The sequence below is a fragment of the Eublepharis macularius genome, chromosome 2 (genome assembly GCF_028583425.1).
Source record: "Eublepharis macularius isolate TG4126 chromosome 2, MPM_Emac_v1.0, whole genome shotgun sequence".
In the NCBI taxonomy this organism is placed as follows: domain Eukaryota; kingdom Metazoa; phylum Chordata; class Lepidosauria; order Squamata; family Eublepharidae; genus Eublepharis; species Eublepharis macularius.
This window is the reverse complement of record NC_072791.1, coordinates 65,562,742-65,688,110: the sequence shown is the minus strand read 5'-3', so window position 1 is coordinate 65,688,110 and position 125,369 is coordinate 65,562,742. Positions and strand designations below refer to the sequence as shown.

Here is a 125,369-nt window from a genome sequence, read left to right as displayed (position 1 = left end):
AATTAATTAGGATCAGCCATTTAGAGCATATGATGCCAACAATTTTAACTGTATTGACTCCCTTTAGTTTCTAGGCCTAGTTCAAAATACTGATTTTTGCCTTTGGTCCTAAGTTGTCTGAGATCAGTGTATAGTAAGAACTACTAGCTCCTACACAAGTTTTCTGGTACAGCCAGGTCTTCTTCAGATAGTCAGTTTCCTGTTTTCCCATCACCTGTATTGTGAAGGATAGCGACAGAGGTCAAGGCCTTCTGTGTGGGGGAATCCAGATTATGGAACTCTCTATCTAGGAAGGTTCACTTTATAATAATAATAATAACAACATTTGATTTATATACCACCCTTCAGGACAACTTAATACTCACTCAGAGCAGTTTACAAAGTATGTTATCCCCACAACAAAACACCCTGTGAGGTGGTTGGGGCTGAGAGAGCTTTGCCTTCTTCTTGCTAGCCTTCAGACCAACCTACAAGAAGTTTCTTCCAGAGGTCTAGAAAATCATTTGAGACATTACCTCTGGACTTTAAAAAAATCTGTCATTTTAAATTGATTGATTTGTGAATACTAATTGTGTGTTTCGTTGTGTAAAAAGGTAAATAAAATAATAACTTTGCCTAATTAAGAAATACATTTCTTGGCAAGATCCATAGCTTCACCAAAAAGTACATCTTTTATTTTATTTATTTATGTTACTTATAGTCCACCTTTCTCACTGAGACTCAACGCAGATTACACAGTATGAGATTAGTACAGTCAATATCAAGGACATTTCCATAAACAATGCCACACAAGTTTACAAAGACATAGCACTGGCAAGAATCCAAAACAGAGTTGAAGAAATACTGAAACAGAAAATAAGCAATTCTAGGGCTGGCATTAACCAACATGAAGCACAGGTAGCTCTAACTCATTGGTGAAGCATCTGAGACCCCGGCCGTCGTCACACAGGCATAAATTTAGCGCGAAAATGGCGCAATTTTCCAGCAAATCCCCAACTTATTCCAACACTGATGCGAGTTTCTCTCTTCTACTTTGATCTTGATATTCGCAATATTATCCGTCTCAGTGTGAATGTCCCGCATCAATGTTTATCGCCTCGCCACGCCATAGGCCCATCCCTCCATCATTCTTTTCCGCTTCTCAATCCCAGAAACCATTTCATGTGCGTCTCGAGTGCACCGAATTTTTTTTTTAAACAAAGGTCCCTATATCGCTATTGCGACATTACACAATAAAAGATTGCAAACTACTGAAGATAACAACTCAAACCGACTGAATTGCGCTAAGAGACCTTTTCCCTTTTACCCAAAACCATACTTCGAGAAAAAGACTGTCTTTAGTCATGTTCAGGTTTGCGTTTTAAATTTTTTTTTATAACAGTATAATGTAATAGCGATATAATGCATACTTTTATCTGCCCTTTTTGGCAGACAAAGGGCTATTTATGGAATTTTAAAATTGGAAAATAAAAGGGTCAACCAATGTTCTGGCCACTCCATGGGCGGGAAAACTGGGCAGCCTATCAGGCTTGTTCAGTGTTGGGCTACTGTCATGTTTATATAATGAAATTTCGTTATAGCAGAATTATACGGGGAAATTTTTTTTAAAAAAAGGGAGGAGTTGCTTCTGCGCCCATTCAAGAGAACGGCACAGAGCGCTAAGTTGTGAACAGCTGGAAGTGCGAAGAGGCGCGAGGTGACGGAAGGAAACATTATGGTGCTGATAGCGACGAGGACGCTATTTGCTGGAAATTTAACGGAACAGATGCCCGTGTGATGACGCCCCCCCTCCTTATAATACAAAAGCCTTTTTGAAAAATTCTGTTTTACATAAAGAGGTCTCAAGTTCAGTCCCTGGCATCTCCAGTGAAAAAATCTCTGGTAGTAAAGCTCTGAACTGGGCTAGGGAACCGTCTCGGCCTGTGTTTCTGGCCTGCGAAGCTACTTAAAATAGAAGTGAGCTAGATATACCAATCACCTAACTGCGTATAAGATGCATTCACATGAAAATGTATTTTCCCCAACCTTTTAAAGACCACAATTTTCATTCTGATCTTATCATGCTATAGCTACATAATGCATCTATCTACACAATCTTGCAATGTTTCCGCCAACTTTGTTGTTTCCTCAGTCCTTTTACAAACCTATCTTATCATTAAATACAACCCCTATGGCCATGGGATTACAAAGAGAGACAAAGAGCAGAGCAATGTTTCTGGGGATAGCTGTACTGCTAATCAGTTCATTAGGGGTGCTTGCTAGATGAATGCTCCATTCAAACTATGAAAGAAATGTAGCTTTCATTTCTCGCTTTATTAAAAAGAGCTTTGTAAAGTTTGCTTCATAGTAAGGACAGGGAGAGGAAAGGAAGAAACTGGCACAGCTTTAAGCCCCATTTTCAGGTACAGGGCTAGTCCTACTGCTGAAGTCTTAAGATAAAACCTCATGAAGCCCCTTAGCAACATATGAAATGGATGATAAGAGATTCATCATATTTTTTGTCTTTAGACCAGTGATCTTCATCCTATGAATAGGGATCCTTCGTTGGACTCCAGCCCTCAGAGAATCCTTACATTTTTTGTGCTGATTTTTGGAAGGACCTGCTCTTAGTTTGTGTCCATAGAAAGCAAGACACCATGACATGCAAAGCACACACACTGAGAGGAGCAGCAGGACAGCAAGGTGAAATGACTCAGTTGTGAAGAGAATTCTGACCCTCATTGCTGCTGTACACCAGTTGGTGTTCAGCTTGCATTTTCTGCCCCTGTATCTCTTGGTTTCCTGCCCTCTGTCCTGGACTTGACTCCAGTGAGATCATAACACTGGCTCCCCATCTTCCTGTCACATGACTGTGGTGTCATTCATTTTATTTACTTAGAAAATGTGTGTGCTGCCTTCCAGATACCTTCTTTTAAGCGGTTGCTGTTATTTCTTGTCCTATGCCTGCAGCTGACTGGGTCCTATGCTGCGCGCAGGGGTGGGGAGGCAGTAATGGGTGGATCCTGGGTGTGGAAAGGTTTAAGACGACTACTTTAGACTTGTTCCTAAGATGGAGACCAAAAAATGTGCCATCAATTTCATTGCATAGCTGACTGGCCTTGACCAAAGCCACCAGAAACCTGCTTGAGGCACCATAGGAAGTAACTAATGCCAAACCAGGAGAAGTATCCTTTAACAACCACATTAGAATGGCTATATAAAACAATGATTGTTTAAAATGAGAGGGACAGAATATAACTTTTAGTGCTATTCAACCAATCTACCATAGGGGACAAAAGCAAGTAATTAATTTCTGTTACATTATGTGATGTCCACCCATTTCTATCTTTGGGGCTAAGGGTACTTTTAAAAAGTAAGTGTTCTGAGGTGACATTAAACTAGAATCATAAACATGTACTGCCAAAATAAGGAGTATGAAATACTTTTTCCATTTGTTTTTTTCAGACACTTAAGAATTAAAGTGCTGTTTTATATTCATTTATGGCCCTAACCCTATACCCTCAGTCATCTGACTAGCTATTCTCCAGAGCTTCAAACTTTTTCAGCTCTGCTGAGCCTGGTTGATGTCAGGAACTGAATATGAAAAATATATGCTTTACTGCTGAGCCATTACCGTGACCTAGCGGAGCTGACCTTGGTTAGGGAGTAGGGGAAAGGTCTGGAAAACTACCAAAATGTATGTAGGGGGGGGAGGACTATAACTGCTACCAGCAGTTGATTTGGGACAGGTGCTGCTGCTCACCTGATTACATTCATTGATTTTGGCAAAAATCTGATTGGTTGAAAACAAGGAAAATTGAAAGAAATGTAACTGTCTCTCACCTTCCTTAAGAGAGTATTGACCTATTTTGAGGGGCTGGGTTGAATGCTCTAAGAAACGTAGCATCAGCTTCTTCTAGATAAAAGCAGAGACAAACTTTTAAGACAAGAGTGAATTCTGGAATAAATACAGTCCAAATTTGGGGGAGGGGGTCAATTGACTCAGGCAAAATACAAAGGCAAAGTGAAATAGAATAATGAACACATCTGGCTAGCTAAACCTATCCTCTGCTCTAATTTAAAATACCTGTTGATGGAAACACTGGGATCTAGTCTCTCTTCTTGCACCTCCAGAGCATTGGGGAAAGAATCAAAAGCGAACAGATAATTGGCCTTTTTACTACCTAATTTGAATCCCAGGAGGCCAGTGAGCCCATTGGCTACTTTCCAGTGGGAAAGTGTGATATTTATCCCTGACCTGAATAGCCCAGGCAAGCCCAATCTCATCAGATCTCAGAAGCCAAGCAGGATTGGCCTGGGTTAGTAATCGGATGGGAAACCTCCAATGAAGACCAGGGCTGCAAAGGCTGGCAATGGCAAACCATCTGTTAGTCTCTTACCTCAAAAACCCCAGCATGGGTCACTATAGGTCAGCTATGACTTCACAGCACTTTCCCCCACCACCATGGTCAGATGAGTTTCTCATTAAAAATAACACCTAATTTGAAAGAGCAATTGGTGCATAGTAATATATGTCAATTCCCAGAGAATCCTGCTGGGATCCTCTCCACCTATTTCCCTTGTGGAAACTAATCATTCTGCAATCTTACAAGCAGCATGAAAATGTTTGTCTATATGACAAGAAACAAAACACTAAGTAATATCAACACATGTAGCTCTGATTGAGTAGTGTGTGTGTTATGTACCATCAAGTCACTTCCAATTATGGTGACCTTATGAATGAAAGACCTCCCAAATGCCCTGGGTAGTGTATATTATTCAGTGTCCATGTGATAATTTGTATGTTGGTAAAACCTTGAGGAAATGTAGAATATGTATGGCAGAACACAAAAGTCAAATTCATCTTTTAAAAACAGGTGCCCCTTGGGTTCAGCACTTCCTAGAGTACAACCATGGCCCAGTGGACTTTACATTTTGGGCCATTTTTAGATCAGATATCATTGTGAAAAAATGTTATTGATGAAAGAGACAGAGTGAATTTTGAGACTGACTGTTCTGATTTCTTCAGTTAACTAAAAGCCTCAAATTGTTGTCTCTTAGAGAAGATAAAAAGTTGAGTCAGACCATCACACTTATCTCTCTGAAGCTCTTTTGCTGTGGGGATTTCTTTGGTTATATATTACAGGTTAGTTATATTTTTCTAACTTGTAAACGTTCTAGAGTGATCTATATAATTTTTGTTTTAAGATCTATGTTTCCATCTGTACATAGTCTACATAATTCAACCCAGAGTGTATGGGGCAGGGGGAGAGAATTGCAAAGTTCCTTTCCCCCCGTAATCTTGTGCTGCTGTGTCTTTGAAAACTTTTATTTTAAGACCTTGCAGATTCCACTGAGAGTGAGGCATGGGGGGAGACTAAAGGCTTGTGCCCATAAACTACACTAGAAAAATGCTTCTAATCTAATTTTGCTAGTATTTTCAACTTTCCTTTCCACAGCAATCCCAAACTACTCTTTTAAAACTTCAATTCCCAGGAAACATCACATCACCCAACACTTGAACACATGCCAGATGTCTTGCGTAGAGAAACTCTGTTTCTTAATTCAACTTTTTTGTGGTAATTTTTTTTGTTTTTATTTACATTCTTATGTAAATAAGCATATGCAACATACGGTTGGATAAAATATTTTTCTTCCCACTACACTGCTCTCTCTCTCTCTCTCTCTCTCTCTCTCTCTCTCTCTCTCTCTCTCTCTCGCGCGCGCGCGCGTGCGCGCGCGCGTGCACTCTCTCTCGCACGCTCTCTGGTGTGGCTCTCTTCTCTTGCATACCATAGCCATGAACACTCCTAGCCTATGTTTTAAAAAAATTAGAATAACCAAGGTTTTTTTCTCCAGCAGGGCTCCTGCTGCAGGATGAAATTTGACAGATGTATTTTTTTCAGCATTGAGATACAGTGATAGGGAATTCAGGATATTAAACTTTTACCTGTCAAGCACTGGTGACTTATCAGGAAAAAAAGAAATCTATTCAGAACTACTACTTACTTTGTGTTTGCTTTTTCTCTTTCAGAGTAATTACTGCACAATAAACAGAAAAGTTCATTTTATTAACACCCTTCAGAAAAATGCTAGCTTGCTGTCTCAACCAGGTAGTAACCTTCTAAGTAAGTACATTCAATAATTTACCAATTATTTTTTTTCACGTGTAGCAAACTCCTCTTCAGTTCCAGATAAATAGAAGACTTCAGTATTTCATGCTTTTTCAAGGAAAAGCAAACATAATTCTGATCAAAGAAGTATTTAAAACTAGAAATTCCCTAGTTGTTTCCACATATAAGTATTTAAAACTAGAAGTTCCCCAGTTATTGCCACATATTTCATATCAGGAACTGATCAAACAATGATGTCACTGTTTCCCCCTCCCTTTGGAAACTCCTGAGAGTAAGCTCTAATTTTATAGTCCGATACATAATCCTTGAACAAAATCCAGTTCCTGTGAGGAGAGAGTGGGATAAGAGTATAGTATTGGTTTTCTGCATGCTATTAGTGTAGCTCAGTAGACAGAGCACATTTTTGGCATGTGTAGCCCCTAGTTCAGTCCCTCTATCTTCAAAGCTCTGTTAACAAATGCTTGAGACCTCAGAGAGTTGTTGGCAGTCAATGCAGACAATATTAGGCCATGCCAGCCAAGAGACCCGCCCTGTTTAAAACAGCTTCATATGTTCTTCCAACGAGGAACAATTGACTGCCTTGGTTCAAGGGTTGGATACAAAAGAGAGGCACTCCCAATCGAACAAGCTAGTAATGCAGACAGTCTGAGTTCAAGGGAGATAGAGACACTTAAAGCAATACTGTAACCTCATTCAGAAATAAAGAAACTTCAATGTCAGTTTTAGTCAATTACAAAAATATCTATTAAACAACTTCGTTTGGTATGCATTCAAGTACCCTTACATAAATACTTCTAAAGACCGTATACATAAGTGTTCTCTCCCAGCGTTCTAAATCTATAATTTCTGAAGATAAGTCCTTGTTCATTCCAATAGAACACCAGAGAAGTAGGATGGAAGAAAACACTGTTCAGAAAAGTAGTTCTTCTTCTCTCTGCCTGTGTGCGGTACGGAGGTAAAATTGACATATAAGCGTAAGTTGGTTGACAATTGCCAGCCGCTTGTAGGGCCAAGGAGACCCCCTGGGGTTTCCCGTTCTATCATTTGAATTCCACCTGCAGAACAGAAGGAGAAAGAAATAATTACTGTAAGAATCAACATTCGGGAACCAACTTACGCTTATAAGTCAACTTTACCTCCGTACCGCACACGGGCGGAGGGAAGAAGAACTACTTTTCTGAACAGTGTTTTCTTCCATCCTACTTCTCCAGTGTTCTATTGGGGTGGCATTGTAATTCTGGACAGAACTATATATGTAAGTGAGGTAGAAAGACAACTTAATGATGCATTAAACTATAGGAAACTATCTTTAAGGGAAATGACAACAGGCTGAAGATACGTCCATATACGAAAACTACTGACAGAAATGCCTATTTATCTTTTGAGTCCCACCATCCAATACATCTTAGACACAATATCCCATACAACAGTTTCTAAGATGGAAACGAAACTCTACACAACAGGAGGATTATGAACTCGGTTGTGCAGTTATGCAGAGGTCATTTGCTAGGAGGGGCTACCCTGACAGGACATTACAGAGGGCTAGGGTTAGAGCCTCTCAAGTATCTAGGACCAGCCTCTTTGAAAATAAAATAAGAGTCAAAGACGATAGGTTGTATTGGTCACTGGACTATACACCATTGTCTAAATCCCTGCCGAACATAGTACATAGACATTGGGGTCTAGTGTCCGACATACAGGGGTGTGAATTTCCACCCTGTATCGTTATAGATGAACTAAAAACATTAAGGAGATGGTATCTCATTCAGACATGATCCGGTCGGTTGCAGATTCCAACTTACTGAAAGGAAATGTCAAATGTAGCCATTGTACCATGTGCCCACTAATGATTGAGGGAGACTCTTTGGAAATACTTACACCCCAGAGGAGTAGAAATATTAAACACTTTGTGACTTGTCAGACCTCTAGAGTGGTGTATCTTCTAATTTGCCCCTGTTCAAAACTGTATGTGGAAAACACAACTAGACCTTTAAAGGTTAGAGTTTTAGAACACATTTCCAGAGTCAAGAATAAGGTGTTGGAGGCCCCTTTAACCCAGCACTTCCTTGAGATGCAACACACGATAACAGACATCAGAGTAGCTGTTTTATTTTAGCACGGCCTGCCCCCTATCAGAGTATCAACAAAGAACTTTTGAGGAGAGAAGCTGAATGGATTTTTACATTGAATAGTCTTAAGCCCCATGGTCTAAATAATGAACTTTCATTCCAATGCTTCCTGAATTAAGTTCTTGGTTCTTTGAATTAAGAGGATGTTACTGCACCTTTAAAATGAAATTGATCTAAGAATTAGAACCAGGTGAGTGTTAGTATGTAACTGGTTCTGACCCAGGGAGTGACACGTGAGGCATAGCATCCACGTCATTCTCTGGGTCTTAAGAAACATTTGTACAATAAAAGCGAAGCTTTCTACCACTTCGGTGAGAGTTTGGACTTGTAAGTAACTTTGAAATGGCTTTTCTAGAAGGAGTATTTTCCAACTTGCAAAAAATTGCTAAATTGATGACTGAATTAATAATTAAAGCAGATATGATATCTGGAGTGGAAATGGATAAAAACACTATAAAAGATGATAAGGCAGAAGAAATCTCTAAAGGGGCAGACCTAGCTGAAAGAAAACTAGAACGGAAGGAGGAAGAGTTTAGCCTGCAAAATGGAGGAGCATATCAATATGTCTCTGCAAAAAGACAAGACATAAACAAGGAAGAGGAGGGGCAGCGAAGCAAACCTATGAAGAAGCCCAGCGTATCGTTTCTGAATGAGGAGAAAAGAATGCAATGTATTTTAAACAAGAAGAATAAACAGAGACTTAACACTATTTTTACCAACCCCTTCCAGAACTGGTTAGAAGATGAGTCGTCTTTGGGGGTGCAGATGGGAAAAAGATTTGATGTACCATTTTACAGGGTGGAAGAAGAAAAAACGAGAATGAAATCCAGATTGTGATCCAATAATTCAGGCTTAACCTTTTATATCTATCTGTCGCTCTAACCTGTTATACTGTTAATGGATAAGAGAGGGGGCCAAGGAGCTTTCTGTTTTCTTTTTTTATTTCTTGTCTGAAAGAGAGAAAGAGGGAAAAATATAGATTATGATTTAGGCTCCCTCTCTATGTTTAATGATATGTAATGCAGACTTATTGAAAGCTTAGATGTTCTGTAACATGTTAGATTATGTATATTCATAGCTAATGAATTAGTGATAAGGTGATAATTGGGTCTTTAGAATTCTTTAATCCTTCCTAGACTTTAGCTATTTTCTTTAGAATATAATCTAGTGTTTAAGCCAAATATTTACCTGTTCTTCCCAGTCTTACTACTATGAAAATCCAAATAGATAAATGTAGATGGCTTAAATAAAATAGATGAAAGACCTACCCTCTCTAGAATATAAATTAGTGTTTAAGCCAAAGGCTTATTTGTTCTTCCCAACCTCACAATTATGAAAATTCCAATTTATAAGTGAAGAGGGCTGGGTTAAAATAGAGGAGAGAATGGGGGAAAACTGATATAAAAATGTTCCTTTTTCCTATCTTGAAATATAGTATCATTTATCTTTCTGCTTATATTCTCTACTTTTATATTTTTATCTTCTACTCCTGGAATAATTAAGGGATTAACAATTTTGGTTAAAATGTAAGGGATTGGAAATGTGATTTATGCATAACATATATAAAGGAAAGAATTATTAGAAATGAAGAAATAGAGTAAAGTGGATAAGAAAGCATGGAATGTAAATAATGATTGCAGAGATTAAAAGGGAAGCTTGAAGGTAGAAGGGGCGTTAACTGGATATGTAATATCTTGCTATAATTATGGATGGAGGGATATTTGTCTTGTACACGAATCTGCTATTGAAACCTTTTTGTCTTGTTGTAACCCCTTTCCCCACTATAAAATACAATAAAAATTATTTTAAAAAAAGAAACATTTGTACTCATTCAGGGTAAGTTATGTTTAAGAAAACTGTTTGTTTGTGGAATATATTGACTTGAACACACATGTATGCACTGTTTTATGTACTTTATTGCTTTGTATATAATGCAGCGATCCCACAGCCCCTGAGGAAGTCTTGATGATGAAATCTGCTGTTTAGCCAGTCGCAGTTTGGGCTGTTCTCTGTTGGATCCTTGATGTTACATCCTGAGTGACACCTGAAAAGAAAAAAACAGTATTGGTTACAAACTTACCATTTTGTTTACACCTGGAGTGTCCACCTTGTTCCTAAAAAAGCATTGGAATAGGGCACTAAGTCCCTTGTTTGAATTGGACTAAAAGACTTTGGACTTTTGGATGTATTATGAATACTAGGAATGCACTTGTTGTATATTTGCACATGTATTGAGGATGATATGATATGATAATACTGTTGAATCTCATGCCTTAATATATAGATATATTTTTCCACTTCCTGGGTGGGTTTCCACTTTCTCTACACCCACCTGGAAGCTAGCAACTCTACTTGCTTCCCCTGTTTCCAATCACCATTTCCAAGTTCAAATTACTTTAAAGTAGGTCTATATTTTTATTGCAATGGACAAATAAAACAGCCGCTCGTGTGTCTCAGCAGTAAACCAATCAACAGTCAACTATTCTTAAGCAACATAGGCATGTGTGTGTATATATAATATTTAAAGTCAAGTAATATTTATTTTTGGTCTTATTATGTATACTAAGAAGAATCAAACTAAATACATAGATTAACTAACAATATTATAATTCCCCACCAAAGATCAGCTACTGTCTTCTCATAAAAAGGGTCCACATACTCAGTTTTGTTGTCTTACCATGAACCCTGGTCAAATTAGTGTTTCAGGTTTTCTATTGGCTGTTCAAGCTATGCCCTGGAAAAGCTGGAGTGTGGCCAGGACTTTCTGCCACTAGCAGAAATATATTGCCATCCCACACTGCTGAGCTATTTTCAAAGTTTTAAAATTATTATATATAAGTAGCCTTTAAAAATAAAAACCTGTGCCAGCCTACTTCTTCTTTTGCAACAATGATCTGTCATGAAATAACATTTTCTCTTCATTTTTAAAGGGGTTCTTTTGTGATGAAATTGGTTGATCTACAAGGTGCTCCTGATCAGACATGGGCATGAACGGGGAAAAAACCCAAACACGCTGTTCGTGGTTCGTTGCCGTCCACGAACAACGAACATTGACAAACATGATGCTGTCACGAACATGTTTGTTTTTTCTTGTTTGTGGGGGCCTGCAGCCCCCCAACCCCTCCCCCACTTAGACCCCCTCCCTTCTAATCCACTTACCTGGCCCTTTAAAGATCCCTTTAAACTATCAACTAGCAGGCGGCAGGGGGGGATTTCCCCCTGCCGCCTGCCAGCTGATAGTTTAAAGGGCCCTGTCCTGCCACTTGCAAGCGGCAGGGCCCTTTAAACAACCAAAGCCCCCACCCTCTCAGCCCTACCCCAGTGCTGCCAGGCTTCTTCTGCCCGGTGAGAGTGATGTGGGGAGATTCTCCCCTTCCCGCTCGCACCCAGCAGAGCCGGCGCCCCGGGACTTCTTCTGCCTGGTGCGAGCAGGGCAGGGAGATTCTCCCTGGCCCGCTCACACACAGCAGGGCCGGCGCCATGGAGCCACATCTTGCCCTGTGCGAGCGGGCCAGGGAGACTCTCCCTGTCTCACTCACATCCGGCAGGGCCAGCGCCCTGGGCCGCTCCTGCCCCATGTGAGCGGGCCAGGGAGATTCTCCCTGTCCTGCTCACACCCAGCAGGGCTGGTGCCCCAGGGCTGCTTCTGCCCCATGCGAGCAGGCCAGGGAGATTCTCCCTGTCCCTCTTGCACCGGGAAGAAGAAGCCATGCGGTGCTGGCTCTCCCGGTGCTAAGAGGGGTGGGGAGATTCTCCCCATCCCTCTTGCACCAGGAGAGGAGCAGCCAGCCTCTCGTAGGGGAAGCCCCCAACAAGCAGCTGATTCAGGGGTTTAAATGCCCCTTTCTGTGCTGCGGAAAGGGGCATTTAAACTCTTCTTTGATTCCCAGTTTCCAGGGCAACAGCAGGAGTTCAGACAATCCCTGCCCGAGTTGCCATGGGAATTGATTGCAGGTGCCAGAATGCCTGGTTTGACAAACAGCAACAAACAGCAATGAAGGAGGCTTCCAACAACCACCTGTTCGTTTAAAATGGGGCCTCACCAACAGCCTGTTTGCGAACAGCCAAACAGGCTGTTCGTGGGCTTTTTTGTGTTCGTAATACTGTTCGTGCCCATGTCTACTCATGATATGGTCTAGACCATTTCACTTCTCCAGTGACATTTATGAGAAAGTAGAAATAAGCTGCAAATAGGAAAATGGAGTCAACAGGTTTCAGTAAAAGTTTCTCTAGTCCATAGTGTGATAAGGAAGAAGTGGCTCTTTCTTCTACAAAACTAGTTGATTATATCGCACAACCATATATTCTACACATCAGACTTGAGCTGTGTATTTGTAAAAAAAAAAAGTATTAAAGACATTCTTGAATATCTGACAGTCTAGAACAAAAGATACATAATACCTTTTATTAGGACTATTCAAAATAACATAAAATGTTGGCTTTTGTTTTGGAGCTATGCTTTGGATCAATACAGTTATTTGCAACCTCTTTCTTCTTTGAGAATACCTGATAGTTAGTTAGCCAGGGACTGCTTGTGATTTGTGCTTCTGTAGTCCTAGCACAAGTGGGCCAGAGCTGTCCTGTGAAACCTTACAAGACCCTTTCTGTTAAAATATCACTGCTCATAAGATCAAGGTTGTAAGAAAAGCAAGCTGAAAGCACCTAAAACACAAACTTTTGATAAATCTTGACTTCAGAAAGGAGAGATCAGAAGGACCACTGCATTGGCTTATCTAAGGTCATCTCATTGGTGTACTCTTTCATTCTCTTAACTTTTTCTTTGTTTGCTGTTTCCCATAGAATGGCACACATTCTTATCAAAGATAAACATGCATCTCACTACATAGCTTGACTTTCCACAGAAACTGTTTAACCCGAATAAACAGTAGAGTGAAAATAATGATTTTTTTTCTCACCTGTGCTTGTCCATGTGAGAGGGACTATATTGCCCAGAGGTCAGAAATCAAAGAAGCTGCTGTGCAAGTGACTTGCCTTGATTCCTCCTTGGGAAGGGAGGCTACCTTTTGCTGTTTCAGTGTTCCTGTCATGATGAAAACAGTCATGTTCAGTATGGTCACGAGGCTTAATTGAATACCATCATTTATAAACACTAGTGACAGGAACAAAAGCATGTGGTGATAAAGCACCTTGAGAAATTTAGGTCCCAAACCTGCAATTTAGGCCCTGAGTGAGTCCTCCAATGGGCAGCACTTCCCACACTGAGGAAACCAACCGGGGTAAGCCTTTTATTCTGCAGACCACTTCATACATCAGCTGGTGGTGTATCTGTTTTTGCCACAAAGTGTGTACTCACCAGGGAACTCTAGATATTGATGTCTGAGTTTTCCAGAGGTACCGGGCAGTCCCATGTGAACAGTTAAAGGTCTGTTGAGGCTTCCCAGGGCTGCTGTCTCTTCAACATTTCATCTCTGCCTTCTCTTTCTAGCTTACTTAATGACCTTCTCTTTGTTCCTGTAGCTTCCATTTCTTCTGCTGCCTGTAAATTATCAGCTCTTTTAAGTTGGGATGGGGGATGTTGAATACTGTTTGGTGCTTTTTAGTCAGCCAATGGCACTGTTTATTCTTTTATTGTTAATTGTTGTTGTTTCATAATTGCACTATTACAGTTATAAAATATATTTTTTTAACAATTTAGGAGCAGTGACTTTGGCTTGCTACAAAAAAAATTGGTACTCAGTCTACCCACCCACCCACCAAAAGAGAGACCTGGTAATTAACCATTTATCCACAACAGGAAACCAAAAATGGCCTTTACTGAAGGGGACATATAGCAAGTCCTTGCCTGTGGAGATGCACTTATATCCATAATATAGTGCTATAGAAAGTGCTGCATGGAACCCACTTGCAGGCAAATGCAAAAGAGGATCTTTGAGGGCTTCATTAGAAGATTCCCAGATGCTCGCAGCCTGGCTGCTTGGCAGCTTCAGGCAACACTGCAGTAGGGTGAGAGGGAGTGGGTGGCCTCAATGAGATGGCAGAACCATGGGATGAAGGCTCACTTAGGCTGGCAGCCACATGCTGCAGGAGCTAGGCCAAGCCTCTGCTGACACAATCTGAGCCAGCAACACAAGGCAAGTGTGGTGGCATGGAGTACACACCAGTGAGAGAAGTGCTGCAAATGAACCTACCTCTCTCTTCCAGAACATCTTGTGACTGGGCCACGCACACCGGCTTTAAAGGCTAGGTTGCACCTTATAATTCTTCCTGGTAGTCTGCATAGTTACTATGCTCATAGAAAGATCATAGAGCATCACTGACATTTCCCCCACAAACACTCTTGCTAAATCATTGGGGAGGGGGGCTTTCAGTGGGAATCCTCCTACCATAAGCAGTCCTAGGTAGTGTGGAACTACCCTGTGAAAAGTGTCTCAGAATTCTAGAAGGGCATAGGTTAATTATTTTTTCAAAAATTCTGGATCCAATCAAGAGTTTGCTTGTATGGCATGGGACTAGGGCTTCCAAGTCTCCCTGACAACTGGCAGAAGGGCAAGGGGGTGGAACATTTGCTGAGATGAACCTCTTGCGTGCATGCTCCTGGCCCTGCGCACAATGACTTAACTTCTGGAAATGCTAAGATCCTTAGAGAATTGGCCTTGGTACAAAGCTCATGCACACTCCCATGCCCTGCATAATGCTATCACGCCTGAAAGTGACATCATTGCATGTGGGCCAGAAGCTCACACATGCCTGTTTGCCTGGGCTGCCTGCTGGTGGCAGGCAATCACCAGGAGACCTGCCTCCTCCAGCCAATTGCCAGTGATCGGTGGGCAGAGGGGCAAACCACCAAGAGTTTGTCCACCACCAGTGAGCAACTGGCAACCCTACTTGGGATCAGCATGCCTGAAAGAGCACTTACTCCCTTAGAAACCTACCCAACTGCTATGGTTGTCTTCAGAGGCCCTGTTTTGGGTGCCCTGAATTCTGAGATTAGGCAGATGGTAACCCAAGAGAAGGCCTTCTTAGAGTTGCCAGGTCCCGGGACCTAGCACTTACCTCCAATTTCTCTACACACATGCTCCTGGCACGATGTGATGATGCCTCTTCTAGGAGTGATGTCATTGGACAGGACCTGGAAGTGTTCCTGGGCTTCATGCTGGGCCAACTTGGACTCCCAAATGAGTCAAATCAGCCCGGTACAAAGCCTGGGAGCCCTCCCTCGGCCTTCATGATGCCATCACTCCTGGGAGTGCCATCGTCATACCATGCCCTGATCACACTCTGAGAGGCTCGTTACCACACCTTTCCCCCCACCAGCTAGGGAGGATCCTCCACCCACATCAGGGGATTGGCAACTCTATTCTGAGTAGAGGCACCAAAATTGGTATGTTTCCTCAGAGAGACTTGCCTGTCCCCTTCTATTGCCATCTTCAACCAGCAGGTGTAGTAGTGTTGTCAACCTCCAGGTGGGACCTAGAGATCTTTTGGATTACAATTGATCTCCAGACTACAGAGATCAGTTCCCTTGGAGAAAATGGCTGCTTTGGAGGGTGGGTTCTACAGCATTACAGCCCGCTGAAGCCCATTGTCTCCTCAAACCCTGTCCTTTCCAGGCCCTGCAACCACGTTTCCAGGAACTCTAATGTGAAGACTTTTTTGTTACATCTGGCATTCCGTCAGCGATCCCTTCTTCCTGTCCTATGTTTTGTTATCTTTATGGTTTTGCATGTGTATTTTGGCTTGGATTTTACTTGTTTTAATGATATGTTTTTCTTGGTTTTAATGGTTTTTAAGACTATTTTTAAATTTTTATTATTTATATTTTTAATATGTTAGCTGCCTTGGTGGTGCTGATGAAGACAGAAAGGCAAGGTATAAATTTTGTAAACTGAATGAATGAATGAATGAATGAATGAATGAATGAATGAATGAATGAATGAATGAATGAATGAATGAATGAGGTGGATAGGCAAGGCAATATACAAGTACTTAAATATAAACGGAGGCATTAGTCTTGTAAACAGTCATGATCATGAATAAGCAGCCCCATTTGATAAACAGGAATACTTACCTGTATTTCCCAAAGCTAGAGCTTAAGAGACCACACTGTCACCCTTATATCTAATTATGAAACATGCCATGGAGGGTAGACCTATTAATCAACATTAATTGAGACCAGAGACAGGTGGGACAATCTTTCCAGAAGCCTGGGAGAAGCCAAAAGAAATATGAAATGTAATAAAAGAAATAAATTAGGGTTAGAAAACCCAGAAATCATAGCAGTAATGTCTGCTTCTTTGAGAAAACTGCACCTCTAAAATTGCACAAGACTAAATTGTAAGGTCTTGGTGAATATTCTGGAGATTGCGATGCCCAGCTTTGCTGCTGATATTTCCAAGCCTCAGTTAGTGTCAGCTTGGAGGAGGGGGTGGCTAAAAAAGTAAAGACAGGAGAAAGGAGAGGTAAAGCTGGAGGGGGTAGGAACAGAGAGATAAAAAGGAACAGAGGAGATTAAAAAAGGAAAGCTGAATTTGGGGGGAGAAGAACATAAAAAGGAAAGACGAGAAGCTGCACACACTGCCAGGGGGAGGCAAAGAAGAAAAGAAAGAGGGAGAGTGGGAGTGAGGAAATGAGGATCTCCCCGTGAATCCTTGTAAGTCCCCAATAGTTTAAACCTAATTTAGTTTTCTAACTAGTTCTTTAACAGGCTCAGCACTCCCCACCCCAATTAACCCTGGATATCAGCTGGGCCGTTTCCAGATGGCTTACCTGAAGCCGCTCCATGCCGCAATGTTGTGGATCGTGCTGGGGAAAACGTGATATTTCGCGTTTTCCCCGGCACGATCCACAACATTGCGGCATGGAGCGGCTTCAGGTAAGCCATCTGGAAATGGCCCTGCTTGGGATTCTAAAAACCCCAAATAAAGTTTTTAAGAACAAGAGACACTGTATAAGAAACTTCAGTTTTTTTCTTGGAAACACAAAGTGCAGAAATGCAGACTATTGTCTAAACCCATATTGTACCTGAAACTAGAATAAAAATGTTCTGGAACAACTGAAAGTCCTTTAAAATAAGGGGAATTTCATCAGTATAGAGATATGGTGTGTATGTAAATTCCCTCTGTTCCTGGAGCACGTATTCCATTGTAGCTATTTGTCTAGTCAAATAAATCACAGCAGTACTGGATTTAAAGATTTTACTGGTGTATACTGAAGTAAAAATAATCGGCAAATGATGCTACTATTTGAAAGCTAGTTTTGTATTGCTGCCAACATACCACAATGATTCTTCCTGTAGCTCTCATTGAGCTGCAAATACAGGGGCTTTTGTAGTGGCAGTGAAGTGCCCATACAATAATTTATCCTATACTTTTCCTTCCTCAGCTCTTGTGGCTGCCCTTTTCCTCCCTGACACTGAAGGACTTTGAGGGGATTTTTTTTTAAAAATCAGCAAACAATATCTTGCTGTGGCACAATAATTTTATAACAATCTGTTGCCACAATTTAGTAGTTCCTCTGAATTTCCAACTTCCATTTTTTAAAAAGTCTCTAGCACTTTTAATTGTAAAGATATTCTTTCCCCTTATGCCTCCATAATGAAAAAGAATGTGACTTTTTATGAAAAATAAAAGCTGGGAATTTAGAGGAGATAGTAGAGCACGACAATATTTCATTATAATGTTATTGTGCTACAGCATTCTAGCAATTGCTGATCCAAATACAGCCCCCCAAGTCCTCCTGTGGTATGGGAGGCAGTGTCAGCTTTGAGAGGGAAGGCTGAGGCAAGAAAAACGGCACCAAAGTAGATGGGCCGTTCCTAGGGTTTCCAGGCTCCCTTACGGCCAGGAGGAGGGACCCAGAACTCACCTTTTGAGGTTCCTTGTGTGTGCTCCTGGCGCAGCACGATGACATCACCTGCAGCTGGATGCGACGATGTCACTCCCAGAAGTGACATCATCATGCCCGTGGGGAGCACACATTGCGCCCTGGCCTGGGAGGCTTCTTGCCTCCTGTTTCTGTTCCTTGAGACCTTTTCCCCCCACTGGCACATAAGTGGCAGCGGAGGGCAGATGCTGGAAGCGGGCGATCCAATCCCACGCCCCAACTGGGATACTGGCAGTCCTAGATCTTCCAAAGACTGAACATAGTAAAATCCCAAACGTGTAGTTTGGCCCTTAAAGAGAGGTTGAAATAAAAATGTTTTAGAGTGGTCTGTAGAAAGGAGGCACTGGAGCCAATCCAATATATGCAGAATATTGCCCAGTTACTCAAAGCAAGCTAAAAACAAGATAGCAAAACTAGTATGAAGAGACATGATGCATGTGTCTGTATAAACCCATATATTTTAATGCTCACAAGTTCACAACCCTGAATGTATAGTGGAACTTAAATTAGATGGATATACATACATACATCTAATGGATATACATAAATTTAATTTGGGTTAACTCTGAATCATCATTAAGAAATCTGATATAAGCTACGTACTAAATTCCCTGGCAGCTACCGCAAAGTATATATCATATTTGTGTATGAATTTTGTTTCAGGTGAGTAGCTGTGTTCATCTGTAGTTGATAAACAAGATATGAGTCCAGTAGTACGTTAAAGAAATCTTGTTAGTTTTTAAGGTGTTATTGAACTCAAATCTTGTGGATTAATTGTTACTGTGCTAGATATATGTCAACACATTTTCAGGTGGGTGAGTAGTCTTGGTCTCCAGTAGGACAGCAAAATTTGAGTCTAGTAGCACCTTAAAGTCCAACAAGATTTTCAGGGTATAAGCATTCAAGAGTCAAAACTCCCTTTGTCAACAAAGATCTCACCATTGCAGACTGATTGTTAGCACTGTAACTCCCAAAACAGACACTACTTTAGAGATTACAGATGGTTCATAGATTTGCTGATTCACTTTATAATGCCCAGGATCAAGTGTGGTAACAACCGTCTCCAGTTCCTCCACCTCAAAAATCTATGAGCAAAGAAGAATGTCCCAGATTCTGATTCAGCCTTGTATAGAGAGCTGCATGTCTTAAATTATTAATATTAACTCTTACCGTAAGACGATGCTTTAAGAAATGCTCTCATTTCTGAAGCCCTCCCCTTATTATCTGAACTACCCCTTCACTAACATTTGACATGTGTAGTATAGTATGTACAAAATCATAGCATCAGATTGTTAGGCAATTAGTATTTTTTGTTCTTTTTTAAAAAAATAAGAATCAAATAGGTAGCTCCTGAGTTCAGCCCTGTTATTGGGTTGCCTGCGTGGCTGTTGAACATATAGAAGCTGATGGAGATTGGACTTCTTTGTGACTGTTGTATGCAGGAGCACAACATATTTCCACTTATTTTTGTGATTGGAAAAATAGGTTGTACAGGCATCATGTGAAGGGCAGATTCATACCAGATTGCTTCCACACAATAACCAGGCATGCAAGAGTTCTGGGGACAGGGTATGTGTGTGTGAACGTGCGCACATGTATATGCCAGCATTGTACCCACAATTGCTGCCAGCAACATTCAAACCTAATAACACTTTAAACACCAACAAGATTTCCAGGGTATAAGCTTTCTAGCATCACAGTTCCTTTTGTCAGATGGTCCATGTTCTGCAACGTTCATGCGATGCAAATAGGTATGCTTCTTACTTTACATTACATCACGTTCCTTGAACTGTTACCAACAAGTCACCTCAAGAAAGTTTGGTGACTTACATACCCTAGAAAAGTAATCTTAAAGTCTTAACTTTAAAATGTACATTTTTTCTATACCTAGGAAAGGTCCAGTGAAATGCATTTAGGGATGTGTGGGCAAAATTGTAATCACATGTTCTTATATGTCATTTACATTCATAATGTGGCTTATTTTTAGTAGCAGGGACGTTAAGGGCTACTTTAGGTATACCTAGTAGGGCCAGTGCAATTTTGACTTCTCTTTTTGAACTCAGTTTTCTTCTAGGAGAAAAATGTGCCCTCCAGTGGAGACAGACTTAACAGAAGGGAGTCCCTCAGTCCTGCCCATTGTGTTTGGTGTGCTGCTTTGGCTCCTGTTTCTAAGCAATAAAATTTACAGGTGTCTCTGGGCAACCTGTCAGAGTCACCTTGTCTGTTAAATAAATGAATAAGTAAAAAATAAATAAAGGGACTCTCTGGCCCTTTTATGTAATAAGGTAAATTTTCAGACTCATCTGTGGATTTGATAGTTTTCTGCAGCTTGTATATTGGCTCAGTTATTGGCCTTGTTTTTATACAACTTTAGCTTTGCATTTTAAAGGGCAGCTGAAAAGTTATTGGCTTGCTTGTTTTTCCACTCTGTTGTCTCCACCCACCAGGTAAATTGTCCTGGTGCAGTGGGCGTTGAGCCACAAAGGTAAAAGGAAGGGTGTGGACTTCAGTGAAGACAAAAAGTCAACACAGGAACGAACCTGGGGGAGGGATTCCAGAGTTCAGGAGACAGTGACTAACAGACAGCCAAGCGATAATATGAAGGGGAACAGAGTGACAGTCTTCTGAATCCACAAGGAAATGGTATACCGTAGTAACAATGTGAGCAAGATGCCTTGGTTTCAGTCTTCTGTAGGCATATATGTCTACAGGCATAAAAAGCCACATCTCCATATATTGTGGCTGAATGTCAATCAGAGCGCTCTCTGAATGTCAATCATTCCTAAAAAGTGAGTGGTGTAAAGAACTACGGAATCCTTATCTAGATAGCAGTATCTTAAAATACATTGGAAGATACTGAGAGAGTGGAGATATGATACACAGTAGCACTTTTTCAGTAATGTGTTAGGCTGCAGTCCTGTGCACATTTATTATGAAGGCCCACATATACCCAACCTCCTCCAAACTTCTCAAAACAGGGGCTTTCTGCTTCCCCCTCCTGTTCCTCAGTCCCCTAACTTTTTTGTTCTGGGAGAGGGGACAGAAGACACTCAGGTAAGTGTAAACTAAGGCATATTGGAACAAATATGTTGATGGGATCTGAACTGGCTGAGACTGAAAGAGGTCTTGAAATTGTAGGGAAAGTTCTATGGAAATGCTGGCCCAAGTTAAAAAGGCAAACCCATGCCAGGAATTCTTAAGAATAGGATTGAAAATAGAACAGCCAATATTATAATGCACTTGTAGAGTACTAAGGTGTGGGCTTATTTGGAATACTGTGTGCAATTCTGGTCACTGTAGCTATAAAAGGATAGTGCAGAGCTGGAAAAAGTGCAGAAGAGGGCAGCCAAGATGATTAAAACACTTCCTATGAGGAAAGTTTGGGACTTTCCAGTCTTGAACAATGATGGCTAAGGGGAGGGGCCATGGACTGCCCAGGTATTGCATGGGCCGATCAGCCATCACTGGAGGATCACCTGCCCCCAAGCCTTACCTTGGCAGACCCATCCTGGAAGGGAGGTCCCTCAGGGCCCTTATGAATACACCCTGGCCCAGCTCCGCCACTACCCCTGGAGTCAGCAGGGCCCTTAAGCCAAGAGGCTTAATTAGAGTTACCAGGTTTCCCTACCAGCAGGACCCTTAAGCCAGCAGGTCCCTTAAGCCAAGAGGCTTAATTAGAGTTACCAGGTCCACCTTCCCAGTGGGAGGTGGGGGACCTGGTCCTTACCTTACTGCCATTCCCATGATCTTCCTCATGCGTGTGCAATGACATCATGACATCACTTCCAGGAAGTAGCATCATCAAACAGGTGTGGGGTATGTGCGTGCTTTGTCACAGGCTGATTTTGGCTTCAAATGGGCCAAAATGGGCCTATTTGGGGTCAAAATTGGCCTGCAGTGAGGCACAGGAGCACTCTCAGGGCAGTGTGATGACATCACTCCCAGGAGTGATGTTGTTGCGCCATCCCTGGAGTGTGCTTGGGAGGTCAATTCCCACGCCTTTCCCCCCTGCCAGCCAGGTGAATTATGGCAGGGGGTGGAGGGTGAAAGCGGGGGATGGGATTCCTACCCAGCATGGACTTCCCACTGCTAGAACTAGAGGAGTTAGGCGTGTTAGTCTGTAGTAGCAAAATAGAAGAGAGTCCGGTAGCACCTTTAAGACTAACCAACTTTTCTGTAGCATAAGCTTTCAAGAATCACAGTTCTCTTCGTCAGATGTATGGAGGGTAAGAAGAAACTGGTCAGATATATAGGTGGAGAGGAGAAGGGGGAGTAGATGCAATCAGTAGCTTCTGATGATGGGATCAGTTTGCTTCTGATAATGAAATTGGTTACTTCTGATAATGAGATAACCATTCATAGTCCCTATTCAGTGCAAGCTTGACTGAGTCAAATTTACATATGAATTCCAATTCAGCAGCTTCCCGTTGGATTTTGTTTTTGAAAGGTTTCTGTTGAGCTACAGTGACCTTTAAGTCCTTGATGGAATTTCCTGATATATTGAAGTGTTCTCCCACTGGTTTCTGGATGTTGCCATTTTTAATGTCAGATTTGTGTTCATTTATTCTTTTGCGCAGAGGTTGTCTGGTTTGTCCCAACATACAGAGCAGATGGACATTTTTGGCACATGAGGGCATATATCACATATATATGTGGGGAAAGAGGACATAGGGAAAGGCCTATATGTGGGGAAAGAGGACATAGACCAGGCCTATCCCAGGGTTCCGAGAGGGCACTCCCCAAAATGAGTTAATCACAAACAGGGGTACCCCACAAACTGGTAGTGGGGTCTTCGGAGGACAGTGAGGACTATGTCCCCTGAAAATTTGCTGGGTATTGGACACTGGGAAAGTCAGTTTGGAACCCCACAAAGTACGTAGCTTCCACCAGAGAGTCCTGTTTTTGCCACTGTGAACAGAAAATGTCATCAAAGGGGGGCACATGGATCATGCCTTTCCTGGGGTGCAATCTCTCTGAAACTGGAGGGCAGATCTTCAGAGGACAGTGAGGACTAAAGAGGGAGAGCCATGGATCATGCCTTTCTCGGGGTGCAATCTCTCTGAAACTAGGGGTGGTGGTCTTCATTGGACAGTGAGGACTAAGGGGGGAGAGCCATGGACCATGCTTTCCCAGGATGCAATATCTTGGAAACTGGGGGGGGGGGTATTCAGAAGACAGTGATGACTATATCCCCTGCAAATTTGGTGGGTATTGGACATTGGGAATTCCCCCCCCCCTGCCGCCTGCCAGCTGATAGTTTAAAGAAATCTTTAAAGGGCCAGGTAAGTGGGTTTGCGGGGAGGGGGGCTAAATGGGGTGGGGTGGGGGGTTTCTGACCCCCACAAACAACAAACATGTCCAGGAACCGTTCATGTTTGTCCACATTAGTTGTTCGTGGATGGCACCAAACGTCAAACAGGGTGTTCGGGAGGGGGTTCCATTCGTGCCCATGTCTAGTCATGACCCCCTCTGACCAGGCTTGGAGGAAGAGCCGGGAGACCAGCAAGATCAAGATGAGCGTGGCACTGCAGAAGCATCAACTGACCCCACACTACAGACCAGTCTGCCAGAGCGCTCATCCCCCAACTTCTTTTCACAAAAATAGGCTATTTCCTGAAATTTACTTTGTATCCCATGAGATGATAAATTTCACCCTCATGGTTACTTTTAACAAACTGTATGTATATATGAATTTTATTAAAATATATATCCTTCCTTTCCTTTTTGGCTCAAACTGGCTTACAAACAAATTTAAAACATAAAAATAAACCCCAGATAACTCCCTCCCACTCTCAAAAAGTGCTTGTAACTGACCACATCAAATAAAATGGCTCTGCAATGCCTCCTAAAAACTTCTAGAAATGGCGGCTTACTCACCACCTCAGGGAGCCCATTACTTACAGTAAGTGCTACAACAGAAGCACACAGCTCTGGTCAATACCTTAAGCAGGGAACAGTCAGTAGATGACAGTTTGAGGATTGTTATTGGTGCACATGGTCTTACAGAGATGATCCTTTAAATCTGTGTGTCCTACACCATGAAAAATGAAATCCTGCCCTCAAATCATAGTTGACTTGTGGCAATCCCTGCTAGGGTTTCATGGCAAGAGACTAACAGTGGTAGCTTGCCATTGCCTGCCTCTGCAACCTTGCAACTGGAAGCCAATGTAGATGTTTCAAAACAGGCAAGACGTGTTCTGATTGGCTAGCCCAACAATCATTAGGCTGCCACGTTCTGAACCAGTTGAAGTTCCCAGGTCATCTACAAGGGCAGCCAACATAGGCTGCAATCCAGTAATCCAATCCAGTAATTAATTGAAGTGTCTTGGATCCATTGTCATCACCTTAGTTTGTCTCTTGTCTCTCTGACTGATTGCAGTGCATGTCTGTTAAGACGGTTGCCAAACACTGCCTCTTGCTAGGAGGGTGAGGGCAGCATGGCATTCTTCTTCATTCCACCACAATTTGCTGTACTATCTAGCTAGCAAAATGCTAGCCAGAAAAACATTTCCCTAGCAAAATGTTTTGCCTCTATTTGGCTAGCAGCTGATGCTGTCTATTGCCAACAGGGAGAAAGGGTGTCACTTGCATCCATCCTCCACAGTGTGCAGTGCTGCCTGCCCATATGTTAGTGCATAGGGGAGGCCATGCCTAGCAAATGCAACCTGAGAGAGAACAGAATATCAAAAACAAGCAGACAAGGAGCTGCAGGGCTTACATAGAATCAAACCCCCTCCCCCAGCCAGTGAATCACCAATGCTTTTGGATGGCAGAATCTATGAGTAACTGCTAATTGGTAAATATCTCTGTCACTTACATATTAACTAAGTCACTCTCTCCTCATTCAGCCTGCCTTCCTCTAAGGAGCTCAAGATGTAGACAGTTCTCACTCAGTTAATCCTCACAACAACTATATGAGGTAAATTAGACGGAGACAGAGTGACTGGGCTAGGATGACCCAGGAAGCATGGCCAAGTGGTCAGACCCTAGCTTTTGATCTAAGTGCCAGAACAATGGCCAATTCAAAAGTTTCTGAATTTTTCCACCTGTCATTAGTTTCTAAACTCAGATTAGTTATAACACGTTCCTGCAGGTTAGAATATAAAAATAATAGTGTATGCTAAACTCCAGAATGTATAATGTACAGATCTGAAATGCACCTGAGGTACATGTATGTATATTTAGAAAAATAGAAATCGAATAGTGCCTGCTTTCCTTTCCCTTACTCTCAATAACCCTCACTTAGCCTATTCTTTTCAGGAAGTAGATTGCATAAAACTTTCATGGACTTTGTCTGCCAGTTCTATGATGTGCTCAGCCTCTTCTAACAACAGATGTTATTACAACTACTCTCCCTCCCACATTGCTTTTGTCAGTGTCACTAACAGTGAAACTAAAGAAGCCTTTTCCTATAGCAGCTGATTGATTGCTTCTCCTGCTACTTCTTATCTCCCTCTCTTTCATCTAGTAAACTGCTGGGGTGTCATAGGCAGCTTGTTATGTGACTGCAAGGAATCAATGGCAATTTTTTGAGGCAGGAGGGGAAAGAAACATGTTGGAAGAGAGAGCATTGTCACCAGAGACCAAAGAGGAGGTGGAAAGATTAGTGAGCCTAGCCCAGGGTTCAGGTGCCCTTCCTCGGGTCACTTTTAACACTCCAGAGAAGCTAGAGGAAGAACCATGCCACAGAAAGTTGGCCAAACTAACAACCAAGTATAATCGGAAAGATCTTCAGAGGTGGAGAGACCTGGAGGAATGGATTGATGCCCAATTACAGGAGCTGTATCAGTACCAGGTGGGTAGGCTGAATCTCACCAGTGCCACAACCATATGACCTTTAATATAATGCCGTACCCTATCTATGCCACAAGATACTGCTTATAATGTCATGGGGCAATGTCTGTTGTGATGGGAAGGGAATTTGGCCATTTGGTACAGTCTTTCGCTTACATTATGCCTAAGTGGTGGCAGGGCGGGGGCAGAGATAATGGAGGAATAAGAGAGATCAGCTAATTTACCTGCTATTCTGAGAAAATGATGTTTTTTATCAAAACATCTCTGGAAGATGCCTGGTCATCTTTCTTTGAAAATTTTCAGGAAGTAGTTTTTGCAACATTCTTTGGTAGCCTATTCTCATCTGTGGATGAGAATTCCTCTCTCTTATTCCTCATCCTCTCATCTTATTCCTTATTCCTCTTATTCCTCTCTTATTCCTCATCCTCTCATCTGTGGATGAGAACAGAAACTGGTTTCTAATCTCTAATTTAAATCTACCTCTTGTAATTTAACACCATTATTTTTTATCTTGTCAGTGGAAAGAATAAATTATTGTTCCCCTTTTTTCTTTCTGAGGTCTTTACAAATATTTGTATAGTGTGAGCATATTGCTTCTAAATGTAGATATTTTCATTTAGAATTCCATGTTCTTTCAGACGATTATAAGGCTTTACTTGGCATATTTTATTAATTTTATTAAACCATATCCTGTCTTTCCTCCGTTTTGTGGGGAATATATATGCTCACCATCCTTTAAGAGCATTTGAAAGTTACAACAATGTAGGATAAATAGAGATGTCCACAATCACCCCAATGAGTTTCATAGCTGGATTTGAAACTTAGTTCCATGTATCCAAATCTAATGCTAGCCATTTTATCCACTTATTTTCTAGATATTTCCTCATGCTTGCAGCTTCCTCTGTCCCCTTTCCAATTAGTCAATATCTCAAACTGAGATACTTACAAGTGATCACAGCACCCTAATGGCTACATTCATATATCATGAAAAAAATGGATTTTATTACAAGTCTGAGCCTGGTTCATTGTCAGATACACAGAATCCTTCACTCCTTTCCTCACAAATTGTCATGGCATTGGAATGCAGGCAACCTAACAAACTGAGCATTCCCACCCACTCCCCAGTAATCAGGACCTTTAACCAGGATTAAAAGATGATTTATGCCTGGTCTACACAGTAGAATGAGGTGGTACAGTGAGCTGTGTTATTTCAGACTATAGGTGGGGGAGAGAGAGATTTTTAATGTTTCCTTATGTAAAAACTCCCTGCTAAAAAAGTTCTCCCACAAGAAAAAATCAGGATTCTAGCACAGCTGTTTACATACTGTAGTTTTCCACTTATAGGACATTATTATTGTAGGGGGCCTTCAAACCAATGTAATCCTTCCCCTGAAATCAGAAGCACTACCATCCATTCTACCAACTCAGCATTCTGCCCCCTCATTACCCAACTCATTTTGCTGCTTTAATAGATCAAGCCTAAGAATCTGCAAGGAAAAAACAAACTTCAGTTTGTTAAAGTACCCATATCTGGAGTCCTGGACAAAGTGGACCTAGACCAAAGTCTTGGCACACTGTGTGAGAGATTGTGAGGGAGTGGGGCAGTACTATAAAACAGGTTTATGCCAGCACAAGCCAGCCTAAAGGAGATATCACTGATGGATCATCATACATGGTTTAATCCTATTTACTAGGGGTGAAAACAGTCCTTAGCTTCACAGCTCATGAGTTGTATACACTTGCTCTAATTTCCAGTTAAAATTAGAACAGAACAGGGAGTCAGTGAAGACGTAGAAACACTTCTGCTGATGAGCCCATCCATATTAGTAAAGATTCATTTTTTAACTTGGGAATGCAAATATCTATGGCTTTCTGATGTTCCTTTTGGTAACAGATATGAACATATAAAGGACTGGATCCAACCTCTGATGAAAACAGAGGTCTGCAATTTTTATGGCTTCTGCTTTCCACTTGTGGCACCCCAATGCTCTTTCTATTATTTCCTGCTTTGTAAGTCTTTGCACATAAAATCTCAACCAATTCTTGATCTATATTAAAACTGGATTCCTCCCTGTTTGGTGGAATGACAACAGAAGATATCTGGATGTCCTGGCCCAAGTTCTAGCAGATAATGTGCTTCAGATCAGAGCCAGCATCAGCACATGGTGAGGTGAGGCAGTTGCCAAGCTTGTGACTTCTGGTGAGGCCCACTTAGGGGTGCCATTCCCAGGACGGAGGATCTCCTCTTCCCACCCTCTCCCTCGCCCCTGCTTACTTGGCCGGCGGGGGTGGGGGGCATGCTTCCCAGGGCGCCCCTCAGGTGGCGTGGCACGCCCCTGCATCTGCAGTGGACCGAATTTGGACCGAATCTCAGCAAACCCAATTTGGTGCCCTGGTAACTATGGGAGCGCTCCCAGGCTGCCCCTTGACCTGTGCAATGATGTCACTTCCTGGAAGTGGCATCATTGCTTGAGCCTGGAGCATACCCAAGAACAGAGCAAGGTTAATGCCAGGCCCCTGATCTCCCACCAGGAGAGTCAGGGGACCTGGCAACCCTAGGCCCATTCCTGCTGACTCCCTATTCGTACATCTCCTCTGATGCCTGCACTCACCCCCTTCTACTACCTGCTTGTGAGTGCTTTGTCACCTCTGCTCCCAGCAGCATATCTTGCCTAGTGCTGCTGGAGAAAGGCATGTGCACAAAGCATCAGCATTCATATTGTCAATGGCAGTGGCATTTCTAGTTGTGCCCACCACCTAGCACCATTGGTAGGTGGGGGCATGTGAGTGCGGGGGGGCAAGAAGGGGAGCATAGTAGAGGGCATGAGCGGTCCTGAGCGCACTTCGCCCTGCTTCAGATGACCACATAACCTTCTACCAAATAGCTTCACAACCTTCTATCACATTTTTATCCCATCCAAGTTGCTCAGGGCAGCATACCCATTTTCTCCATTTTGTCCTCACAATAATGGTTGATTAGACTGAGAGAGTGTCTAGCCCAGAGTGGTTAAGAGCACGGGACTCTAATCTGGAGAGCCGGCTTTGATTCCCCACTCCTCCACTTGTAGCCAGCTGGGTGACCTTGGGTCAGTCATAGCTGTTCCAGAGCTCTCTCAGCCCCACCCACCTCACAGAGTGATTATTGTTGTGGGGATAATAATGGCATACTTTGTAAACCTCTCTGAGTGGGCATTCAGTTGTCCTGAAGGGCGGTATATACATTGAATGTTGTTGTTGTTATAAGCATTATGTCTGAATGAGAACTTGTACCTGGGTCTTCCCAGTAACAGTTCAGCACTCTAACCACTATACCACAAGGGCTCCACTGGCAACAAAAATCCCAGGAAAAGCCTCTTTGGGCACACAGCCAGTTCCTCTATTCCATACACTGTCCTCTTCCCTCCACAGCGAGCCCACTGTTGCTCTGTCTAATTTTCCAGACTGCAGCATCTAGGAATGCCTTCAGTGAAGTGCGGTTGCAGCCCCACTGGCATTCAAGAGTTGCTGAGATATTCCTCCTTCCTGCTGCTGCAATAATGCCCGTGGGGCTTATATAAAGTTATGGCAAACTGCTGCATGAGTGCAAAGTAACTTCAAATGAAAGGCTGGCAGAGATCCTGTGGAAGCGCACATGAATTACTGCTTGAATTGTCTTTTGTTCAGAGGGACATCCTGAGTTTTGCACACTCCTGTCAAACTCTGTGCTGTTTAAGAGGAAATTGTGAGGTATAGAAAAATTGTTATTTGGAAAAGCAATGAAGTAAGGTGAGCGAGCTCTTTAAAAATTAAACAAGTTGTGATATGTCCTTTACAGTGAGGGTCACCTGTGAAGGATGTTCAAACCTGTTTCCGTACAGGAACTTTGTGAGGGCCCTGCCCTTCAATCTAAATTCCAAAGGTTGTCTTCCTGATACAACTTGTCTGATGTTTTTCTTTGCAATGTGAATATTACCCTGTTTATCAAAGGCAGGTAAAGAGTAATAAGCTATTCAACATTCCTTAAGGCCAAACAATTACCATTTTAAAAGGAATCATTAAGATAACAAGCAGATATGTTTATTCTTCCAGTTTGCTCAGAGCATGCGATATGGAATCAACATACACACTATGGGGTGGGCTGCTTTTGCAAATGCAAATGCTGCAAAGGAAAAATAAACTACCTGTCATCGGTATATCTTAATTTAATGTATTTAAATATAAAATTGGCCAGTTGAGAAGAACTGAGTGAAAGAAAAGGCAATAAAAGCCAGGAGACAGGTGCATGCTTATGCATGATCATGCTTATAAAATAATTATATGGACCAGCAGGGGAAACAACAAAAATCAAGATTACTCAAATGTGTATATTCTTAGAATGCATGTGAAAATATTTTCAATGCCATACTCTGTGCAATATATAAATACAAAATAATTCACTTCAACATAATGAAAGGCGTATACATATCAAGTATTTACATCAGACCGTATCCTCTCAACCCAGTCCTAATCATGATTGTTCCTGTACATGCACTGAGATGTATGCATGAGAGTTTGCTTTGTTGGAGAGTCGGAAAAGTTTATTGTTCAAGGTGGATTGTGTGCTGTCCCCTGAGGAAGTGGATTGCATGAAACAAGCCGAAATAACTTGTCGCTTGTAGGGCGGAGGTCTTCAGTCTGTGGAAAACAATCACGTTGTTCATAATACAATTTCGAAGAGCAAGCATCTCCACCTGACTTAGGGATTAGGACTGGGTTGAGAGGATACGGTCTGATGTAAATACTTGATATGTATATACCTTTCATTATACTGAAGTGAATTATTTTGTATTTATATACACATTTGAGTAATCTTGATTTTTGTTGGTTCCCCTGCTGGTTCAGCTCGTTTTTCCATTGCATTGTCAGGGACCGCCTCTCTTGGTTTGCTGTTATAAAATAATTATGGCTAAGCAGAGCTGCAGATGGCCCACAGACAAAGATTCCCTCTTCCCTCTCACCACCTGGACCTAACCAGTATCTGAAAGCAAGCCACCTAACCTACTTGATTCTTTGAGGCCTCAGGATGACCAGGGGCCCTGAAATTTTACCCTTTTCATTCCCCTCTCAGTAGTCCTGTGACTAAGAGCGGAACTACAAGTGACAAAAGGCACAGATTGGACACTTGTCAGCTTTCCTCAAATTTTGATGGGAAATGTAGGCAGCTTGGCGGAATGTTGGACAAGTGACAGTTGAAAAGACCATTGGACAGCAGTTGGAGAGCCAAGCTGCAAGACCAGGACGCCTACATTTCCCATCAAAACTTGAGGGAAGCTGACAAGTGTCCAACCTGTGCCTTTTGTCACTTGTAGTTCCGCTCTAAGTAGCAGTCTAAGTTTGCTATATTAGATTCAAAAACTCATGTCTAGAATTATCATTTATTTATTATTTGAACATGCATATTGTTCAAACAAGAAGAGAAAAAACCAGCAGCATTTTGTTGAACTTTTTTAGAGGTACAAACAGCAAAACCTGTATTGGATAGTAACTTAACTACATAGAGCAAAGATTGTAGGTAGCAATGTTGGTCAGGGGTGGTCTTTGCCATGGGCAGCTGCCCAGGGCTGGGCAGCCCCTGAACACCCGTGGCCCCACAGTTCCCCCAGTGGAAGGGGAAAGAAGAGAAAGAACTGGGTGGCTGCATCTCCTTGTCCCCTCTGGGGCTGAGGCAGCAGCCAGCTTGCTCAGTGGTCATCATGGCACGTGCGCATCTATCCCTGCAGGGCATGAGCAGCAACTAGCTGGCTTGGTAGTCACCCCATGCACCCATCCTCCAATCCCCACATTGCACAAGGAGAGTGTGCCAGGGTGGCTCGAGTAGGGGGTGGGCCCAGAGATGGCAATGAGATGCATGCAAAGAAAATTCACACAGGAGTAGAGCTGCTCTGAGAAGGGGAATTGGGTGATACCCATCAGAAAAAAATTAAAGGATCCAACCCAAGAGGCTTTCTTGACTATCTGCAATGTAATAGAAAAGATGTTAAAGATGTTATTCTGCTGTAGTTGCAGGAGGAGACAGAAGCAACAGCTGCCCCAGAGCCTGAAATTGACATTGAAGATCTTCTTGAAGTCTCTAATGAGGAACAGAAATCAAGACTACAGGTAGACAGCGGGACATTGGGCTCCAGGTTTGGAATCTGTAAGGGAACTCAGTGCTTTTCCAGACAATGCAAATCAGCAGAGCAGCAGGTTCCCCTGCTCTGGAACTGTTTTGTCACTGCTAGTATGAATGAGGCAGAACTACCTGCCTTGTTTTAGATGCCATGCTTGTAAAGTGGTAAAATAACTAGCATTGTGGTGGGATTGCGTGGTTTATTACATAATTCTGGGTGTGGTTTTAGCACAGTAATTAATTCTGAGATAAATTTAAAGCAGGCAGACAATTTCTGGTCTTGGAGGGCACTACCCATAAAGTATATAATAATTTTAAATATTACTGAATCAAACTGTTGGTCCATCTATCTGAGTACTATAGGCAACAGATCTCTAAGGTCTGTCCTAGTACTACAATTTTAGATCCTTTTAAATGAAGGCATCAGGGACTGAGCCTGGAACTTTGAGATGCAAGTTGGGTGCTATACCACTGATCATGTTTTCTTTTCTTGCTTAATGCCCCTGCCCAACTTATTACACTTTTAAACTCCACTACAGATAGATGTCCAAGTTCATCACAAACACACACAGTTTAACTTCCTCTGGTATACAATTCAGTTTAAAGAATATGTTGTTTTTATAACTTTATTTGGATATTGAATATTTTCTTGAAGTTTCTGATGAAGAACTGAAATCAAGACTACAGATTGACAGAGGAACAAGGAATATTATGCCTTTCAAAACTGGAAGATGAGGAAAGCAGAAAGGGGGTAGAGCTAAATGGGCCATGAAAAAGTCATATGGAAGGTTTATTTCCACTAACACTTGGCTCTCTCAATTATCACAGTGCTATCCTCTCCCCTTCCATGATGCATGACCTAATACATCAGTGACCTCCTGATGGCCTCTCTTCATTTTGGACCTCTGCCTTGTGTAGTGCAATCGTTTTAGAAGTATGACTTCTTCTCAGGGGTTGATTGAATCTTTAACTTATCAGGAGACTTTGTGGTGGCCTGCCACTGGATGGCCAGAAGTGCTTCTAATTGAGCATTAAAAATCCACTCTCTGTTTGCCTGCACATCTGGGGTTTGATTTACCACCGCCACCCGACACACATACCTTTTCTTACATGCAAGGAGGGCTGTCCAGGGACAATTACAGTGGCCACTTCCTTGCCTCTTTGCATGAAGCAAGCAGTGACTAGTGAGCAGGTGACAGTGGTAGCCACAGCAGTGACTACTGTATTGTAACATTTTCTTTGTGAGGAAGCAGAAGCAGTGGCCACAAGGAGGGGGCAGAAGGCACCACTGACTTCTCACCCGATCAGCAACCCCAGCACCCCCTTGGTAAGCCACTACAATTGGCTAGATAGGGATGTCATTTGGCATTGGCCAGTCATATGACACAGGCTTCTAGGAAAGTTCCAGTCCACCCTGGCACCATGCTACAGGCTATAAAGACATTCTTCTCCTGTCCTGCTGAAAAAAGAGAGGGATGATGGAGGCAAATAAGCTGCTGTAGCAAATTATTTCTGAATGTGATTTAACTGATTAATCAACTACTTTACAGCTGAATAAACAAAATCCACCATTGGTTGTCCAGGTAAGAGTTACCAATTATTCCCTGTAGCAGCAGCATCCTAAAATGACGTGATTGAGCGAGTGGTGGTGGAGCAGCTGCAGGGTTTCCTGGATGAGGCATTGGTCCTGGACCCATTCCAGTCTGGTTTCCCCCCAGGTCATGGGACTGAGACAGTGTTGGTCGCCCTCACAGATGATCTCCGCAGGCCTCTGGATCAGGGCGGGTCAGCGCTGCTGGTGTTGCTAGACCTCTCAGCAGCGTTCGACACAGTTGACCATGAATTGTTAACCCACCGCCTTGCCGATATGGGGATTCAAGGGACTGCCTTGCAGTGGCTTGTCTCTTTTCTCCATGGTCGGGGACAGAGAGTGGAGCTGAGGGAGAGGTTATCAGCATGTCAATCCTTGGTGTGCGGTGTCCCCTAGGGGGTGTTACTCTCCCCATTGTTGTTTAATCTCTACATGCACCCTCTCGCCCAGCTGGCACAGAGTTTTGGACTGGGTTGCCATTAATATGTGGATGATACCCAGTTGTATCTGTTGATGGATGGCCGGCCTGGCTCTGCTCCCAAGGCCCTAAGTAGAACATTGGGGGCCATGTCTGGATGGGTGAAGCAGAGCAGACTGAAGTTGAACCCTACGAAGACAGAGATCCTGTACCTGGGCCATGGGGGGATAGATATGGGGATTCAGCTCCTGGCCTTTGAGGGGGCACCACTTGTGCCTGTTTCATCAGTCAGGAGCCTTGGTGTGATGCTGGACTCCTCCTTGTCAATGGAGGCCCAGGTCAAGGCAGCTGCCAGAACTGCCTTTTTCCATCTTCGGTAGGCCGGTCAGCTTGCCCCCTATCTCTCAACCCATGACCTAACAACAGTGATCCATGCAACAGTCACCTCCAGATTAGATTACTGTAACTTGCTCTACACAGGGCTTCCCTTGGGCCTGACCCAGAAACTGCAGCGGGTCCAAAATGCTGGCTGCATTGGCTCCCCGTGGAATTCTGGGTCAGGTTCAAGGTTCTGGTTCTGACCTATAAAGCCCTAAACAGACTGGGACCAGCATACCTGAGGGACCACCTTTCCCCATATGTACCTCGGAGAGCTCTTAGATCTGCAAGTAAACACCTACTGGTGGTCCCTGGCCCCAGGGAGGCTCGGCTGGCCTCGATCAGGGCCAGGACATTTTCTGGCCCCAACCTGGGGGAACTCTCTGTCGGAAGACACTCGGGCCCGCCAAGATCTTGTATCTTTTCGGCGGGCCTGTAAGATAGAGATGTTCTACCAGGCATATGGTTGAGGCCAGCACTGGATCCATCTAATTAGCCTCCCTGCCGGTCTCCTGCCAGTGTGTGTGTGTGGGGGGGAGCATATAGTCCATCTGCCTCCCCATGCTTGAGGAGTTAGAGGTTCACCAACCCACACCTCCACCCTTTTCTTCCCTTGTGTATGGTGGGCAGGGAAAGGGGGAAGGGTGCACTACCTAGAATGTTGAAATCCATGTTGGTACTGAGTTGTATTTTATGGGTTTTATTTGTTGTAATTTATCTATGATTGTAACCTGCCCAGGGCCTGCTTGCAGGGAGGGCAGGCTAGAAATCCAATCAATCAGTCCTAAATAAACATATCATTAATTTGCAGAGTTGCATAGTAAAATTTGCTTCTACTGATTGAAATTAAGCCAACTAAATCTGTAATTCATTAATCTTTCAGTTAAACTGATTAAAGCTTGCCGTTAAAAAACATAAGAGGTCCATCTAGTCCAGCATCCTGTGGTCCTTTTAGTGGTCCATATTAGTCCAGCATCCTGTCTTAAATAGCAGCCAACCAGTTGCTCTGGAGGACCAACAATGGAGAATAGAAGCCAAGGCATTTCTCTGTTGTTGCCTCTTGGCACTGATATTCAGATGTTTACTGCCTCTGAATGTGGAAGTTCTCTTTCATTGCTAAGGCTAGTAGCCACTAATAGACTTATCCACCGTGAATCTGTCTAATCCCCTTTTAAACTGTCTATGCCACTACATCCTCTAGCAGCAAATTCCACATTTTAATCACTCGTATAAACAACTATTTCCTTTTGTCTGTCCCAAATCTACTACCCATCACTGCAGAGATCTTCCTGGAGCTCTTTACAGTCGGCCTTGGTTTTCACCATCCTGAATAATTTTGTGTTATCTGCAAACCTGGCCACCACACTGCTCATCCCCAGTTCCAGATCTTTTATAATCTGTTATAATTGTGTGCTAGTTAATTCCAGAAAGGCTGTGCAGTGAGGGCTGCATCCAACCTTGATGAATTTTCTAGATAGAAAATGTGTCTGTTTTCTAGACCTACAAACTTGCTTATGTGTTATAGTTGTGCATGCACATGTGTTAATACTATGGTAGATTACATCAAAGAATCAAACAAGAAATATAGCATAACTGTTTTGCCTTGGCTTGTAGGAAATCCTTCACAAGTGTTCCCGACCTACAGAGGTGAGCAATATTTGTCACTGACTGTTCAATATCACATATTTCTAACTAAGAAGGTAGTTTGGTTGGTTTTCTGTGTTTTGAACCCTGGTAGCATCAGGTATCTTGAGCTTAGCTCAAATGTTTATTGCACAGCAGCAGTGGTATCAGGGGCAGTGCCAGGGTTTCTGGTGCCTGAGGTGAGATACCTACTTGCGCCCCTTGCCCCGTGTGCCCGTGTACTTCTCCAGCCCTGCACAATGATGTCGCTTGTGACATCATCGCACAGGAGCGTCCCCCTCACCTGAGGCGGGCAGCAGCCTGGAAGGGGCAGGGAGGCGGCCTGCTTCCCCTCTTGCTGTCGCGCTGCCTGGGTGCCCGGCTCTCCGGGAGCTGAGCCAAGGCAGGTGGCAGCAGCGAAGGGGTGGAGAGGCAAGTGGGGACACGGCCCACTTCTGGGTCGGGGAGGTCGTCAGGGGCTGGCATGGCGCCTCCTTCAGAGTTCAGCGCTCAAGGTGGCTGCTGGCACTGCCTCCATGGACGTGCCGGGCCTGAGTGGTATAAATTCTTCAATCAAATGACCTTCAGATTCAACACAATGCCTGGATAGTCCAGAAAGTGGACAGGCGAGAATACTATTTCCATAAAATGGCATAAAACTACACAGAGAAAGTACAATGAATTTGAATGTCAGTATTTAAATAACAGTTCTACTTTTTAAATATGTTGATGTCTTGTGGAATGATTAAACTCCACAGCACGTGGTTCCTCTCCCACCTACAAATGTTGTTCTGTGCATAGGAATCCCTCCTTTTAATCAGTCCGTAAGCCTCTTTCATTTGAAGTGTTGCACAAGGGCTGTCCATGTGCATTGCCTTAAATAGGGTTCTGGCTGGATTGTGCTTCTGCTCACTCAGGTTTGCATTCTTCATGTCATCCATCAACTATATTTTTATCTTAGAATCTAAGGTTCTGAATGGTAAGTGATAATCTGTTGAGCATGATACTCCACTGTTGCCTTTGGAGAAGACAAGATTCCCCCCTTTCCATAATCAGAGCTTTTATCCAGTTGCTTAGGGAAGACATCTTCTTGACCCATTATCTTTTATCTAAACTAGTATCCTAACCTGAATGAGCCCACTCACTCTAACCGATTCAGAATGGATATCCAGTACCGAAGCTCCAAAAAGTACAAAAAACTGATTGGAATACTCTTAGCAGCAGCAAAAGCCACAATAGCAACAGTCTGGAAAGATTTTTTAAAACCCTCTATTACCATATGCCATAGAAAAACATGAAACCAATATTTTATGGAAAAGGTTAACGATCATATAACCCACATGAAGTCAGATAGTCCATATTCAAGCTTTGTAGAAACATGGTACCCATTCATAGAGTATATGGCGAACATGGCTTATAGCCAAATACAGCAGACCCATTTGACTCCTTTATATTATAAATGTTATTCAACTTTATATACATTTAGAGACATCAAGTTTTTTAGTTTGCTAAAATTCACTCTGCGCACTTATTCTCTTTGTGTATAGTTGTTAATGAATGTTCTATTGTTTTTATTTTTTTTAACTAAATAGTTTAAAAAAAGAATGGCTATCCAGCCCTAGAACCATGTCTGGAAAATGTCTTGTTTTAGAAGACTAAAACAATGGTCTCTGTTAAGTACAAGTTAAATGTTTTATACTGTTTGCTAAATATTAATATAATTAGCAATATAAAGGCTTTATAGTGATCTTCAGAGAACAGGAGGTGAGGGGATGAATCTTGGCGTGTTGTGACTAGAACTAGTTGGATTTAACCCCATCTTCTTGAATTGGCTAATCAGACACAGAAAAGGGCCAGGCTCCTCCATCTCAAGAGAGTCATGTAGAAGAAGCAGCATCAGTGGGTGTAGCATTCATCTCTTAATGGGCGGAGAAAAACTGCATCCTTGAAGATTTCTCTTCTAACAACTACAAAAGCATAGTTGTTCTGTCCTCTGCTGCATCTTAAATATTACCCTCTTTGCCATGGATTGCCTTCTGTATCTGACTGAGTCTTGACAGGCTGTGTGTGATCAGAGGCAGTCAGACCCAACTCTTATCACTTATGGGAAAAAGAAGAATGACGAAGAGGAGAGACAAGGTGAACTAGGAGGCAGAGATTTGTAACATTAATTACTAAACATTAAAAGCTCTTTTTCTGACTCTTGATTCAGGAATTTGTTGCAGAACTGCTTGATCGACTGAGGGGTCTCAGGAAAATTGCCAACCCTCAAAGGAAATGACTCTTAATGAAACCCAAGGGAAAGCATGCTGTCCTGTAGAAAAGAATTATCAGGATATGGAATTGCAAGCTTTGTTCAACATGGTGCTTGTTTCAAAGCTTCCATCTTCACCATTACTTTGGAGTTCTATCTATAGACAATGATATCTGTGTGAAGAGGAGAAGATCATACCCTTCATCCAGTCCCTGAGTCTCCGGTGAAAGTGTTGCACATAGCAAAGTTAGAGAAGACCACAGCTCGGTGTTTCAGACAGCCACTGTAGGCAGAGTAGACAACACTGGGGCCAGAGAGACAACGGTAGGACTCAGCATGGGGGTCAAAGTTGATATGATGTCAGCAGCCCCATTTTTTAAAATAAAAGTCATAGTTAATCAAATATGAAACAAAGTTTCATGCAGAGAAGGGTCAGGTGGGAAAGGGATTCTGAATCTTTTCTTCCCTCATGCGCACACCCTCCTCCAATTCAGTTCCTACAGCTGCTTGTTGTTCGTCCAAAGTGAGCTGCTCTGTGGGGAAACTGATTGAAGGAAAGGAGAAGTTGTGGCAGGAGGGAGGGAAATGCAGAAGAAAAAGTGTTCTGCACTCTCTTCACCAGCCCATTCTTGGCTAAAGTCACACTTCTCACTTTATACCTGTTTAGCATGATATGCATGCTAACTTATGAATTATACCTATAGTTTAACTTCTGTGATCTGCCTTGGATCCCTTGTGGGAGAAGGCAGGGTAAAAAGCACTTTAAATAAAGACACACGTGTCTGCTGATAAAGGCACTACAGGTTCATTTTATTCTCCTCTGTAAAGAACTACCCCTATGACTTGGCACTGAGCCCCTTTGGAAACCCCCATGGCTTCTTAGCCCCCATCATTAAAGTACAGAAGAGAGCAAAGGGTTGGAGCATCTTTCCTGTGAGGAAAGGCTGAAGAGTCTGAGATGTTTCAGTTGGGGGGCGGCGGGGAGATGGATGCTGGGGGCACATGACCAATGTTTATAAAATTAAGGATGGGACAGAGAGAGCTTTTTCTTCCTCTCTGCAAATGCTAGAACGTGGAAGCACCCTATGAAATTGAGGATCAATAGATTCAGGACAGATTTCTTGTGGAATTCACTGCCAGTGGATGTTGTGATGGCAACAGGCAAAGATGGCTTCAAAAGGGTTTAGACAAATTTATGGAGGACAAGTCCATCAGTGGGTACTAGTTGTGGTGACTTGGGGGGACATCCATAATCAGGGGCAGCAAACCACTGAATACTAAGGGCTTAGGAGGGAACATCAGGGGAAAGCTTTGGCCATTATGCCCTGTTTGCTTGCTCCATAGTTGAGGCCAATATATGGTACAGGATGCTGGACTAGACAAATCTCTAGTATGATCCAGCTGGGCTTTTTTAACGAGATACCAAGCTTTTAATTCTCAGACTTGTATACCTACCTACATCTGCTTTAATATTCTTGGACCAGCATGAATCTGCACTGCCTGTGGATTAAAATAACATCAGAAATATCCTTCGTGAAAAGAAAGGCAGACAACAGCATCTTCAAAGATTTTCTTCTGTTTCAGTGTTAGCCATATCAGGATTGAAATGTTAATGTTGACAGAAATGAACAACTACAGCATTGTATTGTCGATGTATTGTCGCTACAGCATTCATTGGGGCTATTGAAGAAAGAACTCTACAAATTTGTATTTTTCATAGCTTTTAAACAAGGGAGACAGATATGCTTTAAGGCAATATTTGTATTCTTCTATAGAACACACTTTGAAAGTAGCTTGTGTGCATGTATGTGTGATATGTATCTGTATATAGCCTTAATCATAATCTGTTTGTTAACTTTGCCCACTTGAGCTTTTGGGACCTAATGGACTATAAAATTAAATGAATGTCAAAGTTTGCTGTGCTTATATAATTCATTATTTTTCTTCCCTCATTTGACTGACTGAACACTGATTTACAGAAACAAATATAATAGACCAAAACAGCAATTTAAAATCCATAGAAGACCAAACAAGCGATCGGATGGCAAGCCACTAAAGAAGCAACTGTCGTAAATTTCAGGGAACAGATTTTCCAATTCAACCAAATATTTAAAAATGAGATTCAGTAAGGTACAAAGTAAAATAGGCTGTACAGTCGAGGTGAAGAATTTTATCATATGTTATTAGTTAAGCTTCAAAATGAGGGCTACGTTGAATATTCAGTCTTCCATTTTGAAAAGGGCTGTTCCAAAGGGCTTGTATTTCTTGCCAAATTGGTTATCCCAGTTGGGGGCGTTCTTTTAAATTTAACTTTTTGCCTTCTTTCTAGTTCAGGATTCCCCATTATTTGTAGCTTACCATTGACTTTTCACAGTATCAGTTGTACAAGTCTTATATTTTTCCTGCCATGGTGGATTTGCTGGTTACTTCCAAAAATGAAACCACATGCCTTTATGTACCCCAAAAGATATGCTGTAGAGAATGGTGTGATTAGTGGTGTTGTGAGCATCATGACATCATGGACTGCTGTATGGTAGTCTAATTCCAGAACTAGTTGATGGTGACAGGGACAGCTATACCTTTCAAAATATAAACACAAGCATTTTCAGAGTACTGGCGACTAAATGTCAAAGCTGGGGAAGAGCCCATTTGATGTAGTGGTTAAGAGCGTGGGACTCTAATCTGGAGAGCCGGGTTTGATTCCTCACTCCTCCATTTGAAGCCAGCTGGATGACCTTGGGCTAGTCACAGCTCTCTGGAGCTCTCTCAGCTCCACCCACCTCACAGGGTGTTTGTTGTGGGGATAATAATAACATACTTTGTAAACCCCTCAGAGTGGGCATTAAGTTGTCCTGAAGGGCGGTATATAAATTGAATGTTGTTATTATAGAAGGAGCAGTTTTCTGCAGCAAAGGGGAAAAAATCAACTGTGGATTAGTCGTTTGGCTTAGCTTACTTAGCATTATGTATCACACTTTTCTCCTTCCTCGGAGTACCTCCTGGTTTTCCCTTCCTCCATTTTATCCTCACAACCACCTTGCAAGATCACTTAAGTACGACAGTGACTGGACTAAGGTCTCCCAGTTTGCTTCATGGCTGCATGTAGATTTGAACTTGGATCTCCTCAGCCCCTAGTCCAGCATCCAAATCACTACACCACACTGACTCTATGCTTTAAACCTTTCAGGGAGAAATGCTTTTATGTCTTGGTACATGGTTCTATTCATAGAGATGATACAGTTCAGTAATTAAAATACAGAGATTTCTAACAGTTCAAAGTCAGAAAAAGTGGAAAAACCTGAGCTGTCATAGAGATGTATGTTTATTTTTGTTGCATATATCCCTTCTCTGCATGTAATTACAGGATGGGGTTTCCTGTCCCTTTATTTCCTATCAGAAGGAGGAGACAGTGATGACTAAAGGTGTGCACAGGTGATGACTTTTTTAAATAGTGGCTGTGTTTTCCCTAAAGGGCTTTGTTACGTCTAGCTCCAACTCTGTAACAGGAGATGCACACAAATAATGCAATCTTCCAAAGAGTACAGTTTCGGTTCCTGCTTTTGAGGTATTAATATTAAAAGAAACAGCATTCCTTTTAATCGCTGTATGTTTCATAATAATCCTCCAATTTGTCTGGAAATGCTGCTTCAAACGTCAAACAAATGGTTGTGTCCAGTACATAAATCATTCCATCTCTTGGACTGACATGTTTGGCACACGGGGAGGCAAAATGTCCCCATGCCACAAGCAGCCAACAAGTACTATAAGTACTGGAGGTTTGTAGCACTCCTGGAAGAGAGGAAGAGGCCTGTAGGTCTGACTAAAGCACAAGAGACAAACGTGCCTTTTTCTCCTGAATTGCACTACAGTTTAGTTCCTTGCTCAGACGAGATGCAAAATCACACCAAAGTAAGAAAAAAGAGAAGGCTTTATATAGTGTAGTGCCAGAGTAGGGCTAATACATTGTTCTCAACTAGTGAAACACATGCAAAAGACTGCTCACCACTGCTATAAAAATGAAATGTGTCTACCTAAAGCCTTGACAGTCTATTTCACATGTTGGGCTAAAATAATGAATTTTTAGATTGCTCGGGAATATAACCACTGTGGCACATCCTCTCTAGATTGGATGATGCTATAATGATCTGCATGAGCCAGAGGTGGGTCATTAAAGCAAGAATTGTGGGCACAGCTAGTTGTCCCAACATGCATATTATATTCCAGAAAAACCTAATCTCAAGTATCCATTGGATAAATGAATTACATAAAGAAAATGAATTTTTCAAATTAAAAGTAGCAGCTACATTTCTTTGGCCAGCTCCTTAACTAGTTATTACAGGAACACACGGCTGCCACTAGAAAAGAAAATGTATTAATATTATGTATTAACAACTGAAAACGACCTCGAGCCCTGTAAGCAGCAGCTGATTGAGTGGAACAGAAGATTAGTAGTTATCTGTGGAGAGGAGGGGAAGAGACACAGGGCTGCTATTTTTGACAGTAACTATACATTTTCCTTTCTCAGCTGTGCGCTCTAGCAATAGAGGAGATTAATTTAATCTACTGTAGCAAAAACAACAGTTTGACATCATAACAACTAAACATCAATTTTGGTAGCAACTTATACAAGCAAAGGCAACCTCTACCAGGTGCAACTGATGAAATACAGTCTCGCCACAATACATTTTACATCTTCAAGGTACCACTGTTTCCTGATGACTTGACTGATAGAAACTCTTTCATCCAGGCACATTGACAAGCAGAGGGATTTAAAAAAAAAAGAACCAAGATGAAGCCAAAGGCATGCTCCATTGTACATTGAGGAAGGGTATTCTCCTAGTATGATGAGAATGCTACAAAGACAGAATTGTTACAACCAGTACTAGTGGCTAGAGTGTTGGACCAGCACTCAGTTATGAAGTTCACTTGGGACAGTTGCTCTCTTTCAGCCTATCTCACATGGTTGTTGCCAGGATAAAATGGAGGAGGAAACAATGTATGCTGTCCTGAAGTTCTTAGAGGAAGAGCAGGACAAATTCCACAACCTTTGTCCAGCCTTGAAGTACCGGTATTATATTATGTAGATGGTATTGTGTATTAGCTGTAATGCAGGAACAGATCTTTTTATCTGCAGAACTCTTAATTTGCCCTCCAAGCAACTATGTACTGCAGGCTACTTATTCCTAGTTTACTAATTGGGAACTGAAGCTACAACAAATTCATACAGTGCTTTTATACCGCCCCTTTGGACAGATTAGTACCATATTCAGAGCAATGAACATAGTCAGTGTTATTATTATCCCCACAGTACAGCTGCGGAGCTAGGGCTGACAGGAGTGGCTTACCCAAGTTCATCTGCAGAGTTCATGGCAGTAATGGGAGTTGAACCAGCTAAGTGCTGATTCATAGCCTGGCCACTTAACCACTATGCTACAGCAGCTCTCATGTGCAGCAATTAGCCATGGAAAGAGGGGACTGAGTGCCTCTACAGGTACCAGGACATTTTCATCTTGCCAAGTCATGCCACTTCATTCCCCAGCATCCCAGGTCCATCCCTGGATTTCCCTACATGAAAATCTCAAGTAGTAGGGTTCAAAAAAGTAAGCCATTTGCAGCCTAAATTGATAGAATGTATCTGAACTTGGCTTGATATTAGGCATCTCCTTGTATTCTAAAGAATTGTCCAAGAGCACAGAGGAATTCTTGACAGAGATCCAAGAAGCTCCACTGGATCATGATCTCTTTCAGTCTGTTATATGAATGCAGATCTCAGGACATTTAGTTCACTTTTTCTCTCTTTGTCTGCAAAAAAAACTATGGAAAAAATTATTGGGTTACCAGCAAGTGAAATGTAGAATGATGCAGCTGTATATATGTTACTATACTCCTTGCGAGTATGAGAATTTGTGGGGGGATTAGCAAGCAAGGAAGACAGCTATGCGAAAGGCCAGTAACTACAGGATCTTGTTCACCAATGATTACGGGGTCCCTTCCGAAATAGCAAACGAGGTTGATGCTTAAGTTCAAATAACAATCTTTTATTAGAAAGGAAAAATGCATGCACACACACAAAGAAATACGGGGGGGGGGAATGGTCACACACACACACACACCGAGTCCTAGGAAGCTAGCCAGAAGTTGGGATAGAGAGAGGAGAATAAGTATATCTACCTATCTTGAAGAGTAGTCCAGTCCACGGGAGAAGAGAGTAGCTTCAAACGCCAGTGTTCTCGGCCAGGAGAGCAAGAGGCTTAGAGCAAACCTCAAGGGAACAGTGCTTTGGATCCGGTAAGCATGTACAATTTGAATAAGGCCAGGGCACTACTTTTATAGGGTAAAACGTGCCCCGAGGTGGGAGAACCCACCTAGCTGTTAGAACGAATTCCAACCGTCAGTTCCTGGGGTTAACAAAAGGCCTGATTACCTTGATTGGTAGCTGCTGGGGTGTGTGAAAGAGAATACAAAATTTGTTCTAGCGCTGCACAAAAGGGCAGTTTGTTAGTGAGGTCCACCTGAGCTCAGTTGATGAATTTAGTTGGGGAATGTACCTTCCCAGGAACGAACTGTAAATACTTATGAATGCCATTTGATCAGCTCCTCAATCAAGGACAGAAGATCTCATCACGAGAGGAGGGAAAGAAATGTATTAAGTGGGGATGACCCTGAAAGATCTTTATTGCGCTAGATTCCTTAGGGCCTGGGGAGCCTGTAAATCCAATCACCACTGATCACTCCGCATTCCTGTGGCATTCCATTTGTGCCTGGGTCTCCCAGGTGGGACTCAGCAACTGTTAGCTGGCAGTCCTCTGGCTGCAATATAAGCTGCTATTTTAAATCCAGAGACCTGGTGCCATTTAATATCACATGCAGCCATGTTGAAATGGCTATTAAAGATGGCGGAGGCCAGGACAACTGCTTACATATACTGCACTGGAATGCTGAAAAGAAAGTTGGCGGGGTACATCACACACATACTATGCTGATGTAGTATCTACAGGTGTGTTACAAAGACTACACCTGAAAGAATCCACCTTTTCAAATGATAGAAACAGCCAAGGCTAGCAAAATACTGTACTAACTATGATTTTATAGAAATACTTGTGCCAGCTTCCTTATCTGCTTTTAGCACAGTACTTGTTTTACAAGGCTGCAGTGCCCAGTGTTCAAAAAATAAGATAAAGGGTTGAAACAGAAACTTTCAATTTAAAAAGAGACAGAAAATATACAGCTAAATAACTCAACTGAACTGCAGCATGGATGATTTGCATATTTTAGCTGTGTGTATTTTTCTGGACGCTGAAGTCCTTGTTAATAAAACTTGAGTCGAGTGCCCTGCAATTTCTCTGATTAGTTAAGTCTCCTTCCTTATCAGCATGCATTCTGAAATGAGACTACACACAAAAACTGCCCTGACTAAAGTTTTTAGACAACAAGTGACAAGGCCTATGACAGTAAAAATAAAACCTTGAAAAACAGGTTACTGAAACAATCACGGAAGAATAAACTTGGTGTCACATAGTTTCACGTGGGTGGCTGTGTTGGTCTGCAGTAGAACAGAAAGGGAGCTTTAACTCTTGAAAGCTTATATCCTGAAAAGACCAACAAGATTTTCAGGATATAAGCTTTCAAAAATTAAAGCTCCCTTTGTTAGATATCGCTGATGAAAGGAACTTTGACTTTGTATTGGATTTCTGCTGATGTTATTTATGTTTTTGCAAATTCCCATTCATACGCACTATTGCATCGTCTATTGAAATGACTTTGAAATTGACTGTACTAAAGTCACACTATGTAATCATCCCTGAGTTTCAGTGAGAAAGGCAGCCTGTAAATGACATAAATAAATTTGTCTTTAAGGTGCCACTGGACTCGAATCTTGGTGTCACATAGATGGTCATTCTGGAGCAAATAAGCCTAAAGCAGAGATGAGCAGTCCAGAAGTGCCAACTCCATACATAGTAAGAAAAATGGTTATATTGACAACCTGAACACCATACTTACCTAATGTGAGCTGACAGTACATGATCAGACTCTATAAATATACCCTTTGTAATTCAATCATGTTTTTGTATTTTTTTTATAACATCCAGCCTGAAGAAGCATTCTAGTGAACTTAAAATGTCATAAACTGTTATGGAGCTTTGGTTGGTCCTAATAAATGGTATTATGGAGATTGGGCTCAGATTTTTTTTTGCAACAGATGGACGTCATTAATAGCGTGTATGAACGTGAAACAACATATAGCATTTAGAGAATGTTTGCCTGGCTTCTCCTTGTAGCAGCCTTTCACAGTGCTTGAATATAGGAAAGTTTCAGCTTTCCCAGGTAGATTATCCTCTTCCCATCCTCCTCTGTCAAGGGCATAATGTAACATAAAAAACATGAGCTTGGTGGGGGGAAGAGGGACAAGAGCACAGAAAACTGGCCTTCCATGTGTACAGTATTGCAACTGGAGCATTTGCATTACACATTAGGCTATGCAGAGCATGAAAAGGACACTCACACCTGTGTTTTTAGCCACAGAAAGGATAGTCTGGGCTAGTAATCATATAAATGGGCCCATATTGCGGATAGAAAATAGAGCCTGGGGAACAGCCATTTCACAAGCTATCCGAGATAAAATGGTAACAATGAACTTTGCTTTTCCATCCAAGCAGAACACATTTGGTGCTACACCTCTGAAGATGCCAGCCACAGCTGCTGGCGAAACGTCAGGGACTACAATGCCAAGACCACGGCAATACAGCCCGGAAAACCCACAACAACCATAGAACACATTTTATCTGCGTTAGCTTGACTATCTCAGAAGAGTCAGTACCATTTCAAATGGTTTCAATAAAACTAGAGCCCCTACAGTTCGGCTTGTAGGCAGATGTATTTAGTAATAAGTTCACTCTCTGGTGGTGATCTGCCTACCTTGTATCAATTGCAAAATTCTGAATATTTGCTCTCCCCAATGTGTTCTCCATTACAGCTCTGAATTTCAGTGAATTGTTTATACATTAGAAAATTTTAAAATGCATTTGTCCTTTATATTATTGTGAACATCTTAAAACAAGGTGAGAAGAATATATTTCTGCAGATATTACCCTGAAGTTGGGCTAATCAACAACTAACTGCCTGTACACAAGCATTGCATTCTGTTTTTCTCTGAATGTCTCAACTGTTGATCATATTGTATTTTTGCTGTGAATGTCCTAGTTATTAATTATATTGTATTCACTTGCAGTGATCTTAGTGAGCAAGGCAGACTACAAACAACAAAACAATAATAACATTTGCGAGGAAGTAAATAAATAAGGTCTCAGATTTCTCCAAGGCAATGAATCCCAATGATTAAATGGTATACATTTGATACTACATGGCTGGCTGTTTTGCTACCAATTGCTCTTGGGAAAGTGTTAATATCCAACACATTAAGAATAGCAGCAAGACCAATAAACACAGCAGGATTGAGGACATACAAGCAAAGATGAGATTTTTTTCCTCATTAAATGCTTTCTGATATGATACTCTTAGTCCGGTTTCTGAAGATGGTTAATACCAGCACCAAGCAAAAGGAAAGGGGAAAGACTATTCTGAAGCCAGGAGCCATTCCTGAAAAAGCTCTGTCCATGGCCACTTACAGAAGGCAAACACAATGTAGGGCCTGCAAAAACATGGGTGTATATGGGAGCAGGCAGTCTTTTCCAAGTTGCAGAGAGCCTGTTGCTCTCTGCCACTTGCTCTGGGACACTTCTTACATTCTTATTTGTGCACAGTGATGAGTGTCTTAAAGCAGAGGAAAATACTGCCTGAATATACCCATAAAACATATAAGATTATACTTTTAACTAAACCAGCATGTCTATATAATACTGGAAGCCAGTTTTCAAACAGCTTCTCTTTTTTTCAGAGAATTCATAGGTATTATTACACACCCACATTATTTATAACCCAGCTGTGACACTGTATAGAACAATGGAGCATGAAGGTATGTGGGCTGAGGCAAGAATAATTTAAATGAATAAAAGGCGGTAACGGATTAAAGGCCCAAGGGCCTTCAAAGGGGTATATTTGTAGTCTGCTGTTCTGAAAACAACTTTCCTTCCACCCACATTCCTCAGAACTCTGCTGAATTCTTACAGGATAGGTGTGTGCCTCACACAAAAAGTCGAAGTGCTTCAGAGGAAAATGGTGAACCGCAAAATGGCTCCTCAAGTGCCAAAATTCCAAAACTGTAACTTTCCTATTTCAATGATAGATCAGTATAAGGGGAAAAGAGGCAAAAAACGTCCATGACTGGATTCTGAGATGAGAATAGGAAAACCACCTTGCAGCCAAGAAGCTAGCAAGTCAGTATTTCCTATAAACTACCAGCCACTTTCTTCAGAAAATTTTTCAAGAAAGGTTTGCTTTAAAAATATATTTAGTATCTAATAATATGTGTTGTGGATTTAGGTCAGTTATATGGTTAGAAGTTGTTTAAACACATACACATGCACATGGTCCTTTGGATTAAAGTAGCTAGACACAGAAACTCGGTACAATGATTCCCCAGGGCAGAAATTTACCTTATCACAATTTATGAGGCAGTATATAGAAGGGAAGGGAAAATACGACTCAGGCCACCATACTTTACTTTACTTTAATGACAGTACTCATTTGGCCAACAGGCCTTGAGCAATGCTACACTAAATACTAAAAAATATAAAATATAAACTATTTTAAAATATCCTGACATTACCACTTAAAATCCTTTGAATTTAAAAACATAAGCAAAAAAAATTGGTTATAGTCAGTGTTGTTTCTAAGTCCACACCTTCTGGTATTTGTACCTTTTCTAGTATGGCTAATACTTCATTGTCACAGAAAATAGTAATCTAAACATCCCTTATACTATGAAAAATGTTACATTCCTTTTTTTTTTGAAAAATTTTTATTGGGTTAGGATCAATTATTTTCACATTACAATCAATTCTCCCATTTCCCAATTTCTAACCCCCTCCCTTTCCCCCCCTTTTTGTTGACTTCCAACAGTTTTCCAACCCTTTGTCCCTTTTCCCTTACTCTTTATATATTCCTCTATCTAATCAAATGTATATTCTCCTTTTATTCTAAGCAATACTTCTTTGACTATTTTTAATACTCTGTACCCATAATAGATAAACAATTTATCCCATAATTCCGTTTTCAAATATTTCTGTATAACGTAAACTATATAAACTATATAAGCCATACAATCATATAAATCAACCAACTTAACTTATACTCTATATATTATTCATTCTATCTTCTTCTTTCTGTTTTAGTTATATTTGTTTACATTGATATTTTATATATGATATCAATCAATTTGACTCATATATACCTTCATATAAACATATTCAGTTTGGTACATTGTACAAAATCAGAAAGAAAATATTATTAGTTAGTCAATCCTTATAGTTAACCCTTATGGTTAGTTATTTTCTATCAATATTCTATTTATTATTCTATATATATCAATCTAATAACATAACTGCTTAGAGATTCATTTTTACCTCTTCTCCCCCCGGTAAAGTCACCCCCCTCTGCATTTTATTATATTTCAATAGTTCTCAAACTGCCACAGTTCTCCTCCCACCTCCCATTTCTTCTCCAAATATTGTTTCAGCTTCTCCCAGTCTGTGTTAAACTGTCCTGGGTCCAGATTTCTCAGTTTTCTTGTCATTTTATCCATTTCTGCCATATACAACAATTTGTAAATCCAATCTTCAATAGTTGGCACTTCTTGTACTTTCCATTTTTGCGCGTACAAAAGTCTAGCTGCAGCCGTCTAGCTGCAGCCGTCATGTAAAATATCAACGTCCTATGGTGGGCTGGAATTCCCTCCATTCCCAGGTTTAGTAGCAGGAGTTCTGGGTTCTTATTTACTTGAAATTGTAAAATCTCACTCATTTCTCTTATTATTTCCCCCCAGTACTGCCTAGCTACCTCACAGGTCCACCACATATGATAGAGGGAGCCCTCGTGCTTCCTGCATTTCCAGCATTTATTAGAAGTATTCAAATTCCCTAGCGCAATCTTCTTTGGTGTCATGTACCAACGATAAATCATTTTATAAATGTTCTCTTTAATGCTGGTGCATGTCGTTATCTTCATTGTAGTCTTCCACAAGTATTCCCATGCCTCCATTGTTATTTCTTTGTTGAAGTTTATGGCCCATTTCACCATTTGTACTTTAACTATTTCATCCTCAGTATACCATTTCAACAGTACTTGGTATACCTTGGATATTCTTTTCTTGTCCTCTTTAAGAAGGGTCTGCTCTAGTTCCGAATTCTCTGTTCGTATACCTCCCTTTACAGAGTCCGAGTTATATAAATCTCTAATCTGTCTGTACTGGAACCAATCGTAATAAGGTGATAGTTCCTCCTGAGTCTTTATTCTGAGTTTAGATGCTTCAGTTCTAGTTATTTCTTTGTAAGTTAAACATTGTTGCTCATTATCAACAGCTCTCGGGTCTATCACCTCATATGGAACTACCCACAAAGGGGTTCCCTCTTGTAAATAGATTCTGTACTTCTTCCAGATTATATATAAACTTCTCCGTATATAATGATGCAGGAACCTCGAGTTCGCCTTTACTTTATCATGCCATAGGTATGCATGCCATCCAAATATTTTTTTATATCCCTCTAGAGCTAGTAGTTTCTTATTCTTTAACGTCATCCACTCTTTCAACCACACTAGGCAAATTGCGTCATGGTAAAGTCTTAGATTGGGCAGTTGCATTCCGCCTCTTTCTTTTGCATCTTGTAAAACTTTCATTTTCACTCGAGGCTTCTTGCCTGCCCATACAAAGTCTGATATTTTCCTCTGCCATTTTTCGAATTGCTTAGAGTCTCTGATGATTGGTATTGTCTGTAGCAAAAACATTACTCTTGGTAACACATTCATCTTCACTGCTGCAATCCTTCCCAACCATGACAAATTCAGTCTGTTCCATTTGATCAGATCTCTCTCTATCTGAGTCCATAGTTTTTCATAGTTGTTTTTAAATAAGTCTATGTTCTTTGCAGTCAGTTCAATTCCCAAATATTTCACCTTATTTGTTACTTCACATTCCGTTATTTCCATTAGCGATTGTTGTTTTTGCTTAGTCATGTTTTTGCATAATACCTTTGATTTCTTTTTATTGATATAAAAACCTGCCAGATCCCCAAACTCCTTAATCTTATCTATCACTTTTGGCATGTTCTCCATTGGGTCTTCTACAATTAGCATTATGTCATCCGCAAATGCTCTGACCTTATAAGAATAATCCTTTATTTTTATTCCACGGATTTCTTCATCTTGTCGTATTTGTATCATCAGGATCTCCAATACCAAAATGAACAACAGCGGAGACAGCGGGCAACCTTGTCTTGCTCCTTTACTTATAGCTAATTTCTTAGTCACTTCATCATTCACCACAATTGCTGCATTTTGGTCTCTGTAAATTTCCTTAATTGCTCTAATGAATCTTTCTCCCATTTGTAGCTTTTCCATAGTGGCAAACATAAAGTCCCAGTTTAAATTATCAAACGCCTTTTCAGCATCAACAAAGAAGAAACCAACCTCCTTATCACAACGCTTATCATAGTATTCAATAGCATTTATCACTGTCCTCAAGTTGTCTCTGATTTGTCTGTCTGGCAAAAAGCCTGCTTGTTCCTCCTCAATAACTTCCGAAAGCCACCCCTTCAATCTCTCCACCAGTATCTTCGCAAAGATTTTATAGTCATTATTAAGTAGCGATATAGGTCTATAATTTTTCACGTTTGTCAAGTCTTGGCCTTCTTTAGGGATCAGTGATATATTCGCTTCATTCCAGGTACCTGGAATCCGTTGATCCTTTAAAACTCCATTGATCACCTCTTTTAGGAATGGTGCCAGTTCATTGGCCATTGTCTTGTAAAATTTAGCCGTAAGTCCATCTGGCCCTGGCACCTTTCCCAGATTTGCAGATTGTATTGCCTTACTTATTTCCTCATCCGTTACTTCATTATTCAGTCTATTTCTCCAAGCTTCCGAAATTACTGGGAGTTTCATTTTCTCCAAATATGTCGCTATTGATTCTTTATTCACCTCTTTCTTATTGTATAACTTAGCGTAGAATTTGTAAAAGGCTCTACTAATGGTAGTCTGTTCCAGATACGTTTTATTGTCCTCACATATTTTGTTTATTATTTTCTTTTCCCTTCTCTTTTTTAGTTGCCACGCCAAATACTTTCCAGGTTTATTTGCTCCTTCAAACACTTTCTGATTCAGTCTTTTAAGGTTCCACTCCAATTCTTTATTATTCATTGCTGCCAGCTGTTCTTGAAGTATTTTAATTTCCTGATATAATTTCTTTTTCCCTGGTCTCTTTTTTAACTGTATTTCTTTGGCTTTTATTTTCTCCTCAATCTCTTGTCTCTTCTCCTCTTTCTTTTTTCTCACTCTGCCATTTAAGTCCATTAGTATGCCCCTTATTACCGCCTTGTAGGCATCCCAAACTTTGTCAGTTGGTACTTCTTTATTCACGTTATATTGTATGAAGAACTTTGTCTCTCTTCTCAACATCTCCACGTTCTCTCCTTCCTGTAACAAGTCCTCATTTATTCTCCATGCTTTCCTTTTTCTCCTCCTCCCTAATTTCCACATGATTGGATTATGATCTGAGTCTACCATCGGCATTATTTCTACCTCCTTAGTCCATAACGCTAAGTCTTTTGAGGCCCAGATCATATCAATTCTCGATAGTGTACAGTGTCTTGAAGAGTAAAAAGTAAATTGTCTACTTTTAGGATTTTCTCTTCTCCATACATCTTCTAAAGTCTCCTGTTGTATCAGCTCAAAAAAAAGCTTTGGTAACAATCCTCTTTTCTTTTGTACAGTTGATATCATTTTATCTAGTTCCAAGTTCGTCACTCCATTGAAGTCTCCAGCAAGAATTATCTGGTCGTATGAAAGATCATCTAATTGCTTCCTCAAATCCTCAAAGAAGCTCTCTTTTGCACCGTTAGGTGCATAAATTCCGACTACCAATACTTTTTTTAAGTTCCATGTACATTCCACTGCTATAAATCTGGCTTCCACATCTTTTATTACAAATTTTGGCTGTAGCTCCTCTTTTATATACAACACCACTCCTCTTTTTTTCTTATTAGAGGCCGCTACAAATTCATTGCCCAGTTTCCCCATTTTTAAATATTTTGCATCCTGCTTTCGAATATGGGTTTCTTGCAAGCAAACAATATCACATTTTTGTTTTAATAGCCAGTGGAAAATACTTTTTCTCTTGTTTGGTGAGTTTAGTCCATTTACATTCCAAGATAAAACTTTACACTCCATACTCATGATCTTGTTGGTAAGTCCTTTTCATTGTCCCTTATAAATCGCTCCATCTCTCGCTCAGATCTGATACGCTTTTTGGCCCCTCCAAACTCAAAGGACACACCTTCTGGTAACTCCTATCTGTACCTGATTTTCATGTCCTTCAAGATCTGAATTAGCACTTTATATTTTTTCCGATCTAATAACACTGACCTGGGTAATTCCTTCATTATGATAATCGTCTTGCCATCAATCTCCAATGGATCTTGAAACTGTTTTGTCACAATCTTCTCTTTCATATTTCGTGTCGTAAACTGCACAATCACGTCTCTTGGTAGTTTCCTCTGGGTTGCAATTCTCGAATTTACACGGTATGCCACATCAAGGATAGCCACAACTTCCTCCTCCTCCTTCCCCAGGTATTCAGCTAACACCTCAGTCATCTGTTCTTGCGCTGACTTTCCTTCCACTTCTGGCAAGCCACGAAACCGTAGCTGCTTCTCCATGTGTTTAGTTTCTGCAACCGACATCCTTCCCCTCATCAGTCTCATCTCTGTTTGTTGCGTGTCTGCTAAGTTCTCCATCGCGTCTTCTACTGTTTTAACTTTCTGCTGCGTTCCTTGTAGTTCACTTTGTATTGTTTCCATACCTTTTTTCACTTCTGACAGCTCCGATTTTACTGTCTGTTTGACCTCTTTAACCTCTTTAATCAGCTCCAATTTCGTGTCCTTAAGTTCTTTAATCACATCTAAAAGTTTTTTGTCCAGGTTTTCTATTGCCGATTGCCACTCTTTTTTTGACATCGTGGGGCTTGCTTTGGCTCGCTCCCACGAGTCCGCTCTCTTCCTTAACTCCGTGGCGTAAAATTTAAATGTCTTTTTATTTCAAATGTCCCGGTCTTCTTGCCAATAATTTTTAAAGAGTCCAAAATGTCGGGCGTCTTTTCTCTATGGTTCCTCTATGATTTTGTAATCCAAGATGGCTTACTTCCTTTTCCGCTGAAGCCGCGACCCTTCCCCTTTCAAAGATGGTGATTCCCTTCTTCCTGCCCTCCGGCAAGGGCCGCTTCTCTCCAGCAACTCTATTGTTATTACGTACTTCCTGTCTCCCGACTTCCCACAGTAGGTCTCGCGATGGTATCTTTTTCTCACAGCTCCATAACCGCAAGTATTCAAAACAATAGTCCAATTTCTTTAATAACTTCTTTAAACTTAGTCTCTTTTCAAATACAACTCTTGCCGAGTCTTCCCCTCCTTATTATTAGCCTGTTGCAGTTTGAAAATCTACTTTTCTTCCTCTCTGCTTTTATCAATCTGTCCCGTATCAGAAGATAGTGATCTTTACCTTCTCTTTCACTTTTCTCGGGCTGTAATCGCTGTTTCGATTATAACTTCTCCTCTCCACTTCTTTCCCCAATCGAAGCTTGGGTATGTAGGTCTTATGCCAGCCGAATTGGCCCCAGAACTGCCGCAGAGATCGTAGCCGACCTGTCGCAGGGTGGGACCTCAAGGATCGGGAGGGGACCCTTTGCGCAGAGCCCCCCCTCGTCCGAGATCTAGCACACCCTAGGGTCTTGAGCGTTCTTTGCCTGCTCTCCGCCTGAGAGCAGTCGGCCGTGGGCTAAATTTCCCCCGCCAGCCGCTTAAAACGGCAGTCCGGTCAGCTCCGCGAATGGAGCTGCTTCAGACCTCCATGAATCCCAAACCGGAAGTCGAAAAATGTTACATTCCAATAAACAATGCTCCGAAGTTTTTTTCTGTCCAGTAGCACAGTCACAAAGTCTATCAGAATACGAGTCCTTTGAATTTGACCTTGCATAACTTGAGAAGGAATAGAATTAATCTTGCAAGCATAAATGCTCTCCTGTTTTGTGGAATAGTTAAAAAATGTAAGTATGGTAAAGGTGCCTTTGGATAGGATAATCCAAGATATAAAGGAGAGTATACCTAGGGTTACCAGTCCCCTGCTCCCACTTACCTGGTCAAGGGGAGCACGCCACTCAGGCATGCTCTTGGGCAGCGCGGCACTCTCCAACATGCTGCAGCTGCCCAAATCAGGCCTGTTTCAGCCTAAATCAGGCCACTGTAGAGCACGGGAGTGCTCCTGTGCTCCGCAGCGGCCCAATCCGGGCTGGTGTCATGGGCCAGTCTGGGCTCACTGAAAGTGAGGACTCCTCAGAAGGAGAGGAGCCTCATGCAGCCAGCCCTGACTCAGAAGAAGCCAGTGATCAGGAAGAACAGCTGCTGGCTAATCAGAGTCCACAGCCAGAAGCTAAGCCAGCTCCAACATCACTGACACCTACAGCTCCAACACCACCGGTAAAGCCCAGCCACCAGTTGCCCAAAGTCCTCAGACAGCAGCTGAGTCAGTGGCACCAATGCCCTCCAGCTCTAACACCACTGGTGAAGCTGAGCCAAGGACGCCCAAACCTCCAGCCTCACCCAGACAACGCCGCAGACAAAAGCAGCGGATGGAGCTGCAGGAGAGGGGGCAAAGTGCACACTTCCTGGCCAGACACCAGCTGTTGAGAGTGATGAGGAGTGAGCGCAGGATAGCTCCCAAGTAGCTGGCTGCAAACCCAGCCTGCCTATAAAACCCAGCCACAGAACACCAGAAGCCGTGGAAGCAACATGTCAGAATCCTGCTGACTGCTACCACTCTGCTGAATCTTGCCTTGCTGCATGACCCCTGCCTTGACCTTGCTTCTGGATCACCCTTGCGCTGACTGGTAACTGACCTATGGACTTCCTGACTTGGCTTTTGGATTCTGGACTTTGTACTTTGTACTCACACTTGGCTTTGGACTTGTGCTCTGACCTCAGACCAGACTTGGACAACTCTGCTTGGGCTGTCCTAGCCCATGACAGCCGATTCGGGCCCGAATCAGGCTGGATCCGGGTCAAATTGCCCCCACTCAGGCCAAATCTGGGCCAAATCAGCCTGAAATGGGCCAGATCTGGGCTGAATTGGCCCAAATTGGGCTCCTGCAGAGTGTAGGAGTGCTCTCCCACTCTGCAGCAGCCCAATTCAAGCCTAATTCAGCCCAATCCGGGCCGTATCCAGCCACTGCAGAGCATGAAAGCACTCCCTTGCTCTGCAACAGCCTGATCTGGGCCCAATTCTGGCCCGAATCCAGACCAAATTGGGCCCGATCTGGGCTGATTCAGCCCCCTGTGGAGCGCAGGCGCATTCCCAGGGCAGCCATGTGATGATGTCACTTCCTGGAAGTGATGTCATCCCATTTCCCGGGAGCGTGCCCACCAGCAAGATAAGTGCCAGGCCTCCAACCTCCCACCAGGAAGTTGAGGGAGCCTGGCAACCTAAGCATACCTTATGGGCTCTCTGCACAGTACTCAAAAGATCCAAAGTATACAAGCTTTCATTCACCAAAGAGTGCTGCTAACCTTCCCAAGCTCACTAAGTCACTACTGTTGAGCCCCAACAATTGAAGTCTAGTCTCCATTAATTTCCTCCATGGTGTGACCTATAAATCAGATTTTAATAAACAGACACACCTATTAGCTTTTGAGACAAACAGAATTTTCAACCAGAGCCCAAAGGCCATCGCCCAAGCCCACGCTTCCAGAGATTGCAGGCCCAGTTCCACCCTTTGAGAGAAATTACACAATTTGGCACACTAGTGATTTTCTGCAAAAATAATCTAATGGGAAATCTAATGTCTCTCTGCAGCCCTCAATCACTTTTGCATTAAAAACTGAAATAGCAGCAGGGACAAACTGACCACCTTTATTATAACAACATTCGATTTATATACCGCCCTTCAAGATGACAACACCCTCTCAGAGCGGTTTACAAAATATGTTATTATTATCCCCACAATAATCACCCTGAGGTGGGTGCAGCTGAGAGAGCTAGAAGCTGTGACTGACCCAAGATCACCCAGCTGGCTTCAAGTTGAGGAGTGAGGAATCAAACCCAGTTCTCCAGATTAGAGTCCTGAGCTCTTAACCACTACACCAGAAATGTATTAAGGCCTTTGTCGCAAACAGGCCTTTGTCACAACCAAGGCCTGGTAATGATCAAGGCCTGGAAATGCAAGATTTGCTTGCATTTCGCCGGGCCTGTAAGACAGAGCTATTCCGCCAGGCATATGGCTGACGCCGGGCAGTGGCTGCCCCCCCCCATGAAGGGGGGGTTAAACCATCACCCCTATGCGAACACAGAGGCATGTATGAACCACTATGCAGCATGAATTGTAATATTTAATGTTTTTAAATGTTTTTAAATGTATTATTTAATGTTTTTAAATGCTTTTAATGATGTTTGTATTTGTTATCCGCCCTGAGCCTGCGAAAGCGGGGAGGGCGGAATATAAATATAATAAATTAAATTAAATTAAATCATTCTTAAGGTGGGCTCTCCAAGCCAAATTAGCTTGAAAATAGACTTCTAAATAACAAAACCAACTTACTTGCTCTACAGGTTTCCCATTACCTTGCTTGTTATATTTCTGTATATGATTAGATTTAGAGAGTACTATAACCTTAGACTTGTTTTATTGTCAATCCTTCTGCACTGCAATGTTTTGAAAAGGCCTTCAGCCAAAGGCCTAAAGAAGACTTAGCTAGCAAAAGTGTGCTGTCCATATATAACAACATTGATACTGGGGCAATCAGCTAACATTGGTGGATGAAATTTAGGGTTTCTCAAAAAATGTGCCTACCATTTATAGACAAATTAAACAACAGGGCTAACAAGCATCCTTGTCGAACACCTTTCTGTAAAGGGAAAGAGTTGGACAAATGGCCTTCCAAACTACAATGCACCCGAGCTGAAGGAGAATTGTGTAACTTCTTTATTAACCACAGCAGTCTTTGATCAATCAATGATTTCCTTAGCTTGTCCTATAGATGATCTCTTGGAATTAAAGCCACCTGGAGGACGCCTGGAGGTTCATAAAAGCCATGCATAGTTTACTATTTGGTGCTAATGTATATTTCCTGGCTAAGTGATATAAAACTTAACAATAGTCTATTGCAGACCTTCCAGTAACAAAGCCTGGTTCCTTAGGGCCTAGAAGCTTTTCATAAGTCACCCAATCTAATAACTTTTGTAATAACAAGGAAGCATACAGTTTTCCTAACGAAGACAAAAGGCTAATTGGACGATAATTGGTGGGATTTGCCCTGTCATCTTTTTTATGGATAGGGAGTATAATAGCTTGTCTCCAACCACTTGGAATTATACCAGTTCCATTTATTACCAAGAAAACTGGAGCCAAAGTAGAGCTCCACCAACCAATGTTATGCAGGTACAGCTCAAGAGGGATGAAATCTGGACCAGGTGCTTTCGCAGTTTTCATTCTGCTGGGTTCTTCAGTTTCTGCAGGCAAAACCTTAGGTGTTACCAATGACTAGAATTTGCACCAATCAATGAGTTCCACCCTTCTAACATTGCCTTATGTTTTTTTAAATCCTAATCATGGTCCTGAAATCATTCTTTAAATGAAGTAATGCATCAAGGGCCTGCGAGTCATAACTTCAGATCACCATAGTGATAAGCAAGAATACTGAAAAGTAGCTTGATAAGATATCAAATCAGAAAATGATCTTTTCAACCTCTACAAGAAGAAACTGGTTCCTTCTATAAATACTAATAATCAGAGAAAAGAAGACAATACAAAGGTATGTATATTTTGAAATAAAAGCTACAGATACAATACTGAAGTCCCATCTTTACATTTTCCCTTCCTGGTGCCTTTTATCTGCCTTTATACCTAGTTTTACAAGTTACTGTGAAAACCTGTAACATGTAATAACATGCCATTTCCTCACACATGCCATCTTGATAGCATGTTTATCACAGAGCTGTTCATCAATGTGTGTGTCTTCTGGGAACAGTGTAAGTCATCCTCAGTGGGAGAAGAAATGCCCCTGCCTCCATTGTGCTCCAATTTCCCATTAAGTGCAAAATTAAAAAACACCATGCCCATCATGCCACTCCCCAAGAGGTGGAACTGTTATTTTGATGGAGATTGATCACGCTTAGAAACATGCCTGTGGATTTATGATTGTTGGCAATAGTGCAATACCCAATAGTGCCCGCTTCACTCTGGCTGCTATAACGACTATAAAAAGGTTTTTCTAACTCAGAATCTCCGGAAAGTAAGGTAAAGATAGCAATCCTCTTTTGCCTACCCCATGCATCTGGTAATCAGAGATATGCTGCCTCTGAATATGGTGGTTGTATTTAGCAGTCATGTCTAATAATCACTGATAATAATCTTCAGTTGCTTCATCTAGTCCCCTAAAAGGGGACTAGATGAAGCTACTGGCCATCTGAACTCTTGTGGTATAGAGTAGTATTTCTCTTGTCAGTCCAATCATTCCTATACCTTAAAAAAATTGCTTTTGGTGTGGAAAGCCAGAGAAAGAGAGAACAGGATCCAGGTATTTAGCACTCGCGCTAGTCTTCCCTACCCTAACTGGAAACCGTAGACAGGAATTTAGCTGCTACAAGATCAGCAACAGAATTACCTTCTTCTGTGAGGGATTCAAGCTGGGATATCACAGAGTCTATTGCTTCAACACAAGAAGTAAGATTTACAGTGCAAAGGAGAGTCACACTCTTCTAAAATGTCAGTGGGCTGAGAAGGGTGCAACTGTGCTTGGCATTGCACTGTAAGTGACCTTGAGATGAGTGGAATGGTATTAAATTCTCAGATTCTAGGATACTATGGTGAATAATATTCATTCATAAGAAAATTCGTCAGACTCTTCTTGCATATAATTTATTACCTATGCAACATTATTCTGTGCACCTCATCCTGTTTTGGAGTTACTTGTACAATATTACTCACTTTTGAAAGCATGACATTCTTCTCACACACCCTCCCCCTTAGCATCACTGGCTTACTCACAATGCTACCTGTGGAAAGATGTTGCGTACCATTAAGCCCCACAGTAGCTGCCTTGATTTTGCCAGGGACAACTGCTTTCCCTCCAGACTTCTCAGTGTTGCATTGTCCAGAAAGCTTACAGCTGAGTCTGCAATGGCAACCTGTCCTGGACATCTTCCACATCAACAGCAATTTTTCCTTCTCCCATTTGACGTCTTTTTCTCTTCTCACCTTCGACAGGGTCATTTTTGCTTCTGAGGAGGGCGATAGCTAGATGTTCGGTGCTCCTTCCGATCAAACTCATCATGGCCTTCCCTGAAAGCCAAACAGGAAGTACAGACCCTCTTTAGTGAAAGGAGACCAGGGTGGTCAGAACAGTTCACAATAGCTGCAGGGAGCCAAAGCCAAGAGGAGGAGGAGTGGAAGCATCAAATGCACAATTCTCCTCTTCAGCAGGCCCTACTGCTTCCATCCATGTCAATAGGGCTTGCAAGGAGAAATTTCCAATGGATTTTGCCCTAACAGGCATGACTCGAATTTCTTTGCCATTCCAAATGTTGCACCAAGGCTAATTCTACACAGGCTCCCCTGCCCCCAACATACATGACAGCAGCAGTGAGGGGCGGGGTGGGGAGGAGGAGGAGTGTTGGTCTTATACCCTGCCTCACTACCAGAAGAAGTCTTGGAGTGGCTCACAATCACCTTCCCTTCCTCTCCCCACGACAGACACCCTGTGAGGTGGGTGGGGCTAAGAGAGGTCTGAGAGAGCTGTGACTGACCCAAGATCACCCAGCTGGCTTCAAGTGGAGGAATGGGGAATCAAACCTGGTTCTCCAGATTAGAGTCTTGCCACTCTTAACCACTACACCAAACCTGCAGCAAAGGAGAGCATACAGACATTTCATCTGGCTCCTGTTTCCTTCCCCCTTTACTCCAAAGAAAACATAAACCTAATTTTCTCTCTAAAAAAAAAATCAGGAAACAGAGGGGCAGCTACACGCTGTGTGCTACCCAGCAGCCACCACAGGAGGGGTGGTGCAGCTAAATGACAGAAATAAGTACTGCATTCCCACCCACCCCAGGCATTTAAAAGGCTTTTTTTTTTTACAAAGTTGTACAGAGCCTTTAAAAGACTGAAAACGGGGAGAAGACACAGCTTTTAGTTCTGCCATTTTGAAGGTGGAATGCTATAGCAAAACAGCACAATCAGGAAAAAGAAACAAAAGCCCTTTAAAGGGCTGAAAAGTGGCATTGCAGGCAGTAGGGGAACCCTGTAAAGGGTAGCAGGGAAGAAGTGGGTAGAGGGGTGGCAGCAGAGCAAGTGGCATGGGAACGGTATGTGCTGCGTGCTGCTTGCTGCTGCTGTTGCAGGGATAAGTGTGCGTTTTCATGCCCTCATCTGGAAGTAACCCAAGATTCTGAGACCAGAATGATGAGACATAAGTTATACATTATCCTTCCACTTCCAAAATTCAGATTTCGAAAGAAACTTTTTAAAAGGATTGGAGCAAAAGTAGGATAAAAATTCAAATAAAAAACAAGTCGTGTTTGCAGATGATGCTAGAAATGTTTCTCAGGGGCCTGCTTGCAAATCACGACTTCTTCCAACTCTTCTTCCTGCTCAGCAGAAGCATACCCTAAATTCACAGCAAGTCAAGCTGGGTTTTACTGCAGTTACCGGAAGCATCGGTGGCAATAGAGGTCGTCCTCGCAGCCATGGCAGCGCAGGGTGGCATCTTCATTGCAGATACAGCACCAGGGCAACTCTTCCTCATCACTGTCTGATGCCTTAGCAGGCAAGATGGGGGGTTTAGCAGATGTTGAAGCTTGTGCCTAATGAAGGGGAAGATGAAGATCATGAACAAAAAAGAGCATCTTCTTGCCTCAAAGAAAAGTTGTGGAAAACAAGCATGACCATGAACCTACCTGTAGAAAAGTGCAAGAGTCCAGAAGCACCTATAAGACTAACAAAATCTGTGGTAGGGTATGAGCTTTCGTGAGTCACAGCTCACTTCTTCAGATACCATGAACCTACCTGACCACTGTGGTCATTGTTGGAGGCCCTGCTTTGGGTGCCTCTGCCATTTTAAGTTTGATGGATGGCAACCTGAGAATCGATATTCTCAGTTGTGGCACCAAAATTATGGAATCTCCTCTCCAGAGATTTGTCTCCTTGCTATCACTGTCTTCTGCCAGCGGATGATGACTTTTCTGGTGAGTCCCATTGACCCGTCTTCCTGTTTATGTGTTTTGTGTTTTATTGTCTATGTATTTGTGTTTTGTTGAATTTATGTGTTTTAAAATTTGTTTTAATGTTTTAACACTACTTGCCTCCTCTGGGACCCTGAACTGGGTGGGAAAGGTGACATTAAAATGTTTTAAATAAATAAATATTCATATTCCAGCAATCCTGCCTCGCTCCCCCCACCTCAAGTTCTGCATTTTTACATGCTTGCACAACTTTTATACAAAAGCTGCATACTGTTCCTTCTTTCATATTTTTATTGGGTCATTTTGCAAAATTTAAGGATGTGCATTGTTATCTGCTTTGGGGGCAGGAATCCATGGGATGTGAAAAGAACAGATACCAATATGATGGAAATTGGAATTCATTGGAAGCCAGAAAAGAGGGAGAAGTAACTATTTAAGGCATAAATATTCTGCCCTCTGAAGACTAAAACATTTTGAACACGTGCTCTACACATGTTTACAGATCTGATATAGCATGACAATTAAGACTGTCAACCACGAATTTCCTGGTTCAAGACTCACATCAGCTATGAACAAACTAGCAGCAGCTCTCTCTTCCCCACAGCCATGCCTGTCTACTTTACAGGGCTGTTGTGAGAGTTAAGTACATGAAGCACTTTGGACATTTGAAATCATCTAATTCTGAACAATGATCTCAGAGTATGGATTTGTAACAATCCCTAAAATAGAGGCATGTACACATGGGCATATTTTTCTACAACTCTGAGGAAAGTCCCAGGTTTGCAGAAAATTTTAAAATGAAAAAACTAAAAACAAATATGGAAGGTTTGAAATACCTAAAACAATAGTAATTTGTGCTTTTTTAAATGCCACCAAAATCTTGGTAATCATTTTGGGGGTTGTTAGAGAACCTTAAATAATACTGCTGGTGCAATACAGCTAACAGCAGCTTCAGAGGAACTGTTTTTAATCAGTAAAACAGCAACGGGAAAGGGGATAACTTCTCTCTCCATTCCATATGCCCCACCACATCACAGCTCTCCTGTTTAACATGTATTTTGGCCCTCAGTCTAACAGTGAAACTAACAGATTAGTTTTGAACCTGCTGCAATTGGAACGCAGGGCCAATAGATACGATGGTATAATGCAAGGATCCCCAATCTTGGTCAGCCTGTAGGCAGTTTGGGGATTTTGAGACTGAGGAGTGAGCACCATCACAAAATAGCTACCATGGGATGTCAGGGCTAATCACTACATGCTGGGAAGCCGCACGCCAAGCATCCCCCAACAATGAAGGCAGAGGTTTCTGAATAGGTACATCCTGCAATCACAAAGGTTCCAGGAATCTTTTGAAGCACCTCCTGCGCCAATAAGATGGAAGAAACCCAAGATTACCTTTCTGCTTTTTGGAGAGGTCTTTCACTGAAGAAGCAAATGGCCACTGGAAGCCTATTGGCAGGTACCATGGTGCTCATGGGTGCCCCATTGGGAATTGCCAGGACAGCTGGTAATGTGCTCAGTTCATCTCAGAATAACACTTAGTCACAGATGCCCCTGCACAGAGGATTTTACTAGCTGCTCACCTGCTTAGGTTTCTTGACTGGTTTCTGCTGCGCAGTTTCTGGCTGGGTGGATTGATCCGGGGCAATATTGAAGCCACTGGCTTCATCCAGAGCTGCTTCTTCAGTAAGCTGATGGTAAATAAGAAAGACTTTTGGAAACTGAAGACTTTTTCTTCATGTAAAAGCCTCTTTTCATAAACTGTTTCTTCTACTCTCTTAGTCTTTAATTTAATAAACAGATGATCCTACTTAATATTTTAGTTGGCAAGAATTTTAGTTTTTCATATATTCTAAAATGCCACCAAAAATAACATAGTGGAGGTTATCAGATGCTTCCATTAGTTACAAGATAAAGCCATTGATAGTTAAGGAGTCCAGTAGTCTTAATCAGACCAGGCCGGTTGTGCAAAATGTACATTTACTTTACCACTCAATGCCCTGGGTCAGATATTTAAATGCTCATGTATCAGAGAAGTGATTAGTGGCAAGGATTTTTCGTTGTCGGGGGACTTGCTTTGATGTCTCTATGTGAAGTTTAAAGACCTTGTGTTCTCAGGAAATAAATTCTACACATTCCACTTATGTTTCCCACATTCCAAAATTTCCTCTAAGTATTTGTCATGCCATCTGTTCGGCACTTCCTGTCTAATATGACATCGTGATCACAGCCTCTTCCAATAACACGTGCAAAATGGTCCTGAACCTAACAGTGGGGCAGTGAAATGGAACCACCCATAGGCAGGGTAAAGGTTTCTACATACTTGGGCTGGCAGTTATGTTTCAATAAGAGATATCCACCCTCCAATGACCTTCAGCCTGATTAGACCAGGTGTACTCATTGCCTTTCATGAAACAGGGAACTTTGGGAAGTTGAGTATCTGCTAAAGAAATAAAACAAAGGGTGGGATGGGAAATTAGCCTGATCGAGCCTCTAAGCATATAGTAGCTTGAACAACACAATGCACACATCCCCTTTAGACTCCTTTTTGAGGGAGGAGGGTTGGACCAGTCACAAAATGGCTGTCATGGGGGTTAAGTACAAAATTTGGGGAAATTTCACGCCAAGCTCCCTCCTTTGATAGGGACAGTTATTTCCAAACGATGAACCCCTTGCTTGGTGGATATACACTAGGTGCTTAGAGAGGAATCAAAAGCAACAAGATTAATACCACAAAAGTAATAGCAACTATTTTAGACCTGTTTCAAAACTCTTTGAATGGCCTCTTCTTCTTCCATTTCTTCGTCACTGTTGGGGAGTTTATAGTCATCCAGAGTAACTGTAAGATAAAGACTGGGAAATTGGCAATGTAATGAACAGGTATATCAAAACATGTTTCTGGAGACACTGTGTGCCTCTGCTTGTATAGACTCTACCTTACAGGTGCTGAGTTGTCTTTATAGTGGATTGCAGCCTTTTTCTAGCCCTTGCAAATGTGTCAAGAATCTGAATCTCCCAGGGCTGGTATAAACAAGGCCTGCTCTAGTTGTTGGTACCAAGGTTGCCAATTTTTCAACAGGTAGCTGCAGGTGTGCCTTATCTTGCAGCTTGATATGCAAACCTTATTGGCTGACAAATGTTTTTCCCTATTCTGTGAAAAACTTCAAAACACATGAGACTTCTTGAAGGGATATTATAAATATTTTAGAGAAAAAGAGTATCTGGGCCGAAATAATATGATTGTTATATAACAGAAGACAAAAGTGTGTCTTGAATTTGTCCCGAGGCTGGTATAAAGAAAAAGGAAAGTGTCTTCACAGTTTTGCTTGTGAAAATAGAGTTCTTGTTACCAAGGTTTGAGCAATGCACTTTATTTGCTTCTAAATAACCACAATCTTGGAACCAGGAAACAGTCATTTTTTGTTTGTTTTAGCTCTTGGACTAACTCCCATTAGTCAGCTAACAAAGATTAACTTCTTCCAAAGAAATAAGCTTCTGTTCCTCAGAACATTCTCATGTACCTTGCTCAGGGTCTTGGCCTCTGAGTATGGCCAATCGCTTGGCCACTTCTAGAATCTTCTCCTGCCTGGTGTTCTCTTCCCGCAGCTCAGCAGCAGCCTCTGCTAGAAGTTTATTCTTCTCTTCTTCCAGCTGTTTGGGCTCCATATCAGCAACACTAGTGAACCCATCAGTTCGATTTAAGTCGTTCAAGCTGTGTGTGTTGATTTCTGGAGAGTAAAGACTTATGGTGAGTTCCCACATGCATGACAGAGAGATAATACAGACAGAATGAGTCTCGGTGAGAAAGGCGGACTATAAATAATGTAAATAAATGGCAAGGGAAAAGGTGCCCATGGTTGCAGAAAAAGCCAGTCACACTGTACTACACTGCTTGGAAGGAATACAGAGGAACAGCCTGTCAAACAGCCATGGACATGCCAATGAACAGATGAACTAATCATCGAATAAATTCACTCCTCGTTTAGGGCTAGATAACAGGATGTGAGCTCAAGCATTGCTAACCAGTATACAAAAGATGTTACCTAGTTGGTCTTATTACACATGAAATCAAGAAAGTACAAAGAATTAAAACAAAATGAAAACTAAAATTTTATCATGGCAATCTGAGATACTGATAGCCAGTTTTTCCAGCTTTCACAGTCTTGCTTGCATCAAGTAAAACCTAAATGTGAGATATCTTGACATTTCTTCAAGTCAGCTTCCTCAATTTTCCCAAATCCTTGGGGGGGGGGGGGTTTCATGCTATCACAGAGTTGTTTAAAAGCCTCGTATAATCTAGGGACAAAGATATATGGAACATTTTTAGAGAGGGGGACTGATCTGAAAGTGCTCTCACAGCATTCAGGACGAACATACCCTTCCCATCTCTAGAGTGGAGACCTTAAAAAAAAACTTTTTGCAGTTTTCATCAAAAGCCAGCATTGGACAGCATCGACTGGCTAGCGGCCAGGATGTCACAAAAACATGCCCAGGATGTCATGAAGACACTTCTCCCTGTTCAACCCTCCTAAGAAATAGCTCAGAGACTTTCCATGCTGGCATGCTAAACATGCCATGAGAATTAGTTATGCTTTGTTTCAGATAGATTTCCTCTCTGTGCTTGGCTTTATGCTTGTTTAATTTTTTTCTGCTACCATTCCCTATTGTATCTGTTCCCTTGAATGTCCTAACTGTTCTTCACTATTATACTTTGCTCAGTGAATGTCAATTATATTTTTCACTTATACTGTTGTAATCCACCTTGGATCTCAGTGAGAAAGGTGAATTATAAATTAAGCAACAATTTTTAAAATGTTTCCCTTCAAAAAAGATGAGGGCTACACTTATAAATGTACACACCCTACTTCACAACAAATAGGAAAAGATGGGCAGCCCCTTCCCATCAAAGCATGGGTAAGGGGCAGACCAATATGCTGATCCAGCATTTGAATTACTGGAAGGTACATTTGTCAAGCAAATTGTGAATTCAAGTTCTCACCACTATGACTTTTCTTTAAATATTATATCTGGCTTCTCTTTAGGATTTTCTGAGACTCTGCTGAATTTGGGGGGGGGGGGTGATGTGATAAAAAGTAAGTTCTCTTTTAATTTTTGTGAGGAAATTGTAGCACTGAAGAAGTCATTACAGGATGAGGCAGAGGCAGAATTAAAACAGAACCAGAACCTTGAGGTAAAACACCTGAGTTTCTGCTCTGATCTATAGCAACTTCCTCCGTCATCTGGTTCAGGAGGTCATCTGACTGCTCAGCTTGTGTTTTGGCATTGGAGAGTTGGTGAACCTAGCAAGAGTGAGAGATACACAGAGTTAGATGAGCAAATACAAAAACCTCAGAAGGTCACAGGTATGAGGCAGAGAACACCACCAAATCAACAATCCTCATATTTTTCAAACAGCTGGAGTACATCTGCATTAATCTGTGCCAATCAAGGTATCAGTTTTTCAGTTACTGAAGAACCACAACACCAGCTTCTCTAAAATTCAAGTTTAACTAATATCTTTTCTCAAGTCTCAAAGGCGTTTTCCACCTCTAAAAACAAAGTAAAAGTGGACCTCACCAAACTAAGGAATTCACACCTTGACATGTATCCTGCAGTAGAAGAAGTCTTCCAGAAGCCTACAAAAGTTTTTCTAATGAAGAAAAATGTGAAAAGATGGATTGGATCCACCATGTTGCTGCAGCACCCTATACCATGGTGTGCTTTTGTCTGTAAGGCTCTCTTGATCATCACCAAGGATTTTCAGTACAACAGTGAGCTGCTTGGAGAAGGGAAAGGCAGGGAAAGATGCTCCCTTGCCTTACCTCTGCAAAAGATGCTTTTGTGAACTCTTCAGCCAGATCCAACTACTGGATCTATGCAAAAGACTAACCCAGTCTTTCTTTGCCACTAGAAAACAGTCTCTAGTAATGATTTATACCAGGAGAGGGGATCTTACTGGTCTGGGAGCATTGGAGGGAAGTGGTCTGCCCTGCAAGGCCGCCAGGCGGTTTTCCATCTCTTGGGTGGATGGAATGGGTTTTGCAGGGTCATCTTTCAATGCTGCCAGCCTGGACTCTAGTTCAGCCTGTGATGGAACGGACTCTGCAATGAAGAGCAAACTAGTTTATTAACAATGACCAAAATGAGTTCTGTATCTTTATATCCTTTTGCTCTTACACAGTTGAAATTAGCCCAATACCAGATAATCAAACACACACACACACACACACACACACACACACACACACACACACACACACACACACACACACACACACACACACACACACACACACACACACACACACACACACTGAACAGAGTGCAAGAATACTCAAAACCATGTGAGATACTGGCATAGAACATTTATATCCCTGCCTTTGCCTATGTGCATTCAGTACTCAAATCCCAGTTCTGCTATATGAATAAAGCCAAAGAACTGGACTACAATGTATTCACTGTCTGCTATTTTCAAGATAAAATGTTATTCAGAGTGCTTAAGCTCCACCTGCTGATCACCAGAAGGCTTGCAATCACACTCCCTGTCCCAACTTTCAAGTATTTCATCAGACTCTGTCCACACAACAAGCGATGTTGCCTCTGAAACCCAAAGGGCATGGCAGCTTCCCCTAACCCTTGAAAATACACTTTTTTTAAAAATTAATTTACTTTTTAAATAAGCTTTATAACATACAACAAATAGAAATCAACAATGATCATCAGCTGTAACACAACAACTAATCAATAATAGTTTACAAGTTTTGAAGAATATGAACATTACAATAACTTTTAAACAAAGCATACATAATATTACCAAATATCAGAAAACTGAGTCAACGTCTGAGCAATTCTTATTTTGGGATGTAAATCGTGCATGTCTATAAATTCAAGAAAAGGGAACCATTTCTCATAGAAATTGGAACTGGCGGGAAAGCGTTCAGCATTGAGAATATTATCATTAATTTTATCCAGGATGAAATGGTCCCATATCTTAGAGAGCCCCATCTCTTTAGTTGGCACTTTCTTCAGATTCCAGACTGAAGCTATCGCTGATTTCGCTGCAACTAAAAATATTGCTATAAGATTCCTGATAGCTTTTGGGATCTGTGGAATATTCCATTGGTCTAGAAATATAATTGAAGGTGATAATGGAATATCGTAATTTGTTATCTGTTTTATTACTTCCAATATTTCTTTCCAAAATGTGGCTATCCGTGAACAACCCCACCAACAATGAGAGAAGGATCCTACCTCATTGCAACCCTTCTAACACAGGGGAGAGCAAGAGGATGACATTGTAGACAATCTTTTAGGCGTCAAGTGCCACCTGTGAATAATTTTAAACGATTGGAGTCTTACAGAAATTACTTTTGATGTAAATATTGAAGATGACCAGATTTCCTCCCATTTTTCCTGTGTTTTTTCGATATTGCAATCCTGATGCCATTTGGATTGGCAAGGTAAATCAGTACTTTTTAAACAAGAGAGCAGAATAGCATATATTTTAGATACCATCCCCTTTTTCTCCCTCTGTGTATAGTTTAAAATTTGTTCAAAATCAGTCAAAGGGGTACTCATAATTTTTTTAAGATTTATACTCTCTGTCATGTTTTTAATCTGCATGTAAACATACCAATGAATTTTCTTTTGCGTTTTATTTTCCAGTTCTTGTTTTGACATAATATCTTTCCCAGAAGTTATGTCTATAAGCCTATTGAGTTGCATATCTTTGAGGACCAAGTTATAATTACTGTTTTTTCCTGGTGGAAGCCATGTTTGATTGTGAAAAGAAGAGAATCTTGAAATCTTAGGAACTATTTTATCTCTTATTAAATCCCATTCTGATAGTACTGCTGACAGTAATATGTTATTATTTAATGGAGGGCGATCCTTTCTTTGATTCCAAATCAAGTCACCAAGTGAGAATGATTTTGGGAGTGAACACAATGGTATATTCCAACTAGAGAGTTCAGGTGCTGATAAGAGTTGTAGAATGTTAAACAGACTAACTGCTTTTTGGTAAATTGCCAAGTCAGGAAAGTTTAAACCTCCTTTTGAATGTTTCAACGAGAGGATATTAAAAGAGACCCGTGAAGGTTTGTTTTGCCACAAAAATCTATTCAGAATTGATTGCCATTTTTTCAATTGGGTTGTTGATATTTTCACCGGAATAGATCTAAACAGGAATAGAAGTTTTAGTACATAGAAGGATTTAATTATGTGGAATCTATCCCACCAAGAAAGGTTCAGTTTTTTCTTATTTTGCATATCTGATTTTATGTCTGAAATTATTTTATCATGATTAAGTTTAATAAGATCATTAACATCCACTGATATTTTAATACCTAGATAAGTTAACTGTTTATTAGTCCATTGGAAGTTATATGCGTTTTTTATCTGATTTATCTTGTGACTAGGCAAATTCACTGACAAAATTTGGGATTTTTCTTGATTTACTATCAGTCCTGAAATTCTACCAAAGATTTCTAAAAGGTGATGTAAATGCTTTAAAGACTGATTGGGGTTTTTCAGATAGAGCAGCATATCGTCAGCGAATAAGCTGATTTTATATTTGGATGTCCCTATATCTATACCATTTATGAAGTCATTTTCTCTAATCGCTATCGCTAGCGGCTCAAGGGCAATGGCAAACAGTATAGGTGACAGCGGGCATCCCTGCCTAGTTCCACGTCCAATGTTGATTGAATTTGATAACTGCCCATTTACCTAGATATTTGCTTTTGGTTGATTATAGATAGATTGGATTATAGATAGAAAGTTATCGCCAAAGTTCATCATTTGCATAGTTTTAATTAGGTATTTGATTTCAACCGAATCAAAGGCCTTTTCCACATCTAAGGACAGAAAGGCCGCTTCTATTTTATTGAGTTTACAATGAGCCAGGAGATTTAAAGTTCTATGAATGTTATTAGTTATGTCAGGTTTTGGGATGAAGCCTGCTTGATCTGAGTGGATATATTTGTCTATAAAGGTATTAAGACGTTTTGTCATTATTGCAGTAAGGAGTTTGTAGTCGTGTTATACAATTTTCTATTTAGTACTCCCAGTGTACTTGTAACAGAGTATACTATGCTTTAAAATACCCTTATAAAGTGATAGGATCTAGAATTATTCTAACCCACCCACTTCTTATATTGTTGGTCTGCTAGTTTTCCAAATGCAAGCTGGTAAAGACCCAAGCTTGAATTAAGATACGGAAAACAAAAGGTCATTTCTCTCTGACTCCTTTCCTTCAGCACCTTCAAACAAATGGACCAACTGGAGTCTCCTGCAGTAATAAAGCAGTAAAAGGCCTGCCTCTGCAACCCTAGTCTTCGTTGGAGGTCTCCCATCCAATTACTGACCACCTCTGCTAGGCTCTTGCCAGGAAAACCTCACCAGGGGTCGCCATAAGTCAACTATGACTTGAGGGCAGGATTTCATTTCAAAAGAAGGCCTGCGGTGCGGTGGTACATTATATGCTATGCATGCAGAACACCCAGGTCCAGCCTCTGGCATCTCCAGTTAAAGGGTCTTAGGTAACAAGTGTTGGCAGTGACCTTGCTGTGCTTGAGACACTGGAGTCTTACAATTAGTTTATGTATCTGGGATTTATTTGTTGAGTGAAGAAATAAAATTTAGTCCAAATCCTAGTAACGTTCTGCATACCTATGCTTTTTCAAGAATGTACATGGGACTTTAAAAAAAAAGAATGTACATGGAAGCTGACTGCTGTTACCAACTTTTCGCCTTCTCTTACATGAATAGAAACAGATTGAGAATTCATCAAATGGCCTACTTTCATATGTTGATCTCTGATCAAGATAACATCTGGTAGACAGGAAGTATAACTAGACTTACTGGACTTTGATTCCTTCTTGAGCTTTTCTAGTCTCTCTGCTATAGCTCGATCCTCTTTGGATAGCCCTCGATATCTGGAGTCCGTTTGACTTTTGGATTTCACCAGGCCCTTATGAGGAACCTGTGGCTGGTTCTGCTTGGCCTCAAAGGCTGCTACACGCCTGCAACAAGAACCATCAGGATAAGTTGTCTGCTCTTCCATCACATTTTTATCCCATTCTTACTCCAAAGAGCTCAGGGTGGTTTACACAGATCTCCCCTTCTACATTTTGTTCTTATAACAAATCCTGTGAGAAAGGTTAGCTTGAGGAAGAGTGACTGTCCCAAGGTCACCCAGTGAGTCTCATGGCCAAATAGGGATTTAAACTTGGATATCTTCAGTCCTAGACCAAACTCAACACCACAGTGGTCCACTTCAGACAGCAGGAGGTCTGAAGTAGAATTCTAAAAGCCTGTGAGTCTTCTAAAGCCTGAGAACTTGATGACTGCGGCTTCAAATTAGGGCTTTCAGAACAAACATCATAGGCAGAGTCTTCATATCACTATATCTCAGTCATCTTTTCTAAACTAGTTCAAAAATTCAGCTGGAATCATATTCAGTAATCAAGGAATGAGCATGTGAACCAATCATAAGAGACATGCAAGTTTTACATGGGAAACTACTTTTCCTGAGCTTCAATATGTTTGGGGATTGGGAAGCATGGCTAATTCATTAAGAAGTGAGAACTGCTATTTCACCACCAAAAGTTATCTGAACATTTCCTTTGTACTGTACTTTAGGAATTCTGTCACTAATAGACAATTTTATAGATGGCTAGTAAGTGGTTAGAACTACTGGTCTTAATCTGATTCTAAACTAGGTATGCCAGCCCTTCGCCCACCTCACCTGATCAGCAGGGGAAGGGGGGGGACAGGCTGGGAACCACCACAGCACGCACTGAGATGTGTGACCTGAGGCCCCAATGATACACTTTCAGTTAAAACCTGAAAGTGACATGGTCTCAGCAGGCCCAAATCGGCCCCAACCATAGCGAAAATACTATGTTTGCAGCTGATTTTGCTCCTGCTGAAAGCCCATCACTTCCATTTTTCAACTGGAAGTGACATCATCAAGACATCTGGAGCAGGCATGCAAGGAAGCCAGATCGGGTCCCCACACCTGCAATGCAAACCATCAGCCCTCCACTTGGGAGGTAAAGAAGGCTGGCAAGTTGACAACCCTATTCTAAACAAACACAGGACATTTTAATTTACACAGGCAGAGTAAAAAAATTCCAAATAAATAAATAATGTATGTACACAGATACACACACAGGATATGGAATTAAGCCAACTTGGTTGTTGTTAGGACTCACTTTTTATAGTTCTCTGGTGGGGACCATTTAGCTGCACTGGACAGAGGCGATCCACTAAAAAAACAAATGAGACAGGTCACAAGGATGGAATATGGAATTCTTTATTTACAATGGCAAGAAATATTATCTTGCTTTCAGTCTTATGAGAACAGCAGTATGACATTTACAGTGTAACCAGTCTAGTGCTCACAAACTGCAGATCACATGGTAAACTATTTCTTAACTGTGGCCTTCAGACTATAGGTAATGGGATCACATGACGAAATTCTCCCTCATATAAAATGAACAAACAAACCCACTCCTTTTTCCATATAGAAAGATGTCCAGGGCTGCTTGTACATGGAAGATTTTCCCTGTTTCAGCCACAATGTATGCATTTTTTTCTGTTTCCATATTACGTTGTCCTGCATTCATGCCCCAGCCATTGGCAGCGTGACCCCTCAATGTTTAAAAGAAACACATTTAAAAACTTTTTAAAAACCCACAAAATGTCCTTGTATGGCATTGCTAGGATATTCTTCTCAATGTGTCCAAAATAGAAGGTATGCCTTTGATTTCAATGAAAAGGAACACACACCCTATACCTATCCATTAGATTTTTTCCTTTTTTAACCTCTTTGTTTCACTGAAGTCATAATTACAGGGGAAAGGGGGTGGTTGTATTTATGTTTTGCTAAATATCCTGAACTTGAGAGAGGGAAACTTATTCATTTGAGGGGGGGCACACCATGAGTTTCCTTATGTAATACGCCTTTATTGCACCAATGTAACATCTGAAGCACGTTAATGAATTTGTGGTTCTGGATACACATGTACTTTTCACATGCTCAGTGATTACTATCTTTTTACTAAGCTTCTTAACTCAGCCTTTTCATGGTAAATTATATTTTCTTGTTTTTATTTACATTCTTATAGACCACACCCACACCCATCAAAGAAGTATGTACAAAATGCACAGGAGCAGTATGACTGAATGAAATTATTTTTCTTCACAGAATTGTAGACTATACTACTGAGCACTGTCTGTTGATATAGATATGTTCCTACCGGGTAGGTTTCGCACTGTTTAATTTGTCATATCAAATTACGTATGTTTTGATTCACCAGTGTTCCATCTCTGAATTCCCGTACCTTTTCAAATGTCTTCAATGCAGATCCTATTGTATTTTTATTGACTATCCCATCTGTTTATTGTATTGATTTACATTGTGTAATTCACCTTGAGTCTAAGTGAGAAAAGCAGATTATAAAGAACATAAACAGACAATATTGCTCTTTTTTCCAGTTGCAGAAGTCCCAAATGCCTTTTTACTCAGCTAGGACCAAGTGGCAATTCACACAAGCCGGTTCCTGTATTTTAAGAAAAAGGGAATGAAAGTGCAGAAAAACCCTGTACAGACACATCAGCGGTCTCACCTGGTTAATTCCTTGTGGCATTGCTTGCACACTTTCTGTTGAGTGTTTCCACAACGGGGAACAGTCACACTGAATCCAAGGCAGCCAGAGCAGAATGCTCGGCCACAGTTCTTGCATCCATACTGAGAGAGGCAGAAAAGGAGAAAACAAAGGAAGAAAGCTAGTCCTTAGAACCCAGCTGCACTAACACTGAGAAGCCTCCATTGTCCACTTTTTGAGAAGGGGTCACAAGATGTGTCCATACCAACACGTACCAAACATACTTTGCAAAGGAGTAGCTGTATTAGTTTGTTGCAGACAAAACCAGAGATCTAAAAGACTAACCAACATTTAATCATAAATAAGCTTTTATGGGCTGATCTGGATAGCCCAGGCAAGCTGGATCTCATCAAACCTTAGAAGCTAAGATGGATTAATTGGATAGGAGATCTCCAGCAAAGAGCAGGGTTGCAGAGGCAGGCAATGGCAAACCACCTCTGTTAGTTTCTTCCCTTGAAAACCCCAGCAGGGGTCACTGTAAGTCAGCTAGGACTTCAGGGCACTTTCTACCACCACCAAACTTTTGTGGATTACAGCCCATTTCATCCACTGTACAGGCTCTAGTCCCCAAAAACTTGTATTAGACTGTTGGTTAGTCTTTAAAATACCATAACCACATATTGAATTATTTGACAATTTTCTATATGTAAGCAAATTAAATATTTGCCAAGTTATATAACCCAGGGAGAGAGGATTTTTTTTTAAAAAAACAGTTATTACACTAGCTTTTGTTAATGAAATCTGTAAACAGAGAAATCAGCTGTAACTTTGGGCCACTGGCACTCGACATGTGGCAATAAACCTAAGTTTCCTACCAAATTCAATAGGGAGCTGCAGCCAATCCCGGTTCAACAGTGAATTGTGATTCCAAACATGTTTGCTTCATTCTTATATCACATTTTTGGTATATACTGAAAAGTTGTTAGGAACAAGACCCAGTTAAAGTTAAATCCCATTGATTTAAAATGTAGAATAATGCATGTACTTAAATAAATTGACTATAGTGAGATGCTAAAGTTGCTTAATTTTGGCTCTAGGAGCACAAAATGTGCAAATCTACTTGAGTCTCTCACACTGTGGGGCCATCACAAAAAAACATGTCCTTTCCTCCACCCTTCACAGCAGAATAAAGTGGGTTTTATATTTACTTTGAAATGATGCAAAAGAATATCATACATGACATTCTACAAAAAAGCTCTGTTGTAAGTAATTCTTCATTTTAATAACATTTATTTAATGTCATTTATAGTCCAACATTCTCACTGAGACTCAAGGCAGATTACACAGTGTGAGATTAGTGCAGTTAATATCAGGAACATTTCCATAAACAATGCCATAGGGTAAATGGATACAAGCTCACACATAAATTAATTTTCTGCATCATTAATACATAATGAAGAAAAACATCTGAATGGTATTCATATGCTCCCAGACATATTCTTGAATTTACAAAAACAAGCTAATCTTCCCATAAATAAAAGAAAGGAATGGGAAGAAGTGGCCTGACCCAGTTCTATACCAGTACATCTATTTATGTTTTTCTCATTATAATTATTAAAAGTAATTATTTTTAGCATATACAGGACTTTATCATTCTTATTGCAAACAATCCAATGAATTTTTTTTCAAAGAAGTTTGCATTTCACCTTTTTTCTACAGAGCTTTTGACAGTACATGTGGTTAAGCGGTCAGGCTATAGATCAGCACTCTGCTGGTTTGAATCCTATTACTACTATGAGCTCAGTAGGTGGCTTTAGGTAAGCCACTCCTCTCAGCCCCAGCTCCCCAGCTATATTGTGGGGATAATAATAATACTGACTTTGTTCACCACTCCTAGTGGGGCACTAATCTGTCTAGGAGGTATATAACCCCAAAACAAAGAGCCAGCCAAAACAAAGAGCCAGTTACGGCTTTCTTCCACTTCACTTGAATTGGAAGTGCTTCAAAAGAGTCTGGGAAGCATCACATTTGTATTAGAAGGGAGAACCCATTTGGAAACACTTGCCTCCATCACAGGAGGATGCTTGGCTTGGAACTTTCTGACATTTTGTGGAACCACCCAATGTTTTGAGATTGCAGCCAGCCCTCAGGGCAGCCATTTTGTGATTGCTCACATCTCTCATAACAGTCACTTGTGGTAACACTATCTGTTTGAGATTTTAGAAGTGCCTACAGGTTCAACAAGGCTGAGGGCCCCTGAGCTATATCTACTTATTATTGCATTTATATATCCTGCTGGTCTTCCTTCATGGAACCCAAGGTAGCTTACAGAGGATTCCCAAGAGGTCTCCCACCTGGACATTGACCAGACTACTTACTGATCTTCAAGAAGGTTGTTGTACCATATGCCCTCCAATAATTACAATTTCCCACCAAGTATTAACCAAACTAGACCTCTTAGGCTTTACAGAGGATGTGCATTTAAATCATGAGCACCAATAAGTTATTATTATTATTCCAGTCACAAAAACAGGGAAGGGAGAGTGAGAGGCCATGACTTACTCAAGACTCACTGAGGGAAGTGGCAGAGTTGCATAATGTATAAAAATCACAAATATAATAAGAACAGATCAAATGCCTTTCTAAACAGAAAGGTCATGAACCATTCACAAATGACTGTGTAGGCTTAGCCCAACCATTTTTGGAAGATCCCATTGCTCAAGTTGCTATATCTCAAGTCAAAAGAGAAGTCAATTTTGATTACTTCATTGTTGACGTAGAGGTTATGTTTTAATACAAAATACTTGCCCGTTTCTTGAAGACTGTAAACTTAGATGCGCAGCCATAACATCTACTATCCATCTTCACAGATGTGGCAGCACAGACAACTGCAGACTCTTAATTCTTTTCTGCCTGTACACAGCTATCCAAATTTCATTCCTCCTTCAGAGATGGGATAAACAGCAAGTGATGAACAACTATGAAACGCTGGAGACAGATTACTTGTAATGTAAACCACAATCTTAAATTCATTCAATCAAAAGAGAGACTGAAGAGACCTTCCTTGTTTTGAATGAACGTATCTTCAATAACAGCAGCTGTTAGTATTGATTTAATGAATTAATAATTTATGAAATTTGAAAGCCAGGAAGACATATAGCAAGGTTAATTTATGTACATCCTTTCTCAAGGACCTTACACTCCATCTTGGTGAGCCTCCCTAGCTTAAAGAAAGACACTCCTTTTCAAAAGAGCAAACTCATGAGAAACATCTGAGCAATGGATTGCTCCATTAGTTCCCATCATGAATAATATACCGATTGCAAGAGAAAGGGAGTTGCCAATTTCCCTCTTCAGAGCTGTAGTGACCTATTATCTTCCCAAACAACTCAAACATCTCCACAGTTTTAAAGGGAACATGTTGGAGGCAATCTATTACTTATGCTATCCTACATCAAGTGATTCAGGGAGAGTTGTAGTAGATTATCTTCATAACATTTTTTCTAAACTGAGAAGCCGTTTAGTGGGCATGTAACAATGACAAGAAAAATACAGTACCACAGATCATACAAGCGACTATTCTACCATGGACTATTCTACAGTGTATAGGATGAACCATCTGTTGCTGTATGTATTATCCTCGTATATAATTTATGCATTGTTTAACATGTTATGTTAATGCTTATGCTTTATATTCAGCTATGTCTGAGGTTCTGCTTGGTTTCAGATTTCTGCAGTCCTAATCCTAATTGCTTATTGAATGCCTCATACTGTTGATTCATAGAATAATAGTGTTGAAAGGGCCTTACAGACCACCTAGTCCAATCCCTTGCTCAATGCAGGAACAGTTTAAAGCATCCCTGACAAATATTTATCTAGCTGCTCCTTGAAGACTGCCAATGAGGGGAAAACCACCTAGGCAACCGATCCCACTGCTGAATTACTCTTAACGTGAAGTTTTTTCTAATGTCCAGTTGGTACCTTACCTCCTGTAGTTTAACTCATTGTTACACGTTCTATCCTCTGTTGCCAACAGAAACAGCTCCCTTCCCTCCCCTAAGTGACCACATTTTAAACACTTAAAGAAAGCAACCATGTCTCCTCTCAACCTCCTCTACTCCAAACTGAACATTCCCAGATCCCTCAATCCTTCCTCGTAGGGCTTGGTCTCCGGGCCCCTGATCATCCTGGTTGCTCTCCTCTGCACCCATTCCAATTTGTCCATATCCTTTTGAAGTGAGGCCTCCCGAATTGCACACAATACGGTCCCACAAGGTATACAGTGGGACAATGACATCCTGTGTTTTGGATGTTATGCTTTTGTTAATACACCCCAAGATTGTGTTTGCCTTTTTTGCTGCTTCATCACACTCATATTTAGATTCCCATCCCCCCGTATCCCAGGATCTTATTCACACACTGCTACCCAGAAGTGTATCCCTCATCCAGTATACATGCTTTGTACTTTTGTTACCCAGGTGGAGAACCTGGCACTTATCCATGTTAAATTGCATTTTATTCAAATCTGCCCACTTTTCCAGTGTGTTCAGATTTTGCAGAGAATTCTCTACAAAATCTCTCTATCTTCAAGGGTATTTGCTACTCCTTCCAGTTTGTTGTCATCTGCAAATGTAATGAGTAATCCCTTTACATCCTTATCCAGATCATTATAAAAATATTGAAAAGATTGTACTGATTTATACTGTGTAATTCTCCTTCAGTTAAGAGTCTCTCTACACAAGACATCTTACACAGGGATGTTCAAGTTACTTACTTTCTGTGTGATCTTATATTCAAGTGTACTCTCTCCCTAGAAGTGCATGTGTATCCATAATGGGAGAACAAGTGTAAAATTTTTCACTTGAGCATCCATGTGTAAGATGTCTTGTGTAGAGAGACTCTGAGAAAGGTGGACTATAAATAATGTAAACACACCACACTTACAACAGCAGATGGAGGGTCAGATTCCAAAACTCCCTTATGTTAAACATTTCCCGTAAACAGAAAGCTAACACTGCAAGCTTCAAGGAGTAGAACCTTTCTCCCTGTTGATCTAGTTTTTTTGTTTGCAGGGAATTTTAAAAAATGAATTCAGAAATAGAATTCCTCACCTGAAATATGAATCAGCACATTTCATTCTGTCACCACCACCTCACATACCCCAGTGTGAATTAGGACTCAACGTGGGCTTCCTATCTCCAGCTTATTCACTATTCTAAGATCTTCAGTCTTTCAAATCCCCATATTCTCAAGAAAAAGGAAGAGGCACCAGAGATCACATTGCAAATTTATGATGGCTAATGGAACATACCAGGGAATTTCAGAAGAAAATCAGCCTGTGTTTTATAGATTACAGCAAAGCTTTTGACTGTGTAGATCATGAAAAGCTATGGAGAGTCTTAAAAGAAATGGGAGTTCCACAACATCTGATTGTTTTGATGTGCAACCTGTACTCTGGTCATGAGGCTACTGTCAGGACAGAATATGGGGAAACAGAATGGTTTCCAACTGGCAAGGGTGTCAGACAAGGATGCATATTATCTTCCTACCTGTTCAACCTATATGCAGAGTATATCATAAAGAAAGCTGGATTAGATCTAGAAGAAGGCGGAGTGAAAATTGGTGGGAAGAACACTAACAATTTGAGATATGCAGATGACACCACATTGCTAGCAGAAAATAGTGAAGACTTGAAACATCTACTGATGAAGGTTAATGGGGAAAGTGCCAAAGCAGGATTAAAACTGAATGTCAAGAAGACAAAAGTAACGACTACTGAGGAACTACACAATTTTAAAGTTGACAATGAGGAAATTGAAGTTGTTCAAGGTGTTCTATTCCTTGGCTCAATCATCAACCAACAGGGAGACAGCAATGAAGAAATCAGAAGACGATTAAGACTTGGAAGAGCAGCTGTGAGGGAGCTGGATAAGACCCTTAAAGATAAAGATGTCTCTCTGGGAACCAAGATCAAGATAATCCAAACGATGGTATTCCCTATTACTATGTATGGATGTGAAAGTTGGACAGTGAAGAAAACTGGCAGGAAGAAAATTGATTCATTTGAAATGTGGTGCTGGAGGAGAGTTTTGCAGATACCATGGGCTGCAAAAAAGACAAATCAGTGGATACTATATCAAATCAAGCCGGAATTCTCCTTAGAAGCTAAAATGACAAGACTAAAGCTATCGTACTTTGGTCACATCATGAGAAGACAAGATTCTCTGGATGTCAATAATGCTAGGAAAAGTGGAAGGATACAGGAAAAGAGGAAGACCTAAAACCAGGTGGCTTGACTCAATAAAAGAAGCCACGTCCTCCAGTCTGCAGGATCTGAGTAGGTCTGTTAGAGAAAGAACGTTTTGGAGATTTTTCATTCATAGGGTCGCCATAGGTCGGAAACGACTTGACGGCACATAACACACACACATTCTCAACAAAGGATTAAATTCCTCCTATCTTCTCCCTCCCTTTCTTTTCAAAGAGGCAAATATGGAGACGGCCATGCCACTGTTACGACCTACCTTAGGTCGAACTGGGAAACAGCCGAGGACCAGTCTGCTGCATTAATCATCCCTTCTTTTACTACAAAAGAACCAAGTAGTAGAGCACACTCGATTGTATAGGGAATCACAATCTGGACTCAAACGTCAGAGTGCGCACGCAGTTGAGACGATTGGCTTTACCAGAAGAGTTGGTGCACAATCATGGTCGGGCAAAACATCGCCTTCTCCTCATCACTATGAGGGCTGTCAATACATCTCCTCGTGGACAAGGGAAGCTTTTGATACCGTGGACAAGGGAGACATGAATTCGCAAGCAGGAAACTGCCACCCTCTTTCATCGCCTGATAATATTCATTGTATTAATGGTACCTTGCGGTATGATGGGACTTATAGTTGCATCGCTCCCAACCTCATCTTGTTCTCTAATGGAATTGGTTTACAAAGAAAACTACAATTCCCACCAACTTACTTTCTCCCCTTGCGCTGTGTCTTCTGGGAGTAATTGTATTTCTCCTCTTCCGGCTCAAGAACGCTCTCAGTGTTAGATGTACGGTCGCACGATAGGTATTGTAGTTCAGCGATGTAAGATAGTTACGTAGAGCGAAAGCAAGTCTTCGTAAGGGAAAGACTACATTTCCCAGCAGCCGTGGGAAGAACAAGGCGCTGGGGAGAAGCGTTAGGACGGATAGTAGTGGCCGGCCGGGAGCGCCTTGTGTTTAACCTGCGGGGGAAAGAAGAGGCCGCGAGAAGCTATGGCGGTGGACAAAGAGCTGCTGGAGCTGGATTTGTACGCGTTGTTGGGAGTCGGCGAGAAGGCGGCCGATAAAGAGGTCAGGAAGGCCCAGGGAGGGGAGGTTATCTCGCAGAGCTGTGCAGAATTTAAGTATAGGGGAGGGTCGGCGGCGCTGCTGAGAAGAAGCTCGAGGCGGCTTTGGGGCTCCTAGTGGCTTCCCAACCCCCGAACGTTTGGCCTTCACCATCTCAGGATCCCCTTGTTACTAGGTCCCGTTTCAACGAGAGTTGCGCCGTGTAAAAGCCATAGCCCGATAAAAATGCTATTATCTACATCAAAGGAGTCGTTAAAGGGGAGACATCGCAGATGGCATAGGAATCTGTTTATTAAGGTCCGACTACCACCTGGAGGCTTGCAGCCCTAGTCTCAGGATACTCGTCTTCGTGGCAACTGAAGCAGGAAACTTCTTTAAGCAGCCTTACACACTGACTGTCAGATTCCAGGTGGCAGCCGTGTTAGTCTGTAGCTCTGAAATAAAACAAGAGTCCAGTGGTACCTTCAGGACTAACAAAATTTATTCCAATATATGCTTTGTTAGTCTCTGATGTGCCTCTGGAATGCTTTTCTATATAACAGGTAGACTGTAATATTGTTTAAGTGGTTCTTTGGTTGAAATTGGTTCAGGAAACTTTCCCTCAGGGGCAACAGAATTAGGTCTTCCTCATATTTGCTTAAACCATGTCACAATCAGACAGTTAAATTGTAAGGCTGTGTAAAGTAGTTTGGAAGGAAGTTGCCCCTGCAGATGAGTTTTGTAATGTGTTAGATTCTTTTGTACTGTACCTATGAGTTTTCCTCTTCCAGTCACTTCTTGTTCTGGAGTATTTCTTCTCTTCTTTTGCTATCTATAAAAACCAACTTTCAGGGTTCCACCTCATTCTCCCTATATTTCACTGTGCTCTGGAGTTACCAAGAAACAAGCCCTGAGCTGGAGATGTGTAGGTAAATACTGGATTGATTCCTAGCACAGGGCTAACACAAAGAGTAACCACCCACTGTCTGAAATGTATATTTCATATTTATTTGTTTACAGTCAGCCTTTCTTACTGAGACTCAAGGCAGATTACACAGTGTAAGTCAATACAATCAGGGGCGTAGACATTTAATAAACAATACACTAGGGTATAGTCTACAGAAATAAACAAGCAGAAATTCAAATACGGAGCTGAAACAAAATGTAAGCAACTTGGCCTGACATATTAAACAATGTGAAAACCACCCAGCATACTTACAGCAACAGACAATACATAGCAGTGCAGCCTACAGTCGCTGTCCCTTTACCAAAGCGTTGTTTTAAGCCATTTTCTTAGAGCACAGCCCTGTGTAAAAAAGCTCTCCTGAATAATACAGTTTTGCATAGTTTGCAGAAAGCCAGGAGAGTGGGAGCTTTCTGACTTCTTCAGGCAGGCCATTCGATATGGTGGGGACCACCATAAAGAATGGGCATGTATGGGCAACTGCTGATCTTGCACCCCTGCAGAAGGCCCTGTTCAGATGAGTGAAGCTGCCATGGCAGAGCATAGGGAGAAAAGTCCTGTATATATGAGGGACCAAAGCCACGAAGGGCTTCATGTGATAGCTAAAACCTTGAATTGAGCTCAAAAACAGAAAAGTCTGTTTCATGATTTAAACCCTGTACACCTACTTCTGCCTTCAAATGCCTCAGCAGGATGGCATGGTCTACTGTATCATTGGCTGCAGATAGATCCAGGAGAAGCAACAGAGAAGTGAGCAGCTTCCTAGCCCCCAAACACAATAATAAACTCTGAGGGCAATTGCACTGTAGTAATAGTTCATTGAAGCTCAGGGCTAGGTGGATGGCAAGCATCTTATCTAACCTTAGAGGTCAGTGGCATTACACAGTCGTGCTGTAAAATGGGAGAATCCCCCAGTCTTTTATTCCTCCTGCAATTTTATTCCTTCATTTCTCCATAGGCCCATTACTTGTGATTCCTATATTACAAGGCAGGCATGCCAGAAATACACATGGATGTATTGTAATGTCACTGCACTGCCTGGAATATTCTCCAACTTAAGGGCTGTCTCACTGGTGCCACCCTGCTACTGCTCTGCCAGCCAGTTTCCCGCCATAGTGTGTGCCTTCCAGCACTTGCCTTCTTCGGGGTCCATTGTGTGAGTACAGTATACTTGAAGAAAAACTCAGTGGATCAATGGTTTAGAGGGGGGGGACTAATGGTCAATGAGATTTTTGGTCAAGTGAAGAAATCAGCTTCGTTTCCTCACCTCCCTTGAAAAGAACAGTGTGTGTGTGCTTGTGCACAGCTATCGCCTGACTTGATGCCTTCCCCAAGCGTTCTGCAGGATCTGTAAACATCAAACCCTGTGGTTGTGTGTGCTCAAACTTGATAATTCAATGGTTTAGAGGGATGACTTTGTTTTGTGTGATTTTGGTGCTGTTAATTGCAAGAACAGCTGTTCCAAAGAGCCTTGAAGGCCTCATTGTAAAGAATGGGGCAAAGCTCATGATAACAAAAGAACTAAATGGATTAAAGCTGAACTGGCAACACCCCACTCCCTCCACACACCTGAAAAAAACACTAACAGTAAACAGTTAACTTCTTCAGATAGTTCAAATAGTTAACTAGTGAGCTGAGACTCATGAAAGCTCATATCCCACCACAAATGTTGTTAGTCTCATAGGTGCTACTGGACTCTTGCTCTTTTCTACTACTACAGACAAACACAGTTACCCATCTTGAGTAAATAGTTAGTTTGAAAACCCCAGATTCAAAATAGAAATGAAAATTTTCTCGGTGCACACCTCAACTGTGCATAAGAGCCATGGTAGTATAGTAAATAAAATGTTGTGCTGAGTGTGTAAAACTGAGGTTTCAATCTCCATTGAGTTATAAAGTTCACTGGGTGGGCTTCGGAAAAGTCACTGCCTCTGGCAGTGAAATCCTAAGAAGAGTTACTCCAGTCTAAGCCCATTGAAATAATAGACTTAGACTGGAGTAACTCTGCTTAGGATTTCAGTGTTAGTCTAGCCTACTTTACAGGGTAATTGTGTGAGACTGCAATGCTGCCGTTTTCTTCCTTGTGCCACTGACACCTAAGTGTGGCAGGCAGGAGTTCAGCAGATGAAGCCTTTCTAAGCATAGAGTCATAGTGCTGTGGAAAGATTTGCCCAGTGAATTTCTACTTTGTACAGTAGTCAAAAGAGCTTTGTCTTGGAAGAAAAGGCACTTTGTACATTGTTAGGCATTCCATTGTTACATGTATTTCAGAACAGAAAATGCATTTGGAGTAACCCTTGGCTCAAATTAAATTCTAATTAAATGGGATTAATGTTAAAAAAGTCTTATTTTTATCCTTCAAAGGCTACAAAATCTCCCGTTTTGACACATTTCTGTTTAGCGTTTGATTTATAGATTTTGTCACTTGTCCTTGGACATTTGGTCAGTCAAAACTATTTGGTTAAATTATATACCTTATAAACACACAAACTTTCGTTAGCTTCGGTCATTGTTTGATACTTAACTGTTTTAGCAGTTAGTATAACTGTTATGAAACATGTTTTTTTTAAATAGTGAATTATTTTAACTTAAAGCGAGATAAAATTTTTCTGAATGTGAACAATTCAGTGAAAAGTTTTTTATCTTTTGTCTTTGAATACCAGTTGCGTCATTTTTAAAAATGAAATTAAAACAAAACCCAGCAGTTGTTAAACAGCAAAAGTCTGTTTGAGGATGTCTGTGCTTATAGTGGGAGAAGCGTTGCTGTACTGCTAGGTTTGCTTTTGACAGATGTAGGGTTGGGACAAGCGGCCCTGACTCCTGCCTTTCATCATCATGAAATGGTAAATAGTGACTGCCCAGTGGTATTCTTGCTTTCATGAAATATTTAACCAGAGGCAATTGCTGGTGTGCCAACCCTGGATAGAAATTTAGGTTGTGGTTATATTTTTGTTTTAAATGAAAGTAAGGAAATTTGGCACTTGATTATCGTTAGATAAAGAATGTAGCTTTCTGAAACTGCAATAGCTCCAGCTTGTACAGATGCCATGAAATCCAAGAATAGCCAGCTCACAGTGTTTCAAAATTTGTGGACAGAGCCATGCACCTACTTGCTTTTGTCCTGGAATTCACATGAAGAATACTTGAGTAATTTTCTCAGAGTCTGTGTGCAGACAAATTGTAAATATGTAGGATCTGTGCAGAAGACCCAGTCAATTTGTGGTAATAAGAAGTGGTGCTAGTGGGCACTGTCCTAGGCCATGTGTGATTGCTAGGTTTCATTTGGACTCATTATGGACTCATTATGATTAGCAGTTGTACAGAGGATAGATCTGGTAACAGAATAAGTAGAATGATGATTGTTCAATGCTGGTACTTTTGTTTTTAAACAAAGGGGATAGTAAGTGAGTGGTAAATGGTTTGACAGTGAACGTACTTGTTATGTTTTTGTTCATTCTCTTTATTGATGTTAGTGCCTATGTCGCTTTCGTTTAGGCACCAGGCAAAAACATTTCTGTTCATCTTTTTATTAAGGAGCTAGTCTTTTAACTCTATTTTAGACTAGACGACATTATTTTGTCAGTTATCTGTTTTTATGGTTTGGAGTGAGGTGTCAGCAATATGCAGATGACATCCAGCTCTGTTTCTCCTGAACAGCCCTGTGAAAGTCCTGAATAGGTCCCTGGAGAAGGTAATGGGATGGATGAGGGACAATAAATTAAAGCTCAAACTAGACAAGACTTGGGGTGCTGATGGTCAGTGGAGAAACTGCTCAGGGACTGTGGAGAAGGCCTGTCCTGAAGGGGGTTGCACTCCCCCTGAAAGAGCAGGTTTATAGCTTGGGGGTACTACTGGATCCTGGCCTATGGTTGGAGGCTCAAGTGTCCTTTGTTATACGTAGCACTTTTTATCAGCGATGGGTGGTTCACTAGCTACAGACATTCCTCAAAAAGCATGATCTGATCATGGCAATTCATGCTTTGATCACATCCAAGTTAGAATACTGAAGTGCGCTCTGTGTGGGGCTGCCTTTGAAAATAGTTCAGAAACTTCAGTTGGTCTAAAGCATAGCAGCCAGACTACTTTCAGGGATTGGTTACAGGGATCGTATCACTCCAGTACTTAAAGATCTGCACTGGTTACCCATCAGTTTCCAGGCATAATGCAAAGCCCTAAATGAGGAGGCCAGGGTTCCTGAAGGACTGTCTCCTCCAATACTATCCAGCCCACCATTTAAGATCTGCCTTTGAAGTCCTGCTCTCTGTGCCCCCATCTTCAGAGAAGAGGCAAGTGGTGACTAGAGACAGGGTGTTTTCTCTGGTGGCACCTCCCCTGTGGAACACCCCCTCCCCCTGGATGCTCACCTGGTACCTGCTTTACTTTCTTTCGGGCATCAGGCCAAAACGCATCTTTTTACCCAGGTTTTTAATTAGATTTGTTTTTCTTACCAGTTTTTAAATGGTCTGCTTGTGTATAATGGCTTGTTTTTATATTCTGATTATTTTAATTGTAAGCCATCTTGAGCAGGAGGAGGATGGCATAGAACTATCATCAAGAAATAGTTATGTTTTTATGCTAGGCTTGGTTTTTAATGCTGTATTTAATTAATATATTTTCATATTTTGGGGTGGATTGTTTTTATTATTTATTATTTTGTAGGCTGCCTCAAGAAGGTTCTTGGAGAGGCAGCATAGAACATTTCTAAATATTTAACCCATCTAAGCCTTCAATAGCAGGTGGCTTTTGGCAAACAACTTATTTTCTGAACTCTTTTTCAAAAATTTCCTACTTTGTTACGATGAGGCAATTTTTATTTGGCATAGGAACGAAACGTGTGTTTGAAAGCCTGTTTTAAAGATTACTGAAATATGTACATGAAACGCTTTAATCAGATAGCACTTAACAGTACTATATTTGCCAAAAGAACTGATCTAAATAAGTTTGCAAGTTGTGTGTTTACTATTCACTTTTGCCCACTAGATGGTGTGAAAATGCCTTAAGTTTCTAGCCAATGTATTAGCAGAATATTTAACTTCCCATCTTGGAATAAGTGAATAAGTGCTTTGTTTTCTCATGTACAACAGCTGTTTTTTAATAAAGAGTATTGACATAAAGAAAATGAATTCATGACCATGTTAAATATTTTTCTTCTGAAGTTATTTTTGATATATAGATCTCTAAATACTTTGTAGTCTTTTTATATAGGTTTGTTACATTGTAGATCTGAAAGGAATGTGAACTCATCAGGTCCAACAACTTGAAAAGGGGAAAGATTCTACATTTTTAATTGTGTGACATAGCAGTTCCCAGGCAGTTCACCCAGGCAGTCTGGAATTCCTCAACTAGAGGACCATTATGGGTGGACAGCCTGAGTGTGTTTTTAAAACCTTTTCAATCCTTTTGTTGATTTTTCCTTATGTATTTTATTTTGAATTTTATTAAACTTTATACCGGTGTTTTTAATTAATTACTTTATTTTCAACAGCTTAATATATATTTACTTCTATTTTTCCAACCTCCTTGGTTGCTCTTGATTTGCAGGGTTGTTTTTCACTCCCCTTTTGTTGTTGTCTGTATACATTAAATCTCTGTCCTATCTTCTGCAGATTAAGAAAGCCTACAGACACAAGGCATTGACTTGCCATCCAGATAAAAATCCAGATAATCCCAAAGCAGGTATGAGCAGTCTTTGCGGAAACCGTATGCCATGTTGTTTTTTTCACCTGTGCCTTATACTGAATCAGACTCTTCGTTTATCAAAGTCAGTATTGTCTACTTACACTGGCACTGGGTCTGACTGACTGGCAGTGGCCACTAGGAGTGTCTGTGTTTATTCAGAGAGCGTAGCATTTATTCATAGGCAGTTTCATTAGAAAGGAAAATGCATACATTGTAAAGAGCATTTCCAGAAGCTCATTTGGCAGCTTGCATGGGGTTATTTGTGGGATTAATTTGTTCCAGGAAAATTCTTTAATTTTCTTCCATTTCCAATTTATGATCTAGAAGTCACTTGTATTTTGAAAAGAGCTAAAAGTGAGGCAAGAAAGTACTGCCATAATGTCTTCAAATAAGCAAATGTTTTGAACTATGCAGAGGTTTACAGACTTTAGAACTGATTGCAAACTCACAGCATTTTGCAAGAAAGCTGAAATGGACTTATGATTGACTTATCTGTACTTTTAGACAAAGTATTCAAGGAATAACCATTTATTCACTTTTTAAGAATTTTTGTTCCAATAACAAAATGTTCCACAACACTGCATTTTAATTAAATGCTTAAGTTCTAGCATACATCTTTATACTATTTGATTTTTTCCTTATAGTGGGTGATATACTGACTTTCAAGTATTATAGAATATTTAGGAATAGGAATTAGATGAGCTTTCCTACACAATGGTATTTGATGTCTTCATTTTCTGTTTCCCAGCTGAGCTCTTTCATCAGTTGTCTCAGGCACTGGCAGTTCTAACAGATGCAGCAGCAAGGGTGAGTTGTTATATTTTCTGGGTTTGCTCTTACATTGAAGGCACTTGTTCCACCTGCTATGCTTCGGACCAGAAGAGATTCACAGGTTCTTTTTGGCTGTTCCTGCATGTGAGAAGAAATTCTCTCTTTGAAAACTACCCATCCTGAACTCTGGGAGGCGGGGGAGCTGTGCCTCATTTGTACAGTGGGGAAACTGCTACCAATGATATCTCTGTCACCACAGGTTTTTAAAAACTTTTTTCAAGAGCCATTGTATTCTGCATGCAGTGAAAAGAGATATAATATTGGACTATTTAGAGGTCCTCCTTACTTGCTATCAAGAGACAACCCCCTTTTGCACACCTATGCAAGCTAGGGAGTGCTTTTAGGTGAGGAATGTTTGTCATCAAAAGGCAGGCCGGCTGATTCCCAGTACCAGAAGCTGATTTTACAAAAAAGGAAAGCTAAAAATTTAACAGCAGCCATTGTTACCAAACAGCAGAAAGATGAAATAAGGAATAATAATGGATGCAAGAAAGATTTATTATCAAACTAATCACTAATTGTTTTTCTTTGGGAAAACTTTTTTGGTTTTAAAAAAACTTACCTTTCACTGGAGAAAAAACCCTCTTTCTGCTTGGAAAACAAAAGGAGATTACACATTTTTCGGTAACTTATGTCTTTGGTAGTAGGAATGGCTGCTGGCAAAAGCATCAGTCAGAATTCCTATGGGGCCCTCCTACATGTGCATGGCCCTTTTTGGATCTGAGTCCTAAATCATGCTTAAGCAAAATCATGTCTGTTGTCAACAGTTCAATTAATTTTGATAATATAATTTAGCTGATACCTTAGTTATTCACCATCTCTCACACCAGTCCTACATGCTGCCTGTGGTGAGCCACAGTTGTCTTTATCAGTGAGTCGGATGTGCACTTGGAAGTACTTCAAACAACTTTTATCATGTGTGTTTCATTAATCAGTGTCCAAAATATTGCTGTACTTCTTATCTAATTAACACTACAATCTTAAAAAAAGAAGAAGCTTACTTGGCATCAAGTCCTATTTAAGTGGAATTACTCCACTGTAAATAGGTTCAGGATGTGGCATTAATGTCTCCTTGGACTATCTCCCCACCAATACCAAGAATGAAATCCTTGGGAGTAGAAAAAAAAGCAGGCTGGTGTCCTCTTATTGTTAAATGTGAACAGATTCTGAATGCCAGCTAGCGGACTTCCCTTCTTTGATATTAGCATTGTTGCATATATCATTTCTTTTTATCCTATTGCTACTTCAACAGGCAGCATATGATAGAGTGAGAAAAGCCAAGAAACAGGCAGCAGAAAGAACTCAGAAACTTGATGAAAGGAGGAAAAAAGTCAAGCTTGGTAAGTAAATGAGGAGTAAAGGCCAAGATGATGGAATCTTTATCAGTTAATATCTAGAATTCCTCCCCACTCCCCATAAATTGAGATGGTAACAGTTATATGTAGATGATACAGCAGTGCAGTGAGTTCTGTGAAATTCCCCTTGCAGTTAGCAAAGATTCACACTGTTTGAAATTGTTTGGGTTTTGCTGAGTTTGTGCAATTTTTTCAGACCTTGAAGCCCGGGAAAAAGAAGCCCAGGCCCAAGTTAGCAAGGAGGAGGAGATCCAAATAACCAGGACATTAGAAGAAGAGGTAAGACAGGCATGCCAAGTACAATATTATATTGGATAAAAATGAGAATAGAAACATTTATTTATACAACTAAGGTGATGAGCAGAAAACCAATGAAAAGTATATAGGAATAAAAGATGCTGGGGTTCTGTGGTGTTCTGGGTGTGTGAACAGGCAGCAAAAAGTGGTTTAGCTGCTGGTAAAACAAAATACTGAGTTGCTTTGCTTGCCCTTCATGACCATTTTAATTACTTGCTATGAATATTAGTCAATGAAAAGAGATTTTTGTTGTTTTTTGGGCAACATAGCCCTTATTTTAGCCTTTTATCTCTCTTCCCAGATTCTGCGACTACGTGAGGAGGGATCTCGCCAGCTGGAGGAGCAGCAAAAACTCATCCAGGAACAAATTCGACGTGAGAGAGAGCAGCGAGTACGAGGTAAAGCCAGGCAAGAACTTCTGTCTGTCTCAGCATGGAACGTGGCCTCTTCAGAATATACATATCTGATGCTCACAGGAGATTGTTACAGAGAATACCTCTAGAAAAATCACTCCTCTCCTGTCTCTCTTACTGTGAAGCTTCAGAGACAGAAAATTATCCCCCCAACTAATGCTTTAAAAAGGAAAGTTTTCCAAACTGTGCCATTGATTTCCTAGGTAACCTCAGGCAGTTGACATCCCTCTTGAATCTTTGTATTGCATATTTCAGTTAAGGAGATTGTTGAGAATTAATGAGATTTCAATGGAATTAAATAAAAAAATAGAGCTCCAGAACACAGAATTACTTGAATGTTTTCATTTTGTAAAATGGAGATGGTGGTTTATCTTTGGGATGGTTCTCACTGAAATCTTTGTGTTATTTTCTTCTTTTTCGAGGCAAACAAGATGAGTATGGAGAGGAGGGCAAAGGAACCCCCAAGCTCAAAGTAAGACATTCCAAAAAACTTGAGCTATGAAGAGAGAGGAGCCAACTAACTTATCATTCCATCAGTAGAAGCCACATGGATCGCCTTTAGCCTCACAGAAAGCTGGACTGGCTCTGGCATCCTCGCTGCTTACTGGAGCTGTCTCTTACCTCACCTTAATGTGTTCCTTGCACTTTAATCTAGAATCTAGGCACTAGGATGAAGGTAATTAGAACTTAAGTGTCTGTGACTTGGGATATTGACAGGTTGCAGATGCTGCTACTTGATGTATGTAGTGATTTTCAGGTGTTCTGAAATGTGAATTCTTCAGCATACAGATATCCCCTTCTATATGTTTGCAAAAGTTTACATTTGGATCTGTTGCCTTTCTTTAATAACATAGGTGTCAAACCAAATGACATACTTTGCTAGATGTTAGCTCTGAAGCACTGGAGTGGGCAAAACTAATGATGGAAACTTTTCTCACCAGCTGCGATGGAAGTGCAAGAAAGAAGATGAGACAAAAGGAGGCTATTCAAAAGAAGTTCTCCTGCAAATCCTACAAAAGGTCTTGTTCCACATTGTTGTTTCATCTTGATTGGCTTTGTCTAATATACTGTAATATTAAACAAATAAGTTTGACGAAAGTTTCTACATAAAGCTGTGTGGCCCCACCGTGGTCATTATAAGCCCTCTCAATTTTTTTTGTTAGAAAGAAAGAGAACTGGAATAGTGAACCTGTTATAGCTAATATTCCTACAGAACGGTTCCTAAATGGCTTCTGGTAGAGTGATTTAACTTGTGGTCTCTTTCTTTGTAATTACTGGAATGTCTTAAGCAACCAGTAGGCTGATTGGATAGAACTTGCTTCATCTCTGAGAAAAACTTTCTTGTTTTTACTGAAAATAATTGAGAACTAGACTGGATTGTAATTTAATTTTAACTTAATTATATGAACAGTGTGAGATGTGAGTATGTGAGTCTTCTAATAGCTATGCTGTATTTAAATTCTTTTTTAAAATGATCTAGGTTGAATCACTAACCACTATAGTAATATCTACATAAGATTTTTGTAGTGACATTATAATTTTGAAGTCATTTTAAGAAAAATATGATCAGTACTTCTACCATCTGTACTTTATGTAAACTTTAGAAATAACTTTGGTTCATAATTTAAATCTTTCTCCCTTAGAACTGTATCTAATTTTACTTTTTTTGATTTCTTGTAGTATGGTGAGGTTCTGAATTTGGTGGTCTCAAGCAAGAAGGCTGGGAGTGCAGTTGTGGAATTTGCCACGGTGAAAGCTGCTGTAAGTGTTTTGACTAAAGAATTTCTTGGTACACCAACGTGTTTGGGGTGATGTAGGAGGTATCCATTGATAGGCAGGAAAGAGAATAGTGTTAGCTTGTTGACTGTGGAATGTAACAGCTTTGATCCTACAAGCTATGCAAGTGGAGCACAGCTTTCAAAGCAGGACTTTGCTGTCTCTTCCTTCCATCCCTCTAAACCCCCTGGGGTCAGGGGAGCTGCCTGGACAACATGGGGCCAAAAAGAGAGTCTGCAGTGGAAGCAGGAATCAGCAGACACCCCCCTCCTCCAACAATAGTGTTCTTCCATTGTCAGAAACTGACTGTAGCATCCAAGCTGCTGTGTTTATGACAGTGCATTTTTATGGCAAAGTAATGGAGTAAAATGTAACAGTCCCTGTTAGTTATCAAACTACTTCTTCCCTGGGTGATTCAGCATGTAGAATAAATGGTAAATGCTGGATCTTCAGCTGATGTGGCACAAACAGAAGGCTCCTGTCCCTTGTAAGAACTCTGCGTGGTGCGTCCTTGTCCCTCCTGTTGTGTGAATGTTACAAGCCAATTGTAATGAACAAGTTTGCTTGGTAGGAGTTGGCGAGGAAAGTCAGGTAGAAGTTCTGAACTAAAAGGTTTTTTGTGTTTCACCTAGTTTTACAATTTTTTTTTTGGCCTGTGGCTATTTTTCTGTTTCCTGGAGTTTGATTAGAGAGCATGGATCAATGAAATGAAAAGAAGTTACAGTGGCAAACTGTGTTTATTTGGTAGGAGATGGCAGTAAAGAATGAAGTTGGCCTGATAAATAATCCCCTAAAGATCTCCTGGCTAGAGGGTGAGCCACAGAACATCACAGTGTTTTCTGATGGTACCATCCAGCCTCGAATAACCAAGGTAAGAGAAATACAAGATCCTACATACATTTTTGTCATATCAGTTTTGGCTATACTTAATATGGGCAGTAGCAAAATTTTTCTGTTCTCCATATTTGTCTGTCTGTCTTGGAAAATGTTCATTGAGTAACTGCATAAAGATTTTTTTTTCCATTTGTGATTTGGTTCTAATTAAAATATATAAAACTGATTGGATATTAAGAGTTTGTTAGCAAAAACATCCGTGTTCTTTAAAGAGCTCACAAAGTGAACAAATAGAACTGGGAAGATGTTGGGAAAGTGAAGATCAGGAAACTACAATTTAAAAATACTGATTTTCACTATATCTGTAGAGCAGTAATCCTTGTACATGTGAGATTGTGGAAAATCCCCCTCCCCTCAAGCATTCCACATTTCTGTGCATGATCTTTATGGTTCACTTCAGAGATAAAAATCAAGCCCGTAGAGGACTCATGGTCACAGTCTTCCGTTATCTTCTCTCTACATGTGGCCTGGAAACCTTTCCCACAGTGTGTAGGTGACAAAGTAGCAGTTGTATCCTTACTGAGTAGGTGTTCTGGCAGCTTCTCAGAAAAGGCTGTTATCTGCTCCTCCCATTGATTTGTCAACAGGTTTCTCTGTTGCTTGATTCCAAGTGACTATTCCTGTTAACACCCTGAGGTATTTGTTTGGGTCTTTTGCAGTTCCACCAAAGATGCACTTAATGGATTCTCAAAGTGCACCTTTTCTGTCTTAACTTCTCAGGAATGGATATTCACAGCATTAGATACTCATAGGTGGAACATATTAGAAAATAGTACTAGGACTGTCTGTGCCAAGCTGGATGGAACCAAGAAAAAGTAGGTTGTTTTGAACTAAGATAGAATTTTTCCCTTTAACAAAACTGTGGGTTCCATCACTAGCAGGCCCATATCAGTCGCTAGTGTCTCCCCCCCTTACTTATTTTAGAACAGAACAGCAACAGATGACCCAGCCAAAAGCCTTGCCCTTTCCATCTAGATTCATGTCTAGATTCTAGAGCCTGGCCCGAGAATTCCAGCTTTGTAGACTGTTTCTCATGAAATCTTTGGCTTGAGATTCTGTTTCTCTTGGCTTGTTTTCATAACAAGTTATTTTTTATTGGGAGGCCAGAGTCTGCCCGCTGCAGAGGATTAGCATGTCTGAGCTGAGTGGCAAAGCAAGCTGGGGGCTGTGTTTGGGGTGACAGCTTTATGGAGGTGGGAAAGCTGTACTTGCCAGACAGAGTCCTCCTGCTGCCTGTTAGACTGGCACTGGTTGGTCTCTTCTGTCGTGAGTGCTTCATTTATTAGGGCATCAGCTAGTAAGCTCTATTCCTGCACACCTTGCAGCAATTCACTGGAACATTTTGTACTACCTCCAGCAAATTTTTATATTCAACAGTGATGTTTTTGTGGGTTCCCAACTAGAGGGAATCTAGGTGGTACATTGTTCAGGCTAAATCAGGTTAGAAGCCAAGGGTTTTCTCCCCCAGAAATCAGTAACACCCAAGTATGATAAAACTAAATCACTTGGGAAAACAAGAGGGCTGCCAGCATCAAATGTTCAGAAGTGGTGTTAGTTGCCTAAAGTAATGAGGGTTTTTTGAAAAGGGTAACAAACATCGTGAACTCTGAACTAAAAAAATATTTTCTGCTCCATACTCTTAATCATAGGCCAAGAAAACTGGATTCTACAACCTCTATAATTTATGTAAATGAAACAGATACCCCAGATCTGCTCATGTTGCACAGTTCTTCAACATTACAGCCCTACCTACAGAACAAACTGTAGTTCATTTGTTTAATCACAATGTAGAACATTACTTCTTAATATATATTCAAATCCTGACCACTGCATAAAAATCCTAATGAATCAAAAGATATCATGAACCATATGTGGACTTTGTAATTTTGGATCCTTTTTCTATGACCAACAACTTAAAAGAGGGTTCCAGCAGAACCCAACATTTTGATAGGAAAACTGTTTCTCTGTAGATATGCCGTGCCTGTGCTGGTTCATTTCCCCCCTCCATCCTGTTTCTATAGACATGATCTCATTGAATCCCCTTCTTCAGCACCATATTGCTTTCCACTGGACATTTCCAAAGCTGGTTTTGGTTGCCAGAAATTGAAATTGCATATTAGTAACTTGTTCCCTACATTACCCTCTTGACCAAAGCTTTCTTTTATAATCTCTTCAAGCTACATGACTTTTTAAAACTTCTTTATATTTTAGTATTCGCCTCAGGTGCCAAGTTTATACAAACTACAAAACCGCTATCCCTTGTTCCTTAATTCTCACCTGCCATGGAATTATTTTGTGTTTTATCTTTTATATGCTTGTTTGTTTCCTGGTTAATGTGTGTATACCTGACAAGTGCACACCCCCAATTTTGTGTGTCCTATAATCATGGTGCTTCTAGCAGTTAAAATTTTGTGCATTATTCATTGGCATGCTTCTAAAATGCTGATATCCCACCTTTCTGCTACTTGGTCTTCAAGGTGGTTTATAATTAATAAAGTCATTAACAGTATAATCTCAAAAAAATGAAATACAGTTTACAAGGATACAGCAACAGGAGCAACTTTATATATTCTGCATATACCATGCATTATTGTGTCAGAAGAATGAAAGGAGAACCACTTTCTACAAAGAAGATCCATATGTAGCAAATACATTCTGACTTACTACATTTAACAACTGGATAAAATTGGTGTAATTTTCTTACACTAAAGTAGGAATCACCTGGTGTGTTAGTTTAGAGGTTGCATTACTTCTGGACATTTCCTTAGCAGGAAGACTTAAAATTTTTGAGAAGCTACTCAGTTAAATTATTAGAAAATAATCCCTGACTTAACTTCTGTCTCTGACTTGTTTACACTTTTTGAAGCAAGGGCAAGAGTTCCTGGTTAATTAGGAACTCTTGGCTTCACTTTAGTTTTATATGATGACATTTTCATTATCTCAGCTATGCAACAATGGGTGGTGTTCAGAATTTAATTCAAGCATACTTTCTTCTGAGACTGATCTGTGAGTAAAGTTATATGGCTGAGATTCCTTACACATGTAAACAAGGGTGGTCAGCTCAAGGTAGCAGCTCCAAATCAATAACTTCTGACATAGCCATCAAGCTGTCTGATCAAATAAGCAAGCCTTGTGAACCTCTGTGGCTGGCTGTTGCATAAGGGAGTGGCACAAATGAAATATTCAGGGTTTCTCCAGTCATGCTGCTAAATATTTTTAATAGGGACAGGAATATACACTTTCTGGCTCATTTATTTACAAATTACTATTTCACAAACAACTGTTATATATTCCTTTCTCCTTTGATGACTAGAAAGAGCAATAATTCCTTTACAGTAACTTTTCAGTTGCTTAAATGAGCTCAATAATTGGAACTAATGAGGAAGAGTATGCACTGGAATAAAGGAGGACAATTTTTATATTTTAATTGCCACTGCTTCTAGTTTCAAGGCTCTTCTGTTTTTTTTCTGAACTAGTCTTTTATGCTGAGCTTTGGCTTTGAGATGCCCCTAACTGAGATTGTGGAGATGATGTTCAGACAAACCTGTGAGATCCTCCTTGTGCCACAAAAACCCACTCTTCCTGCATATGCACATTTGCTCTCATCTCTGAAATGGTTCAAGGGTACAAGCATTCTCTGTGCATCAGACTGAAATACACTAGGATACAAAAGGGGAAAAGATTACAAATGTGAGAAATGGAAGTGTTTCTAATGGTATCCAACACATGATAATGCTTTCTTCTGGTTAGTGTACTCTAGAAGGCAGTCAGTGGGAATGGTCCAACTAAAACGCCTTGGGCTGCGTACTGACAGTGAAGAAGAACCAATAGTCCAGGAGGATTATTAATCCCTTTGGTTCAGTTAGATCAGCTAAAGTGGTAATTAATGCAATAGTAAATTCTGGTTCTTGAGTGTCTGTAGAATGTCTTCAAGAAGCGAGGGTCCCAAGTCTAGTTTGAAAGAAAAGAAAGGGTCAGATGGATCAGGTGGACCATGCCTTGAGATGGTTTCAGAGTGGCACCAGTCCATAGCTTGGTTTTTGTGAAAAAGATCTGACTGTGTCTGAGTGGCCTTATGGGAGTGACATGAAGTGCTTGGAAAAGAGTTGGCTGCAGAGGGTGAATCAGTGTGGTCTGTTATATTGGGGCAACTGGCACTGTCCAGGTACAGCCGAGGTGGTTTGGGAGGCGGCTGCATCTTGGTGGCTAGGTTTTGCTCACTCTGATATGACAGGTAGTTTGACTTCCCCTTCAGGTCTTTTAGGTGCTCCCTTTTGTTATATTGTCCATCGGAGTCTAGTGTATGGTTGTTCTGGTTCAAGATGACTTGACTGCCCAGTTTCTTATTCCTTCGGAGTGAGAGGCGCTTGAAGAAGCCTGAGGACCTGATGGATCCTCTCCGCCAGGTGTCCATAGTGAGGAATGTAGTAAAAGACTGGTGTTTAGCAACTCCACAGGGAAGAGGCCTCAGTCTTGGTCTCAAGCTAACTTGAGGCTCTCAAAGTCGGAAACATCTCCTTTCTTTAGAATTCCTGGAACAGAAAAAAAGCAACAACAAACTGGCTTCCTCAAAAGGGCATATTTGTTTGTGGTGGTGATTGTATTTACGGAGCCACTGGGTAAGGAATGCACTAATATGTGTTTAATGGTAGTCTTCCTAGCCCAGAAAGAACGGCTAGAATAGTAAATTACCTTGATCCCCAAGATTTCCAAGAGAACACTGCATGCCTGCAGCACTTACTTCCAAATTCAGGAAGACAAGACACACATAAAATGCAGAATGGGTACAGAATGGGGTTTATTTATTTGCTCAAATTATTTTTATGCCACCTTTCCACTTAACATAGGGTTCCCAAGGCAGCAAACAATTAAGAACATTAAAACCAGCATCAAAAATACATATATTTAAAAACACCAGCGAAACACATCAACAAGGAGGGTCAGTGAGGGGAAGGTTTCATTCTTGATCTGTAAGCTTGTCCATCATCCAGTCTATGCAAGTGATGGTTTCACTTTTACTTGCTGAATGCTAAGAGGGTATAGTACTCTTGGCGAGTGTGATTAGTGACTGCTCACCACCCCTGTGTCATTTCTGCAGATCTTTCTGTGCCTCAAGCCATATTCCTTATCCACCAGTCTTTTTACCCCCAATTCTGTAATCCTGCAACTGGTTTTTTTCACTGTTGTTCTTTATTTATATACTTTCTTAAATGAGTTGCAATCACCTTTTTATTAAATATTAAAATAAATATTGAAAATTAAAAATAAAGTGGTTGAGTAGGAAAGGCACCCCTTCTTCCACACCATTTTGTACCAATCACAGATCTCTCTCTTTGCACCCTCCCTCCCTTTTTCTATACTGTTGTTCCTTTTGTCTGTTCAACAAGTCACTTTGTTTTATTCATCTTTCCGTAAAACCAATTTTTTCAGCAACATCTTTCATGACCTAACTTATCTATGTATTCACTGCCAACAGACTTTCTCACTACTAATTTGTCAGCCCTTGACTTCTACCTCCACCTGACATGTTCATTTAATGCAGATTAAAAGCAATGGCATGGCAGTTGCCAGTCCTTGTTTAGGCTTTAGACCCCTTTTACCGGAATAGATTCCTTTAACACAGAAAGGAATTGTTCAGCCTAACTTCTAACATGAACTACCAAATCAAATAAGTGAAGGTCAGCATTGGAATGTCATTTTATGAATCAGTTTTATTTCTCTTCCATTAAACAGCACTGAGGACATAATATTTTGTGGTAAAGAGGTGACTCTCAGCCCATCATTAAGAGGGCTAATTACAAAAAAAGACTACCTCAAAAGATTTATAAATTAAAATAGTAAGGAAGTTTAGAAGAAAGAGAATAAATGTGGGGTTATTACTTACTGTGAGATGGTGGACAGGGAAGGAGCCAAGAGTGGATTTGTGAAGGAAGCGCAATCAGCATGCCCGTGTCAGTGGTTTCCTGTCTTGGGACAGTGGCTGTATCTCCTCCACTTTCCTTCTTGAACACCTTTCCTTCAGTGTTGCTCTTTTCTCACCATTTCTTTCTCATCAGCTCCTCATTTGTTTTTCAAGCTGCAGTTCCTTTGTGTGCATTCTGTGCCAAGCCCTTGCTGACTCAATCACGTCAGAAGCTGGGATTTACACTATTAGTTAATTGCTGAGATTGCAGGAAGTAGGTGTGTATAGAACTGCGAAGCACCAACCCTTGCTACAGAGCCTCAGGAGAATCTAATTTCTGTGGGATATTTGAACCATTCTCATATTATGCTTCAGTGTGGTTACTGTAAGAGGGGGAAGATAGGGAATAGTACCTTGTAGGATTTATTTCTATTTCTGCCAAGTTCAAGTGAGTTCATGTAATTTTAGTTGTGGTTGGAAATGGGGAAATTTCTTTTTCCATAATGTTGAAATGTGTCAGGTGATGAAAGAATTATAGCACTCATGACTCGCATGCAGGAACATGACAGTGTGTTTGCAGACCTAATGTCTTAAGAGCACTAAAGAGCCATCATTGGACCAGTTATGTTGAATGTTTCCATTTAACTGTGGCTCACTTGGCTGTTGATCTTCACCTTTTCTTTTTCATGATATTTAAACAGAGACTTGGGTTCCACTCGAGTGACTTCAGTTGCTGCTTTTAACATTTTTTTAAAAAACTTGTACATCTGACGATGTTTATTATCAGCCCAAGGGCTTGTGTAGAACATCCTCATTAAAGCCTCCTTCCTTATATGCAATGATTGCCTTTTCAGCCTTTTATCTTCTTGTCAGAGATCTAATGAGTAAGTAAGGTGAGCCTTAAGTATGTCCTTTATTCAGTGGCTATTTCCTGATGAACTCATGCAAAGAATCATTTTGCATTCTCTGGTTTTGAGTATCTTGATGATGAGAGCCAGTCTGATATTTGTGGAGAAAGTGCTGCATGACGACTAAGGAGACCTCGCCTCTAGTCCATACTTGACCATGACCCTGGTGGTCACTCTGTCAGCCCCTACTTCACAGGTTTATGAAGATAAAAACTGGGGCGGGGGGCCACACTGCCTTGAGTTCCTTGGGAGGTGAATGAACTAAGAATGAGATGGATTTCTTCTTTCTCTGGTATCATATTGAGTAAGCTTGTTAATTGATCTGGCATCAAAATACTTTATACTGTCCATTGCCTTAGTGTATCACAAGAGCATCGCACCAATTTCCCCTAGCACAGGCAAATTGCCTCTTGCAAAGTTTATCTGGATCTAGTTCCAGTATCATAATTGTTTTCTTCCCATACTCCCAAGAAAAGAGAAATGCTAATTGTTGAAACTGCACATATATTCTTAGGAAAGTGACTGCTGATGTTAAAGGGCTTCCTGGGCCCAGATTTGCTTATTATCCAGTGAAAAAAATAAAACCAATATTCTAAAAGTCTCTCACTGTTATTTAGATGTCTTAACAATAAGGATTTTAAAATTTAACTTGGTCACAGAGGATGACTCATGAGGTTATGTTGGCTCTTCAGTACTAATGTAACATACCCAGTAACTGCAAGAAGAAGGCAGCTCAGAGAACCATGCCGATCTTCTCGGGTCACTAGGGGTGTGGGGAGAGGTAGTTGTGAATTCCCTGCATTATGCAGGGGGTTGAATTAGATGATCCTGGAGGTCCCTTCCAATGCTATGATTCCTTTCTAATTCTTTTTTTCCACTGTAGCCCATTGAATTGCTCATAATTCAGTTTTAGTAGTTCAGTGAATCCTTCTAAATAGCATAGGAAGCAAAGCGAAGTCTTTGCTTCCATGCCCCTCCACCAAGAGAAGTACACTGTCAGTGGTGGAAAACAGGAGTTGGATACAACCCAGTAACTTTTTTTTTTTACCATGGAGCTATCTAACTGTAAGAGTGCAGTGAGAATAAGACTTTTTTAGAACACCTTTCAAAAACAAAAGGCAATCCAGTGGCACCTTAAAAGAGTAACTACATTCATTTTAACGTGAGCTTTCGTACATCACTGCTCACTTCCTAAGATATGCTATCACCTGACGAAGTGAGTGCCTTACAAAAATTGCCACCTTTGAAATATGTACTGAACAGCTTAGTGCATCACTGACTTGGTTGTACATGTGTTATGCAGCAGATGGTGTGAAAGCGTAGAGCAAAGAGAACGTGGAAATTGCCTTGCTGTATCAGACTGAAGCACATGTAGACAAGGCAAGATTTTTGTTTCTAACAGCAGACAGCCAGATAGTTGTTGAAGCTTGCAAGCTTGTTGTTGTTTTTTCTACCTAGTATCTGGTACTCAGAAGCCTCTGAACATGAAGATTCCTTTTAGATATTATGGCTCATAGCCACTGCAAAACCTGTCCTTGCTGCTTAAGCCGGCAGTCATTTCCATGTGGTAATGAATTCCAACTATAATGAGAGAACCAATGCAACTATAAAGTGTTTATTAAATGTTTATCCTTCCCTTCCTCTGAAAAACCCAGAGCAGTGTCCATATTTTCTATGTCAAATTCTTAAGCACAAACATACTACACATCTAAGGAACTTCACTGCGTATCTGTAGAAAAGGTGTCCCTGTCCTTTTTGAGCCTGTGGGCACCACTGGAATTTTGAGGAGGAGGTGAGCACAATCTCAAAAGGGCTGCTGCAGGAGGCAGAGTCAACCCCAAAATGGCTGTCACAGGAGGCAGGGCCAAACATACCTCCCTTCTCACTTTGAAAAAGAATCACAGACGGAGTAGGGGGAATAGAAAGAACAAAAGCCTGAAGACAGATTAGATCCACATATTAATGTCGGTACTCACCAGTCCCCGATTCTCCAGTGGCTGCAGCTGCTATCGCAACCATAGAAAACCCTTTCATTTGAATGAGGGCAGCTAATAACAAGCCCTGCTTTACAATGACCCCACCCACTTTCTGAAAAGCTTAGTGGGTGCCATGGTGGGGAACCCTGCTTTAGAATATAACGATTTGACTTGACAGAACTATTTGCTCTAGTCACTCAAGTCACTTTACAGAATTGAGGAGTTCAGAGTATGAGAGCTTTTTGTATTTTAACAAGCTAGGGACTCGTGTTCTTTTTAAAAAGATACCAAAAATTTAAATTATTTGATCACGATTTATAACATTCTACAGTGCTACTAACCGTGGTAAACAGTGTCAGGTGAACAGTGATTACACTTGTACAATTTTAGTTCCGCTTTCTTGTCAGGAAATGTTAGTCTGTGAGTCCTCAGCATTCTGTGGACCAAATTTTCCGGTCAGCAGACACTAGTAAGTGTCTCATAAATATCACGGCTGCCCCTTTAGATTCTGCATATTGCTGTGTGAGGTGCTGGCACTTCTTTGTGATGTGGTGATTGTCTTGTTTTTTTCCCCTTTTGAATACACAGACAGTGAATTCAACTAACATTTACTGCTGTCACTTATTTCTCAGGGTTCTGTGGTTTCTGAGCGGGATTATGAAAGTCTTGTGATGATGCGGATGCGCCAAGCTGCTGAGAGACAGAAGCTGATTGAGCAGATGAAACTAGAAGATGAAGGGGAGTCTTGCACGTAGTATAAGAAAAAATATAATTCTCTTATACTTTCACATACTGCTTAAATTAAGTCAATAAATACTCTTTTAAAACATTTGTAGTTTTCTTGACCAAATAAATTGATAAAGCGTATATTTAGTGGGATATTCAGCGTCTTGATATATAGCTTTAAAATGGGTTGGAGCTTTACTTGTCTTTTCCACTGATGCGGCCATGTTCTTCTAGGTATAAGGAGAGTTCCACCAACACAACAGCTTCTTATACCAGCTCCTTGTGTCACAGGAACACACCAGTAGAACAGTGTGATGGCATTCAACCCTCTGTTGTTATCTGGTTTGGGGCCAAACCTGAAAGGACCCATTGCCCAATTCCTTGCCAATCAAGTTCCTCCTCCCTGTGACAGAAGAAGAGCCAGTTTATATATAATTCCAGTCATGTGGGATGTGCCAGAGATTGCCAGGCAATTACGCTATACAGCATCTTATAGAAATGCTTACTACATTCATCTGGAATTTTTTTCATGTAAACATCTTGCATATAGAGGTCTTAGGCATTGCATTAACTCTTGTATTAAAGAGAATTTCAAGTAACATTCATGAATGGGCTTCATGAATAAATGTTTAAACGTGGCATTTATGAGCATAAAAGTTCATTTATTTCTGTCCTAGACATGTTAAGAGTTCAACAATAAAACTTTATGATTACTGAATACAGCTTCCAGCATCTTCAAAGTTTTTGGAAAAAGATTCAATAGTACATTTCATATACTTCCAAAGCCTATGGTACTAACAGATATACAAGTGCTGGTACTACGGAAGTTAATACAGCAGAAGGAACTAAGACATGTATCAATGATGGCCATTCAAGGTTTGCCCATCATCTTCTCAACTTTGTATGGTGAATTAACTAAGGGAATCTTACGCCTTTGTAGTGATTCTGATATAGTACTACAACTTTAAACCAATAGGAAGCTGCCATATCCAAACAACTTTCTGAAGCAGAGAAAAAGTTTCACACAACCGTATTGATCTATTATCTGGCAATTGTAGTAGTTCCCCTATTTTAAAGGGCACTGTACATCATTTCTAGAGACTTAGCTGTAGTCAGTCCTTATTTCATAAGGGTTATTTCTTTATTTTTCTTCTGTTTTTGTTTCTCAGAGTTAAACTGCTTGTTCCAGTGGTCCTTCACAGAAATTATGCTGTAGACCATGTTAAGTATGTTTTCTTTATTTTTTTATTATTATTACTACTGACTTTAGCTATACACAATCTTAATCCCAGCAATGAAAGGGAAACTGGTACAGTCACAAAACTGATGGTGAAATATTTGCACTACAATTATCAATGGATGGTTCAAAAGGCATGTCATAGCCTCATAATTCTAACCATGCTGTTACTTGAACAGTTTAGACTGCTTTGCACAAGGGCGTTGGGCTTAAAAGTAATTGAGTTCTGTGCCAGTATATTCTTACTATACCCAGAGATGTATTGACCATCTTATAATTAACGTTTCCCCCTCCCCAGCTTAAAACAGTTACTTAGCACAGAAACTGTGTGCCAGGGTGATCTTGCTCAACAGTAAGAAATGGGGCCAATCTTGGAGAAGTTTAACACGCTAGTAGCATTTCTAGATTGGATTCAGATTAATGCCCAAGAAGGATATCTCTCTCTAGAAAAGTTTTAGTCTCCCAACCCTTGAAGCTAACTGGGCCACCATTCCTCCCATAGGGAGCTGGAGGTACTAGTGGCTTTTTTCACAATATAGGATGTTGGCTAGATTTTACTTCATGATATCTGAAAGCAACATATAACCACTCACTGGAGAAATAATGTCAGTCCTATGCTGGACGATTCACAGTAATGTCTTGGCCGGGAAGGAAATCAGAGTTCTCTGTACTTTCTTTGTGGAGACACCACACCAGTGTCTGCCCCACTCCTGTCATGCTGATCACTCGATAGCCTCGCTTCTCCAGCTTGTCCAAGACAATCCGGGGGGCATCCTGAACATAGTACTCCCAGCTGTTGTAAGCAAGATGTAGAAAGGGTGAGAAGAGCAGTTCTCCAAATAACTCCCAAAGAGCCATGCACTTACACAATTACAGGAAACATTCAGGTTGGGGGAAGCCCTGGGTTCTAATCACACAAGCTATAACCATCAGAAAGTAAATGAAAGGGAAGCATTGCAAACAACCTTGGCTGTATGGATCTAGGCTATTAAGAGTAATACTAATCCACTTCTGCCCAGGTAGAACTTTACCATTCCAAATTTTCAAGGTTTTAGGCCAGGGGACACACAATCTGGGGCTAGTTGAAATCTTACAGTCAAATTTATATAAAAGGTTGGAAATAAGTCAAGAGAGCCAAAGACCAGCATTGGTATTTGGGATTTTAAGGTATTTTGAAATTACCACTTTGATTACATTTTAAAAAGCCAGTGCTTTCGCAATGAGAAAATGGAACAAAGTACTTACTGTGTTTATTGAGGAAGAAATGAGCCATCATGCTATTTATTTTCATATTTAAACAAGAACCAAGGTGGTAGCAAGCAGTCTTGATACTTGATTACCTACATCTGAGACTCTTCATCATTCTTATTACCGACACAGTACCATATCTGTACATGGTGCTTCATACAAAACAATAAGCAAAAACAATGAAAAAGGGCTTCCCTCAGCTTACAAGGTAAATTGCAACAGTGGGAGGAGAGAAGGAAGGCAGAATCAAGGTAAGAAAGTGAACAAATGCAGTTAAATGTACACAAGATCAGTTGGTGATGCCAACGAAGTGACAAACTACATGTGATAAATCCCTGATTAGAATTCCACCTTTCTTTTCAACTGAGATGCAACTGCAGGGGCTACTAAGTTCTTTGAACCGGCAATGCTGAGGCATAAGGTGTGTTTTCTCTTGTGTGTGTGTGTGTTCTCCAGGCAAACAACACAAGAGAAAGAGTTGAACACATGCCCACATTGCTGCGGTTGTGAGCATACTGGCAACCTGCCATGGCTGCATTTCAATTTGGAGGTAGAGAAGGGCTTGCAATCCATGGATCTGTGTAATGTGAAGTTTGGCCCTACAGGGGTTAAACCAAAGGAGCACCTCCAAGGGAAAAACTTTCAACTTTTAATTATATAGCAATTGATCCTTAAGATTATGAACAATATATCATTTGCAGAATAGACCTTTCCCCAACAATGTGATCTTTTTTAGTATGCAATGAGAATGAATTTTGAATTTATACTATCATTAGCTTAAATTAGGAATAACATCACAGAGTCAAACGGAACGTTTCAACCTCTAAGCTATTGTGAGGTTAAGTGGTTAACCAGGAAGAAACTGAGCTATCATACCCACTGGAAAGAAAAGACTGGGACTGATCTTAGTTATTGGATCTGCAGTGTAGTTTCCTCCACCCCAGACTTACAGTTTGAGGGTCATGTACAGAAGTACTTAAAACTTGTCCACTGAGCATTGAAGAAGCCCCCCCGGGGATGGGCGGTATATAAATTTAAAAAAAAATAATTTACAAAGTAGGAATATAATATTTAATAATAAGAATCCAGATTGACTCTCTACTCTGGTACCAAAACACTCCTCCTCCTTTTATCCAACCCAATAAACCAGGGGTCTTCAACAGGTAGCTCCTGAGGTTTCAGGTTGCCAGATGCAGAATAGCTTATGGAAGCCCTTATAAGGCCTAAGAAAAGATCACAAAAAGATCTGCTCTAGGTTTTTGTTTTTTAAAAATTTTATTTCATAGGATTTTTCTCTGTGCTGCTTAGCTTCTTTTCTGGTGTTCTTCCCAGTCCATATTCTGATTTTAGCAAAGAACAAAACTTAGTAATATGTCAGGGTGACAGGGAATAACCTGGAATATTTTTCATTACTTGGAAGTAGCTCTCATCAAAAGATTGGTGAGTGCAGCCCCTGTCGGCCTCCCACCTTTGGGGTGGGGGAGGGTTCTCCCCACCACTGCACTTTGTTAATTTGTTTTATTGTTTGTATATTGATTTTAGTTCTTGTTTTTATCGATTTTAACTGTTCACCGCCCAGAGCCCCTGGGGATGGGCGGTATACAAATTGAAATATAAATAAAATAAATAAAAAAGGATAATACCTCTTTGAGAACTTGCTGGCCTAACATTGCCAACTACAGCTCAAGAAAATCCTTGAGCTTTACGTGCAGTGCCTGGGAAAGGCAAAGTCTGCGGAGGGAAGGGAGCTCAACATGGATGTAATGCCATAAAGTTCAAAGCTGCTATTTCCTCCAGGGGAGCTGTACTCTAGAGATCAGCTGTAATTACAAAAGAATTCCAGGCCCACCTTGAGGTTGGTAACCCTGAACTGGCCTGGCTCTTACCTCCCCCTAAAGAACGTAAGTAGGCCACAGGAGTAAAAGTCTGCCAGAAGGCAGAGTCAAGAAAGCCCTCTACTTGAGATGTTGGAGAGCTACTGCAGGGCAATGTAGGCATGGGTTAGTTGGGCCAATGGTGTGACTTGATATGTGTTGGCATATCTCCTACTAACATGTAGCGGAGCTCATGTTACCATCCTGTAAGCTAAGTATCATTATATGATGCTCAGGCACAGGTCAAGAAAGCCACTGACCATACAGGGTGCTAGACATTCAGCTACCAGAGTGCTGCCCATCCTGTCCTCCATCTCCACTACCTCCAAGTAATAGTCACTACAATGGAGCCAGTCATGTACAGAAGACTTCACCTTCCATTTATCTGAAGCAAGTATCCCATCTTTCCCTAGTAAAGGAGCTGGTCCCTAAAGATGATGACCTGAAATGTACCATTGGCAAAACCAGGCAATCCTCCACATCAGCCTGTGTAAGATTGCAGTGTTGTATAGTGTGAAATGAGGATCTGAGAGACCCAGGTTCAAATCCCCATTCTGCCATGGAAGCTCACTGGGTGACCTTGGGCCTGTCGCACACTCTCAGCCTAACCTTGCAGGACTGCTGTGAGGGGAAAAATGGAGGAAAGGAGAATGATAAACACCACTTTAGGTCCCTATTGGCAAGAAAGGTGAGCTATAAATGAAGCTTTGTGCGTATGTGTGTGTGTGTGTGTGCATGTGTGCGCATGCGCAAGCCATCAAGTCGCCTTTGACCTATGGCAATCCTATGAATGAGAGACCTCCAAAATGTCCTATCATTAACAGACTTGCTCAGATCTTGCATACTGGAGGACATGGCTTCTTTTATTGAGTCAAGCCATCTCATTTGGGGTCTTCCTCTTTTCCTGCTGCCTTCCACTTTTCCTAGCATTATTGACTTTTCCAGAGAATTTTGTCTTCTCATAATGTGACCAAAGTACAATAACCTCAGTTTTGTCATTTTAGCTTCTTGGGAGAATTCAGGCTTGATTTGATCTAGTACCCACTGATTTGTCTTTTTGGCCATCCATGGTATCTGCAAAACTCTCCTCCACCGCCACATTTCAAATAAATTACAGTCATATGGGACACTTAGTATTAGTTAGAACTAGTATGGCCAGGTGGTTAACAGTGTCATACTAAGCAGAATTACACCCTCGTAAATCCATTGAAGTTAAGGGTGTATCTTCGCTTAGGATGGCATTGCAAGAACTTGAGCGATAAATCTTGGCTGAAATGCAGCTCAATTGTGACCACGCTGCACAGCTTCAGGAAAGCCATTCTCTGTCAATCCATCTATGCTAATGATGTTTTTCTCACATGGCTGTTTTTTTATTATTGGTCTTTTAAAATTGCTTAAAACAATTTGCACATTTCTCAGGAAAAGTGGCATATACAGAGTAGCCAACCATTTGGAGAAAAAAATGTCCTCTTTCTTTAAGAGAGACTTAATATGTGGAAATAGGCAAGGGAAGCTTTTCATAGCATGGAAATTAAGTTAGATCACATCATTAATAAACAGCCAATTTAAGCCTCTATTAAAGGGACAACATTTTTTCCTTCAGGCTGGTTGGCAACTAGAGGGGTAACAAAGGCTCTGCAATGATAGATAATACTGGCTAACTTTATTCAGATATTCTTAAGTGCTTGTGAAATGCTTTGAACTTTCTGTACATTTGTATTAAGAAAAATGCTTTAACTTTTACTTGCAGTTTTTGAGCTTAGCTATTAACTCAGCTTTTGCTTTATCCGTATTTTAAGATTCTCAGGCTTACAGTGGAAGACGGGCAGCACCTTCAAGACTAAATAATTTTATTAACCAAGTGAGTTTTCTTGGGCAATCTTCTTGATCGCTGGATGCACCTGTGTTTTGGAATAAAGATCAACAGAGATAACTTTGAGCCGCTATATCGAAGAGACATCAGATTGCTTTTACAGCCTTCTGTGCATCATCATTGCTCACAAAAGGAAGGAATCCTCGTGTGTGGCTCAATTTCTACTGAAGACTGAGCTTACATTTTTTGATAACTCAACATAATGGAAAGGGCCTCCTTCGGTTGCATTTACTGTTAAGCTTCAGTCTCCGAACCGGTTCCTTTTAGCTAATCCCTTGGAACGCAGAACTTCACGCCCATAAGGGAAGGCCCATTTAGGCTGCTGCATTCCAGAGCAGCTGCAAAGGGAGGAGATTTTATAGTTGCTCACCACAGTAAGGAGAAGTAAAACACTCCCTAAATCTTCTATCCCAGAAAATGGGTGTGGATAAAATGGGAAATATTTACAGACACACCAGCCAGAAAGAAGTTTAAATGTTGACAGGGTAAACAAAACTGCTGCCAACAAGCTCCAGAGAAGATTCCTTGTTGGGTATCCACACATACAAGCCTAACACCTGCTAGGAATGTGAGGGGCTGAGCTTTCTCTACCTAGTCAATATACTGCCAGTCTTGAAGGCAACATGGTCAGTTAATCATCAGCTTCTTATAAGTCTCAAGATATTTTAATGCTTCCATCAAATTCCAGATTTCAGCCATGCAATTTAACACATTGTTTCTTTCCCCACTTAATAAATTGTGAGCCTTCATGGCTGTGGGTGAAAACAAGAACAGTGAATATCAGAAGCCAAAGAACAGAAAAATTGGCATGATTAAGCAATCATCATGTGATTTCAGGTACCTGAGTCACAATTACAGAATGAGGAAAATCAAAAGCATGGCAGCTTCTAACAGTGTCGGCTTGCAGGGTGGGTCAGATAAAATATCCTAGCAACTATGACTGAGCACTGCTGAAGGGGAGGTGGTGAAGAGATGCCCTTACCAAGCGGCACCAGGAAGAGGCGACAGAGCTGCTAGTGTCATGGCTGCAGCACCATTCTGGCATACACAGTCTGAATGGCTAACAAAGCCTTTTGTCAGCAAGTGAGGTCATCCCCCTGCATGTCCACTAGGAACCCTAGCACTCAGTATCTGCAGGCCTGTATGGAGTTGCAGCCACGGCCCTGGCAGCTCCACAGCCACTTCCCCCTCCCATGTGGCACTCAGTGGTGGGAGTCAATATGGATGAGGGAAAGCAGCACAAAAGAAAGGGATAAAATGCCCCATCCAGTCTGCAGCTGGAGACTGTGGCCTGGGGAAGCATTTTTAGCTAAAGAGGGAGAGAAAGTTGGAAGAAAAGCTACATGTGACTAAGATGTATCATTTCAGCCTTAGGCAGGTAAGGGTGGTAGAGTTACTGTGCTATCCTAAGCAGAGGTACACCCATCTACACCCTTTGGCTTCAATGCACTTAGAAGGGTGTAACTCTGCTTAGAACTGCACTGGTAGAGGAGCAAAGATCCTATGAAGCGATAAAGGCAGAAATACAAGGTGAAGCAAAGCCATGAAGAGTTTTAAGCAGAAGGACATGAAGTGAAAGAAGATGGGAAGTCAGAATAATGATACAAAGAGGGGCACCGAATGATTTTAGCAGCAGAGTTCCAGACTGAAGTAGGAAGACTGGTGGAAGGGAAGGCCAGAGAATGCTTAAGAGTTAGGGCCAGGGGAGACAAGAGTGTGCATCAGAGCTCTGTATCCAACTGTACGGCAGAAAGAAACTGATTTGGACAATGTTATGTAGGGTGAAGAGATGTGATTTGGAAGAAGACTGAATACAGGGAGCAAAGGAAAGGAAAGATTCAAGGGAAAACCAAGGCTGTACAAATGTATCAGAGAGGATGACAATATTACTGATGGGGGACAGAAAGTAATAAATCCTGAGCAAACATAAACTGGCTTGAACAAGTGACAAGATCAGCTAAAGCATGGAGAAATAAGAGATCCCATAGATATACCTGCCATTCCACTCTGAAGGATGGATCAGACCAGGGGCTGAAAAAAATGCATCTAAATTGACACACAAAAGGCTTCCTTAGCAAGCAATTCTAAAATGGGCTTGCTATCTGCCTGTCAGTTACCAGGTATTGACTATCACATACAAAGCCCTCCAGGCCCATAGTCCCTCGTATCTATGGGACTGCCTATCTCCCTATGCTTTGCCACGGCAGCTTCGCTCATCTGAACAAGGCTTTCTGTAGGCACCAACGTGCAAATGGGCAAAATCAACAGCTGCCTATACATGGGCATCCTGCATTGTGCCCCCGCTTTATGGAAATGCCTGCCTGAAGAGGACAGGAAAGCTCCTGCTCTCTTCACTTTCTGCAAACTATACAAAACCAAATTATTTAGAAGGGTTTTTCTGCAAAAGTTATAGAGTTGTACAGTACAGAATGGTTTAGAAAGCTATTTGGGTAAAAGTTTAGTGACTGGTCTAGACTACGGTTATAGCTCATGCTGCCTGCTGCTGTCAGTAGGATCCTACTAAGCAGTTTTCTACATAGTTTAACATGTCAGTACTTAAGTTTCATTACAATTCTGTTTTCAGATTTCTGGTTGGTTCCAGATTTTTACAATACAAAACCTACCGCGTTGTTTATTGGATGTCCCATTCTGTTGATTGTATTGACTTACACTGTGTAACCTGCCTTGAGTCTCAGCAAGAAAGGCAGACTATGAAAAAACAAATAAATTCAGCTTCCATCTAGCCACTGCCAAATTATCATCATGATAAGTCTACAATGTCACAAAGATCCCATTCCGTACTAACGATTCCTCACTAGCCTTTTTCTCTGGTATTGTCAACTTGGCTCACCCATTTATTCATGAGAGTCCTGACAATGTATCTCCTAGACTATTGCATTCCCTTTTTTACCGCTGCCCAAAGATGTCATTCCAGGTTTTTTTGAAGTATTGATTCACAGTGGTTTTTCAAGGTTGCACAGCAACTGCAGTGCAAAGCTTACAGTTCTGCACTGACATAATGCTCTTTACTTACCTTATTTGGCTTATAATGTTCCTGACGATATACAGCCTGCCCTACCTCTCTCCATTACCTGGCCACCCCATCATCATTGCATGTTCTCAAATGCTGATCCTCTCAAAGGGCTTGTGAATTTCATTTTTTTTGTCACCTTCAAATTGTAGCATGCTCGCACTAAGGAAGGAGGAAAACTATCAATTTTACATTCAAAAATTTGAAATATTTAAAATGAAAGGTGCACAGCCTTATTCCAGTATATGATGCTCACACATTGCTTTTGATGGACAGGGGGGTGGGACTGGATATTTCTTCAACAAATACAAACAGAAGAAAAGTAACACCTGCTTCTCACTTGTAGATACATCACTTGATGTTTCTATACTAAGCAACTGCACATTTGTTGACTAACAGCATAGGACTAAATTCCACCAAAAGCCACTGCGGGTGAGAGGATAGGAAGGCTGCTCTGCGCAAGTCTGCTCTGTGACAGCTGATTCACCGGATACTGCAGGTGCGATGAACATATGCATGAAACCAGTCTTTGGTTTGTTTGCAATGCCTGTGTGTAAATTAAAAACAGTAGGAATAAGAGAGAAGCAGGACTGTTTAAAAGGGAGAGAAATTGAATGGTGATAGGATGGAATGACAGAAGAAGTAGAAGGGAGATCAAAATCCTCATAAATATACTTACAAATGGTTCCCCAGCACGTTTCTTTTAGTGGCCCCTAGATAGAGCATCAGGTTTGGATCAGAATGCTCGTCTCCAACCATCGTGGGTCCAACCTCCTGCAGACAGAAATTTACAATTTTGTTACCGAAAAAATCATTTTCTTTCATTCTATCTACTCAGAGTTTATTGAAGGTAAAATATATACAACAGTTATGGAAAATGTTTAATCAACAGCAAATATGTTTGACATGGAAAAGATTCAGAAAACTTTACAGTATACTGAAATAAAGGCAGCTATTTCAAGGGGGCGTTTAGGCAGCACCACACTTAGCTTGTCTGTGCAGAAGAGAGATATGCAGTTATTTATGCCCCTTAATACAAAACACAGGAGGAAGGCAGGTCTCTGGAATGACACTTGAAGGCTCAGTGCTTGAGAAGAGCTCCCTCTACAGGCTGAACAAGAGACAACAAAGAGAGCCCAAATATATCTGCTGTGTTGAGCCCAAATATATCTGTTGTCCTGGTTCTACTGGGACCTGGATCTTGCTCTTGTACTACAAATCAATATGGCTATCCACCTGATATACAAGATGACTATCATAAGTCATCTTAGCTTCACCAACACTCTGAAACAAGCAATCAACAACTCCCTTTCCATGTGCAAAGAACTGCCCACCTGGTTGCCTAGTGGTGTTTCTTACTCACCATAGGTAAAGTAAAGGTAGTCCCCTGTGCATCAAGGGGCAATTTATAAACCATTGAGATGCTTGCAAAATCCTTTATCTAGTACCTAAAGGGGCTATTCGGCAATCACAAAATATTGTTTAATCACACAAGCTGTCATAAACTGTGAGGAAGAGACAGATCTTGACCCAACCATCAAAACACTGCAGTGTTTGACAGAAAGGAAGTCAGCAGGGCACCATCTCATAAACAACAAAGACACCTCCAAGGCAAAACAAAGTGCTGAGCGTCCACGCTAAGTTCCAAGAAAAGGGGATGGGGGCTGTGCTAGGATAGGGTCTCTGTCCCAGCAAATCCTGGTTTATAAACGGACAATGAAGAAGCTGCTGAAGCCTCTACATCTTCATTAGCAGCAAATACAACAGATATTGCAAATGGAAATTCACGTGTAAAGGAGCATGCAGGCTTTCCTTTCCATCTTGTAGGGCAACAGATCCGTTGCAACTGCCTGCACTCATAAGTTTAGCAACAAAAAGACTTTGTATTTGTCAAGAGGAGGTTTTTAAACTGAATCTCTTTAGCGGCTTTGGGCTCTGCTAAGGGAAGGCAGGCTATAAAAACAGACCTTGAAAACAAACACATGAATATACTGTATTTGCTTCAGTCTATTGCAAAAGGACATTGAGTGTTGCAGAAATTGTTGTCAATGGGCATCCATGAACTAATTGCTTCGTCTAAAATCCTGCCTGCAGAATGACAGCTCAATTTTTGTATTCTGATGTGTGTCCTGGTCTATTTTTTGGTATTATTTAATGCACCTAGAATCTTTAAAAGAAAGGTATTGCTTTTTCTTTCCTGGTAAACCTGCCCTACCATTTTGGGGGGGAAATTCCAAATTTAGCCGTTATTCACATGGAAATTTGCACAAATATAGTCAGTCTATTAATGATTAAACCTCTGATATGCAATTAATTAAAATGTCTTGGGTGACAGCCCTATTTAAAACAGGATGCAATGTAGTACGTATCATGCAGAGGCACAAGGCAGAGTGAGAAAATTTGCTATAGTGCAAACTGTTCAGCCTTATGGAACAAATAGAAGTGAACTGTACTTAATATTCATCTATAGTTCAGAAAGGTGCTAGAGTTATAAGAATGATTTTGCAAATCAATTAGATTCTCTGTGCCATCGTCTTCTACCTATTAGTCAGCAATACTGGCACTTCATCCTTGAAGATATTTTTCTCCCATCACTTCCCATTGCTTCCCTCATCAGTTCTTGATGATTCTGCGCTTTCTTTTCATTCCCAACCTTGCATGTATATCATCCCTCTTGAACAGCTTGATCCTTTGGTCAGTCTGGCACAGGACTCTTGGGTGGAAAATGCATTCGTTCTGAAGGCCATTTTTCCACCCTTAGTTACGGGGCAATACACTGGTGCAATCCCAGCCTCCGTCTGCCCAGAGTTATGCAGCTTTGCCACATAAAATAGATGAAGGAACTTACTGCCACCCCACCTTCACCTCTTTGCCCTCTAGCTGCCTGTACCAGCATAAAAATGAATAACAATACATAAGATCCACGTGTGTGATTTTGCCACAACCAGATACACAACTGATATAAAAGGAGGGAGGGTGCAATTGTATTTTTTCAATAGTAGTTCTAGAGCTATTATGTGCTGTTGCAGAAACGAATGGACAGGAAGATAATTATATTATATAGAAGCAAATATTAAAAGAGAAGCTAGCTTTCTTGCTCTCAGAGCACTCAAATACTAGCTTACAGAAAAATCGGTTTTAAAGCAGTAGACTAGATCTGCAGTTTAAGTGCAGACCCTTCCTCTGCTGGAAGAAACTCCTTGCACTGAAGGAAGGTTCAACATTTAGCTGAGCAACATGACAGGATCCAGTTCTCTCTCTGTGTTGAGGGGTGCAGCTAGGCAAGGCACTGTTACCAGTGATGTGCAAAACCCAATAAAATCATACGCACACTAGTTCCTTGTTTCTTTCTCTTGGCCATAATGATCTTGGGGAGCGGGGGTGGGATATGCCCTGCCAGCCACTCCTCACTGACAATCCATGGATTTAGATGGGCATAACTCTGCATAGGATGCCACTGTGAGGCTACGTGCCAGCAAACAATACAGACTTGACTCTTATGTGTCATCAAAGACGGGGCTATCTGTATCCTGCAATTTCATAGATGTGTAAAGGATTAAAATTCAGCTTTATCATAGTTTAGCTTTCACATCCACTTCCTCCTCCCAGCCTTCTGACCCCCAGGAATCATATATAAAATTCAAAGTGTGCAATGCCTAGCAAAATCAGAATCTAAGAGTGCAATCCTAAGCAGAGTTATTCCAGTCTACGCCCATTGATTTAAATGGGCTTAGACTGGAGTAACTCTTTTTAGGATTGCACTGTAAGAGGCGTGGCCAAAGCCTTTTTCAGCAAATCAGGAGGTGGGACTTCTGCTTAGCTTCCTGTCCAGCCCCATGACTAGTAGAAGCAATTATATAGAATAAACAAAACATGTGAGTAGTTGCTTAGTTTGAATCCTTTATACAGATTGTGGAATCCAGCTTTTCTTGGCACAGGCTCAGCACAGAACTCTGATTCCCCCCACCCCTCCAAGCCCTGGCACAAATTGTGCGAGTATTTTGCATGAACCAGGGTCTTTAAATGTGAAATGGTGCAGCCACCAAACAGCCACAAGGCTGTTTGTTAAGGGCTGCTTCAGACTTAATGGGGCAGCAAATGGATATTTCCCACAGTCTACACACAACAAGTTGAGAGACGAGGCTACTCTCAGCTCCCTGGTGCATGCACACCTAGGGGTAAATGGGTCACAGGCCATACCACATTTTTTTGTGGTACATAATAATAATAATAACAACATTCAATTTATATACCGCCCTTCAGGACAACTTAATGCCCACTCAGAGCGGTTTACAAAGTGTTATTATTACCCCACAACAATCACCCTGTGAGGTGGGTGGGGCTAAGAGAGCTCAAGAGAACTGTGACTCGCCCAAGGTCACCCAGCTGGCTTTGTGGAGGAGTGGGGAATCAAACCCGGCTCTCCAGATTAGAGTCCCGTGCTCTTAACCACTACACCAAACTGGCTAAAACATGCTAAAATATAGGCTTGGATCCTAAGATGACATTCTGTCAGCATCACAGCTTTTCTGCTTGCAGTAAAGAAGATTTTTTACTGACCCCCCCACCCCAACACTTATTTTACTCACCACTCTGTTTCCTCAGGTCCTTTGACCTGCAAGAACACAAAGGGGGGGGGGGACAGAAGCCTGCAGTGAGAAGAGGGAAGACAGGGAAATTGTCTTCCTCTGCTCACATTACTTAGGACCCAGACCATAACGTCTGAAGCAGCTCTAAGTGTAATGGGTTTCTTTGATATACACAAATGCACCCACAAACCCGGGCAGAATGCTGAATGCATCCTCCTGCACATTCTTTGCATTGGTTTCGACTCAGAAGCCACTGGTTGCATCCTCACCTCTGCCTTGAACTCATTGGGCTATAGCAGCCTCTGGTTTGCAATAGGGAATACTGTCCTGTCCCACCATGCAGGGCAGTTGCCATGAGCGAATGCTTAAGCAGCTTTCTCAACATTCAGATATCACACGTCTGTCTCTGAGCAGGCCTCTTGACAGCTCCAAAACCCTTTGTCACAAAAAGCAGTCTCCTGGGATTTTGGCCTTTGACTAAAGTTTCTTTAAAACAAAACACCATCACCACTTGGGCTCTGCAAACAGTCTTATCCTGCGGCTCACTTCCAAAAGCACCAGATGCTCCCCCAAACTACAGCACAGCCATTCAGAGCAACCCAAGCGTTTCCTCCAGCTGTTTCCAGCCACACTGAGAGATGCACTCCGGTTCATATTAATGTCTGGTTAACAGTGGCACCAAGTTACCTGAACAAGACGAGGCAACATCCAGCTGCGGTTAAATACACAGAAATAAAAAAAATATTCACCGGGTCCTTTCTATTTTATTTTAAAATATTTGTCAGCAACACCGGGCCAATCCAGCACTCCTGGTACAAACCAAGCAGGGAGGGAAGTACTTGAACACGCATGCACACGAAACAAACATTCTACCGGTTTGGTTCAGGACATGAGGCCAAAAAGCTCCAAGAAACACCCTTTTGCCAATAGCGCTGCAACAGCAGCCACCCTGAGCCCACTAGACAACGCTCCCAGTACATTCAGCAGCCTCCCTTCCCGGGGTCCGCTCGCCCGCGGCTGCCACTGCTCACCATGCGGATCTGAGTGCTGATGAGGACGTACGGCATGCTGGTCTCCGCGCCCGCCAGGCTCCCAAACGCAGCCACCGCGGCAGCGCGTTCCGTCTGTCCAGCCAGCCCACACGTGACATCCTGCCAGCCCGGGATCACGCCCTCCCCCGGAGCAGCCAATCCGCCGCAGCGCTGCTTCGGGGCGGTGCTCTTGTGGGATCGCTGCCCGGAGGGGCTGTCCTGTCGGGGAGGCGTCCGCGCTGTTTGCGGACCGGCGGCGCAGCCAGAAGGTCGGTCGGGCCCCCTTCGTGGTGCGTCAGCGACTGTTATGCTTTGATAGTTCAGTTACGCTTTGGCGTAATTGGCCTGATCTTCGTTTCTCGCCTTGGCCTTTTTGTTTCTTGCTGTATTTCAGCCCGTCGTTTGTAACCGACCGCTGCTGACCCTTTCAGGGGTTTGGCTGCCGCCTGCCTGTTCTTCAATTGGGCTTATCGTCCACGAAGGTCCTTAATGAGCAGGGCTCGTAATTAGGATTTCCCGGTCGCCTTGTCCTCTTAAACGAGCTAGCCTTCGGTGCTCGCTCTCCCATCTCGGAGACAGGAACGCCCAGAAGCACAGAGGCTGGGACCTTTCACCGTGTGGGAAAGTGTGCCTCTTGACATGTGCATCTAGAGGTTATGTTTTTTATTTCCACAAGTACCCAGAAGTTTAACAGACATGGTGTAGAAAATGCAGGTAGAGAGAACTTTAAGTTTCTGTGGCCTACCGCCACACTTCATCAGACGCTTGCCTCAAATGCATCTGGCAAAACGGTTCTAGTCCATAATACCTTAGGTTGGAGCAAATACATGGTCTTTAATGTGTCTTAAGACTCTAGTTTATTCTGAATACCAGCTGGAGAGCAAGAGTAGGGGAGGATTGTTGCTTTCACGTGTTCCTTGTGGGCTTCCCAGAAACATCTGATCTGCTACTGTGAGGAACAAGATGATGGACCTGAAGATGGGCAGTAGGAGCCTTGTTTGGTCAAGCCAGGGCCCTTAAGCTGTCCCTTTTCTGCAGCGTGTCTGATTCTCCCTAGCTCCGTTGCATAGCTGACCTTCACTGTGGAACGGTCAGCCTTCTAAGTACCACACCAGTAAGTATCACTGTAGGAACGACACGAGACAAGGTCTGGATGCAAAGTCTGCCCCTCCAAAATGGAGGCGAGAGTTTTATTAACTTGTATTCAGGAACTCCCGGATGCCCAAATATGGTTATAGCAACAGTTACAAGTTACACATTCCATTCTCAGCCAAGGAAGCACAATATTGCTGTGTTCAGACTTTTGTCTTATCTAGGAAGCATAACAGAATGAAAGGTACATCATGAGCTTCTGAGCATAGAAGAATGTTACTTAGAGTGTATGAGAGTATTGTGCTCTGTGAATGGTGAGAGACTTATTGTTACACATTTAAACTACTCCCTGAGTCTTCCCGTGTGGCATGCCAACTGACCAGGAGATCAGGAACGTAGAAATGTAAAAGAGCAATTAATGGAGGCTGTGTGGCATGCCTACTCCGGCCCACATTTTCACTCTGTTTTATTTATTTAATTAAAGTGGCAACAAAGGGCCATTCTCTGCATCATTCCAAGAGCATTCTTTCTCATCCTCATCATCATCAGAGGATGTAAACCAAGAGGCTGGGTAACTAGATATTGAAGTGGTAACTGAATATGCAGCAGGATGTGGTTTTGGAATTATTAAAGCAATAAGGGAAGGAATGCATTGAATACAACAACAACTTACAATAAGCACTATCAGAGCACATGTACCATATTGTACTAAGATTCCCAATAAGCCATTTGGCAGCCAGCCCCACACAGCTTTCCACCAGGAGGGTAAAACATCTTCTTTTATGGAAGTTTGTAAGTGAGATAGTTGTTGCAGTTGCTTGCTTACAGTTTTTGAATTATCAGACAAATTAAAACCACATATTTTTTACAGATTCGCACCCATGATGATTTAGCAACAGGAGATATTCTATTGCCGCTCTGTTATCTAAAACAGCATTACGAAGTTCTTGTTGCTCAGAATTCAAGGCTGCTAAGGCTATAGAAGTGGCATTAATAGTTTTTGCTAAATTGCAAGCTAAGTGCCTTAAATTGTTAGCATTAAGTATAGCAAGAGCTGGAACCCCTATAAGCGAGGCCCCTAAAGAAACAGCTTTAGCTTTATTAATGAGAAAGGTTTCTTCAGAGCATGTAGCATATTCAAGAGTAACTAAGTGATATTCACGAGAAGCAATAAGCATGGCTTTGGAAGGTAAAGCAATAGTTAAACGACTTAAACAGCAGAGAGAATCAGACAAATTAGCAGGTATGTAATTAAAAGTTCTTGAGCCACAGGTAAAGAACCAACCTGGAGGTAACTGAGTATATGCAAAGGCAAAAGAAACATTTTCTGTTTTTGAACAATTAAGAACATTTGGTCCTACAGAAAGACAGTGAGGTTTGGATTTGTGCTTGGTGCAGTTTACTATTTGAGCGCAGACAGTTTGATTTGCTGATGAATTGGAAGCTACATAAGGAGTGTAAAGAGACATTGCAAACAATGGAAGTCGGGGCATTGTTGGACCCCAATCATACATTTGAGTATATTTCATGTTACTACTGTTTAAAGATGTATCATTCAAAAATAAGGCAAGAGGGGTACACACAGGAATAATGCAAGAAACTAGTAATAAGTTCATGTCATTTGTCTGCTTTAAACAAAAGTTGGAACTATTCACTTGTGCAGCCAGCCGTTCCCACAGATTGTACTGAAGACGGTCTTGCAAAGGCTGGGCTGTCAGTGTGTACAGTCATTGGCAAAGAACAGAGAAGCACACACAGAATGAGTGTAGAATTTGCAGTAATGTCCACAAAGAGGGCAGCATGATTGTCCAAAGCAGCATGTCTGAGCTCTATGAGTTCAGCATTTAGGGTAGCAATTACAATAGAAGTTGCATTCATTGTCTTAGTCAGGCTGCAAGCTATTTTTGCTAAGAGTTCGATGGTTCACAATGGTGAGCACTGGAAGACCAACATAGAGAGGCTGCAAGAGCCAAGGCCTCTCATCACTTAGGAGATTCACTGTAGAGTCACAGCTGGAATCTAGCATAGCACTTTTCAACAGAGAAGCAATTAATCCGCAGACTTCTCAAGGCAAAAGTTGTGAGACATTAAGTTGCAAGGAGGAAAACAGCACGGCACACAAGGAATGAGAAGTGAATTTGCAGTTTGAAGCTTTTTCCATCTGAACTTGTTCCAGGCTGACTTTTTTCCATCTTGGGTTGGCCCCACAAAGGACCTGTGGATAAAACAGAAACACACCCTTTTCCCCACGTTAACAGGGGGCTGGCCCCTGCCAGGTCTTATCTGGCAGGCTACGATAGTACACCTGAGGGGTAGGTAGCTGTGGTTTCTGCCTGAAATGTCTATCAAAGGCAGAGGTAGGTGATTGAAATCATTTTTTTTTCTTAATAACAAAAACAGGAGTATTCCATGGACTAGTGGAGGGCTCCACATGCTGAACTTGTAGCTGTTCCTGAACTAAATCATGTAATGCATTAAGTTTGTCCTGAGGAAGGGACCATTGATCAATCCAAACAGGTTCATCAGTTAACCAAGTAAGTGGAATGGCCATAGAACCTTATTCTGCAAAAGAGAGAAAAGCTTGTAGCTGGGATAACAAATCCCTGCCCCACAAGTTCACATGGACTGGAAGAACAAATGGACGGAGAGGCACAGTCTGTGCTGAACCAGGTAGAGAAACTTGGACAAAATTAACACTCTGCCGTGCTTTCTGCTGTCCTCCAACCCCCCAAACAGTTGGACAGTCTTCTAGCGGCCACTCTGGAGGCCACTGTTGTGCACAAATTACAGTACAATCAGCCCCAGTGTCAAGTATACCTGAGAAGGAGCGGCCGTTAAGAAAGAAACGCTGTTGTGGGCGAGCTCTGGAAATGGATGCTGTAAGACCCACCAGTGTTGCTTGAGCCTGGTCCGTGGACCCAAAGCCTCCCTCCCCTCGATCACGATCTTGTCCCCCTGCGGGGAGAAAATAGGGAAGGAGAATCAGCTGTGCCACAGAATCACCAGCTGCTAAAGACTGTGGCAAATTAGTCCAGAGCTGAATCTGAATAACTCCTTGATAATCACTATCAATGACCCCTGGGACTACAAAAATACCCCGTTTAGAACTAGAGGACCTAGGAAGAACTAGACCCACCGTTCCTGATGGAAGAGGTCCTTTTAGTTGAGAAGGAGTAACCAAGACTTCTCCTGGGAATTTGAAAGTTAGAGCAGTCTGTAAGAAAAGATCCAGACCTGCACTTCCCCTGGTTGCTGACTTTGTTGTAGAAAGATGGGATGGAATTAACCTAGGGTCAGATTTTGCACTGCCTGATCCAGTGCTGTCTCCGTTTGGACTGGGGCCAGAGACCAAAGGCCCGGTCTTGAGTTTCCCGACTGTGGGACAGACCTGCAATCACTATTCCAGTGAAAACCTTTTCCACATCTTCTGCATTTAGTTTTTGGCTTTGGAAAAGACTGATTGAATCGTGGATGACTTCCATGAGGACGGGGCTGAATTGCTCCCCCTCCTTTGGCTCTGCAATCTGCCTTAAAATGACCAGGTTTACCACAATTAAAACACCTCCCTGCTGGTTTATTAGCTTGACGAAGTGCTGCTGCCAGCAAGGTCGCATTATGAGAAGCAGAGCCAATATCCTGACAAGCTCGAATCATCTCAGCCAGTTCAGGATTGTATCCGAAACCTTGAATTGCTCGTCTACATTCAGGAAGAGCATTTTCCTTAGCTAACTTAAGCAATAGTTCAGTCTGTGCCACTTCATTTTTAAGTTGCCTTTTGATTGACTCTTGGAGGCGATCAACAAAGTCAGAGTAAGATTCATTTGGTCGCTGTCTGACCGTGGAAAAAGAAGGCTGAGATTTCCCTGATGTTGGAACTCGCTTCATAGCATGGAACGCAGCCTGAGCTGACTGCTCCAGCGTCCCTACAGGCAAAGCTATTTGCGCATCAGGCTGAGCAAAAGCCTCATATCCATAAAGTTGAGCTGCTGTGTAAGCTCCTCCTGAATTAGCTCCGTGAAGAGCGCATTCCTGCTTGAACTTACTCTCCCAGACTACATATTGAGCAGGGGTTAGAAGCATCCGGAAAAGATGCTTCCAATCCTCTGGAACCATACGACTGTTTCTGATCATTGCTTCTAGAAATCCATGAGTGAAAGGAGAGTTTAAGCCTGTATCTCGTATGGCATTTTTTAACTGAAGAAGAACTTTATACTGAACTGGTCTGTACTCTACAAATTCATTTCCAGCAGCATCTCTGTTCCCTGTAAAGTGTACTGGGCAGATAGCCAACATTTCTGTGAGTTCCCTAGTATGCTCCTCTGAAGCGTCCTCCAGAGCTGATTGCAACCTTTCTCTGAGATATCCTCCCTTAGGTTGAACAACCCGAGCTACTTTTTCAGGGAACTCCCTGCTTGAAATTCCAGCTTCAAATGTTTCAGAGTTAGAATCTTCGGCTTTAGGTGCCGAAGGAACAGAAGCGGAAGAAGGTAGGAGGTGAGGGGGAGACGCAGGACTTGAAGAGGACAGTACTGAGGAGTAAAAGAAAGAGAAGCTCCCGGGTGTTTTGAAAGTGGGCCAAGACGGTCCACCGCATGGCGACATTGGTGCCAAGTGTGTAGCATTTGAACAGGTGCCCTAGGCTCTGTATGTAGAATTCTGCCCACCTTTTCCCAGTCTTTGACTTTTAAAGATCCAGCCTCCAGGTAAGCTGGACAATATGTAGCTAGGTGGCGCAGGAGACGTGCAATCTCTCCAAATGTGGCAGACCCTCCTGACTTTTTGACTAAAAAACATAATTCATCTGCATGCCTTCGCTGAGGATGCGTCAAGGATGTACCCATGCTTACCAGTTGAAGAAGGGGAGTGCACTCGATATGGGGCCTATTCCAGGCGCTGGTAGATGGGGGAGGGTCCCTGGCTGTTCGGGCGCCAGATGTAGGAACGACACGAGACAAGGTCTGGATGCAAAGTCTGCCCCTCCAAAATGGAGGCGAGAGTTTTATTAACTTGTATTCAGGAACTCCCGGATGCCCAAATATGGTTATAGCAACAGTTACAAGTTACACATTCCATTCTCAGCCAACGAAGC

The 125,369-nt window shown here is 41.4% G+C and overlaps 5 protein-coding genes across 10 annotated transcripts; 2 read left to right on the top strand and 3 right to left on the bottom strand.

The window, feature by feature from the left end:
• Positions 1-25,561: 25,561 nt before the first annotated feature.
• PPP1R14D (protein phosphatase 1 regulatory inhibitor subunit 14D) lies at positions 25,562-40,157 on the top strand. Its single transcript, XM_054970372.1, has 4 exons — positions 25,562-25,880; positions 31,898-31,996; positions 36,008-36,040; positions 38,229-40,157. The coding sequence occupies exons 1-4, from the start codon at positions 25,638-25,640 to the stop codon at positions 38,295-38,297; spliced, it is 444 nt and encodes a 147-aa protein (XP_054826347.1). The 5' UTR covers positions 25,562-25,637; the 3' UTR covers positions 38,298-40,157.
• A 20,171-nt stretch (positions 40,158-60,328) lies between these two features.
• Positions 60,329-82,205, bottom strand: ZFYVE19 (zinc finger FYVE-type containing 19). 5 transcript variants are annotated; one of them, XM_054969994.1, is made up of 12 exons: positions 82,148-82,205; positions 78,081-78,215; positions 75,294-75,415; positions 73,878-73,931; positions 72,523-72,683; positions 68,618-68,763; positions 67,847-67,961; positions 66,183-66,389; positions 65,421-65,500; positions 64,245-64,352; positions 62,129-62,283; positions 60,329-60,765 (listed from the first exon to the last, which is right to left on the bottom strand). In XM_054969994.1, the coding sequence occupies exons 2-12, from the start codon at positions 78,132-78,134 to the stop codon at positions 60,693-60,695; spliced, it is 1,275 nt and encodes a 424-aa protein (XP_054825969.1). In that variant the 5' UTR covers positions 78,135-78,215; positions 82,148-82,205; the 3' UTR covers positions 60,329-60,692. The 5 variants fall into 5 exon arrangements, with proteins under 5 accessions (XP_054825969.1, XP_054825968.1, XP_054825972.1 ...); XM_054969993.1 differs by lacking the exon at positions 82,148-82,205 and adding an exon at positions 81,797-82,136; XM_054969997.1 differs by lacking the exon at positions 82,148-82,205 and adding an exon at positions 81,797-82,136 and having other exon boundaries at positions 67,862-67,961.
• A 122-nt stretch (positions 82,206-82,327) lies between these two features.
• Positions 82,328-104,520, top strand: DNAJC17 (DnaJ heat shock protein family (Hsp40) member C17). The gene is made up of 11 exons (XM_054969877.1): positions 82,328-82,608; positions 89,155-89,224; positions 89,976-90,034; positions 91,311-91,398; positions 91,610-91,692; positions 92,012-92,108; positions 92,546-92,595; positions 93,065-93,142; positions 93,804-93,884; positions 94,648-94,770; positions 104,212-104,520. Exons 1-11 carry the CDS (start codon positions 82,531-82,533, stop codon positions 104,332-104,334), a joined length of 930 nt encoding a protein of 309 aa, XP_054825852.1. The 5' UTR covers positions 82,328-82,530; the 3' UTR covers positions 104,335-104,520.
• On the bottom strand, positions 97,995-104,204 carry C2H15orf62 (chromosome 2 C15orf62 homolog). Its single transcript, XM_054969879.1, has 2 exons — positions 100,678-104,204; positions 97,995-99,325 (listed from the first exon to the last, which is right to left on the bottom strand). The coding sequence occupies exon 2, from the start codon at positions 99,205-99,207 to the stop codon at positions 98,677-98,679; it is 531 nt and encodes a 176-aa protein (XP_054825854.1). The 5' UTR covers positions 99,208-99,325; positions 100,678-104,204; the 3' UTR covers positions 97,995-98,676.
• A 44-nt stretch (positions 104,521-104,564) lies between the features above and the next one.
• GCHFR (GTP cyclohydrolase I feedback regulator) lies at positions 104,565-119,289 on the bottom strand. Of its 2 annotated transcripts, XM_054969881.1 has the most exons (4): positions 119,189-119,289; positions 114,248-114,342; positions 106,136-106,335; positions 104,565-104,708 (listed from the first exon to the last, which is right to left on the bottom strand). In XM_054969881.1, exons 1-3 carry the CDS (start codon positions 119,222-119,224, stop codon positions 106,155-106,157), a joined length of 312 nt encoding a protein of 103 aa, XP_054825856.1. In that variant the 5' UTR covers positions 119,225-119,289; the 3' UTR covers positions 104,565-104,708; positions 106,136-106,154. The 2 variants fall into 2 exon arrangements, with proteins under 2 accessions (XP_054825856.1, XP_054825855.1); XM_054969880.1 differs by lacking the exon at positions 104,565-104,708 and having other exon boundaries at positions 104,947-106,335.
• Positions 119,290-125,369: the final 6,080 nt, after the last annotated feature.

Bases quoted from the DNA above. Each gene is read 5' to 3' on its own strand.
- DNAJC17 (XM_054969877.1), top strand. From the start codon at position 82,531: ATGGCGGTGGACAAAGAGCTGCTGGAGCTGGATTTGTACGCGTTGTTG. The intron at 89,225-89,975 runs GTATGAGCAGTC...TCTGTTTCCCAG, and splicing joins TCCAGATAATCCCAAAGCAG to CTGAGCTCTTTCATCAGTTG. The intron at 91,693-92,011 runs GTAAGACAGGCA...CTCTCTTCCCAG, and splicing joins CCAGGACATTAGAAGAAGAG to ATTCTGCGACTACGTGAGGA.
- GCHFR (XM_054969881.1), bottom strand. From the start codon at position 119,224: ATGCCGTACGTCCTCATCAGCACTCAGATCCGCATG. The intron at 114,343-119,188 runs GTGAGCAGTGGC...TTCTGTCTGCAG, and splicing joins TCAGCACTCAGATCCGCATG to GAGGTTGGACCCACGATGGT. The intron at 106,336-114,247 runs GTAAGTATATTT...TGCTTACAACAG, and splicing joins AACGTGCTGGGGAACCATTT to CTGGGAGTACTATGTTCAGG.
- ZFYVE19 (XM_054969994.1), bottom strand. From the start codon at position 78,134: ATGGATAGTAGATGTTATGGCTGCGCATCTAAGTTTACAGTCTTCAAG. The intron at 66,390-67,846 runs GTTCTGGTTCTG...TTTACTCTCCAG, and splicing joins CTCAGGTGTTTTACCTCAAG to AAATCAACACACACAGCTTG. The intron at 65,501-66,182 runs GTACATGAGAAT...TTTATCTTACAG, and splicing joins AGGCCAAGACCCTGAGCAAG to TTACTCTGGATGACTATAAA.
- PPP1R14D (XM_054970372.1), top strand. From the start codon at position 25,638: ATGTTGGAAGAGAGAGCATTGTCACCAGAGACCAAAGAGGAGGTGGAA. The intron at 31,997-36,007 runs GTAGACAGCGGG...CTTGGCTTGTAG, and splicing joins AACAGAAATCAAGACTACAG to GAAATCCTTCACAAGTGTTC. The intron at 36,041-38,228 runs GTGAGCAATATT...CTCTTGATTCAG, and splicing joins AGTGTTCCCGACCTACAGAG to GAATTTGTTGCAGAACTGCT.
- C2H15orf62 (XM_054969879.1), bottom strand. From the start codon at position 99,207: ATGGACACCTGGCGGAGAGGATCCATCAGGTCCTCAGGCTTCTTCAAG.